Here is a 115091-nt window from a genome sequence, read left to right as displayed (position 1 = left end):
GGTTGACACAAGGGAGGCAGGAGGAGAAACAGTGAACACTCGCAGGCTCTTTCTTAATAAGGACATGTCTGGAATTCAGGCCCCTGCTCTCCTCTCCAGCTGAAGAGCTTCTCTCTCTCTCTCCAGCAGCCCCTCACTCCAGCTCTTCTGAGCACTCGGGCTCCATCAAGGTCGTCAGACCCCCGAGCCGCACGCTGACAAACCTCTTCACAGCTCGCTGTGCCGACCAAGGTCTGCGCTGTTTTCTCTGCTATAATTGGAGATAAACAATAGAGTGGCTCGGGCTGACCCTCCTCTCTCTCCCTCCTCGCTCGCCCTCCTCCTCCTCCTCACTGTACCACCGCTCTTTAATTGTTGCCCCACAGCTTCACTGGAGCTGTTGCCCCACAGCACCTGTGCATTCATTAATGAAACACTTCCTGAAACACATTTTCATAACACACACACGCACACACACACACACACACACACACACACACACACACACACACACACACACACACACACACAAGCGTCATCTGCAGAGAGGCCGAGACAAAGACGGGTATTTAAAGTTTACTACTTCTACTCATTGTTCCTACAGATGAGTCAGACAATGAGATAAACTTAATTAGAGTTAATGACAGACTGTCACAAAAGATGAGGTAGACAGTTGCTAATATACATTTAGATTTTATTAGATTTTTATTTATTTTATTTGGGGCCAGATCAGCTCCATCATTGATTAATTATTTGCGTGATTATTCGTCATGCCAGTAAAATGGAAAACATTCCCTCATACACATATTGGGGTCATTTTTTAGCTTCATTGAATAGTTGATTAAGTCAAACATTATTGAGGTGATCAAGTAACTTTTTAAGAATTAAATGACACATTTCTGAAGTTTCAGTTCCAGTTTCTCAAATAAGGAAATTTATTGTTTTTCATTGTCATGTATGGCAGTAAACTGAAGATCTTTGGGCTTCTGATTTGGTGATTTTCATTTTAATTGCACAAATATCAGAACAGAGTATTATCAAGCTAACCCAAACTCTGGTTGAATATGTAGTTGCCGTTGGTTGGGATCCAGCCGTGTGATCTGCACAGACGTAGACGGGTCACTTGAGCTGCTGATGAGTGTTGGGTGTCAGTGTTGAGTTTTAACAGCGTGACCCTCTTGCCAAAGGGTCCACCATAACCAGTACCCTCTCCGCTAAAATTAGCTGCAGTTTGACTCGGGAGGACATCAGTCAAACTCTCGTTCTGAGTTCTGTGACAACCGAGCATTTCGTGCTGTCTGTTACATTTCACTGCAGGAAACGGTGTCGCTGGTTTGGTCGACACCTGGAGAGAAAGGCAAACGTCCTCAATCCTGCAGCTTTGCTTTTTCACCACTTTCTTCGCGGAGGATTTGGTGAAACTGCTGCTAACGTCTATCTTCCTAAATACTGACACTTAAACAGAGGAGCAGAGACAAAGGGAGACTTTTTTCTGGGCTGTAACAAACTGCCACGTTTCATTGAACTTATATTTTGTGATTTACATCGTAGACCCTCTTTTCCATCATGAAGATATCCCGATACAATAAAATCACTCTGTTTCACCACAGTTTCGGTGTAATTGCACTGGGACATGCGAGCACCACCACACATGCAAGGACCGAAACTTCATTTCTTGGCTGATTTTACGAGAACCACATTGTTATTATTTTCTTAATGGTGTGCAAAAGAGGTCAAATGTGGCTTTTAATGAAACAAAAAACATCTGAAAACAGATAATGTCTCCTATTTTGTGTTTTACATTTTATGATATTTATGTCTAAATGTCTGCATGATTGGATCATTGTAGTCTTTCCCCACAGGGACTCTCGTTTTTTGTACTTGTGTGTATTTAGCCATTAAAGTTTAAATGCTGCAGCAGAGACACCAGCATCCTTTGAGGATCATGGTTCCCTCATTGACTTCCATCTTAGAAACAATACAACGCTGAAAAGGCAGCTTGAAAAATACTTAAGATCTTTTGCCTGCAGTCAGCCATAAGCCAACCACACTGGAACACAGTTCCCAGACCGCAAGAATTCTTTGAGGCCAGTGCTGATTAGTGAGGTCTTTAAACTTAGTTTTATGGAATATCTTGAATTCATTTGGCCGTTTCAGAGAAATTAAATTGAGGAAATTATAGTAATAATTACGGTTAACATTGTTTACTCATACAAAGTTAACGACGGCAATAAAGAAAAGGTCAGAGGGAGACAAAACTGTGACTTATGGATGAACAACATTATTCAAGCTGCATTTTCATTATGTTTGTTACGAGCGAGCACAGTTCTGCTTCTTCTTCTCTGCAGCAAATAATTCACTCTGTGTAGATTTCTAAAAGAAAAAGCTCCAAACACACTTGGCAGCGCTGAAGTGTGGAAGCTGCTAATTAGGTTGTCGACATAATTGAATTGACTTTTTATTAAATCTCTGCTCCATGTGTTTTTAGTGACTGCTGGCAGCCTGCACTGTATCACGTTCACTGTGCTGACCTCTGTGCCTGCAGGTCAGCACAGTTCAGTGTGTTAACCTGTCTGCACTGCAGCCACAGATGTATTCCGACCACACTGGTCCACCATTTATTCAACTTGCTCCACCAACACAAACGGCAAAAGCATTTTCACGCTTCCTCATCTCGCCTAACTTGAACATTTCCACCTCACAAGAAGTTTACAAATTAATATGACAAACTGTGGCTTGTAATTGTTTTTCTTAGACAATCGATGAGTTTGATTTGACAGTGTGTGATACTTTTTCTTTGTTATATTTAACGTCAGCTGAACTTCTTCGAGATTGAATCGCCTGACCTGCAGTTCCAGCTGTGGCCACATGGGCAACATTGATAATAGCAGTCTATGCTGCTATTTTGCGCAATACTGTGAATAGAACTTTCTTGTAATTCAATACAGAGTTTCTGGTTCCTGCTTGCTGTGCACATTGTGGCTTGTGTGGTGAAGTGTTTTTTTTCTTAAGAAATGTAGAATTAGGAATGATTGTTATTATTTTCCTATTGGATTGGAATATATGTTCTCATGTATAACAATGGTCGTGTTCTGTTTTGTGTTTGTCAACAAATTCCATACGAAAACCAAACTAGGTCGTCCATCTCTTAGGTCTCTATGGACTTTCTTACCCTTTGTCTGTGGCTCTCAGGCCCAGTTGTTCCTGGGCCTTAGACTAAATGGGTCACAAACATATGAAGTTATTTCCTAAAACCGCTGGACTCTCAAACTGGAGAAAATTGTTGACTGTTTTCAGGTGTTTGGTGTTTACAGCATCAGGACGTTTATTGCGACAATGTTTAAGTTACTGTAGTTACCACAATCAAATATGTCGCCGTTGTAGTGTCTTTAAAGAGTCTTCGCATCATTGAATAAAATGTTAATTGATGTGACATTGTTCTCCACAGATCTCCCACAGATCTTTTGATATTGGGGCTCGGGGTCGGGCCCAGGGGGAGCCGCCACCATTGCGTCCAACGAGTGGAGCGCCAACGGTAGCCCAGAAGATGGGCTGGACGGGGACATTGATGACAAGACCATGGAGGGGGACGCCGAGGGGGTGTGGAGCCCTGACATCGAGCAGAGCTTCCAGGAGGCCCTCGCCATCTACCCTCCCTGTGGCAGGAGGAAAATCATCCTGTCAGACGAGGGAAAGATGTATGGTGAGTCGACTGGAAAACAGCCAGAGAAACAACAAGAGAACAACAATTACATGTAAATCAGTTCCATAATGAAAGCACAATCATGAGAAAACCACGCGTTCCCCAGAGACGTGTGGCTGGAAGAAAAACAAAATTGCCCTAAAGAGAAACTTTTCTTCCTCTCGTGCTCATGTCACATCTTCAACACGGAGGTGAATGTTTTCTTTCCACACACAACTCTCCTTAACGAGTCTGAGCCTGTTGTGCTGTGACCCAGGGGCAGGTTCTTCCAGTTGCACCGGTGCTCTCCGAGCTGGTTTGTGCCGTCCTCAAAGCGTCTGAGCTGCTCTCCCCATGATTTACACCTGTCTTTCTCCTCCATGGCGTTTTTCTTTACAGTCTGTTTTTAATGCCTACTGTTTTATGGCCTCTTTTCTTCCGCGCTATGCTCTCACTCGCAAAACCGGCTTTGTTTTTCTGGTTTCTTTCCCTTTATCACTGAACATCCTGCGCTCGTTTAACCCCCCACACCGGTATCGCTGGGAGAGTTTTGCCTGTAGGAGACTAGTTAGAGCTGGTTTCTAGAGAAGAGTTGCGTTTGATGCCGGACGCTTCATTTAAATTAGTGTTAATTAGCACAGCGTGCAGCGAGACTTTGGAACAAAAACATCACTTTGGCACGCTGGTCCGTTGGAGATTTCAAACCTCCACATGGTTTCAGGATAGTTTTGCTGTTTCCTGCAGCGCGTTCATTAAATTGCACGTGTTGAGCGCTTAATGTCCTGAAAAAGTCCAGATGGACGTTTTTGGCAAGTTCGTCGGTGGAATCACTGACATCCAGGTGTAGGAAGTTGAACGCATTTGTCATTCATTATTTCGATCACACTTTCCCGTTCCTGTTTTTTGAGACAGCGCACACGTTACTAATTAGATTTAGCATTTGAAGCTTCTTTTCTTTTTGCTGAACAGCAGTTAAGATGTTGATTGACAGGATTTGTGCTGCTTCCTTTGCTGTTTTTCTTGGCTTCGACCTCAACAAACCCTCTTTTGGTTTTTGGGGGGAATTAAGTTCTTTTCACCATCGTAATGCAGCTCCCTGAGGCCACGCTTTGTAGGACTTTCCTGCCCTTTAATTATTGTCCATCAAGTCTCAAAAACTTGAAATTGATTCCGGCTTCAGTACGACCATAAAAACCATCAATCGTTGGCACCAGAGTCTCAGACAGGATTAAAGAAGCATTAGTGTTTGTTTTTAAAAGGCTGTTTTTTGGGGGGTTGGCTTCTCTGCAATGGGATTCTTTTGGTGTGATTTCACGAAGATGGAATCTCAACCTCTAATTCGTCACATTTTCATTTTCAAGGAGAAGCACATACCTGAGATTACTCAGCTACAGTTGCAGCTTCTGAATGTGGCTTAAGTGGATTAGTGAAGAGGAAACAAGTGTGTGAATTGATAAATTATATCAATAACTTAACAAAATAAAAAACATAGAATTTTTCACGTAGGAATAGGCATTTTATCACATTTTTTAGTATTTAATGCATTAAGCATTTGATTGATCTTAAAAACATTGGACAAAATAATCAGCTGTAAAATTAATTAGTTGCAATCCAGAGAAACAGATTTCACAGATGGAATTAAATAAATATACGAAGAAAAAAAAACGATCCAAACTACCAACAAGGATGTCTCTCAGTAAAGCACATACGTCTACAAACAGTCCCCTTATCAAACCATATTCAAGTTCACGGAATCCCGATTTTTATTTCGATCCGCACCAAATTGCGCTCACTCATTAATATCAATCTACTGAACATGTCTATTTTCTTCAAGATCCATGAATTATTCTCTGAGAAATCGACAAAAATGATCAAAACACCCTTTCTCTCAATGTTAACGAAAGTGAGGAAAGATTCCTGGAACTTCCCTCTGATCCGGAATAACAACAAAGTTTAACAAGTTTTTTCCTGACCTAAACCACATCCTTCCACCATTTGTCGTGGAAATACGTTCTGTAGTTTTTTGCGTAATCCTGCTAAATAACAAACACAGATGAAAACATATCCTCCTTTGTGGAGATTGTCATAGTAATGATAAATAACCTAGGTTAAAAACAGAAAATGAATAAAAGCATATAAATAGAAATGTAAAATATCGATAAACTTTTGACTAATAACATGTGCAATCTGTTTATAGTTAGAATTTTCTTATTCAGTCATGGATGGGATTCATTATATTTAGATTCCAATTTTCATTTTTGGCACAGTTATGGTTATAACTTAACTAAATAGTTTACAACCTACTTTAACTTGAGGGTTTGTGTTCAGACCTGCAGCATGAACCACGGCAGCCATCTTTTAATTAAAGCCCAAATCACTCTTCCCCCCCGTGCAGCGGAGCAGCGCCGCGGACATTTGTCACGAGAACGTCAACAAAGAGAGCGGGGGGGCGCACAGAGCTGCCGCCTTAGCGACAAACTTCCAGGACCCTTTTAGAGGCCTGCTTTTTTCGAGGGGCAGTAAACACCCTCTCCATTTACACTAAGTCATCTGAGGCTCCGCTGCCAGAGCCAAGGCATGCCCCAGAAGAAGCCCTCTCACAAGGTGATTACCTCAGATATCTAAAAGCTTCCCTGACGTGAGGTTAGGGGAATGTTAACGATTGCACTGTATGTAATACTGCCTACCTTGCAGTCTCAGACTTCCAGTGGCCTCCAAACGCAGGCAAGTCATCCCTCCCATTGGGAATCTCACTCTTTCTCTGCCAGGAGTTTTTATTCTCTCAGTTGGTGGGAAAACCTTTTATTTGCAATTTTCCATTAGCGCGAGGACTGTTGTATGTATATGTGTATTTCTCTGCTCCACTAACCTGTCTAGACTTCCCAGCAGCGTTGCCAGTCATCTACGCAGCTCAGGGGTGACAAAGAGTTCAAAAGAGAGAAACACTCATATTTTTTAATAAACGCCACATGTTAATAGTCGCTGCAGTTTGTTTCTGAACATGAGCAACACATAAAGAAGCTAAACTCCAGTTGGTGACGTAATCACAGTTGTAACAGTTTAAACAGGCGACATCTGCTCCTGCACGTCAGCTCCTCGTTCCTAATGCACTCTGCTTTATATCGTACGTCCAATGTATGTTATCAGTATATTGTGCTTGTGCACTACAGCCTGAATGAATTGTATTTTTCTGGGACGATGCTGATGATGACATGAGGCACTAAAAATGTCCAATCCTGATGTATTGGCTTATGGTTATATAAAAATTAAAAATAAATCTAGTTCAACAAAAATGTTACTTGTAAGGTTACTATGAATAACAATAAAACACACACACAAAAAAAGAAAATAACGTAAAATATTAAAATAAATGCACAAATGTTATGCAGATCAAACAAATAACATATGGGTGAACAGAATAATCATTAAGCTGGTAGAGGCCGATTTCACTACCTATAAGCCAGGCTAGTTTCTTCCTTGTGTTCATGCTAAGCTAAGCTTACCAGCTGCTGTTTGAAATAATGATCATCACCAAATTTAAATTTTCATAGTATTTCCATACATCATAAAGACAAAAAGTATATAATATGTAAAATAATATTTTTGTATTAACATCAATGTTGGAAGAAGTATATTTACTTTCAGATTCACATTTGATAGTTGCACATAAAAAAGATTCCATACATAAGCTGTATTGCTTTATTTCTTGTGCCTCTTCTGAGCACATTGAGATCATATATCACATCATTTATTAAATTTGTTGCTGTTAATCAAGTGTCGTTCTCCGTTTAGTTCCTCCCAGCGACTCTTACATTGTGACATTTAATATCCTGATAATTACATAGCAGCACTTATTGTAGTAGTGAACATTTCAAATGTTTTTGATTTAATTTACGGCCCCATCACTTGTTGCAGCATATTTAATTAGATTGATAGAAAATAAACCCTTGATTCCTTTTTGGTATTGCTCATGCGGAGGGATGAACACTTAATTAAACATTTAAAATAATAACTGGTACTGGACATGATGATCTGCGGCGTCGTCGTTTGAAGTTTAACAAAAAGCATTTGCATAGCTGTAGCTCCGAGACGTTTGTTCCCGGTAGAGTGAAATAGTTGGCACGTAAAAGGCCACCACGTTCAGAGGAAGTGTCTTCAAAAGATGTGTGTGTGTGTGTGTGTGTGTGTGTGTGTGTGTGTGTGTGTGTGTGTGTGTGTGTGTGTGTGTGTGTGTGTATGTGTGTTTGTGTGTGCGTGTGTCTAAAAAAATGTGGCCTGTCTTGTTCTGCTGTGGGGCTGTGCTGACATGTTGTTCACCTGCGTTTTCTGGCCTCAACAGGTGTGTCAAACGCCGAGCGCACACACCCCTCTCTCTCTCTCTCTCTCTCTCTCTCTCTCTCTCTCTCTCTCTCTCTCTCTCTCTCTCTCTCTCTCTCTCTCTCTCTCTCTCTCTCTCTCTTTATTCTCTCTCTCTCTCTCTTATTCCCTCTCTCTCAGCCCTGCAGCTGTCACTACTCTGCAAAGCATTGTGGGTAGAAAACCAGCGAGGAGAGATTTAGGTGCTGGAGAGAGAGAGAGAGAGAGAGAGAGAGAGAGAGAGAGAGAGAGAGGCCTGTGTCAGTTGTGACCTTTTCAGAGCCACAGCAAGAATTAACAGCGGGTTCGGTGCTTGTGAGAAAACATGAGTGGAAAAGGTGCAAGAGAGAAAAAAAGGGGGTTGTGGTGGGTTGGGGGGGTCCGTAATGATGACTGAGCACGCCTGGTGCTTCCCTGTCAGCCCCCCCCCCCCCCCCCCCCCCCCCGCTGAGATGCTAGGAATGTTTTCAGTCATGGCTGAGCAGTATGTTAGCAATTTAGGATTACCTCAATGTTATGAAAAGGGAGGTGGGGAGAGAGAATAAGGGTGGAGAACGGGTTCAGAGGAGGAGGAGGTAGGGGGGGGGGGCTCGCAGAGGGTGAGGAGAGATTACCTTTTCGCTCACTATCTTCGCGTGGAAGTGGAAAATTCCAGCGGTCATGTAGTGAAAAAGAAAAGAGAGAGAGGGTGTGTCCTGTCAGGGGGAGAGGTGAAGAAGGGCAGCCTGCAGCGATGTGAGTGGGTGTTGAGCAATCAGCCAGGGAATCATGAGCCGCTCAGAGAGAGGGAGATGGAAGTGTGTGTGTGTGTGTGTGTCTGTGTGTGTGTGTGTCTGAGGGGGGGGGATTAGAGTCAGAGGAAAAGCAGGGCTGTGCATGCGATTGTCTTGTCTGTCTGTTTGTGTGCACCTGTCATGATCCCCTGCCGTGTGGGTCGGCCTTTTCACCATCTCCAAGACCAACACCCCCCCCCCCCACCCCATGTGTCGAGCCTGAGCTGGATCTCGGCGGCCGCAGAATGACGACACACACACACACACACAGACAATCGTCCTTGATATATATTTTTTCCTGTTGTCATTGAAAAAGGACGATCAGCTAAAAGAACCAGTTGCAGTTGGCAAAAGAAGTGAATTTCCATAAAAGCTGCATGTGTTCACCGTGCAGCTGCTGCTTTGAAGTCCTGAGACCGTCTCCCTTTTTTAAATATCCTCAGGGTTATGATTTTATTTTAAAAGTGAATAATGTCCAGCAGCAGCTTTTGATTTCTTGCCCCCTCAGATTTTATTAACCTAGAACATTTTTTATTATTTGTTTCTATTGTTTCTATTTCTCTCTATTGTTAGGACTGGAACCTTTTATGTAAATCATCACTCTGTTGGATCATGAACCAGTTTGTCTGTTTCCTCCAAGCCAGAAAAAAAAGTGCAGTGCCTGAGTTTGTGACCTTTTCCATTTCAGTTCACAAGTCTTTATAAAAGTTTATTTGAAACTTCTGAACTCAAGCACTGCTTATTTGCAGCACTAATGTGCGTTGCATCAAACAAAAGCAGAGATTTAACATATCACAAAAGCAACCAGATGTTGTGAGAAACTGGAGAGGTTGTCTCAGCTCACGACCGCAGAACTTCACCATCCATCAGACTAACAAAACACATTTTTTATTTACCAGGCAGTACAGAGTCATTACTGAGGCCCATGTTGTTATAATACAGGGAAAAAAATATTTGAGTCTGCTGTCTAGAAATCTGGTTAATTGATTAGAGATGCTGGTTTTGAATAATCACTGAGTTGGGGCCCGTCGTCATTCTGCATTTAACTGGTACTGTAACCACAGCTTATCTATGAGTATTGCAATTATTCTAATCTCTTTAGTTTGTTGCAATTAATAATAATTTGAATCCACAAGTGGCAGTTCTCACTCCTCAGGGAAAATAATGTCTGAAATTCTTAACCAAAAAACTGATTAAACTTGGTTTTACTTAGTGGCAGAAAGAAACTGAAACTCACAGTTTGACCAGCTCTCTACAAAACTCTTTATCAGTCAAACCTTCACAAACGAGTTCACACTGTATCTCCAGTACGTTGCAATGAGATACGTGTGAAATTCGGAGCAGAGCTCTGCGGTGGGGACGGGACAATATAATGTTTTTCCCTCTGCCCCTCAGCTGAGGAGATTGAGACTGACAGTTGGGTGGGGGTCGGACTGGCATTGTTCTCCCTCTGCCATCCTGTGCTGGGACGGTCGACAGCAGGTGCTGCTGTCCGTTGAGCGCAGGGTCACACAGTGGTGTTGTTTTGGGAGAAGGGGCTGCTCTGCTGCCAGGTGGCAGTTGTTGGCAGAGTCAGTTATGGCTTTGTGTTTCTTCTGAGAGTTACTGCAGCAGCTGCCCCGGCTGACTGTCGACCCCCTACCCCAACCTAATGGCCCTGAGCCCGGCGGTAACCCCTGCTACTCCCAGGGCTGGAAGGAGAGCATAAGAGCATGTGTGCGTTGGCCCGAGCTCTGGCTGTGTTCGCAGGCCCGGGCCAATCAGACTGGCTAGCACAGATGTGACAGGCTCAGAGGAATGCGAGGAATGCGGAGGTGCCGGAGCGGGCGTGTCCATCCTTGGCCCAGGGCAGAGGGGGAGGGGCCACCTCGGTATCGGCAGACAGCTCAGCTCTGCTGGCCGACCGCCGGGCCGACTGGTTGGAGAGCCTGGCGAGGGCCGCAAGCCTGCTGGAGATGGCCTTCAGTGCTTTTATGGTAATTGCACTAAGGGCCTTCTGGAGGCCAAATGCTAAAGAGTGTGTGAACAAACAGGACTTGTTCCTCCTGTCATTATGTGTCTGGGTAACAGAGCTGTTAAACCCTGGACGTCCCAGACACTCAGTCTATTGTGAGTGTCTTGTGTGTGTGTGTGTGTGTGTGTTCGAGGAAGCACATCTTGACCAGTTCTCGTTTGGTGAAAAATTTCCTGTCAGCAACTTTAGGAGAGTTGAGGTCATTATTCATAATGATACAGTGGTTCAACCTCTCCCTTTGGCCCAATCTTCATCCGCAGAAACCCAGTAAGCGTGACTTGGCAGCAAGCAGACGTGAAAAAAACTGATTGACCGACTTTCCCCCTCGAGGCAACATTATAATGCATTTTGCACTTCTCACACACTAAAGATGATTTCTGCTCGATCCCCGGGCCGCACTCTGCCGAAATGGCAGCGCCGGCTGGAGCACATGTTCGGCTCCTGAACGCACAGAGGACCACGAAGGCCCCGGAGAACAGCAGCCTGCTCTCTGCACAACCTGTTTGTGCAGAATGTCGAGAGTAGATGTTATGTCACGAAAAACATGGTTCTGTTTTCTAAGCACTCTCTGTAATTAGGCGACGGGGCCATGTGAGCAGACAATAGGGATGTGTGAAACGAGATGGTGGAAACGTTGGGGGTGAAACAGAAGCAAAACAGAAACCAGCCTGATATGAAACTTTGATTTTAAAAACGTCGGCTGTAGGGGACAGAGGTGTCGTTGTGGCTCAGGGCTGATGGTCAGAGGCTGTTTGCCCTGAGTCTGAGGAGATCTGGGAAAAGGTCACACTGCTGCTCCTCTTGACATGACACACGTTTCCAAGGTTTAACTAGAGCGCCACCTCCTGTCCACTTCAGGGTATTTTTATCACTGATCTGTCTCTCCTTACCTTCACCTATGAGGTTATGTGTCTGTGTCGTTTGAGGAGGCAGAACCAGTCTTATTTTTTTCCATTTTCTTTAACATTGCAAGATAAGAAGGTTTTGTATGCCTTTTTAAACTTCCCAAGAAATTATGAATCAGATCTTGAAGAATAAATCAGATACACTGGGGACTGATTTCTATGAGCGTGTGCAAACTGGTTTGTCTTGATTGAATTCAAGATTTGACCCTTGGTAACCATGAAACCTGGTGGGAGGATGTGATATGGGTCAGGGAAGAACACTTACAATTTCCGAGCAGATCCAGATCAGGAGGTGGTTCCATGATACATTTTTTCTTTAAAATTGTAACTGTTTGTTAATTTCCCAGAGAACTGTATATTAATCCTGAAAAACTTCAGACTTATTTAAGGGGTTAGTATCAATGAGTTTGTGGAATTTTTCTATGGATCCAAATAAAAAATCTGGTTCTAGAGAATTTAAAGTTGGTTTTATAATATTTGTTTATAGCTGCTGCATGGAAACAAATGGGGCCACAAACCTGTAACTACCACCACCCCGTACCTGAGAAATGTCATGTGGCTTATTGTAATTTAAGATGTTTACAGACTCACATTCTAGTTTGTTTTCTTGTTCAGTCTGAGACCTTCTTTTCTTTTTGGTTGCAGGTCGCAATGAATTGATAGCAAGGTACATCAAGCTGAGGACAGGCAAAACCCGCACAAGAAAACAGGTAAACAAGCTTAACTCACCCTGATGATTGAATTACAACAGTCATGCATGCGTTTAGTTTAAGTTACTGAGATCACCAGTCGAACAGATGTAATAAAAATGGCACTAGATAATTAAAATGTGTAATTTGAGCAGCTAATTCATTGAGCCTCAACAAAAAATGTCGGTTTACAAGCTGGTTTAGTTATATGTATTTCTTATTGTCACAAGTCCCTTTAAAGGCCCAAACCAACCCAGTAATAAACTGAGAAAAAGCCTATCATAGATCTTTTTAACAATATTTGGGCAGCAGTGAAGATCCATGGAAAAAGCAATAAGATAAATCACTATATAAAATTTTGTTGTATCAAGTTAATGTTGGTTTGGGTTTTTCGTGGGATCTGATACTAAGAAAAATATAGAATATCCCCAGCACATCCTTTAAATCAACTCTTTTAGTGTGAACGTATTAGCGTTGGGTGATAAAACAATATCAATAATTTTCATCACTAGCAGTATAACAAGCCCAGTAAGTATCGATTTAATGTTTATACATATAACACATAAATGATCGACCTCAGATTTGTTAAATGATTTGCTGTTTATCAAATGTTTGTCAGTCTCTGCTCATAAAGAAGAATTTTAAACCAAATCCTTCACTCAGGGGAAAAAAGTTTAAAATAAATAATAACCTGACATTTATCATGATCAAAGTTGACTGATATGAAAATATTTATCTTGTTATCATGTTTAGCAGCATGTACCGATAAGAACTCCTAATGTGTGTGATATTACTGTAAGTGTGTGTGTGATTTTGTGTTTGTGTGAATGCAAGTCTGCGCCTGCATGCATATGTGTGTGTGTGTGTGTGTGCGCGCGCGTGTATGTGAGTGAATGTTGTCTTATCGCTCAAACAACTGTTTCACACCCCTTTAGGTGTCTAGTCACATACAGGTGTTAGCGCGGAAGAAAGTTCGTGAATACCAGGCTGGTATAAAGGTAGGAGCCGCCAACCTGCCTCACGGCAACCACTGACTGAGCGTCCCTTTCCTCTTTGGTTACGGCTTCTGTCTTTCTTTTCTTCCCTTGTCTTTTCTTCTCCCTGTCTCCTTTTCCTCTTCCCTCCTCTCGGCTATTCTTCTGTGCAGGTTTCTAGCCACTTGCAGGTTCTCGCCCGGAGAAAATCTCGCGAGATCCAGTCAAAGCTAAAGGTATGCGCTTCACCGCGGGCTCGGCGGGGCTTGTGTAGGCTTGGCTTTGCACTAACCAGTTAATCTGTGCGTATTATCAGTCCTCGTGCTGGTGCCAGGCCAGTTCCTGCTGGATAAGGGGCTGCAAGCCCGGCAAGCTAGAATCCCAGTGTAACAACTAGGTGCTAAAATCTCTGAGAATAGAAATATTAACCCCAGTCCTGCTCTGGCATCATGCATGAGGTGCACACTGCAACAGTCAAAGCTTTTTAACTTCTACCGTAGGTCTGAGCTGCATTAATTATGGGCCCCTAATCTTTAAAGTAGAACTGTAATAGTTGATTTTGAAGCTTCTGCCCCCACAGTTTGTTATGATGAGCCCAGTGAAAGGTTGATCAGCTGCATGATGCTACAGCTCTTTCTCTGCCTCCGCAGCAAACTCTGCTCCTCTTAGACTTCTTCTGTCTCTAAAACTCCCTCTAAAACCTTTCCTTAAAACTGTAGTTGCTACTTCCAAGTTCCTCTAATGTGTCTGTTTGTAATGTCTTTAGTAAAACCTGACATTAATTAAGATTAATCTTGGATTACCATATTTCTCCTTTTTGACTTCCAGTTCTTCTGGTCTGTTCATGCTTTTTTAATGGTTTTTGCATATTTCCATACTCTGTACACAGTCCATAAATCAGACACAAGTAAATACTGAGACTTTGTGGCATTTGTAGCGCTGACTTCAACTTAGATTAACCGCTTCATGCAGAATAACGCACCTGGTGGATATCAGCTTTTGTCCCACCGAGATAAATTAACCAACCTTTTAGTGGTGTCAGTCCACCAAGTTGTGGTTAGTGTGATGATCTATAAGGAAAGGAAATTGATTTCTAACATCCTTTACAAATCATCGAGTACATTTTAGTTACACCTCTTTCCTCTCTGTCCTGTTAGAGAAACTGTGACCGAATCATTCCTGCTCTCATTTACTTTCAGATCATGGAATCTGAAATGTTTGTAGAACTCAAAAACTGTGTGTTCAGCCTTCTTCATCTAATATGTTATAACCAACAGGAGGCGCTGTTGTGTTCTTATAACAGTTTTATGTTCTTAAAAGGGCCTAAAAATGCTGCGTGGTGACTTTGATCTGCTTTGCTTGAAGGGGTTAATCATGATTTGTTCCCCTCTTTCTGTGATTACTCTTTTTGTTGCACACACATCCTCATCCCTTTACAAAACATGACATATTTGATTGGACATCAATTTGATAGTAAGAAAATCACTTCATCCTCATGTGTTCATCTTAAAAATTAGTATGCTTCATGATTTCCACTTTGCCTGATAGTTTGGTCCCTGCTGCAACTCTGTTCTTGGAGCTCTTAAGCATTAAACATCATGTTGGTGCATCTGGTAATGCCGTTGTAGCCATTCCTCTGCTCAGGGATTTATTCTGCATTTCAGTTGATGTCTTTTAAGATGAAATGGCTCGTGGTCATAAAGTAAATTTGTAGCATCAGCTGAACAAACATGAAGGAAAAATGTCTCAGTGCACCAGCCATCTATATACAACACTTAATGCTACGGCAAAAATCAACCTCTGAGGATTTGAATTATTTTACAATTTGCATAATTTTCTTTCTGTTGAATTATTACTCAGGTGGTCCTCAGTTATATACAGAATTTATCAGAAAGTCATAAAAAATATGTCTTTATCCTTTGCCTTCTTCTGTGCACACATATGTTGAAATATGTGCAATTATTTCCACATTTTACTCTTGTCCAATTCAATATTTTATATATATATATGTATACATATATACTGCACTATTTCAATAATTTATGTCGTAGACAATTTGAGAAACTTGCTGTATTCAAAAGTTAAAAAATGTGTGATTAATAGTTTGGAAATGTATATTTAATGAATCATCGTAACGTCTAAACCAGAGCAAACTGTTATTCAGGCTGTGAATCATAAGTTTTTTGAAAACCAATTTCACAGTTTGAGAAAGATAAGAGAAACTTCAGTTGTTTTTTCTCTTATCTCAAACAAAACTCTTAAACTAGTCTAAACTCATCATTAGAACTGCACAGCACTAATGGTTTCTCTCCTTTTTTGATTCAGGCGATGAATTTGGTAAGTGAATCCAACTTGTGCAATATGCTTCCCTGCTCCCCTTTGTTTGGCAGCACCAGTGCACTGTCCCCTTGCTACGGCCCTCTGCTGGCATGGCCTCTCCCCCCCCCCATCGCTATCCCATAATGAAGCATTGCTCAGGAAACAGTCACGCTTTGAACCCAGTGCTGCTGCGCATCCTGCCTGACGTAGTGTAACCCCCCCCCTCAGACGCGGCCAAAAGCCAAAGTCTTGCTTGCTTTGCACACGGTGTCCCTTTTTGATTCGGGGTCTTGCTTCTGAGGCATCTGTCTTTCAATCTCAAAGTTAATCACTGAATTAGCTCAAATGCATTATTTAAAAACATTAAAAAAGAGTAATAAGATGCATTTTTAACCCGAGGGGCTCTGAGTAGAGAACAAACCTCCGACCAAGGCCCAACAGTCCCCATATGGATTTAAAATGAACTTGATCTGGATTTTTATCCAGATCTGCAACAAATTGCACACACTCATAAATATCAGTCCCCTAAACATGCCTGATTTTTTTATTCATCAAGCTCCATGAATTATTCTCTGAGAGATCAGCTAAAATGCTGCAAAATCCCCATTTCCCCAAGTTAAATAAAGAGGAAAGAAGTTTCTTCTTTAGGTCAAGGAAATCGGATGAGTAGTTTTTCATAATCCTGCTAACAAACAAACACATGAAAATGAAAACACAACCTCCTCGGCGGATGTGAGGAAGTTTGAAAATATTGAAATGAAAGTTAACTGCTCAGATGTGTTAGTAGATGCTAAACTGTGTCGTGAACCCTGGACGTGAATCTGTTTGCTTTGTTGTGCTGCTTATCTCATGACTTCCATCCGCATGGTTAAACTTGGATTTGTGGATATTTACTCTCAGATGTAACGTGAAAACAAAACTGCATTCCATTCCGAGCCAATGCATTTATATTATTTGTTCTGTTTTTCCTGTGGTGATTCTGATAACACATCTTCACACCCTCAGTTTGAATCGTTGGGTCAACGTTGGTTAATTTTCTCAGTTCTTCTCTTCGCTTCCATCTGTCCAGCTGCTCTGTGAACATCAGTGTTATCTTCCATTTAGAGTTTTTATTGAATTTTTTAGCTAAAGCTGAACTTATCATAACTGTAAGACATTGATTTTAGAATCAGATGTTTTTCGATAGCTGTAAATAGACTCAACCATTCAGGATCATACAAAGCAGTAGATACAAGTTTAGTCTCTGGCGCCACCTTGTGGTTGACTCCCCTCATCTCTGTTTGTAGGATCAGGCATCTAAAGACAAAGCCCTGCAGAACATGGCAGCACTGTCGTCTGCACAGATCGTCTCACCGAGTATGATAAAGAACCACCTCCCGCCGCTGCCTCCTACCTCCTACCAACAGCACAGAGTGAGACCTCCCTCAAAGAACTGTTATGAAATATTAACTTTAATTTGAAGCAGCTACTGACAGTTGTTTATTATTCACTCTCCAGTTCTGGCCTGGTCCCATCCCAGGACAGCCTGGACCCTCTCAGGAGTAAGTAAACCCCCCACATGTTATCTGGTGGGACCCACCGTGGTAAAGACTGTTGCTATTGATGAGTAAAAGCTTAACCCAGTGAAGTTTGGTGTAATGTCAGGCGGGTATTGGAAGGCTTCATTAACAGACCACATTTCTGCACTCCAGGCTGGTTCTAGATCTCAACCCGGGACGGCCTCCTGGGCTTGGCCGCAACAGCCATTCGTAAGTTCCCCCGAGCCGTGGTCTAACTCCTTCTCTACACTGTATGTTACTGTATGTTTCCTGCACTGATGTAAACCACCACTGCCCAAATTAACTGCTTCAAATTTGATGTAAGCTTAATCTTCTTTTGATAATTTGAGATCAGGGAAAAAGTAAGAAACTCTGCAAATGCGTAATTCGATTTTACTGTATTTTTTTGTCATTAAAACCATATTCGATGCTGTTTTGCATCATTAAGAAACAATGAAGCAGGCGGACTCATGCCTAGCTGGTGCAGCAACACATGCTTTCACCGAGACACTAACTGGAAGTTCCATAAAAAATACAAATATATTAAAAACCCATGTGCCACAAAAACATCAGATTATTATTCAATGTCACTGTATGGTTTATATATCGTTGTCTCATCATGTTATTCATTCTCTTTCAGTATCAAATCTTATCCACAGCCACCGTACCCAAGCCTATCAGGTCCTATACCACAGTCCATACCAAGTGAGTATGCAACCAAACACGTGGATGACCTGGAAATGACAGCGCACGATCACAGTGACTTATACAATGTGTGTGTTTGTGGGTGTGGGTGTGTGTGTGGGTGGTTCAGGTTATGAGTCCTTGGCGCCTCCTCCTGCACCATCTGCCACAGCAGTGCCGGTGTGGCAGGACCGGACCATCGCCTCCTCTAAGCTGCGGATGCTGGAGTACTCGGCCTTCATGGAGGTTCAGAGAGACCCAGACAACGTGAGTTAAAGCTTACCTCAGAGAAAGAAGTCACAATGAGGTTTTTCTAAAAGACAATTCTGGTGTCGGACAAGCCTCTTTGACCACATCTGGATCATCCTGGTGTGAAGAAACTATCTGGTATCTAGTATAAAGCAAAGTTTAAGAAGGGCAGAATCTTTAAAGGGTGTATGGTGCAGATCTGATGTCGGAAACCATCAAAAGTCAAAGCAGTGTCTATTAACAGAAAGTTTTGCAGCTCAAGCTTAAAACCTCTTTTTCCTTTTGTCTCTGTCCACCACAGTACAGCAAACATCTGTTTGTCCACATTGGACAGACCAACCCGTCGTACAGCGACCCGCTGCTGGAGGCAGTGGACATCCGGCAGATCTACGACAAGTTCCCCGAGAAGAAGGGCGGGCTCAAAGAGCTTTATGAGAAAGGCCCTCAGAACGCTTTCTTCCTAGTTAAATTCTGGGTGAGTCTTCATCATCTGCCGGTTTTTAGCTGCTCTCGAACTTTTGTCTTCCATTATGTCCTTTGGCTTTTTCCCCACATTGAAATCTTCTCTATGTGCAACGAACACCCGTCTCTAACATTTGTCTCATGTTCCCATTTAAAGCACTTCAAATGCAAAAGGTGATAGATTAGATTTCATGAATTCATTGTATCCAATTGAATTTCCTCCTTCTTTGTGAAGTGGTAGCTCCACGTCAACACTTCCAAAGCTATTTTCTCACATTGACTCATGGTTTCAGTGACCTGTGGTAATAAAACACAGCTTCTGAAAACCACTCCCTCTTCCTGCAACACAATGGTGTTTGTATTAGTGAGGGGGCTTTATCTTAAGGTTGTTGACGAGGCTCTGCACAGTACATTGCTTCATCATGTAGGCTTCACTTCCTGTTTGTCTTTTGTCTGTTGTTTTTTTACAGTTGTGTTTTCGTCTTGTTTGATCTATCTGTCTTTGATCTTATTGTAAAGCACTTTGAGCTGCACGTTATGTATGAAGGTTGCTGTATAAATACATTTATTTTAGGTATTTTCATTATTATTTTGTAGTGTATAGAATGGGAGAAAACATATTTAATGCCCCCTAATGATCTGATAATCTAACCGATTTCTCATCTAATCTGTGCTCCTGCAGGCGGACCTGAACAGCAGCGGCATGCAGGACGGCCCCGGCTCTTTCTACGGTGTCAGCAGCCAGTACAGCAGCATCGAGAACATGACGATCACCGTTTCAACCAAAGTCTGCTCGTTCGGCAAGCAGGTTGTCGAGAAAGTAGAGGTGAAACATACGCTGAGGAATATTTTTAATATATATATATATATTATATATATTTTTTTATTTTTTAATGGACCAAACAGGACGGAAACTTGATTTAAACTCTCTGCTGTCCTGTGTGTGTGTGTGTGTGTGTGTGTGTGTGTGTGTGTGTGTGTGTGTGTGTGTGTGTGTGTGTGTGTGTGTGTGTGTGTGTGTGTGTGTTGCAGACAGAGTACGCCCGCCTGGAAGGAGGAAAGTGTGTTTACAGGATCCACCGCTCTCCGATGTGCGAGTACATGATCAACTTCATCCACAAACTCAAACACTTGCCGGAGAAATACATGATGAACAGTGTTCTTGAAAACTTCACCATCCTGCAGGTAAAGCACAGTTGAATATATGATTTGATTGTGGAAAGAATGGTTTGGCATTTTTGGGGGAAGAACAAATATTCACTGTCTTTACCCAAAGTTCAAATGAAGCCTAGACCGTAATTAAAGATGGAGGCCGGGTCTCCACTTCCTCCCATTGTCTAAAAATTAAACCTAAAAAATCCTGCATATGTTAGCCGACATTTTGCACTTTTAACGTTATATACAGCATCAGTGTCCCATTCACTAACATGGAGGAGGTAGAGTTAGCATAGAGTGGCTAGGTAGGCGGATTCAGACAAACGTGATTACCAGAGTCAAAATGTCAAACTATTCATTTAACAAATACTAAACAGACTGTGCCACTTCCTGTTTACCCTTTGACCTTTCTCACGTTCTCGCCCTGCAGGTGGTGACGAACCGTGACACCCAGGAGACGCTGCTCTGTATAGCGTTTGTGTTTGAGGTTTCGACGAGTGAACACGGAGCTCAGTACCACGTCTACAGACTTGTCAAAGACTAACAGCTCTTTCAGGGAGGTTTGGGGAAAAGCCAGAAACAAAGCGTTACACAATCTCTCTTCGACCAGCTCAACCATCCAGGAAAAAAACCCCAGAAGAAAACATTCAAAACGATGCAAGACCGAACTAACAAGGACAGATTCATACACGAGGAAACAAAACAGTGATACTCAACGTGCCGACGCGCAAATACATTTTTGAAGATTTACGGATTTTTCGAACATAGCTATTTTTTCCATGTGTTCAAACATGCTTTAGATGAAGTGGGTCACTTTTGCCAAGGTAACTGATGGAGCTCGAAATGTTTGTATTGAGGGAGCGAGAATGTGTTTGGTGGGTGGAGAAGAACCCTGATGTTTTCCGAGGGAATTCACTCTGAGCAATAATAGAGTGCGTGCGTGTGCCAGAATGAAAGATTGAGACAACAGAACCACAGAAGGGGGGAAAACCAGAGCCAAGTGATGTTGGTGCCGTAGGAAAGCAAGCAAGTGCCTTTTCTCCAAAGATATCATTGCCTGCCACTTTGAATTGCCTTTTATTACTACCTCTTGTTTTTAAATGAACAGAAAATAGTCATACAGGTGTATTTTGTCAAAAAAAAAAGAAAAAAATTGGAATAGGATGTCCGTAGAATTTGATCCGTACTTTTGCAGCAGGAGATTCTCCGCTGAGTCACCTTCACACCAACACAGAAATCTCTGGAGCGTTCAGGTGAGGGCTGGTACTGCAGGCCAGAAGCAGGTAGTAACGTATTAATTCCGCTGTGGAGATCTCTTTAGTTTTTGTTTACAGCCCATCGACACCGGCGTCGGCCCCTCGTCACCAAAAGCTCTTTTGACATTTTAGTCGGTGTCTTCAACGTCTACGGCTTTGCTTCTTCATCCTGACATATTTGTTTTCTCTTTAGTTTGTTGTTAGAAACGTCATCAACCCACCCGCTCGCTCGCGGTGAATCCCTATGGAGGATCTCCTGCTGTGTCCTCACATCAGGTCCTCCTGACTTTCTGCAGAAAGGCTGGTCGGAGAAAGTCCGTGGAAAGTCTGCAGGCTCTCACTCGGACATTCGCGCTCACACATACAAGCCCCTTCTGAAAATGTCTGGAGGATCTCTGGAGTTCAGTGCATGTCTGAAAGCAGCTAATGAAACATCAGATTCACACCTATTTCGAGGCAGTTTTTGTATTTGGGCACAAAGAGGAACGGGGGTAGAATGACTAATTTTCATGTAGCCTGTTGTTTTACAAAAAAAAATAGTCCCATGTTTTACAGTCCAAGTGTACAGGGAGAAGGTTTATTGTGTTACCGTATTATCAAAGTTCTGCTTTTTTTTATGTTTTCTTACACAGTAAAAAAAAAAAATCAGGTCTTACAAGCATCTATCTATAACTGACTTTTGACACTAAGGATGCCTTGTACCATTAGCGGCCTGACGTGAAGCCGAGGCTTTACCAATCCTTACGAGATCCCCTGTTATTTCTCTGTGTTTGAAGACGTGTGCTTGGTTGCACTTAAGACGATCCAGAAGTGGGGTGAATCAACAGCAGTGCTTATTTTCTGCCTTGAGTTATGTAGCCTAATTGAAAAAGAGAAAAAAAAAAGAAAAATAATTGTTTCTGTACTGTGAGTCAGTGGATGCTAAAGGAATACGTGTTACATAGGAGTGTTTGTTTTTCTGGAGGAGGGGTGGGGGCAGGGAGGGTGACCTTTATGTTCATATTTGTGATCAATTAACTCAGCACTCAAACTCAGACCACGGCTCAAGTGAAGAGAAAGTGAATCACTGTTTCTTTTGTTTAAAAAAGAGATCGTATGCTGTGAAGACGGCTCATTTGCTTCACCCGTCTCTCTGCGCCTCGTGCGGGGGGGCCGCATCCAGCCAGAAAAGTTCAGTTTTGATATTTAAGACATTTTTACACATGAAATAATTTTGAAATCAAACTTAATAATTATTGAGAGCTATTGTCTCTGTGCTGTGGAGTATGACCTTTGATTGTTATTTATGGGGTTGGTGAACAAATAGTGGGGGGGGAGGGGCAGGTTGGGGGGGTCCTGGAGATGTATCGATCATTTTTCCACTGGGATGGAGATGTGTAAGTATTGCAGGACTCTGAACTAGAGACGGGATTCGCTGTCGTCCCATGAGTCACTGCTGGACACGTGTCTACTCTATGTGGTTCACTGGACAATTTTGCTATAAAGGTTCAAATTTAAGATATTTTGTGGGGTGGAATAATTGCACCTGGCTTTGAATGTCATATTTCACGAGCTAGATACAATAACACTCCTCCTCTAGCAGGTTTTCTCAATCCATCTTTTATACAGACTGTTTTTTCCCCCCATTATCAAGATTAATGTTTTGTTGTCTTTCTGACTTTCGGTGTCTGCCATATGCTTCACTGAAAATAATGTGTGACTGTGCTGACATTGAAAATTAATAATAAGATATCTAATGTATCATATTCTGAATGGTGTGGGCGTTTTTTTTTGTTTTGTGTTTTGGTTTAAGGTGGTTTAATATTGTCTTTGTTACCATTGTGCATTGCAATTTTATACTTCAAAGTAGAGGTTGGACTATATAATCAAACAAATGTATCTAACAATAAAAGACGCATGGTGCCTTTGGGGCCATTTTTTCCCCCGAAAACGTATTAAACGTGTTTGTAAATTTGTTTTTTGTCCACAATTTTTCTTCTTGCACCAACATACCAGAGGCATATAGTAATATCTATAAATATTAGCAGTGTCTTCAATCCTGTTTTAAACTTGAAACACAACTTTGCATTTATGTCAGGGTTATCTAAGGGTGTTGCACCAAACTCTGGTGTGGGAATTTGAGCAGCAAATTTGTTTTCAAGCTTTATCAGCTCTCAAAGTATTTTGAAATGATCGCATGGGCTTTAATAAGTGTAAAAAATAAATTGACCAACAGAGGGATAGCTGTGATTTAGCAGAAACTCTTGTAAATGTTACTGTAAATGTGAAAATTCTCGTCTTTTTAATGCAGTTTATCCTCCAGCATCAAATAATCTACAGGGTCACATTTTCGATCACGTGATAAAACATGCTGAAGTGTCCGGTCACAGAATCCAACAGGAGCTTGGTGTAACACCTGAAACCGCATCTTTAGTCACTGGTAGAAAAAATGGAACCAAAGAGTACACAAGAGAGCATGTGAGTAAGAAAGTACACGAGAAAGTACATGAGAAAATATAAGTACATAGAAAGAAAAGATTGGAGAACATTCTATATAATATAGTCACTGTTTATAATCTTTCACAGGTGGAAGAAGGGTTCTTTTAATAAAGTAAATATTAAACGATGTGTGTTGCTTCCTCAGAAATCAATCCAAAGTCTGCAGTGAGTCCAGACTGCTGCCGCTCAACTTTTGTCAAAGACAATGAAACCAAATCAGCCTGTTTTAGAATCCTTGTATCTTTTGTCGTGGCAATTTCTACAATCCCACTCTACCAATGAGGAATGAGACACAAATCTCTCACAGTATTGTCTTAATGCTCAGAGCTTGGTGCATACGACAAAGGTTAGTTTGTAATATGCACACTGATGGGGGGTTGTTACAAAGTTGTTACAAAGTCAAAGGTTGGGATCTTCTGATGAAATCTAAACAACAATGCCTTAGTTAAAGCAATCAGGCCAAGATTCATTCAGCAGTACAGGATACAGCATAATCAAGGTTCCATTGTGTGAGGTTCAATCAGGATCAATCAAAGGGGAAATAAACATGATCATATTGTGGTCAAATGTTACATTTCCCTTACACTTTATTATTATTATTTCTTTACTGATTTTGAATTCTATATTCTTTGTTGAAAAGCACTTGGTTGTATTAAAAAGGTGCTACACAAATAAAGTTATTGTAATTTCTACAGTAGGCTGTTTATGGCTGAATAATGGGAGTATCATGAAATGGAAAAATACTCTAAGTACTAAGGAGAGTACACATATCTCAAAGATGCAGGACAGAGGAGTACATGAGTAAATGTAAATAAGGGGAAGTTAATAATCTACTGATTTGACTGAATCTGAAATAACTCAAACCGGAAGCGAGGTCTTCAAAATAAACCTTTCTATTAAAATAAGTGGATTTTAAGGATATTTTAAATCCACTCTTTCTACTTGAGTAATCACAAAACTTATAACCCGACCCAAAACGACCCACACGTGAACTCGTGGGCTCAAAATGACAGCTCGAGCCTCTGCTTTATTCTGAGGGTAAAAACCCAACCGGAAGTCATAAACGTGTATATACCCGCAGCTGACAGGACACCGGCTCGTATAAAGCATCCATGACAGCGACAGCATCAACACGGGGCGATGAGAGCGGATCCACGGCGCTGAGCTAGTGCTAGCCCCGCATGCTAACCAGCTACATCCACTATATTTATAAATAACCCAACGGGGGTGGAGAACACATTAGCTAGCAGTTAGCATACAAGCTACACGGAAGTGCTGCGTCTCCACGGGGCAGACACCTACAGGTTGCGGGTTTGAATCCACTTGGTCCCGGTTCACGTCAGCGGATTCCACTGGTTAGTGAGGTGAGTTAAACCAGCGGGAGATGAAAGGACAGGAGCGCTGGAGGTTAGCATCCAGCTCCGGGTAAACACACAGGGAGCTAAGGGGCTAGCTGGAGGTGACGCTATCTCCAATGAGGTTAAATGTGCCAGCTGTGGGTTTAATGGAGAAGCTCCCAGTTATCTACTGGTGTCACTGGTGAGCAGGTCCAGCGGAGGGAGTGTGTATGACGCTGATGGAACAGCTGGGACTTCACTGTGAGCTCGAACTTTCTTCTTCCATCTACGAGCTAATGCTGCTCAGCCTCTGCAGCTCGGAGTGTTTAGACTGATTGTTATGTTCTGATGATTAAATGATCTATTTATCGACTGATCGATTCAGATCCCTGCAGCTGATTATTGTTTTACATTATTAAATCGTCCCTGGGTTAATTTATTGTCACATATTTGACTTAAGGTGTCAGAAAATTATTAAAACTGAAGCTGACATCTTCTAAATCTCTTATTCGGTGTCTCCAAGTCAGAGGATATTCAGTTTAATGTCACGTCTGATAGAGAAAATCATCAAATCAGCTTTTTTCATAAGTGAGTACATTTGATATATAAAACATCAAAGTTACAAGGTGCTGTACAAAACAAACATAAAGATAAAATCAGGATCTAACACAAACAATCGAGGAATAAAAACTACACACAGAGGTCAAGCAAAAATCGATGGAAGTCTTCTACAAACTCAATAATGTGACAAAAGGTGAGGTGAACACAATCAAACCCTGAGTATCTCTATGTGATTTAATCATCTTAGATCTAAGGTTCTCCACAAGCAATATTGTGCAAAAATATGACACACTAAAAATATAAAGTAAATGCTATGAAAAGTATGTATTCACTGGGTTTCCAATGGTTGTGTTGGGGCGCCTTAAAGAGTCTTACATATGTTAAATATTATGCACTAAAACTTAAATACTTTAAAAAAAGGTCTTAAATAGGTCTATTGTTCATTTAATGTTGCCTCCATCATCCTTTTTGAAATATGTTTTTACAGGTCATAAATTAATTCAGTGATGGTTTTAAAAAGTCTTAAATCTAGTTAGGTGAAACCTGCAGAAACCCTTTTTTTATCCGTTAACTTCTTACCAACCACATTAAACAGAAAACAAATCAATATTAGCTGTGAACAACAAATTCCACTACACCGCTGCTCGTACTTCTCTCTATGGAGACAGTTCTACTGGAGGCCACTGTTACCCCGGCCATGACATATATTGTCTGTCCAATCCTGTGTGATTGTTGCAGTATCCCCTCAGTACTTTGGATGTACATACACACACACACAGATGCACTGTACAAGTTAAAATGTATTTAATTCTTTTAAACTGTGAGGGGGAATTGTGTGTTTCTATGCTGTTTTTTTTCTCCCTGTACTGACACAACAAATAGTTTGTGTTGCCCGTTACAAAACAGCCGTTACCTCTGGCACCATTCTCCCCTGGATTCTATTCACCACACGGTTGCTTCCCCCTTTTTTCTCAAGACAGAGCCGAGCCAGGTCAGCACTCTGTGTGGGGCCGGTGTATTGTTGCACTCCCAGGAGAAAGGAGGGAATGCCTTTTGACTTTGTCTCCTTTTTTGATTAACTCTTCATTTCCTTACTGCGCTGCACAGCGAGGCCCGACTGGGTCAGCTGGTTCAGACACCTCATTTACACAGTGTGTAGTTCTATCGTTCTTTTGCTCATTGCGTAGTTCAGTTGACTACAACTTAACCTCACCCATTTTCACAGATATTTGCAGTGTACTTTTTAATCTAATGAAACAGTCAAGTTGAAAGGTTGAGATGTTTTTACAGTTATTGGTTAAAAACCGAAAATTTGCTGAATTGTTTAAAGTAAAAGAGCTGGAGGTTTAGTTCTCCTGTCTGCTGAGTTTGCACTTTTGAAGCTTACTGTGCAGTCTTCAATGTGCATTTTCTCTCTCGGACTCGTGACTTATTTGCCCTTTTTAATATTGTATATTTTTCTTATTTTATTCATTCATACATGTGCATTTAGCCTTTTACTCACAGGTTCCAGCTGACTATCTCCTTCAAAGTCCCTTTTTTATCAGTGTTAAAGAATTTGCATGAGTTCACCTCATCGTGTGTCCATTGTGTGTTAAGTGTTTGTTTGAGATTAGATAACAAAAAACAACATCTAACATCATTTGTATGTGTCTCATCAGGTGCTGAGTCATCTCTCCTGATCTAAAACTACTGATCCGCTGATCTGTCATCATGACGAACACAGACTCTGTCAAGATCCGGGTCTTCTCTCTCAACTGCTGGTCAGTGGCTTGTTATAATTAACTTTTTATAACAATGTTACAAAGTGCTTCACAAAGAAGAAATAAAACCAGACAAGCTGATAAAATGAGAATTCAACAAAGAAACAGGAGCAGAGAAACAGAATGATGATGATCAAATAAATCTATTATTCAATATAGATTAGGGCTGATATCAAGCGGTATAAATGTTTGAATAAGAAGCTGGAGACTGAGTCTGTCCAATGGGTGCTGAGCTCCATGTGACCAGCGGATGTGACTCATCGCACCGTTTTCTGTCTACACAGATGTTTGCACAAAAAAACATTTTCCATGATTCCTTGCTTCTCTTTTCAGGGGGATCCGTTACAGCAGCAAACAATGTTCCCAGCGCTACGTCATGATTGGAGACATGTTGTGCAGAGAAGAGCACGATATTGTGTTACTGCAAGAGGTCAGTGGCCTGGAGCCTCTGAACGGATTTCCCAGCTCATGCACGTAGTTATATGCTGTGTATTCTAGATGCATATGAACATTATCTGTGTTTTCTTTCAGGTGTGGAGTGAGAAAGACTACATGTCCCTGAAAAAGAAACTTGCCTGTAGCCACCCTCACTCTCATTACTTCAAAAGGTAAAGCTTTCACTCTTGTCACGGGGTCGCTGTGCACTCGTTTCTCGTCTGGTTTCCTTTGAGCGTCTTTCAGTCTGTGATCAGAATTCATGAAAAACCGTTCTCCGTCTTCAAAAGGGTCCCGAAGCCGTGTCAGACAAATTTGCATACATTGCATTGATCCATCTGTAAAATTTTAACTGGGGCTGGGGCCGCTACCTAAAGGATTAACTTTTGCAGCTTAATTCTGTCTTGACCCTCATACCAGGGCACAAGACTGAGATTAATCAAAGGCCCGTCATCCTTAATCCCCTCGGCTGCTCTCAGAAATGTCGACTTCACTAAATAAGTTCTCACATCTCTTACAGATAACACCTAGCTTACGATAGCATAATGCAGATCTACATGGAGACCAGACATGGCTTGCCTTTGTTTTTTTTTAACAGCCACATGCTGCTGAAGCTAATGTGTGTTTGACTGTGGAACATGTAACTTGATTCTGTTTGTTTCTTTCATTCTGCAGCGGCGTCATAGGAAGTGGCCTGGCCCTTTTCTCCAAACACCGAATCCACGACACATTTCTTTATCGCTACTCACTGAACGGTTATCCATACATGGTAATTCTGGACGGGCTGGGGGAAGGGTTCTCAACACAGTTTTGAGACGTAGTCCAACTCTTTACTTCAGTGAATAATAATAGTATAGTAAGCTGTATCTAAACAGGACTTTTCAATATGTAGATTCGAAAGTGCTTCACAAGGCAGCAATTAAAATATACAAGTCATAAAATCATTAGGTTTAAAAGGCAGTTTTAGACATTTTCCAAAAGAAATGTAGAATTATATTAAAGGGTCAAGAGTACAAGTTCGTTAGTAAGGAGCCTGAAAGAATTTCCTTTTAGTTTTCAACTGGGGTTTTGGAAGAGATAACAAACCACTGCCCAAGGATCTCAAGATACAAGTCACTGCATAAAAAGGTCACATGTAAAACATAGTGGGAGCCAGTGTAAAAGAGTCTAAATCGTCACAATGCATCACTCAAACAGCAAAAGACAGATGAACACACAAACCTGTGACCAATGATCCAAATCCAACCAATGTTGTGTTCTTATTTCTTACTATACCTGATAATTGTATATTTCTTTTTCCCTTTCCTAAATTCTCTCTCTGCATTTCCCTCATACTCAGGCTCACCATGGAGACTGGTTCGGAGGTAAAGCCGTCGGGATGGCCGTCATCGGTATTGGCAACCTGACTGCAAATGTCTACGTGACTCATGTAAGGGTTCACACCCCACCGCTCTCAGCCCTCTGTTTATTATATGCTGTTACTGATCGATGATCATGTTTATCTCTCGCCTCGACTACTGCAGTGCCCTTCGGCTGGGCCTCCCTTCTTTTACAGTGAACTCCCTAGAGATTGTGCAGAGTGCAGAGACGAGTCATTATGCTAAAAGAGCATGTGTCACTCCACTGCTCCCGTGGAGCCCAGAGGACTCTCATCTGTCGTTGTCATCCCTGAACACCAGGCTGTGACAGTACAGACAGCTCTCCTTTGTGTTTCCTAGATAGTGGAATGATATCAGAGCAGGAGCATCTCTCTCCGTTTTCAACAACCTAGGCTTTTCTGAGAGCACCTTCCATTTTAACACCTCCACACCCTCACATGACCAACTAGCTCTTACCTTTTTGTTCACTGATCTCCTTCTGTTTGTCTTATTGAACAGATTAAGCACTTAATTACTTCAAGGTTGTTCTGGAAATATTTATGGTTTTAGTCTATTAATTAATTTAGTCTGTACTAGTGCAGTGCCCGTTCTAAACCTGCCTGTTTTGAAATGCCGCAGGAATCAGTCCAGAGAAGCCTGAAGCTGCTCCAGCGCTGCTGCACAAAGAGCAAATATGTTTATTCAAAGTACATAGAAGCTGGACTCAGTACACAGAACCCCGAACTGAAGAATCAATTGTAATAACTTGAGCTGAATGTGAAGGTGATAAGTTGAATACTTCTGGAGATATGCGAGCCACAGACAGACAGCACAGTTCCCCAGTGTCTAATACATATTCAGCATATTTATGTTATATTACTGAGTCCCCTTATCGCTGCTGCAGCTATAAGAGCCAAGGTTGAGTTTGGAGGCCAGATAACACTCTGACATTCTTTGAGACAGATAGAGAAGAATACACCACAATGAGATTAGCCAAGGCTTAGATCAATGTGTCAAATAGAGTAGCTCAAATACACGTTTAAACTTGTTAACTTTTTGTACAGCTCGTCAGCCTGGTTTCTTTAGAATTAGTAATTCCACTGAAGACATCATCTGTCTCTAGAAAAACTTCATGCCTTCAACCTGCAGGATTTGTCTCCCTGAGGTCTCGTGTTGTATTGAAGAGACTTCCGTGTTGTGAAGTGACTTTGGATAAAAGCATCAGCCAAATGAGTGAAAGTAACAGAAACATTGATTCTGTGCCTGTGTGTTGACTTCAGCTGCACGCGGAGTACTGCAGACAGAAGGACTCGTATCTACCTCACAGAGTGGTCCAGGCCTGGGAACTGCAGCAGTTTGTTCGGTATCGTCTTTTTGCTTCTTCATTCTGCACAATTTCCAGCCACCGTTTGTTTCCTCCGCTGTGTAGTTTGATATTTTTCATTAATTTCTGTGCATGTGTTTTTTCTGCATCCATCAGGCACACCTCTGCTGGAGCAGATATGGTTATTTTAGGTGGTGACCTCAACCTGCACCCTCAAGACCTCGGGAACAGACTACTGATGTCCTATACTGGACTCAGAGACTCCTATTTAGAGACGGCTAAATTTGATGTAGGTAGAAATAATGTTCATATTTAACCAGTGTCTTTGTTGTTGTGACGGCCGCAAATTCATGTCGGTTGTGATGATATTTTACACCCTGCGTTTTTTAAGCCATTTTTATTTTTTAAAAGCGAGACCATGTCTTTAAAACTCTGATATCATCGTTAATATCATAAAAAATACAAGTGTATAATTTATCATTGACCAGAGTGTATGTGTACAAAGGTGTGTCCCAACGTGTCATTGTTGAACCTTATCTTTAAAAAAAATCGCATAACTGATAGAAGTAATGGTGAATTTTGCAAAAGTGCATTGTAAACACAGAAAATTGATTCCTGTCGTGTTTTTCCTGTTGCAGGGATGTGAGGATGGTATCACTCTAATAGCCGACAACCCTTTCACCAATAAAAAGGACCTCGTTCCCTTTGAGAAAGGAATCCGAATCGACTACATCTTGTTCAAAGTGAGTGGAAGCTTTACGTTCACACACATGCTTTGTTTTTATCACTTCTTGCTCATAGCAATATGCGTTTGTTTTTTTGCTATGTATTTTATTCTCAGGGTTCTCCTAAAACAGACGTTTTCTGCGACTCCATGTCCACCACCAAAGGCTCCGTCGCCGACCACCCTTTCCCGTACTCCGATCACGAGACCCTGACCTCTGAACTGAGGCTGGAGTCCCACACTCCACCTGGGACGGGAAGAGACAAGAGTTTAAAAGACTATGCTACAGGTATTATTGTTAGTAACTAATATGCAGATCAGGTGGCATGGGAATGGTTCAGTTTCTTAGAATGTTGGCCCATCACTTTCTCAATGGTAATAACATTTAGTTCAGACTTTCGTGCTCCCTCAGGACGAATCGTAATGACTTTTGTGATCCATTTTTGTCCAGAAGTTTGGTTTATCCGTTCATTCATTTGGAATGATTTTTTTTTACTACCTGCATTTAAAAAAAGAAAAATGCATGTTTAGATTTAATTGTGAGCATGTTTAGCATACTATCGTTCTGAACAATAAGTTACAAGAAAGGCGCTGAGTATTTAATTTAACGTGGATGCTTCCGATCAGAGCTTCATCACAACCTCACAGTGCCGCTAACCTGCTGCTCTCCGTCTTGTCCTCAGGGAAGTTGGCCGAGCTGGTTGACATCGTGACAGAGGCCCGTACTGAAGTCAAAGTCGGGCTGCACTGCGCGGAGAGGATGCGCTACACAGCCAAGCGCACCGGGGTGATGGGCGTGGCTCTGCTGCTCCTGGAGCTGGCCATCGCTGCCGTGCCCTGGTTGGCTCTGGGAGCTCAGCAGCCGTTCCCTTCTACGTCCTTCTACCTGCTGGCCGGGCTCTGCTTCGCCATCCTGCTGACCACCACCATGCTGTACATCTTCTACACCATGGAGGTGAAGTCTCTCCAGGGGGCGGAGGACCAGATGAGACTGTCTGTAGGAAGCCTGCAGGAGGGTCTTCGGGGCTTTTCTTTGGCTCAGGCCCTCAATGCCCAGCGGAAGCCTCCAGGGGGTCTCAGTGCATGTAACCCAGAGGAGTAACGTCAGAGCTAACTGGGTCAAAACGGGCTCCGTGTAATGAAGCCTTTGAGATTAGCTTTAAGATGGAAGTTTGAGGAAGTCGTCGCTCCTCTGAATGTGTTTTTAAGCCCTAGAAATTTAGATTTGTACCACAGAATGAAGGAGTTGAGCTATAATCGAGGAACGTTTCCGATAGTCGTGCTGTACACAATCATGCTTTGGCATTTTTATACTTTTTCTACATATGTACACATACATATTCGTCTTTAGCCCTTTATTACCTCTAGATTTCCCTCTATGCAGCTCCACAAGTGTTCTTCCTATTAGACAGTGAGACATGTCTGTGCTTAAACGTCATAACGATGACCTACTGTGTTTGTCAAGCCTCAGGCCCGATTTGCATTCCACCTTCCAGTAGTATCATTGGGACCAGTTGTTTCTGCTTTTGATATCATGCTTCCCCTTTTGTGATCTTTAGAGAGTCCACAGCACAATCGTAGAGGGTCCAGACTGTGGGCAGGTTTACTTACAGAGGGGATGCACACGAGACACAGACACTCCGGAGGATTTTAGGTTTACATTCAGATCTGTTACATGTTTTTTACTCCGCAGACCAGATCACTGGGAAGTAGAACTTAGAAAAACGAGAATGCTCAGGCCAGTTTTGACTTCTCAGTGTAGAATATATATAGTAAAGGGGACATATTGTATCTGCGTATCCCAGTTCTCATGGTCAGTCACTAACATACTAAAGTAAAGCTGTAGGAATGTGCTGACGATTTTCTGCTTTATATGCTCTTAACTCTCACCTTAATTAAATCGCATGAATTTACTTTACAACGCATCTTGTGCTGCAGGAACTTTTTAAATTAATCACTTAATATATCTTAAAGGTGCATTGCACTTGGTTGACTAACATGATTAACGACTTCTGTTGTTGTTTTATGGGAGACGACCTTATGTACATATCGCTGTAAAACAGTGCTAAGACTCAGCTGGAGCCAAAGCCAGACTGATCAATTTAATATAAATTCTTAATTATAACCTAGCTATTAGAAAGATGCTTAAATTTTACTATGAATCTTAGAATTTCAGATGATTCCTGATGTTCATTCCAATTGAAAACTGTCATGGGCATGACAATGAAGCAATAATAAAGATATTTACTTACTCGTGCGTCTCGATTGGTTTTGAATGAATGAGTCCACAGAGGGGCAACAGTTCCACTCTTTCACCACAAGAGGACACCCTAAGAATGACAGGGGGAACTTTTCAAATGAAAACACTTTCTGCTGACAATTAATAACCAAACTGGGTTCTTGGAAGCAATTTGGAGATAAAAGAAATAAACTCTGAGGGAGGAGATGCCAAAGTTACCAGATCAAACTGTCCTGTCAGCACATGAACTCCCTCAGGGGAAGTTCATCCATGGGTGTAGTGCATTTAAAATGTTTGTTTTTTTTCTCCCAGAATAATTATAACGAAATTAATTAAAAAGAATAAATTGTCTGCACAGAGGAATCTTCCATTCCATTGCATTCAGTCATTTAAGAACATTTGTGAAGAACAGTTAGAGAAACTCAGTTTCGTAAAGTTTTGTACAACTGCTTTTAGTTTGAGTTTTCTACATTGAACTGTTAATGCACCATAAGAGGAGAGGCTTTTGTGTCCAACATACAATAAGGAATAGAAGGTAGATACTCTAATAAACTCTTATTGACATAAGAGAACCTGTTGGTTTGGAGCACAGGTCATGTTTCACATTCTGATCTGTCCTGTACCCAGGAGCCACATGGAAAGTGAATCACCTTGTCATAGAATCACGTCAATGAACATCACAAAGTACAGTGCACGTCTTAAAATAACATAGAATAGAATTCACGTGGTGAGCAAACAACAGACAGAGACAACAGGAGGCAGAATCAGACATTTGTTTCAACTCCGGGGAGATGAAGGCACAGAAAGAGAGAAGATAAGACCAGGGACAGACGTTTAACCATTTTATTTAAGCATTGGAATGAGAATACAGAGAATGTGTACATTACACAAAACCTCTCACCACAGACACCACGACACAAACGTGGGTAAACTGCAGTGGCAGAGAATGATTACATGAGGATTTCTGTGACAGAGCGGAAATCTCAGTTTCACATCAATCCAAACAGGACCTGGAAGATAAACCACCTGAGACACGTCAGAAGATGTTCTTCTTTGGGTGAAAAGACCATAATAAGTGTTATGCCAGCAGGATGTGTTTTCGCTGAACTCCAGTGGTTGAAGTTCCTGCTTTGCAGCTGCAGTGTTGTCATGTTTTATTTATTCATTTCATTTTCATTGTCACAAAATTCCCCCATAATCCATTAGGGTGCGCAGGGTTTCTTTGGAGTTGATGCGATGATCTTAAATGACAAAATTTTAAAAATATTTGATCACATGAGGCTCAAAAACTTTGCTTGACGATGAACAAAGAAATGAAAAGTGAGATTTATTTGAACTTGTGCATAAATGTTTCCTTCTTGAATATCAGTGGCCTCCAGACACCTGCAGAATCTGTTGGCCTGTGGGAATGTCACCTCACCTGCTCGTCCTCCATTAAACCTCAGAGACATTAGTCACTGAGAGGAAGTGAACTGAGAGAGAGAGATAGAGAGATGGGGAGAAAGATAGAGAGAAAGTGCACAAAGAGAGTGATAGACAGAGAGACAGAAAAAGACTGAGAGTGAAAGTGCAAAAAGAGAGAGGCATACAGACAGACAGACAGACATGCAGACACACAGACAGCGAGACATAGAGAGAGACAGACAGACACACAGACAGAGAGACAGAGATTGGGACACAGACAGATAGAGAGACAAAGACAGAGAGAGATAGAGAGACTGACAGAGAGACAGAGATAGATAGAGATAGAGATAGAGATAGAGATAGAGATAGAGATAAAGATAAAGATAAAGATAAAGATAAAGATAGAGATAGAGATAGAGAGACAGACAGACAGACAGACAGATAGACACACAGACAGAGCGACACACACACACAGAGAGAGAGAGACAGAAAGGCAGAGAGACACAGACATAGAGAGATAAACACAGACAGACACACAGACACACACACAGACACACACACACAGAGACAGACAGACAGACACACAGACACACAGAGAGAGAGAGAGAGAGAGAGAGAGAGAGAGAGAGAGAGAGAGAGAGAGAGAGAGAGAGAGAGAGAGAGAGAGACAGAAAGGCAGAGAGACACAGACAGAGAGAGATAGAGGGAAACACAGACAGACACACAGACAGACACACAGACACACACACAGAGAGACAGACAGACAGACACACACACAGAGAGAGACAGACACACACACAGAGAGACAGACAGACAGACAGACAGACTTGAGAGTTCCTGACAGCTCAGTTCACGTCTTGTTGGTGAGCTGTGCACGCGGGGCGCGGCCTCGTGGCTCACAGGACAAGGTGCACTCCTCTCTCACCTCACACCTCACTGCTCACCTCTCGGCTCCAGGCTGACAACCTCCGGGTGGAAAAACACGGACAAAGAAACAAAATGACGAGTCTGGATCCCCTGAAATCCGTGATCTCCATCGGGAACGTGGACGACACGTCTCTCGCGGTCCCCTCCTTGCACCAGTGCAGCACTGGGAACCTGCGCGTCCTGGAACAAGTGCAGACTCTCCGGAGAACCAAGTCCCGCAAGTCCACCAGCAGCACCAGCCGGAGCGGATCCAGCTCCTTCTCCCCGACCAGTGAGTTCTCTCTCCGGCCTCATCCAGGGCCGCACACACCTCTGGGGCTTTGGGCTTTTTACATTTAAATACATGTTGATCCAAGATGCAGAACTTTTGTTGCTACAGCATTATTTTAAAATGAGGAAATGAATCTGTAACTAGGATATAGATAAAGGGACAATAGAGATTAGACAAGTTGTTGTTATAGTTTAGAGTTGTTTGAGTTATGAGCAGCAATAGTTACAGCTAAATGTCCTTGATACTTTTATAATATATCGTATTAGAATTATACATATTTTCATGTATATTTATGTTAATCACATTATTTTCTTTAGTTTACAAGCAGATGGAGTTATTTTTTAGTGTCATTTCAGGACAGTTTAGCCGTTAAAATGATAATGAAAAGTTTTAAAGCTTCAGGATGTTTCTTGTCAAAATGTCACTCAGATTTTATGGTGTGAAGTTTACCATAGTGTTGAGGAATTCATAGACTCTGACTCACGTTCCCATTCTGTCTCATGTTGATGTTGGCTGGTTTTCAGATTCTTTAGATTAAGATCTGATTGTCTGTGCTCTATAATCTGTATGATAACAGCTGATTTCTCTGCAGGCCCTACCTACGAGCCTGTGTTTGCTGATCCTGTGAAGAATCAGTTGACCTCGTCCAATGGAAGCGTTTTCTTTGGAAACGGCGTGTCGAAAAGGGTAAGTTAGAACGCTTATCAATGCACCATTGGGTTTAAATGCACCATGTGATGACAGTATATGAGAATTGTGTGACCAAGCCGAAGCTAATGTGAGATTGTTGCTGGGATTTAGCACATTTAAAACTTCATTTAGATTACAGCTAAAGGTCAAGGTTCAAATGAACTCAAGAAAAGTAGCATCGTGCATTTGAAAAGCTTGACCCTAATGTTTTGGTCAAGACTGACATTGTTCTCCGATCAGTTGATCCCTCATTTCACTTTTGCCAATGTCAGATGACTCAATGAAATTTAAAAAAAGAAGAGTTATTCTTTTCTCTTTTGGTTTGCAGTCAAACATTCCTTAGAGGGTTGGGTCAGTGTTTGTAAAATTCTGCCTCCAGCTCTGTTCTGAAACTAACCTGTGACTCCCAGTAGATTAAAAGTTAATTTTCGTTTTTCACCTCTATTTTAATGTGAGATCTTTTCACAGTAATGACACAAGAAACAACCACGAGTTCCTGGGTTTGCTTTTGCAGGTTAGAATCCGAATCGGGTTCTCTTGCCAAGCAGCTTTACACATACAAGGAATTTGCTGTGATGTATTTGTGCAAGTATAAATATAACAAATGTAAAAAAAATAGGAAACTAAATTAAATGTAAAAACTACTGTAAGCACCAGGGCAGGGATTGTTTAGTGCAGTACTGTAAACTACACCGTGTATTGAGAGTCTGAAATAAGAAAGAGAATATCTGAAGCATGTGTTGTCCCTGGATGACCTTTCTATCATTTCAGTCCCAAAAACCTGTTACTTCAAACCTGTTTCCACATACTTGCAGAGTCTGTGTTTCCTCACCCAAACACCAGTTTGTCCCTCATAGACGCAGCAACAACAACATCTCTCATAAATTAATTTGACATTGCCCGGCTCCAATGTACATCTCTTCATTTCTGGCAAACCAACCTTCAGGAGATAGGACTCATTAGAAACTCAAGTTTTCTTTGGCTTTGCAGCTTAGCTTTGAGAAAAGTATGAAACAACAAGGTGTCAACAATTCCAAGGCATCAACCTTCAAGAGGAATTCAGCAGCCGCTGCCTTTCAGTATGAGAAGAGGAATTACGCCACCCTCGGCACCATGGCTGTCAGTCACAACGGTACCAGCCGCAGTGAGAGTGATCTGGCCCGGCAGCGCTCGCTGGCATATCAGTCCTCTCTGCCTCTGCAGCGTTTCCTCTCCAGCAAAGGTCCCATGAGGACAGAGAGGCCCACCAGTCAGTTGATCACCCAAGGCTCACGCCAATCTGTGTACACCAGCAACAGTACATCTGCGATGAAATCCATGAAGCTGGTGAACAGCAGCCAGCCAGATGAGCCCGTCACAGTTCAAAGGCCGGTGGTCCCTGAGGTCATAACCACGACTAGAGAAGCTTTTGGGTGAGTGGGAACAAGCTAGCTTCATTAATTTCAAATTACATTATTTACATGTTTCAAACTAGGCGGATGCTTGGTAGCAGTGACAGCTGGTGAAAATATATTCTTGGGCGGAAAAATCTTCATTTTAATAGCAGATTTAACATGTTACACTCATTCACAAACATATATTATTACTGTTAGTGCCCCCTATTGACTAGCCGCCCCTGTTTGGTAGAGCACATACCTCCGCCAAGGTTCAACAGTTCCCTGATGAGACCGCATTCTCTGGCCATATATCACACCGATGTCTCTAATGTGAAGACTTGAACCACTTCTCTCTGGTGAGCTGTCTGATGTCAGTTGGTAGTGGTGATGGTGATTTCACCCCCAGCTGATTTTAGCAAAAACAACATGCTCAAACCGATCAAATCTATTTTTCTTCCAGGTCGAACGGGAGCACTGGCGTTGCGGACATCACCATGAAGGAGGCTGTGTCTTGTCTCTCCAGCAGCGATGAGACGCATCAGCACTGCGGAGCTTCCTACATCCAGCACAACAGTTTCATCGACGACAAGGCGAAAGACGAGGTGATTTGTGAGGTTTATATTTGTTTGCCAGTATCAATGTGTGTCCTAGGGTCAACTGTGGCTCAGGAGTGGGTCGACCACGAACGATGGTTAAACTCCGGCTCCTCCGAAGTGTCCTTGGGCAAGATATTGAACCCTGATAACCCCTGACGGCTGTGCGGAATGATGTGTGATAGAACAAGTTGTTTTGTAACATGCTTTGAGTGCTGGATAAGACTAACAAGGCTCAGCAGTCTGTTCTTCTTAGAGGATCAGAGCTGTCCACTTGTGATCCATCACCATAGAGAGACCAGTGTTAATGTCAGGCATGAGTTGTTTGTGTTCTGATCAATTATTGTTCCTCCGCTGCCCTAACTCCTGCAGCTTCTTCTTCTTCTCCTTGTCTCACAGCTGTTGAAACTCAATGGGATCCCTCCTCTGGTGGCTCTGCTGCGCAGCCCCAACGCTGAGATCAGCGAGACGGCCGCGGCCGCGCTCCGGAACCTCTCCTTCAAGAGCAACAGCAGCAAGGAGGCCATCAATCGCAGAGGCCTCTCAGAGGCTGTGGCTCTGCTCAAAGAAACGGATTCTGTGGATCTGGAGAAACAGCTGACAGGTGTGAGTTCGCTCTGAGCTTCACAGGCTGACACATGCACATTTGTACTGTGCGCACACAAACACACACATGCACACACACACACACGCACACCTAACTCTGCAAACAAGTACGACGGAGAGAAACTTGTGTGGAGTAAAACTTATTCCTGCTCAGATCCTGCTGTCAATCACAGCAGTGTTTTCATGCTTCAAGCCTGCTGCCAGAATCCATTCAGTGTTTTTCTAGTGATGAACCTCGAATGAAAAGAGCTGTTCATTCACTGTTCAAATTAAAATTTTTGAGTTTCCTTTAAATAATTAACAGAGCAATCACTCGTATAAAAACCTGTAAATGTCGAAATGAATTCACGTATCTTTGGCACAGACACTAATGTGTTTTCTCCTCAGGTCTCCTGTGGAACCTGTCGTCTGCAGACGAGCTGAAGCCCGACCTGCTGAAGAGTGCGTTGCCGGTGTTGATGGAGCGCGTCCTCCTGCCTCACACGACAGGTCCGGACCGAACCAACAACAAGGACCCGGAGGTCTTCTATCACGCCACCGGGTGTCTGAGGTAAGAAAACATACAAGCGAGCACTGGGTCGAATTTCATTACCTTTGTCGACATGTTTCCAAACTGCAGAACCAAATGGAAAAGTAATTTTATTCAAGTTTATTTTTATTTTATTTGCTGACACTCGTATATTCTTTCTTTCTTTCTCCATTTCCTTCTTTCTTTCAAGACTCATACAACACATCTACACGTCAGATTGGTCAATATAAAAATTGTTAGGAAAGAGTTCCTCCGGATATTCATCTTGTTTGACATGATATTGTCACAGTTACAGTTACGTAACAAGTTACCTGTTAAAAGGGTTTTTAGTAGTTTTTCCTTACTCTTGTTGAGGGTTAAGGACAGAGGATGTCACACCATGTTAAAGCCCTATGAGACGAATTGTTATTTGTGACTGTGGGCTATACAAATAAAATTTGATTGATTGATTGATTGAGTTATATACATCAACAGCATCATTCAAACCACATATACAGGTCGTAACTTTTATCTGATCGACTGAATCAGCAAACACTCGGCTGCGGTGTTAGACATCTGACAGACAAAGTTTTTAATTGTTTTTACGTCTCTGGCAGATCAAGATTACATTTGATTGCTTTTAAGAAACGGTTAAATTAATATCACACCAGATCAAACATGTTCCTGTAAATCATTTTCTGAAGACTGTTACTCATCAAACTACTGATAAATCCAAGGCAGCACCGGAACCAATCCTTTATTATCTTCTACCAGAGAGCAATGATAAAGACAACTATTAACAGAAAGTTGCATTTTACACTTGTATCATTGTTTGAAACATGAATAAAATGCATTTTCTGTGCTGACTAATATAAAAATGACCTGTGTTTTTCTTTTTGAACAGAAACCTCAGCAGTGCCAAGCAAAACCACCGACAGGTGATGAGAAAGTGTCGAGGTCTGGTCGACTCTCTGGTCAGTTACGTGGAAGAGTGTGTGGAAGCCGGGAAACCAGATGATAAGGTCTGTTGATCCTGTTCATCCTCTTTCATTCAGCGTCTCTGTCTCTGTTTCTGTGTCACACCTTCATGTGGGAAAAAAACATGCGTCGTCGAAGAGAGGAGCTACAGTTTGAAGATAAACAAACTGCAGCTCTATAGCAACAGAGCGGCTCGTCTTAGTCGTAACGTGATTACGTTTTGTCACAGATATCTTATTTTATACGGTCATGTATACGCTAATGCACATAAACAGTTTACTAACGCTTGATGTTATACATTGTGGTGAACAGTAATTCTTTAAATTCTACGATCTTGAGCAGAAAAACCTTCTTTATACGATAGGAAACCTTGACTTGGTTCTAAATATTCAACCAAACAACTTGTTTTTGTTTTGATTTTGATTTTCATATCTAATTTTCTTTTGTTGCCATTTTTTTCAAATGACAAACTGTGATTTATTTTCAACATATTTTTGATTTATTCATTTTTAATCTCTCTGTTACATCCTACTAATTTGTATGCATCTAAGTATGTAAAATATTTATATATATGTATATATTTATATACATATATATATTTAATTGGCAGCGATTGGACTGCACCTGCACATTATGCTGTTAAACAATCCAGTCGAACACAATGGAGTTCAAGACAAGAGACAATCAAATATATGTCACACAGTATTTGGAAGTATTGCAATTTTTTCATTATATTGCATTGTATTGTACAAATGTTGCTCTTTCTGTTTCCCCTTCGTCATTGTTGTTGTGTTGTAATTATCTGTCAGGGTGCATTCATTTACATGTGCCCCTATGTTGTCGTTCCCGCTGAAACAGTCAGTAGAAAACTGCGTGTGCATCCTGCACAACCTGACGTTCCAGCTGGAGGCCGAGGCTCCGACTCTGTTCGCCAAAATCACGGCTCTGTCCAGGACCGTGAGCCGCGGCAGCAGCAGCAGCAGCCAGGAGGACGCCGGCCCCATCGGCTGCTTCAGTCCACAGAGCAAAGCTCCAGAACAAGAGGTGAGACAGGGGAACTGAGGCGGGACATATTATAAGATATAAAAAGGCCTGTCAGTTGGTCTAGCCGGCAGCTCTCGGTGAGCGTCTCTTCATTCATCCTTCTCCTCAGTTGAACTTGTAAGTTTGTGTTATAAACTTTACGGCAGTTGTAATAACGTTGGAGCGTGACACTCCTAGTCTTTGGGCTATATCGTAAAAAGAATGTAAGCACAAGGGCTTAAGTGCATTCAGGGTGTGTCAAAATCCACAGCTGTTATCTTAAGGATAATACTTAGGAAATATGTGATTAAAAACTGAAAGATAAAACACTTTAGTATATGTAATATATCTCCATTTTTATGTGTAGACAAATATGAAATGCTCCCACAGTATCTCACAGTTTTAAGCGAACATTGCCTCATGTTAACTTTCTGCACGGGTGAGTGCAAATATACAAATGTGTGGGACGGAGTGAAAGGTTTGCACTGTGCTGCATAAGGCCAGAGTCAAATCCAGAATTCTGAGTATTAGCAGCTTCGTCCACGTTGATGAACTGCTCCCGTCCTCGTCCAGCTACAGTTTGACGTCCCCGTGGCTGAGGATCCGCACCCGAGTGGGGCGGGCCTGCTGTTCCACTCCAAAACTCTACTGAGTTACCTGAACCTGCTGGACACCAGCCAGCGAGCCGACACACAGGAAGCCTGCTGCGGAGCGCTGCACAACCTCACCGCACACGAAGGCATTGTAAGGACCAAACTGTCGAAATAAATCTAACGCTAAATCAGTCTGGGTCGTAAATATCTTTGTGCCTGTAAAATGATGACATATATTTTTAAAACCTTTTTTAGTTTTGTGCGTATTCATGGACTCAGCTTGTTGTCTCCTGAGTTTAGGAGCTGACCTTTTTTTCAAACGTATACATTCACAGGTCTCCAGAGTTATGGGACACACCATTGTGAAGAAGCTGAACGGCCTGCAGGTCATCTCTCCCCTTTTAAAGTCAAACAAAGCCAATTTACAGAAGAGCACTGTGGCCCTCGTGGGAAACCTGAGCAATAACTCAAGCCTGCAGAGAGCCATCGGTAAGAAGCCTGTGAAAGACAAAACCGTGTGTTGCTTTATCACAAAGACCTAAAATACTAAGAGACCACCTATAAAGAAAGTATATTAATGGTTTGGGTCATCACCCTAAAATCAATAATCAGCAGGTTTCCGTGTGCATGCTGGTGTGTAACCGCAGTTGCTTTTGCTTTCCTTGTTACCGCAGCAATTAAATGTCTCCCGGAGCTGGGGAGCATCATCAACGGCGGCGCAGCGGAAGCGAACGAGTCTGATGACACCCTGTCCATGGTCTGTCAGGCCACCAACCTCCTGGTCATGAAGGCACCTGACGTCGGCAAACAGCTGCTGAACAGTACCACAATAAAAGCACTGGGAGATCTCAGCAAAAACAAGTATGGAATGTGCCTGCGTATGTGTAAATAAGATAACTTGAGATGTGGGAAATACCTATGACTCATCTGGGATTATTATTTGCATGTCCCAGTTAGAACTGATCAATGGTGCTGGTTTTACCTTCCTTCTTAGCCATTACCCCAAATCCAGCAAAGCTGCGTCGCTGTTTCTCTGCAACCTGTGGTCAGACAAAGATCTGCAGAGCTTCCTGAAAAAGGTGAGTTGCAGCTCAACCCCTGGTTGTCAAGATCCGCCTGGGCTCGGGCGTGTCCTCTTTTGTTTCTTGCCTTCAACTCAAAGTCCACACCTCTGTGAAGTATTTGTGAGAAACGGAGGGAGAGGAGGGTTGACGGATTAGGTGGTGTTCTCATAAAATGCCACGTGAATGAGAGTCCGGTGCCAAAATCAAAAGAGCTGAGGAATCTCGTCGCTCAGGTTTAGAGGAAAAACTTTCAGGACTTAGCTTGCACATGCACCGAAGCTAATTTGCATGATGCATTTTCTATACTCCTGTACGTACATGCAGATTTGAACTCAGTTGAGGTTGTCAACATCTCGCCGACTTTCAAGCTTGGATTAATTGTAGAGACAAAACACTGATTAATATTGAATTATTTTTGTCCCGCAGCAAAGGATGGGAAAGCCTTTATTCTTCAATGATGTCACCATGTCGGCACTGCAGTTGGTTAAAGATGGTAATTAGCCGGTCGTCTTTTACCGAAGCAACTCTCCTGCACAAGTCGTACACGCACAGGCTGGGCAGCATCCTCTCTCATTTCATTTTTGTAATCCATGTTTCCATTTAATCCATGCATCAGTCATGATTACACAGGCCTGTATTTGCTGTAATGTGACTCTTTATAAGAAAATAGGTGAAGGTTGAAATCTAAATATGGCAGGTAGCAGCCAAACTGTCTTTGCTTGAAGTTTTGATTCGCTTTTTCAGTTTTAAAAGTGGAGGAAATTGTGTGTGATATGGTAACATTTGCTTGTTTTATTACAAATATGAGGGTGACGTCTTTATTTTTGCACAGAAATAGTTTTAATCTGATGACAGAAGATTGTAAACCTTGTTTGATAGACAATGAACATATGGATAATGGAGCATTTTGTATTTGTAGAGCTTATGTGGTTTCTATAAGAGCTATGAGTTTGCATTGATTTGTTTGTGTTTACATTTGATAGAAACAACTCTTGTTGGTGGGAAATGCATTTTCATACGTGTGATTGTAAAATGATTTGCTTGTATTGTCCCAAAAGTTTGCAATAAAGAAAAAAACGTTCTCTTTGAGCTGCAAATGTGACAAAAAGCCTACGTGTGTTTCTTTCACTTTTAAAATAGAAAAATTAAACAATAGCTTGGATTTAGATTGTTAATTTCAAAGTACCTATGGCTGCTTTACTAGAAAAATAAAAAAAAATAAAAGTAGAGTCTGCACTAAAATTACAAGCTCTCAACAGCTGAACATGATTTTCTGAGAAATTGACGAAAATGTTTAAAGAATGTCCATAGTCATGTGACAAAAAACGAGTCTGGATCAGCTCCCTTCATCGGATTTGCATCAAACTTAAATGATCTCTTTCCTAGCATGTGCCCAATCTGCCGTGTGAGGTTCAAATCAGGTTAGTGCTCCTCCATAGGAATAAACAATAATGATGGGAAGTAGTACAGCACATACTGTGTCTTGGCATTGGAGTAGATCATTTGTCAATTGTGACAGTCGCTGGTGTTGCATCGAGAGTTCAGCCAACCGGTTGACACCCCTCTTGACAGTCAAGTTTAAAAAACGCCTCTGGGCAGATGAGCAGCTCGTCTCTCTTTCTGTTTACTCCACCCTCATGGGTTGTTTTCTTCTTGCTGCCTATAAACAAGCTGTCAGAGCCAGTCGCTGCAGCTGCTGGTGCACCCGGTGAATTATTGGCGATCAGATGGAACCTTGGTTTTCCACAGTTCAAACCGCATGATCCACCCAACAGACATGAGGGACTTGTGGGGTTAAGGGTGAGATCAAATTTAATGAAGCGACTGGCAGAGCTGCTCCTTTCATTTTACACTGATAGATTTATGTGCCTGGTCATTTATAGTAAACTGGTAATACACTGGGTTAGTCCCAAGCCCTGTCTCAGTGGCTGTTTCATAACAAAACTGCCAAAATGAAGTTCACCGAAACTGCCAGTCATTAACCACTCGATTGCCAAAATACACGTGAGGTTTATTTTTATTGGCAAGCACAAGGTGAAATTATTAAAAGAAGGTGGGGCTTTTTATGAGCACAGAGTTGGTGCTCATCATCGTAACAATCCTGACAGTCAGGCGTGAGGAACCTTCTTCTCTTATCAAGTGCCTTTTACGATTTTATAACATTATTCTCGGGCCGTAATGGCTAAAGCAGCTTCTCTTTGGCAAAGCATCTGATGTCAGATGGTAGTGATGGTGATGATTCTCCTGGTTTTAAACTTTTCTTGGCTTTTTAGACCTTATTGTCCCCTCGGGGAGAACTTTGTTTCCACAGCCAGTTGGAGCAGATCAACACATATTTACACATTTCAACACAGGCCACCCACAGGTCGGACAGAACAGCCTAGGAAACATAAACCATACCAGGCAGTGTATTTGGTGCAGAGGAGAAAAAGCTCCCTTGCATCAATCCCGCTATTGGTTAAGATTTAGGTCTGTGTTATCGATTTAGTTTTAATAGCGTAGCACCAGTTCTAAACCTGCATGGGTGGTATGTGCTATTTGTTTTGCTGCTGGTGATGCTGGCTGTAGCTCTTTCTCTTTCTGAATCTGTGAAAGTCACCTGCAGTGATTGAGTGGCTGCAGGTAAAAGAACCTTGAAGCTTTGCCACCGCTGCTGCACAAAGAGCCGTTTCACCTGTTTATTCAAAGGTCAGGGAGGCTCGACTCACTTTGCAGAACCTGAACTGGAGAATCAGTTGTCGTCTTCGTTGCGAACGCGCTGTTGTTGTGATTGACGTCCTCACAGTAGACCGATCCCTTCTTCATTAATATAGAATTTATCACATGTCCAAATGGCACCAAATTTGACACCACACTTCCTTTGGCCCTTAACAAAACACAAGTCAAGTGTGGTGCCAATGTGATGACTGGTTCCTAAAATATTTGTTCCGCATGCAGACCGACTTATTTGGCCGAGAGTCCTGAAAAAAGAGAAAGAGACAAACCAAAAACAGGAGCCGGTTTCTGGTTTGTTAAACAAAGCTTAGTTTATTCATTGCATCACAAAATCTGTTAATTAGTCTCCATTTCACTTTGAGTTTTCCGAGCGACACATTCAGTGTTTGGAATTTAGCATTAAGGCAAAATCCATTCGCTTAAGCCATTATAATAGAGCACACACTTTTCTTTTTTTTGAATAAACATAAGTTGCACCACTTCGTCTGATCAGCCTGAGATCAGAGACTCAGTGATACCTCTGGATTTCTCAGCATAACCTGTTTAAGAGCATTTTATAATATTTTCAGAACCGTCACTCTGTTCTTGCGTGTTCAAGTGTTGAGAAAACATTCAAATTCAGTTCCTGTCACTCATTGATGCCGCTTTTCCTCACGGTGACGTCCGATGTTACTTCCTCAGCCCTCGCTTGCTCCTGGCGCCCTTTGAACTGAGGACGAAGAGAGAAGAAGTTCAGCCATAGGAGCCGGAGCGTGATGCAAACTGAACCTCGGATCTTCCCTTCCACCGAAACCGTTGAAGCCTAATTTAATTTTGCATTAAAATCATTTTAGGAAAATTTCAGAAGCATAAAGGATATTGTGGACACATCAATTTGCAAATGTACGAGAGAACAAATCATTATCGTTTGGATTTAACCTTTTTTTCCTCATTCTTCAAAATTTAACCAGACTGTGTTTTTGGCACTTGCATATCTGACTGATCAGGAATCCTGAAATCAGGTTTTTTTTTTGATGATTGAATTCTATAAGAATAGTTTAAGAGGAGCAAAGAAGTAAATTTGAACAGAAAAAAGTCAACACTTCTGTATTATAAGATTGGTGTATTTATTTATTATTATTCTACAATACAAATACTTGTGAGTCCTTGCAGGGGGCTCAACCCTCATGTTGGGAACCACCGCTGCACAGAAAGCTTTTCATAGATGTTGCTGCTGGGAAGGGATTAGCTACCAAATCGTTGACAGCTATGTTTATCTAGTGTTGCTACCGAGGTACCTGCAGCTTATCTCCGAATCTGTGAATCTATAAAACTATAAACACAGCCAGTCTGTTACTATGGTTTCCTGAATGTCTAAATATTAACTCACCTTTTCTAAAAGTAATTGTTGTTTGACCTGGAAACCAAGAGTCAATATTGAGGCTCTAACCCGAGGAGATTCTCGTCTGAAAGGATCAATCCCTCTCTCCAATATTCCTGCTTTATAAAATCACTGTCACATTCTGCAGCAGCATCAGCGTCTGAGCTGGTTGAAGATTCATTCAGAGCCCTCACTGTAACACGGCCTAAGGATCAGGAGCAAAGGATTGAAATGATTTGGATGTCAGCGGGGGCCGGTCACTGTTTTATTGTGAGCCAGATTATCACTGATGATATCACGTGGCTGCTATGAGATCTGTCAGCTGTCGGCCCTGCGGTACAGCCTGAGACTGAGTGCACGAATGTAGTTCAGACCAGTCTGTCCTTCTTTAAACCGCCTCTCATGTTTCCCCTGCTTTGTGTTTTCCCCATCCTGTCTTGGCTCAGCGCACGTTGGACCTGGAGCAGGTGGAAACTTGCTGAATGTTCACATCAGAATTACAGACTCTGACTGAGCATCGAACTTTCATCAATGTTTAATTGAAAATTGCTTTGTGCGGTTTTGCTATCTACTTTGTAAAATAGTAATATGTTAATTTGCAAAGTCAAAGTAACACGTAAAAAAAACAGATAAAAACGTACAAATTGTAGAATAAGGTGAAATCAGGGAAGAGGTATGATAAAAGTATTTTTTAAGTTTTGATTTTGAATTTCCACAGCCTCTGAGCTCTTATTTCAAAAATATCTGCAGGATACTGAGGAGTCAGACTACAAGTTGTGCGAGATTAAGAGAACCTTAAAAACCTATTTTAAAATGTACTGGAAACCATTGTAAATGGGCTTTAAAAAACAAGGTGATGTGTTCCAACCTGTTTACTCTGATAAATGTCCTGGCAATGGTGTCAGAAGACAGTCTACAGGTTTTCTACTTGAAAAGGCATGTGGGAAATACTGTTTACAGTAAACCAGGCGTGATGAGAGAAAAGCACGTATCATGCTTGTGTTTTTGAATCTGTTCATCTGAAGATCCTGCCTGTGTAAGAAAGCACTGAATATATCAAAATCATATGAATATTTTATCAAACTTACATTTTCTGATGGTCACTGACTCGGTTTCTCAGCACGGTGATCTGTGTGAACATGGGTTTAAAACAAGATGAATTAGTGTTGACATTTAATGAAGCACTGTGTATATTTGGACTTTTTTTTGTTTGTTATTAAACTTTATTAATGAAACGTTTCAAATCTGCAAACAGCCGCTTGTACAGACCCGACAGAGACCCTGTGTTTTACAGGTGATGAGCTGATAAGACAGTTTACATAGAAGTGATGGGACAGTCACATGTGATTTATTACCTCATACTTCTGCTTCGTCTGCTGATACTGAAGATCAAATCTCTCCGACTCCAGCTCACGCATCCGGTCCCACATCTCCTTCGCTTTTTCCCTGGAAAAGAATATTAAAGCCTTTTATTAGAGATGGGGAATAACACCAAGATAAAATTGATGCTGCCCAGTGCTCTGCATGGTTAAAGAGACAATAATTAACCGAGTTATGATTGTGTGTTTTTCTTTTACTTGAGTTTGTCCTCTTTCAGGTGATCGATGTTTAACTCCTTGCGTCGGTCGCTCAGGATCTTCTTCTTCTTCTCCCTCTCCGTTTGTCTTTTTGCCCCAGTCTGTGTCTGCAGGACAGGAGGAGGACACATGTGGTGACATGTTGCACAGAGTGTTTTATATTTGTATATTTTAATGAGAGAACAAAATCATCACTTTGTATCCGGTGAAACTCAGGTTGGACAGAATCATCTTCTTCCTGTGGTCATCGTCTGCCCTCTTCTTAAACTCTACATCTTCTTTCCTCGCTTTCTCCTCCTATTGGGGAAAAACATTAAAGTGACGTTAACATTGTCTGAACTTGAGTAAACTGATTGTAAATATGATTCATAGGTGTATGAGCCAAAGGCAAGAGAGCAAACATGTTTAGAATCAGTATGTAAAGGTCCACGGTGTATGATTTAGGTGACAGGGATCTTTCGGGAGCGGGTCCTCCCTACGGAGGCCGCCATGTTTTTTTCCAGTAGCCCAGACTGGACAAACTAAACTCCTTTTGAGTTTTTATGACACCTGAAGAATCCACAGGTTTTCTTTCATGTTGGGAAGGGGGAGGGTGAAGTGAGGGGTGTTTAGCTGTGACATGCAACTCCACCACTAGGTGTCACTAAATTTAACACACTGGACCTTTAAATATTTAAAAGCCAGTTTGAAAAATGTGTAGTTTTAGTTAATTTGTTTATTTCAGTAATTTTAGGTGTATTCATAATACATTTGACAGAACAATACAATTCTCCTACACACATTCTAGGAAAAAATTAACCTTCCCTTTCAAAAAAAAGCACAACATTAACACATGATCACTACCCATTGGTGTGATTTGATGAGGACCTTAACTCACAGATATTTTGTTCTGTCGCTCTTTTTCTCTCTCCGCTCTGATCTTCGTCTGCTCTGATCTCTCTGACCTGCGTTTGTCCTGCAGCAGGAAACAAAGGGAAAGTTTACACACCTCATACCTGGGACCTACAGACATCACTTTACTTGTAGAAGTAATATTGGAGGATAAATGTGTGATTTCTGCTGCAGGACAGTCAGACGTGAACGTACAATGCGGTCTGTGAGGCTGAGGAGCTCCTCTTCCTCCTTCTTACGCTTGTCAAAGTGAGCCTCGATCAGAGTCTGGAGCTCGGTCAGGTCCTTCTCCATTCGCTTTCGGTGAATGTCCTGAGATTAAAACAAGAAGTCATCCACTCTGACCAGAGAGAAGCCTGCAGGTTTGACTTGAATCTGTCCTGAGATGAACTCACATCAAAGTCCACCTTGTCTCCTTCTGGGATCTTTGGAGCTATCAGGCCAGGAACAAAGCCAGGCCTGAGGCGGATGAGGGAAATTACAACCTGTTCATCTCAATAAACCTCACAAAGTTGGTTGTTAATGCATTTAAAAAAAAAAAAGATCTTACTTTGACTTGGGCTTTGATTCGTCTGCAAATCCACAAGGAGAAAAAGCAAAGTAACATTTTAAGTGTATGATAAAATAAAAAAATTTAAAACAAACTCACATGCATGAAAAAACTCACAAAGCAACATTCTTCTGTCACACACACACACACAAACACATACACACACGTGTCCATACCTCCTTCATTTTCCTCTCCAGCATCTACTGACAGATGAGAGTCAGTGAAAGGTCATGAGAAGATACAAACACACACACACACACACACACACACACACACACACACACACACACACACACAGAGACCTTTATGTGAAAGTGAAATGGGGGAACACCCTCAAACAATCAGCGCTTGACAGCAGCAGCATACTCGAGTTCTCCTGTCAGAGTTGACGGACTAATCCTGAAAGGTATGAGGGCGTGTGTCTGAGAGGAAGCTGATTTAAATCATCGCTGCAGATAACTCGTGTGTTATCTCGCCCGGTGACAGAAAAACAAATGACCTCATCCATTAGTCTGACAAAGAACCTGCTTTGTTCCTTATGATTAGAGTTTTTTACCTAGTTCTCTCATCTCGTAACATGTCAAAGTCATATTATTCTCAACGGAAAGACACAGAGAGAGAGAGAAAGATAACAATTGCTTTTTCTTTTACTCATGGATTTGACACTAGATGGTAAATGTACCTTTTTAAATCACACTGTGAGACATGAAATTCTAAATCTAACAATAATGTGCATTTTCAGAATACATCTACGTACCTGGTTGGTTTTAGAGATAGTGTCCTGTATACAGGTTTTTATATTTTCTCAAAGTACCAGTTAAAACCATGCATCCGTTAATATTTTCATACAGATTTAACAATAATTGTGTTGGATACTTCTTAAAATATAATAAAAGAATAAGGACGACAAGTGTTTTGGCAATTAAATGGTTGCTAATATAATCCTTCATACTCTCATAGTGTTTGTCATGAGACTGCAGAGTGTTAGGAATATCTATCTACAGCTGGCATGCAAAGATATTAGTGTAAGCAGTACTACCTTCTTCCTCCTCCTCCTCCTCATCTTCTACTACCTCCTCCTCCTCCTCCTCCTCCTCCTCCTCCTCCTCCTCCTCCTCCTCCTCCTCTACTACCTCTTCCTCCTCCACCTCCTCCTTCTCTGTTACCTCCTCCACATCCTTCTCTTCTTCTGTGCAAAGCAAGTATGAAGTTAGCAAGCAAACAATGTGACAATCTTTGAATCAAATAATTTTGGCCGTATTTATGGAATTTTCTGAACTGTACTGTTCAAATGTTCTTATGTGCTGCTACTGTGTTTTTAACATTATGTATTAAATTTGTAAATTCTTTACAAAGCATTTAAATATTATTTTGATGTTTTTTCTGCCATTGTGCCACCTGCTTTCTCATTTAGACTTTGGTTTATTTGTACACTTTTCTGTTATGTTTTCCATCTACAACCTGTGTTTGTTAGCCGTTTAAAATCTGGATCTGGAGAATTTGAACGTGGTTTCAGGAGGGGCCTGTCGGGCCGATGTATGAACTCCGGCGGCGGATGTTTGAACTCCACTGAGCTGGGCCTTTTTGTTCCCAGCACTTCTTTCCTCACTGGGCCTCAGTAGGAAAAAGTGACACCAAGCGTTTAGTCCCTTTGGCCACAGAGGGAAACTCAATCTCTTTCCACTGCAAAGGAGGTAAACCAACCTGCATTTAGGGGACCACGAGCAGGCATAAAAGTGAAAGTAGCCATTGTGCTTGCACCGTCATCTGCCCCAAGGTGCTGTATTGAGAGCCTAACCTGACCTACATCGGTCTCGAACAGAGTAGTCCACGCACAGGGAGACAGGTGCTGCTCAGTAGCAGGGACAGCGTGGCTGCACAGAGGCCCACTTGGACAGCCTCACAAAGGAGACAGAAATAGCGGTACGGCCCTTTATCTCCTTCGTGGCAGCCCGGGGCACCGTTCGAATTGAAAGGACAGATCCACTGGGATGTTTATTCAAGGTGAACTATCTTCAGCCTCAGACAGAGGGGGACTCATCGAGAGAGCAAAGGTCAATCTGGCAGAAAGGTGCGGCGCACCAGCTGCTTCTACAGTGGCACCAACACGCCAAAAATACAGTACCGGGCGCTGAAGCCAGGGGCTTAGCACGCAGCGTGTTAAGTAACCGACAGCATTTAAACACGAGGCTCAAGCGTGTAAAGCAGGTAACAAAGTGGCAGAAAAGACCCAACATTAAAGTTGATGCATTCAGAGGTGGAGATGTACATTGTTTTCATGGATATTGTTGGTATTAAAGTACAAACCAACAATATCCTCCTCTCCTTCACATCGCATACACACACAGAGACATAAAGAGCAGAGGTCAGCTGTAGCGGTGTGGTTCACAACTGGATTAAACATGAGCTGAAATATGTTTTTCTGATACACGTTCATGCAGAATAGTCACAATGTCCATGCATGTCTTTCTGTGGACTACAGATGAAGCAGCTGTGGAGCATCCAGCCAGTCACAGCTTGAGCAGTTTGTTTGAATCTGCAGCTTCAATACAATACTGCAGGTATACTCATCTTGCTTGTGTAAGTGTGTCTGTGTGTGTGTGTGTGTGTGTTCAGTGCACAGACTTACGTTCTCCCCTGAAAGAAGAAAAACACACCAACAATATTTCTGTTATGATTGATTCCATCAGTGCTGCCATCACTCTGTTATTCTCGCTCCCTGCTCTGCAGAACTTAAATGTTTACTCACTCATATGTTGCTTCTTCTGTGTCGGACATGTTGAGGAGGCAGCACCTGCACAAATGAGAACAATTCAATGCATGGTGATGATAACATTTTTTTAAGAAATTTGTTTATTTATCATTTATCCACACACACAAGAGAAAAGCAGACACTTACCAGGATAGTGCGATGTGCGCTTCAGATGTGACTCAATGGGGGAATCGTATACTGGGCCCTCCTCTGTTGGCCATAAGCTTTTAAACCCAGTAGCGGGTCACATGGCGGCAAGTCGCCCGTGTCTACAATGGGTGGGCACATACCTGCAAACAGATGGCAGAAGGCATTAAATCGAAGGGGAAAACATGCATTCTCCCTGGACTTGCATTGTCTATTTTTACGCAGCAAAACCTGCAGTGAGCACCGAGGGATTACTGAACTCAAAGGGTTCCAGTGTCTCAGGTCTGGGCTGACGTGGGCGGGTGGAATTTGAAAGTAATCCTTGTAAACCTACTCCATTATGCACACAAACACACAAACACACAGACGCACAACTGCACGGAGCTCCAAGTAAATAAAAAAAACTTTATTCACTGTAACCTCATATGGTGCTGCTGATCTGCAACACGTTGATCGCTCAAGCGTTACACTTTGCAGCATCATGTTCCTGCCACAATTTGATCCATGTACTGGAAGCGTTATACAAGTCTGAATTGAGCCTAATTCCAGTAGCAGGTTGTTCAAAGACAACTTCCTCCATCTCCTGTAGCTTCTTCAATTCCTGCTTCCCTGCCCTGTGTCCTCACATGTACTAACGTGCTGTAAGCAACACCCTGCGTGAGCTGCCAAGTCTTTTGATGCTACCGGTGTTGGTTGTTGATGTTGTATCTGAAGCAACAATGAGGATCATGACTCATCGGAAGAAGGCCACCGTTTGTCTTTCTCTTCTAAGGCAAGTTGGAGCAAATTCTCAAGTCATTGGAGACGAGTTCGGCTGATGTCTCCGATCCTGTCGTAACAAGTCAGAAGCGAAAAGTCAAAATCAATGACTCAAATGGCTCAATTATATGTTTTTATTAAATTATTTCAGGTTAGAAGTGTTGCCATATCAGTTAATAATTACCATAGTGACGGTTGTGGTTTTAAACTGTTCTTAAGGAGCAAATATTAAACCTTTGTTACAGGGTTATTGCTGAAAATTATATTGTGGTTTTTTTCTGTTTTGTTTCACAGTCCTTAAAACTATGCTATTGGTGTTTCCAATAATCAAAACAATTATCTATAACCTAAATTTAACATTTTAAGTGTTTTCTATTATTGTCTACCTATTGAATCTTTTATTCTGTATGATTCAATGACAATTGAATGACGAGCAAAACTAATAAAATCACATATTGAGACTTTAGGGATTTATGTTTTCAGGTCAAGTCCTTTGGAAGCAGGATAACACTGTGTATGTACAGGTTGTATATGTTGTATAATACGTCTACAATCACAGATGTTAAGTGTATTTTCCCACCAAACATTGTTGAACAGTGATATGCAGGAGGTACATGTATGTTTTGCAAAGTGAAACTTAACAACGTGCCAATGTGTGTGTGTGTGTGTGTGTGTGTGTGTGTGTGTGTGTGTGTGTGTGTGTGTGTGTGTGTGTGTGTGTGTGTGTGTGTGTGTGTGTGTGTGTGTGTGGTAATCCCTGGGTTGTGTCGAATATTTTTGCAGTGAGTGTTTACATACAAGTGAGCTGTGTGTTTTGCTCCATGAAAACTGTGTTAGAACACACACAGTCACCAGAAGGATCGTGTGTGTTTATTTTGGTGCTTTTCAACTTGTGCCCTTGTGCGTAGGAACGGAAGGGGGGAGGAGGAGGAGGAGGAAGAAGGTAGTACTGCTTACGCTAATATCTTTGCATGCCAGCTGTAGATAGATATTCCCAACATGCTGCAGTCTGATGACAAGAACTATAAAAGTATGAAGGATTATTTTAGCAACCATTTAGTTGACAAAACACTTGTCATCCTCATACAATAAAATAAAATCACATTACTTATCACATTAGGTACCTAACATTTCTCTGTAAAGCAGACACTTTTACTACTTGCAGGTTTTCGAGCTGGTTCGAGCTTGTGTTGCTTTACTTGGAATCGGACAAAGCTTTGTGCGACATTAGGCTGTCAAAGAATCACAGGAGTCAGTTTCATGTCCTTTACTTAAGTCAGAGTGCTGCGTCCTGATTGTATTGTTGCAAACCCCACCCGTCTGGCACCGGAGTCGACTAAAACAAACAAGAGAAAGTACTTAGGCCTTCAGCAGTGTGTGAACCTGACAGGCCCTCGGCCCCTGACCTGGATTCACAACACGTCTCAGGACTTTGAAGGTGTTTTATCATGTTAATACGCATCACAGCTTTTATAAATAAACGATGATCAATGATGTTGATCCATGTTTTCTTCTTCTGATCTCGACTTTCCAGTCGGTTGGAATATTTCTGTCATGATCTCATCAAACTGACTGTGAGCTGATCCTGCTACCTTGTGGCAAAAAGGAGAACTGCATGAGATGCGTCACAACATCTGTATTTCATAATTTTTTTTTTTTTTATTCATCCAAAGATTAGAGTCACAGACTCAGAAGGAAAAAAATATGAATCAACTGTGTTAACTGCAGTCAAAGAGAGGACTAACAAAATATAGTAAACACAAAATTCTAATTTAAAAAGAGTTGGCTCCTGATTGTTTTTATTTAGTTTTATGGAAGCAGTAATATCTAATGTGATTTAGAGTCAATGGATCATGTGACATTGAAGCTATTGAAAAATACATGAATTTTTATATTCATATTCATATAAAATATAGGACACGCTAACACAATATATAAAGAGTTGTCTCCTTAATGTTAAGTGTAAGAATAATAGCTGATTTAAACCATCAAACCTTTAAACCAACGAGTCAGTGGGTCACATGACAAGGCTGCGGCAGGTTCACCCTGTTCGAACCGGAATTTATTGACGGTCCCTGAGTTCTCTGATCTGGATGTGGAATATGATGTGGAACAGCCAACATCAAACTAACTTCAGTGCGGTGCTACACTGGCACATGTCAAACTCCTACATGAAGCGGCCACACTCGTGTTTTTTCAGACATGTGTGTGTGTGTTGTGTGTTGTGTGTTGTGTGTTGTCTGTTGTCTGTTGTCTGTTGTCTGTTGTGTGTTGTGCGCGTGTGGTGTCAGTCCAACACTGAGCTTCAGGCCTGTGTTCCCAGCTTCAGTCTGGTCCTGAAGGATTTTCTCTCCTCTGACATGTCAGGTATGATCTGCTCCTCCCAACATGGCTTCACTTCACTTCTTTACTGTGTCATTACTACTGCTAAGTTCTTAGCTTGTGGCAATTTTCACATTCATATGTGGCCGGGCAATAATTCTGAATCAAGTTTTACAGGGAGGTCTTAGTTTTTATGGGATTATTCCTCGTCTGGTACCTGCATACATGTTGCCCTCAAACATACTCCTCTTTGAGCAATAATGTCTAAACATATGATATATGACATTATTTTTAAAGACACTGATACAAAGGAGTGCATTTAAGTAAATATTCCATAACTTGTGGACAGAAAAATACTGATGTAATATTTCCTGAGAGAAGTTGATGTTTTGTTGTCTATGGAGTCTGAGATTTTTGGTGCTAGCCCCTAGCGGCCCTCCGTGGTATTGCACTTGATATATGATGATATATGGTAGTTTGCAGAAATACACCTACAAGAAACTTTTTATTTTATCGAATTGCATTATATTTTTATTATTAAAATTCCACATATTTGGTTGTATTTGTGTTTCCTCTTTATTTGTAGTTGTTAATTATAAAGTTCATGGTTTAAATGCAATTTAAAAAGAAATTCAGAAATTTTTACTCCATATAATTAGTATTATTATCAGCTCCGAAAAATCCATATGGGTTGGGCTCCAATGATTTAACGTAAGCATGTGAGCAACATCTTAAATACACAGAAATTACATTAAAACAGCTGATTGATGATACAAAGCTTTTCTAGTTTCAACATAAAAAAAAGAAGAGAGTTTTCATTTGCTGAGTTTATTTCGGTGACAATGAAGCAAAACACATAAAAGATACTGAATATGATAAAGCAAGTTATCGTCTGTGTGACGCTGTGGAGCTTTAGTCTCCGATCTGATCACAAGTGACTGTACTAGACGTGAGATGAACGGCAGCTCGTGGATTTCACTGGCTGGAGCCGGCTGCATCAAACATCTTCATGCGGCCCTCCATGCCCGACATGGCCTCCACATTCTTCCTCCAGTCGCTCACCTCCGCTGTCTTCTCCTGCAGCAGCACACACACAATATGAGATGTAGATTTTATTTTAAGTCTTTAACAGTGCCATGGTTCACTGACTTGGAGTAAGGAGAATGTTTCTTCTGTCATTCTCACTCCTCATTGTCACTCCTCACCCAATTCTTCGGATTTTACACAGTAAATATATATATAGTTTTCTTTTCTCTACACCCACCTTCTCTGTGTCCTCCTTCTTGACCGATTTGAGGTTGGCTCTCAGATCCAGAGAGACCTTGTGCTTTGAGCCCAGCAGGGAGCGCAGGATGGCGTCGGCAGAAACCCTCACTCTCCTGAGGCTGGGTCTCTTAAACTTCCCTCGCAGGTCCAGCACCTTGATGTTCAGGTCTTTGATCTGCGGAGGAAAGGAGGAGCGACCGCCTGGTCACACACTCATTTTGACATTTTGCAAAACAACCTTTTTACCTCTTGTCCACATGCAAACAGCGTTTTTAGTCACTAAAGTATCAGTATGTAGAGGTAAAACGGAACATTTTGGAAACCATTATGTCATAGTTTACTTTGCTGTGTCAACTGTTTCTTTCTGTGATGAGCTTGAATCAGAGACAACACCAAACCCTATGTACCGATTTCTCTACATTTGGTTAGCTCTGCTTGGCCTAATTACGTGTTTGCACCTAAATTTGGCATTCACAAGAATCTGCCCAATATTACTTGAACCACAGCATTCTTCTCTGGTGTTGGATGGTGTAGACTTTGCAGACTTTATCACCACCTATTGGCCTGGCATGCTTGTTTGAACGTTCGTAGTCATTTTTGTGTTCTCCTCTACACAAAGATATTTTGTAAAACAAAGGTTGTGTAGACGGACTGCTGCAGTTAGTTAGAGTCACTCAATAACTGACTTTTTTGCTTATGATACTTGTTGGACAACATCCATATAACTCTGCAGCTTCTAAACATTGTTTATCGGAGCTTTCTCTTGTTTCAGTCTTTCTTAACTCTGACTCTTTTACCTCTCTGCTGTTGTGCATGACTTTGGCTTCAATGTCGTATCGCTCCTCGTCCACCACGTCGATTTGGGAGTGCAGCTCTTCACATAATGTCTGAATATAACACAGGAGGGATCAGATTTTAGTTCTCCTATATGAGTGACTTTATTAGTATAGTTTATAATTTCTTTAGTTGTTAAATAGGAAGTTCTACCTCCAGCTCTGCCAAGGACATGCAACTGATCTGCATCGGAGGGGCTTTCTCCTCCAGGTACTTTAGCTTCTCTTCCTCTTTCTCCTCCATCTCCTGCTCCAGCTCCTCCTTCGCCCTGGCCACCATCATGCTCTGAAACATCGCCCACATTCAAGATCTAAATCCAACACTCTGGTTGTGTTTCTGTGCAAACGTGACCGAGGACTCACCTTCAGCATGAGCTTGCGTGAGGCTGAGATTTTAGATTTCCTCTGCAAAAAGGAGGATTTTATTTTTAGTCTGACATTTCGTTGTCCTAGAGATAATCTTGAAATTAATGCTGGTATCAAAGTATTAGATGTCTGAGTCAGCAGGGTCTTTGAAGACTTACCTCTGGTCTGTGGGTCCGGAATAAAGACGGAACGTGACAGACACAGAAACAACGCGTTAGCAAAAAAAGAAACTTGTATCTCATCATTGTTGTCTTTAATTATGTGTTTCCATAGATAAATCTGGTGAATGAAACTGATACTCTCATTGTAAATGGAAAGAATAACAGACACTTGACACTTACGCTTTCTCAGGCATCTTGACTATTTGAATTCCCCCTGAAGACAAAAATAAAACCTTTTTGTATTTGAAGTGCTCGACAGTTGGCACCATTGGGGTCCAGAGCCCCAATGGTCCTTTTCCATGGTTTCCACTTTCACTCCACTACACATACATGCCATTACACAGTCAGTCCTATACTGTTACCAGGAAGAAAACCTGCAGTATATTTATAGACGTGAATTGATATTTTAAGGATTTTCTCTGATTGATTGTTGATGGATGGATGAAATGATGGACGTGACCTTTCCCATGTGTTGTTTTGTTTATCTGTCATTGTTACATCCTCCTCATGGAGCCTGCTGGACACAATCAGCCAGTCACCTCCCAGAGTGTTGATGGTGCAAACCCCTGCCAGAGGACTGAGTGGTGGCAGACGGGGAGACGCATGCAAGGCACCCAACATGGCAGCTACTCTCGATAGATAACGTTTCCCACCTTAACCCCCACTTCTCTACTGGATAAAAACAAATATAGGCCGACTCCCTCAATTCTCGGAACAGATCTGACCTGCCTAATGTTTTTAAAGTACTTCGGACTTTTCCAAGAAACTGACCCCTTGATCAAAAAGTAGAGAGAGGAAAAAGGAAAATATCTACTTATATTTTGACGATATTGACAATATAAGCTACAATATAAGTTTGCTGTAACTTATTCCACTTATCTAACACTTATTCTAACGTTTACTTGATTTTATCATATTGAAGTAATCTATTATTAAACCTTTTGCCATTTATTCTTCAGTTAATTTTTTTATTGATTAATTCAGTCCTAAATTGTACTATAAGTGATGATTTTTCTTTCTGGTTATTTTATACAATTTACTATGCCGATATAACTTTTTACCCATTTTCACCCCCCATTATTCTGCAGTTAAATCACTTTATCATGTGATATTCAATCAAGACAGCAGGGATTTAAAGCCAGTCATAGTTGTAGAAATTTGATAAACATTTAAAATATTTAAATGAATTGGCAAAAAACTATAACGATAATTGATAAATAGTGAAAGTACTTTTTTAAGCAAAAATGTGAAACATGATTTTGTAGATTAAAGCAAAAGTAAAAAAGTTGTAGCTAGTTTCTCCTTTTTGATTTGTTGTCTTATCAAATTGATCAAAGAAAAAGTAAAAGCCCACACACTTGATTACACAAGTACACACTCATCATACTACAACTTCACATCTTAGAGGTAATAACTAGAGTTTGATAGACGTAGTGCCGCAGAGATACTTGGTCTTACCTTCTTGTGATGATGCTGCAGACTAACACAAAGTGATGGAGAAAAGAGCACGGCTGAATATTAATCCCACTTGTCCCTCCTCTCAATCAGAAGGAGATCAAAATAGACACTACACAGACACACACACAGACACACACGCACACCATGGTAGAGGGTGGTCTCAGGATTACAGTGATTGTGATGCTCGTGTTGTGTTGACAAATCACTGCTTTCTGCGTCATTATGATAACGTGTGTGAACTTTTATTGGTGCCAGGTTCGGGATAAACTTCTATCTCATCAGCTATCACCTAATTTTCAGGCAGTTGTTAATCTGATTTTCATCTTTTACATGGCGGAACTATTTAAAGCTCTTGGTAGGATCATCTCAACCGTTTGTTCTTGCCAACACGCTCCCGCTGTGTTTACAGAAAGTTCAAGTGAAAGCCCTCTTTGTTTTTCCTCTCCGTCGAAGCAAACTTCAAGCAGCCGAAGGCGAGCGGCCTGTTCTGTCACTGGAATGATTTTCTGGGATTTCCTTTGGCTACTGAGAGAAATATTGGAGACGGACTCCGTTCCCCCCCCCTGAGACTGCAGGGGCCCCTTGGTCTGATTAGGATAATAGCTGCAGACAATGCTAAGCCATGGTTTTAAGGCAGGAATGCAGTTTCCAGTGCACATTTGGCTACGGCGGCGCAACTAAACATAGACAAAGTGCATCAACATGTGATGCTGCCACTCTGAGTACGTACAAACCGAAATATCGTCCTTCATTAGCGCCTCTCGTGAACATATGTCCATCATGCAAGGTCAATACGTCCCTGAAATAATCCACAAAATCACCTGATGTTTGTGTTAAAGACTAACTTGTGCGCAGCGCTTTCAAAGTCGCTCACATGCTGTACACGCGGTAACCTTCGTAATGACACAGCAAGTTTGATCAACGCAATCAAAGCAGTCGTCCGACCGATTTGTGTAGACTGTTTATCAAGATGGACGACATGTCTCCACCTCCTCTCACTTAATATCCCAGATGCTAACAGCACCATCTTGCACATGTGGACCTTGGTGTGTGCAGTGCTGTCTCCATTATTATGTTTTGCCTATCGATGTATGCTGCAGCGCCTCCTGCTGACAGAGGACGCATTGCAGCTCCATGAGACTAAGCGGCGCACTGCTGAACTGCTAAACCTGCTTTTCAGCACAGTTTCATATTTACAGTGTGTCACTGTGCTGTTCCATGGGAAATACAGACCAACAATCTCTGCGGTGAAATAAATCAGTGGATAAGATTGTTTTTTACACTGACTGTCTCATTTTTCTTTTATAGGTATAAGTTAGGTGGTTGAAATTTGCAGTAAAAGTTCTCTCGCTGAGTCAGGACTTTAATCTCCCTCATATACGGATTTGATTTATGACGCTGAGATCCAGGCTGTTGGCTCACGGCAGCTGATTGAAATTCCACTGTATATATGGCAGCAGGATTAACACCAGGGTTTGCTGGACTGTCTCTATAGAAACTAACTCGTACATGCAGATGCCTGAGGTTTATAAAGCAGTTTGCAGGGCGGTGTACCTTATATGTGAGAGTTTGCTGGAAAGTGTTTTATTTAAGTCCAGCATGATTCAACTGACGATGCGTACGTCAGTTGAATCATGTTGGGGTGTAATGATTATGACCGATGAACCCTATGAAGTAGATGGTCTGACTAGTTTCAGGTTTGATTACAGGTTTGCAAAATATTACTATTTAAATCAAATGCCCTTTATAATCTAATTAATAAGCTATATGGCTTTTAAAACAGATTTACCATGTGTACACACTGTAATTAAAGAACAATACAACAATACAATACAATATTCTTACGGCAAAGTCATCCCAACTTGAACAGATTCTCTCGGATGGATTTTGTTGTCTCTTGCTGCATTAAGTTTTTTTTTTCAAAGAACTGCTGGAGCTATAATGCTGCAGCTAATATAACAGCTGACCTATTATATCAAAGTTGCTGTAGTACAACACAGTGGATATTCTAATATAGTGTAGTATGAAGTACCTACTTGAAGTAACTGTGTGTTACTATGGGGAGCTGAGGCAGGGCAACATTTGAAGCTTATATTAGATCAGACACACAGTTCTCTTTATTGCCCTCTGGTGGGTAAAAGGCTCAAAGGCTTTATCACTTATCTGCCCTTGGTGGGTTGATATTGATACCAGGACGTTTAATGAAAACATTATGCCATTATTTGAGGATGTGTACAAGGTCAGAGACGAAAAACTATTTTTGTTCCACTTATTTACAGTCTAAGAACATGGAAGCTCTGGAACAACAGATCTGAGGTATTGAGTGTGATACCCAGCAGGTTCAGTCACATGTAATCTAATCTGAAAACCTTTGGATTAATTGAAAGTAAAACAATGAAAATATTGAACCTTATAGTCTAGAATACCAGATAGCTTTAGCTTCTGCCTAGGGTCACCTTTTGAAAACCCACTGACAAATGTAATAACACAGCTTCATATGTTCATAAATGCAATATGATTTACATATGTTTTTCAAAACTTTAATCATTCCTTTAGATTTCTGTTTTCTATTATAAGTATTTAGAGGAACTGCTGCTGCCTGAACCTAAACTCTTGATTGAAAGCCACAAGGTGGAGCACTTGTCTTATCATGACAAAGAATTAAAACATGATCCAGCCATAATCACAATCTAATCATTAACACTGTAACTATTACTGCATTACAAATGTAATCTGGGCTGATTGGTGCTGTACCCTATATGTAATCCTCTTAACATGTAATCCATTACTACCCCTGGTTGGACTAATACTGTTCAACTCTGCATAGAGCTCAGACTTTGTTTTGATGTTGATGAGACTCATGTTGCACTCTGTGCCAAATCAAACAGCCGACCCTCCTCCTCCTCCTCCTCCTCCTCCTCCTCCTCCTCCTCCTCCTCCTCCTCCTCCTCCTCCTCCTCCTCCTCCTCCTCCTCCTCCTCCTCCTCCTTCTCCAACACCACCACCACCGCAGCTGCCTGGTACTCCGGTCAGCATGCCAACTCCTCGGCTCAGGCGGAGACGGGGCCGAGTACTGCAACTCCCTTGTTCGCCACAACAGCTGGCATTTTGCTCTGAGTGATGATGATGATGGTGATTAGATAAAAATAACAAACGGGCCCGACACCACATGAATGAACACAAACTGATTTCATCCCCTCAGATCAGCAACAAGAGCAATTGTGTGAAGGAGGCCATCACAGGGAATTAGAGCCTTGTTGTTGTTTTTTCCAGATATTTATTTTGTGCCTCAGAAACAATGCATATTAGAAGAGAGTATCTACATTATTTGGCATGTAAGGCAGTAAGGGGGAAATATTTGTATCTGTGATTGAAGCAAGACGTGAGGCTGCTGGTCCGTTGGTCGGTCCTGAGACGTGTCTGTTCCCACTCACAGACACAAACTCTTTCAGGTATTAGTCAATCTCAGTAATTGTTCAGTTCTGTTACAGGGTTTCCAAGGCATCTAGAAAAGTCTAGCATTTAATTATCTGAGTTTTAATAGTGTCAAATATATAAAAATATTCCACGCTATGATGAAAGTGATGCGTGAATCTTGAGCTGCGACTCATTTCAGAGGCCACATCCTTCATTGGCTGCATTTAAAGACCAATTGCGTCACAACAATACTGTTTCATTTTGAAGGCTCTTTCAAACGTGCCCTTTCATCCCAGAGAAACAAAGGTTCGTGGTTGATCCTCCTTGTATGACACTATTTTTTATAGATGTAATGGTGCCGACTCCTTTGTGGGTCATGTGGACCACATCCACTGAAGTGTGTGGCCTCTGAACTGGGACAAAGATACTTGGGGACTCTGACTGTAGTTTGAGAGATAACGTAGCATTTTGAGGGTTATTCTCTACGAGGCTTCTTCACCTCAACTTCAATCAAAGGAAAGCTAAAACATTTCTGGGACACAGATATTCTCTCACATCTTTTGAACTTGACATGGGCCTTAAATTTAATTAATTAAGGTCTTAACAGGGTCTTGAAACGATCCTAAAGTTTTAAACTCGTTGAAAACTGCAGAAACCCTGTGTTAATACCATGTGAGTGTCTCTTTATGACCATTTTCTATTCTAAGATGGAGCAGGGTTATTTGCTGTTAAAGACAGTAAATATACAGAATAAGCACATCCCAACAGAGTTACATTTCAGTCTGTTTCTATTTTAACCTACTAAATTAGACTATGTTCTATAGCAACACACAGTAAAGAGCTGGTGAACAACAACAGCTTCGTATTGGCTTTTGTGCCTCTGTTGTTCCTTCTGTAGCTGGAGTGAAAGTGCAGTGTGAAATAAAGACAGACAGGGGCGAAGAATCCTGGAAGCGATGGTATAGAAACACGCCACAAGTTGATGGTGGGAGACGAGGCTTCAGGCTTCACTGGGAGTGAGCCAGAGCTCCTGCACCCTGACCGAAGCCGAAGCCCTTGGGACCAAAGTTCTTTGCGTAGCAGCCTGTGAATGAAAAGAGGATGAATGAGAAAAACTGTGGATAATAACACAGACTGACATCTCAATTAAACACTACTGAGAACATAGATGAAGCTTTACTCAGTAGTAAACCTCAGTTTGGAGAGAATCTCAAGGTTGGTGTTGATGCCTGTTGGCTGATTGTACCCCCTGATTGGTGCAACATGCAACTTTACCACTAGATGTCACTAAATCCTACACACTGAACCTTTAAATAATTGAAAGCAAGTGTCTCTGCAAAAACTGAGGCGGATATTAAAGTCATATCTTGATTTTTCTTAAAGGATCATACGAGAAAAAAGTTCTGCATAAGTGTAAAAAACTGCAGATTGTAAAATTGTGTTTATGGGAAAATAATTTTTAGATTTCCATATAATGTTATACATATATAAATATCATGGCCTAGTGGTAACATTGAATTTTCTTAACAAATGTAACTGTCCAACACCCAAAGATTTTTATTTGACTATCCCATAAGACAAAGAAAATCAATCACACATCCATCCAGATTTTAGATGAGACATGAATAACTTCTCATCAAGATAATTGCCACTTTATTTTCTGCCCATCATCCAGGCTAATTGAATGATTCACCAATCTCTTCAGCTCTAGTTGCTCCACACAGACCTTTACAGTAGACCTCGCCGTCTCGGTCAGCGACGGTCGTGGACTCCAGCCCTTTGCCACACTTGGCACAGCGAAAGCATCCTTTATGCCAGGACTGAGTAGAAAGCAAAGAATGAGATTTAAATAGAAAATAAATAGAGAACGATCGAATCCTCCTCGTCTTCAGAAGGAAAGCTTATCAGATCTTTCTTACGTTGCCTCCTCCGATAACCTTCTCCGCTGCGTACACTGTTTTGCCGCATCGGGGACACACGTCTGAGCCGCCTGTTTTCTGGGCGAACTTGGAGGTGTTGGGGTTGTTTGTCGGGCGGAAAGACGTTTGTCTGGCCACAGAAATCAGAGCTTTTAATGAACGGAAACAGAACAGCTGCAAAACATCAGCTTCATTACATTCCAGAACCAAAATCAGTGTTTCATTCCTCCTTTGAAACTAGAGCCAATATAATTGAAGCCCCATTCTATCAGCCTTTGTTATTGGTGTCTGTGTTTTTGTTTGCAGATGTGAAAACTTTTCAGAATGAAATAAAAATGCAGAAAAGATGTGCATTTGTTTATATTTTATGTAAAAAGAATGATGTTAATTTTCTTAATTCAAGTTCTATGGACCTTATTAAGTAATATTTGTATTTTGTTTTAATTTATAGCTATTTATGATAAAGTTTATGGTTACACTGTAACATTTTAAAACCTTAATTACAATTCCTTATCAGGAGATCAAGAGTTTGATAAAATCTTATTAAACATTGCTATTCAAAAAAATATGTATAATCTGCCATGGCATCATACATTTACTCCTTAATGTCAGCATCGGGTCCATTTCAATAATTAGGACAAATCCACATCTATCAGGCTCTAAATTAAACTTTTGATCCAGCACCTGTAGATGCTGTTTTCTTTTCGATAAATATATTAAAAAGTTACTGTTCTCTGTTATTAACACTAATTGGGGAGAAGTGATGTTTTGCTCACACTTCAGGTTTGATTCCAAATCCCTCTCCTGTGTCCATGCTCAGCACGCCGGCTCCACCACCGAAGCCGTAGCCTTTTGGCCCATATTTCTTGCCGTAGCAGGACTTGCAGTAGATCTCGTCCACATGGACAGCCACTGTGGTGCTATCCAAGTTCTTCTTACAGACCACTTCACACAAAGAGAAAGGGGGGGCGAAAAGCATAGTTTATATGTGTAAATCTATGATTATCCCTTCCCACACTTGAGCCCATGAGTTTCCACCGTGCAGCAAAGAAAAGCAATCCATGACTTAACTCCACAGATGTTTCTTCACCACAAACTATGCATGACATATTTAAAGAGGAATAAGGCATAACCACTATGTGCTGTGCCTCAGATTAATGCTTGTGCAGTGCTGGAGAGGGAGGGAGCACTTCTACCTTCCTCTGCCATATAAGGACGACCAAGCCTCTGTCACATGCTGCGGTGGATCCAAATAAGGACAAAGATGTGTGAGGGAAAACCTGTGGATGCTCACTTTCCTTCCAGCGTGCCAAATACCCGACATTCCTGCCTGCCACCTCTTGTGATTCCACAGTGGTGAAGAGGAAGCAGTGGACTAACAAAGCGGATTATACCTGCGAACTGAAGATACTTACTGCACAGAAAACAGGATTTGTGCCAGCTCTTGCCCTCGCACTGCACTTCCTCAGCAAAGTAGACGGTTTTCTGGCAGCAGCCGCATTTGCTTCCTCCTCCGAAAGGCATGTCTGTGAGCAGGGAGGAGAGTTGTGTACACGTTCTCAGTCACTGTGTATAGTGTTGCTCGGCAGACTGAGGCCATCTGCGGCACTCGAGGCTACACACAACAATTCCTATAAAAGGAGAAGCATCCGTTTGCTATGATACAGAACACGTTTCCTCCCTGCAGCCTCCTGACATCACCTGAACTCAACTATTCAAACCTGATTGTAAAATGCAAAGTAACAGTATAGCTTAGATATATCTGAACAACTTCGAACAGGGAATATGACGACATCCATTGATTCAAATTTGCAGTTTAAGTTAATGTTTGTATATGGAGATGAAGTCATGTAGCTCAGCCGGCAGTTGTCATCCACATATATATTCATTGATATACTACATTGCTTTGGATAAACAGGAAATTTCCCTTAATTTTATTTAGTAATCGAACAATTCTGAACTCAGACAAACCAACAGGCTCCAGACAGATCTGATGAGTTTTATTATGCTTCTTCAAACAAACCTTTAAAAACAGTGGTAAGTAAAATGTGCTTTAAGGATTGATATGGTGATTAAAAAGTTCAAGGTTGTACTTTTCTATTCAAAATCCTCCTTAGCAGAGCAGAGGCATCTTTTCAATGGTTGTTTCCTGTCTGATCACTTTCCTGTTGATGCTTGGAACAAAGTTTGCAGCCTGTGCTCCAAGACAATAACAGGATATATTTTCCAACTTCAAGGTCATTCATTTTTCAAGTGAGCTCATTAAGTGAGATTTTAAACACACACACCTCAGATTAGATCCTGTGACTATAAGTATGGAGATATTTGTGGTTCTATGATAAGTTGTTCTGGATCCTTACAAATGTAAACTGGACTCTTACCTGAAGTGAGGCGAAAGTCTGCGGGTTCCTCTCTGTGACCGTTGAGTGATAACGAGAGACCAGACACTTGTGTGATGACGAGAAGTGAGACAGAGGCAGAATGGACACGCACAGGCTGCACTGAGGGAGGAGTCCGACGGAGGGAGTGAGATGTGGGAAGGAAAAGGAGGAGAAGGTTGGTGAGAGGAGTCACAAATGGGTGGGGAGGGAAGGAGAGAGGTTCAGGAACGTCACTGTGCAGAATTAACTTTTAACAACATCCTCCTCTGTCAAAGTAACTGCTGTTTATATTTAAATCTGAAAGTTTTTGTAGCAGGAGTATTTCTGATTCGGCCAAGGACGACTGCTCTGGAAAATATCGAGGAAACTGTTCAGCTCAGATTGCCGCAGCCACAGTCTGTTCTAGAAACCACAAGGCAACGTTCTCTTTTATAGCAGCTTAAGGAATTATTAGAAAATCAGGACTTATTGCCAGATGCAGTTTAATATGCAAGGAGAAATTTGGGGCTAGCTCACAGGTGGCCCCGAGACCCTGTTGCATATTAAACAGCATCTGTCCATCCAGTGTATGGAGGCTGGAGTCCTCCTGCATCCTGTCCTCTCAATAAAGGGCCCAGAAATATCTTAAAAAATATATTAATAAAATACAAGGAGACAGTAACAGCTGTTGATTTGAAATATGAATGATATTCAATATTTTAACCCCCATATGCACCCGGGCGATCACTTAGATCTGTGTGTGAAACTCTGCTGGTTCCTCTTGTTTTAAGTAGCGCTTGATATTTTTTCTCTTATTTCATCTTTAATTGAATGTGTCTACATCGACATTACATTACCAGTTTATATACTTTTCAAAGTTGTTATTTTTAAGTCAAAAGGCGTCTTAATTTAGAGGACGAACTAACGCTGCAAATGAATATAAATTTTTAAACTCTTTAATCAATGTCTTTCATTGAAAATGGAGCAAATGGCTTCGTGCAGAGTTATGAGTCTGGTTGGAGTAATGAACCCAGAGGATTCCACTCTGACTGTTTCTAGCTGTTATTTCCCTCAGGAGTTGGTGGAGATCAAATCAAAGCAGAGTTAATATTAGACTTAAATCCATCAAGTGGCCAGAAACACAACTCCAAATATGTGTTAATGTTGCATGTCGTCTCCGTCCAACTCCCGATATCAAGTTCAAAGGTGAACAAATGTCAACATTATCTTTAACTAATGTTTGTGCTGCACCCGTGTGGCCACAGGCATCACTCAAGGTTTTAATCTGCGGTCTTTGACCCCCCCCCCCCGGTGATGTTTTTTCCTACTTGAAGCTTCTTGCTTCAGGGATTTTTCTTTTCCTTTTTTCTTCTATCCGTCTGGTTTTTAGCAAGTTAAACACATGATCAGTTGGAATTGAGGTCAGATGACTGATTTGGCAAGTCAAGAGTATTTCACCGTTTGGCACCAGAAACCCCTCTTGTCCTGCTGTGTTGTGTTAACATTTGTGTGACTTTGTTGAAAAGAGAACCACACTTCCTACAGTTCTCACCAAATATGGTTGTAAACGACCTGGAACAACCTTAAATAAGAAAAGCTACACCTCCTAGTCATCGAGGGGTTGGAATAAAAAGCATGTTCTGTTCAGCGTGGAGCCAGCTTGATACGAGTATATTTGTAAGTGATGGCTGCCTTTAACCACATGTGACATTTTCTAATGGTATTTCCTGCAGTTGTGTATTTTCTGTTTGTCTGAGGGTTAATACAAAGGCTTTGTCCTCGTGAAACCACCCTGGGACGTTGTGTTAAGACGCATCTATTCTCTACTGATGCTCCTCCGTGTCCAACGACCATAAATAAAGGAGAAAGTACGAGCAGCAGTGATGTCTAGAATTTACCGGCTGTAAATCTGTCCAAAAGGAAAATTGAATAAACTCACTGGCTGCTGCCTTACAAGGAAATTAGATGTCTATTTGGACTCAGTGAGAAACTGTGTCCAGACAGTCCACTCCATATTGGTGTTGGGTTTCAGAGAGGTCAGGTCAAACAGACACTGTTTACTTGACACATATTTTGCATGTTTTTGTCTGACGTAGCTGTAGTCATCTGTCCGACTGCACTGGAGTCAACGTTTGCATTGAACGGAAGTTTCCATAAACTGCCCCACAATAAACCATTACTTTTTACTGTGAAAGTGTCTTCATATGTTCAATTGGGATATTTCATAAAATATTTTCTAATTTATAATGTTTCTATTCAGATTTCATTGAAATGTTAGTCAATCAATAACATTTTACTTTTATCCATATTCACAAATCCCAATTTGCCTCATAGGGCTTATCAAGGTGCGAGATCTTCTGCTATTAACCCTCGACAAGCATCTGCAACCTACAGCACATTCAAAAAAGGAAAGATTGTCAGTGGATGTTTTGTAAAAACCTTAAATTACAACTGTAGTCTCATAAAAACAAGATGATATTCTTCAACCTTATGTGAGACGAATTTAACAAGAAGGTAAAAACCATCCATGCACACAGATCTTTGCCTTTGGTTTGATTCCTCTTATATGAAAACAGGTAACTTTGATCATCATCTCGGTTTAGAGGCTTTATTGCTTTCAATATTATTTATAGTGTGTGTACTTATGAAAGTTAAAGTTGTCCCCAATATCTTATGTCATCCTCTGGCTGGATGATTATAAAAAAAGTATGTGAAAGTATGTGCTTGAGTGGTATTTTATACCTGTCCCTCTTCCTGATGTATAACTGCAAACTGTTCAGAGCCAGTGGCTGCAGGAATGATGTTTCTTGGGCTGTCTATCCCTCCCTCCCTTTTTTCGAAAACAATATCTCAAGAACAACCTGAGGGAATTTCTTAAAATTTGGTGCAAATGTTCAGTTTCATCGAGGATGAAGTGATTTTGCTGGTCAAGGTGGCTGTGACCTCACAAATCGCATCGTTTGAATTGGGACACCTCAGGAACATGTCTAGGGAATCCCTTCAAATTTGAATAATTCTATTTGGGTGGTCAGAGGTCATGGTGGCAAAACATGTTTGTGTTTGTTTTGTCCAGTTTTAACTTGGACTTTCACATCAATCATTTAGATTTCGGTAGTCAAAGGTCACAGTGACCTCATTCGAGTCTGGGAAAAACGATTGAAGGAGGCCTACAACCACTTGTAGCATTTTGTTGTTAATCTTTGGCAATGTAATGTTAAAAAACTGTTTCCTTTCTTACTTAATGTTCATTTGTAATTCCTGGTGTCTGGTGCATATACTGTGGATGTGGAATACTACTACTACTCTCACTGAGGGCATCTTTGGCATTTTTCTGCTGATCTTTTACCCGTTGACATTCAACGATTGCACGGGTTCAGGCTCCCTGTCTTTCACACTTTCATCACGCATGTGACCTTTCTGGGATTCTGGACGGATGGGTGCTCACTGCTGCTCTCCAATACAAACCAGAGTCTCATGTGATTCGGAGAAGTTGACATAATAATAGTGGTATAATAGTATAATAGTGGACGTTTGCACCTCCAGCTCGGCTCAGATATCTCCCCACATGAGATTGGAATCAGGAAATGTGAAACTGATAGCGTGTAGTCGATAGCAGGCGGGAAGGAAACGCCATGAGAGAGTGATGCTGCTCGGTCCGCCTGCCTCGCTCTCTCCAAACCCTGCAGGCTCTTCACCATCATAGGAAGAGACAATGATGAACTCAAGAAGACTATTTATAGCCCATCGTTTGGCCAACAGTAGCCCTCTGTCTCTGCTCGGTGGACATCCGCCTTGGCTAGTAGTGTAGTATATGTGCACATGTGATTATGCTCATGAGAGAGAGAGGGGGGAGAGAGAGAGAGAGGGAGAGAGAGAGAGGAGTGACGGAGACTCAGTGGATTTAATCCAGAGGAGAGAGGAGAGGATAAGAGGCAAAGCCTGATAAGAGGCAGGGGCTGGGCTGGGCTCTGGTCCATCCATCAGTGTGTATGCACGAGTGCTGGCGGCTGGTGGGAGTCTCATGAAGGAATTCGGCATCGTCTCTTTTTATATTTTTGACCTGCCTTGAAGCCAGGACTCCTCCCGAGGGCGATGCTCTCCACTTGGCAGTGTTCTCCACAGAAGCTTTGCCAAGTTGTCAGGTGAGGAGGAAGAGCTGGGAGAGGTGAGAGGACTTCACACCGAGGATGTGTTTTCAACTCTGCTGTCAGAATGTGAGCCGGTGTTTAGTCTTAAATCCACGGTGGCTGACGGCCATGCCTTTTGCTGCCGTTCAGGCGATTTCAGCCAAAATAACCTCATGTGGCCTCATTAAGCAGTTTGAGGATGCATGTTGTTTTTTTTAACTTTAATGTGGAGCTGGAAAAAAATCTGTTCATTAACTATTAATTACTTAGCTGCTATTTTAGTGACTGCTGAATCATTTAACCCATTTGAGTTATAAATTCTACCTTCTCTTAGGTAAACATTGGTTAATTTTCTCAGTTAGGTAACTTAGTTATTAAATGACATAAATTGCATTAAAACAACAACATTAAAACAGTTGAGTGTTTTTTTAACGATGTGCATATTTGGGTTTTGGAGTAGAACAAAACATTTTTATATGTCGGCTTGAATTCTGAGAAACATGGATGGGCAAATGCTCAGTTTAATTAAGAAAATAGTCTATAAATTCTGTGACAATTAAAATAATACCTATAAGTTGCAGCCCTCTATTTCACTATGTATGTACAGTATTTGGTCTGCAAACCAAAGTAAAATAAATGGAACAAAATTAGATTGAATTGGGTTTTTCTCCACGGTGTTAAGGAATTTATTAAGTGACACCTATGTTTTAAAATCGGCATTTTAGCAATGAAGGTCTTGTTACCGCCAACAAGGAGATGGTGTTTTGGGGTTTGTTAGCACGATTACACAAAACGTGGTGGAAGCATGCCGATGGGGAAGAATCCATTGATTTGAGTGCGGATCCAGGAATCTTTTTACACTTTCTTTGACATTATGAGATGAGGCATTTATCATCATTTGTGTGAATATCTAAATGAATGATACAGATATTTTGATGAAAGAAAACCCAGCATTTAGGGGATGTGTATATATCTATGAGTGTGTGCAGCTTGGTGCAGCTTGATTTAATTTTAGACGACTGTAGAGGAAAGCACTCTTCTAGAGTCCTATCCAAGCCAAAAGCAAGCTTCTCTTACACAAGTAGCCAAAAGTGTTTTAATATTTCAATGAACTGGGTTGATGATATAAAAATAACCTTTCGATAAACCCAATTTCTGAGGGTAAATGGTTTAATCGTGTTATGCGGCTGAGGGAGTTTCTCTGCATGTCTGAGCTGAATGACCCTGATTCATCAAGCAGCAGTTAGACGGAGGTTCATGTGCTTCCTGATGACTCCTGCCCTGCAGCACGCTCTGCACTGTGGCCACAACGAGAGGTGGAGACTTGCAGTTTCATGAATTAGTCAGTAGAGGTCACAGCCATGCAAACATTTCACCGGAGCGAGGATGAGACACACCCTGGTTTCTCTGCCTTGCTGTGCTCTGGTGTGTATTACTCTCTGTAAGCCGCTCTGATGCAAAGAGGGTGAATAGGTTTATTAGCTGGAGCAGGACGTGCAGGCGTCAGAGTGGGAAGTGCACGTTTAATCAGCTGTGGGAAGTGCACGTTTAATCAGCTGTGGGAATAGAGCTGACGGAGGAAGGTCTTTGCTATCCACTCATTTCACCCGGGCTGTTTGTACCTGTGTAGCTGATGCTTTATCTCAGCACCTTTTAATTAAGATGTGATTATGTTCAGCCTGTGCAAAGGGATCTCATCTGGAGATAGAAGTTTGTATCTGTCAAGGTCAGCCGCTGTGTGTGTGTGTGTGTGTGTGTGTGTGTGTGTGTGTTTGTGTGTTTGTGTGCATGTGTGTGTGTGTCTCTGTGTGTATGCAGATGAATTACACATTTCTGAGTATTTCCATGTCCGGCCCGTCCAACGTCTCTCACTGTAATCCTCACTTATCTCCTGTCTGCGCCTCAACACACAGGATGGAGGGCTCCAATTTCCAAACGGCCTCAGTCTTTAATCTCTCCTCCTCAACTGTAGTCCTCCTGCAGAGAGCTTTAACTTCCAGCCAGAAGCAATTTGCCCAAATGTGCAAGAGGGGATACCAAGTAACCCTTCATCACGTCCACCGGCCTCCTATCTTCACACCAGCATGCTAACAGTTGCTGCAGTGTTCATGGCACGCGCGTAATTTGGTCTGGATCTGCCACATGTCCTCGGCCTGCACTGATCCTGCCTTACATGTTGATTGTCTGGGTCAGTTTCGGTGATATTTGGCCCCACGTCGCCACGGGGGGGGGGGGTTCTTAGTCACAGTTTGTAATCCCCAAACTCAAAGATTACACTAGGAAAAAGCATGTGTGTGTATGTGATCCCATGCTGTCACCACATCCCAGCTCCTGTCACTCTTTTTTCCGTGTGCTGACACCCTGTGGAGTTCTCTCGCTTTGGCCCAGATCTACAACGAGGGCCGAGCCGAGCCGAGCGAGCACTGTGCCCTGCAGGCAGCCGAACGATAAACAGGCAGTGACAATTCAAATCAGTCCACTTCACTGGCTCTGGCTGTGACTCAGGACATTTTGAGCGCCGGGCGGAAAAAAAAGATGCAAAGCTGGAACTGTGACGAGCAAAGAGAGGGATGAGGACGAAGCAAGAGAGAGAGAGAGCGGGAGAGAGAGAGAGAGAGAGAGCAGCGTGTGATGCGGTTTATGAGCTTCTCACCAGGTTTATGGCCCAGTTTGAGCTCAGCACTTTTGTTCAGAGACACTCGGCCTCGATGGAATGGTCCATTTGCAAGTCAGAGAGAGAGAGAGAGCAAAGTAGTCTGATCCACAGGCAGCAACTGCAGCAGAGGATCTGTGTTGGAGCATTGTTATGCAAGCAGGAAGGGAGCAGCCCCACTTGGAACCAGGCGTCGGACAGAGGCAGGGATGCTCAGGTACTCTGTGCTGCCTGAGCTGGAGGCTGCTGCTCACTGTCCCATCTCTGTGTTTGCACATGGCCCAGTAGAGACACACGTGTCCTGCAGCCGCTGCAGAGTCGGGACGGACTGATGGACACTTGAAGATACTGCTCATCCTTCAGCTCGGCCTTTTAGCACTCAATGGTCTCCCAGCTTCCATTGCACTCACTTAAGTTTCCTCAAGCTTCCTCTGGGTAAGTTTGAGTTTCTTCCTCAGTGCTGTGGATGAATAATATTCTGGTAAGGCGCCATCATTCAACAATTTGTCTGCTGCAGTTTGTTTTACAACTGTAAAAAATTGGATTTTAATGTTTTTTTATTGATCTTAACTTTCTGCTCCCCCCTTCCACACTGTAGTATTTGTTGAGCATGTGAGCTGCCGGGCGACACAGTCCAAACACCGTGTCTTGTGGTCGACGGAGTATTTCTATCATGTGAATTGGCTGCAGGCGGAGGGAGAAGGCCTGAAGGGAGCGGGGGGGACACACTCGAGCTGCTGAACTAATTCCTGCAGAGACTTTTATTGTCCTGCCTGGGACGAGGAGTCATGTGCCCACTAATTGTCTGGGATATGCTGCTGACTCATACCAGAGGCTGCCGCTGCAGCAGGCTCACACTCACACACTCACACACTCACTCACACTCACACTCACACTCACACTCACACATCAGACTGAGATACAGTCGACTGTGATTATTCCTGTGTTTGATGTTCTTATCAAAGTCCTGAATCAACACGAGTTGTTCACTCACTGCTGGAAGCAATTAATTCCTCTTGAAATATGCGGTTTCCAGTGATGTTTGTTTTGTGAAAAGATGATTCAGATGATCACAATCTTCCATCCCAAATCCGTTTTGTCGGTGGAATCATTTGACATGTCTCAGAAGAAAAATGTTTTAATCTGTTTCGTCTGCCACATACACGTTAATGGGAAAGATCACTATCTCGATCCTGAGGAAGTTCCCTTTTAGATTTGACACAAACGTTCAGTTGGACTCCAGGAAGAACTTGTTGACTTAAGAGGTTAAAGGTCAAAAGATGAAGGTCACCGTTAGCTCACAAATCACATTTTTTGGCCATAACTCGATACCACACAATTTAACACAAATGTTTTTATGCCCAAATTGTCAAAGGTCAATTATTTAAAACTGTTACCTGAATCGATATCAGTATCAGCGTTATTTACCGACATGAAAACTTAATTTTACATTATAAACAATACAGAAATGAATGATGTACAATTATGTTTAGATTTTACAAACAACGTATTTATTTTATTTTCCAGTTGTATATATTGGGCTGAATTTGTGTTTTATTTTTATTAATGATAAAGTTTATGGGGAAACTTTAAAACATTGAACCTCAGTTTCAGTTCTTTGTCAAAAGTGTTAGGGTCTATGTTTTTATGAATTTGTTTTCCATCAGTAGGCAACATTTTACTTATTTAAAAAAACAAAGCTGCATACTGAGCTTCACTGGCTGACTGGTGGTGTGGCGCTTGTGCTCTCCCATCATGTGTGGGTTTTCTGGTTTTCTGTGTGTACTCCAACTTCCTCCCACAGTCCAAAGACATGCAGACAGGGGTTAGGCTGGAGTCTGTAAGTTGACAGTAGGATTGAACGTGAGAGGGAAAGGTTGTTTTTCTCTTTATGATTGATTAGCTCCAGCCCCCCCCCCCAAAAAAACCTTTAAAATACATGAGGTATAGATAATGGATGGATGGATGGATGGATGGAAAGCTTAATTTATTGATTCCTTGGCCTCTTATAAACCAGAGGGCTGCTTGAATGCAAGTTTTGAACTAGTGGTGGCAGTCGATAAAAATTAGGGGATCACTAAAGTCGGTGTTGTGTCATATAGATATTAATGATATTCATGATATTTCACTGGATTAATGAGGAAAGAAGGGTTTTCAAACTGGCATTCACTGTCATTTACTCTGAGCTCGGCTCCTGATGCATTCATTTCAGTTTATGCTACAGCTCAACCCACACATGCACTAATGCACACAACACAGACCATCCAGTAATTCAATTCTACACAGGGAGTCCATGCCTGGCTCTGGGAATACCACTAATGGTGGGTGATGTCACTGCCAATAAAAATGTGTGTACAGTGCAACTGCGACTAGCTGACCTTTTGAACTTAACTCACTTCAGTGTTGCTGTGGATTCAATGCAACAACACGGATTCAGTGTCCTGTGGTGAGAAAAAACTGCTGAGGGCATCATGTTGTCTTTTCCCACGACACTTTCACGACTGCTTCAATTCTTTGTTTGCTTGTTTTTGAAACCGAGCTCCTGCACTTTGAACACATGGCCAATTTCAAATGGGAACTATAATCAGAGTGATTACGATGATTGTGATATAACAGCGTGTGCATGCACTGCCATGTTATAATAGGATGTTTCACATAACTGGAGGGCATCATGTTCAAAGAGAGTTTTATTTTTCTCTCCACGCAAATGCCACGTCTCAGTGTGTCCTGAATTCCACTGTGTGTGTCTTTGTGTGTGTGTGTGTGTGTGTGTCTGTAGGAGTGTGTGTGCGGTTTGGAAGAATGGTCCAAGTAGCAGACACGTTCCACCTTGGCTAACCCAAAATGACATGAGTGCCGTCCTTGGAAAACCCGATCCATATTTTATTTCTTCCATTTAAAGCTGTTCTACATTATTGAACTTTCAGATGAAAACTTTGTCAGAAATCAGATATAAGATGAGACATGAAGGGAGAATGTCAGGGGCCACTTAAGAAACATCTAAGATTTAAGAATAAAGTTGTGATATTAAGAGGTTAAAGTGAAAGTGTACTATTGCGTGAATAAATTTGAAATAAAGTCATAATTTTATGGGAATAAAGCTGCAACTTTACATGAACAAATCTGCAATAAATGAGAAGAAAAGTCATAGGAGGCCTTAAAATGAGGAAAGTGGAGCAATCGTCTTTATTGTGATTAGATTCAATTTTTTCTCATATTGAAACCTTCCTATCAATCACAGCTTAATTTTACAAATATTACGACATTATTCTTTAAATGGTACAAAATACTCCGTCGTGAAATACAAATAAACTGTGGCAAACGATTTTGTGAGTGGCTCCTTTTTGATAAATATATAACTCCCTTTTATTTGTTTTTGCTAGGAGTGCAGTTGGATAAAAATATATAAATCATTTGACTTGAACTCAGTCTTCAGGTTACAATTTGTGTCACAGCGAACATCTTGTCAGTTGTTGAGTGACATGTTGAAGTCGCTGCGTTTCCCCCGGAGAACTGACATTCCGGCTTAGCTTCTCCCCCAGTGAGCAGAAGCTGAGCTCAACCACATACCGAAAAAAAATGTATTTCAACATCTGACAGCCGCAGTGGAGGCCCTCCGCTGCTGGAATGTTCCCGAAACAGTCAACTGTGTGTTGAGTTAAACGGTGTCACCGGCTTCACGGGAGGAGGAAGACAATCTCTGAAACCCGGGTGGGGACGTTGGTGCTGAGATGAGAGACGACTCGAAAGCTACGCAACAAAATAGAGAGATAATTGTAGATGTGACAAGAGCACAGATTTCCTTTTAGTTGTTTTCTGTGGAATATTTGGATGCAGATGAGAATGTAGAGTTCTCCTAGTCTTGTTTTTGTATGTTCGTGCATGATGGAAACATCTTATGTTTTGCTCTGTATAGCTATTTAACTTGTTCCAAGTTCCTAAAGCACTTTGTAGATCTGATTTGAGCTCCACTGAATTTGATCCCACATTCCTGTGAAAACCAAATACGCTCACTCACTCACTTGGAGTCCTCGAGTCAGGGAAAATGCTGAATAAGGGATTTCATAAGGTGATTCTTATCCCCAATAACAGAACAGCTGTTACCCACAGTGTAACCAAATTTGGCCAAATTTTGATTTCCCAAAGCTACAGTTCTTCCTACAGTTTTTAACTCATTTTTCTTTTCCTAACGTTGGTTAAGGCAAAGAAACAGTCGTGATGTTGTAGTTATCAGCCTTTGATGGGGGAGACATGACAAGTAGGAGCCCAGTGAATTATTGAAGAGATCCTAGATACACAAGTGGAATAATGATTTTTCTTTTTCACTTTCCTGAAGATGGCAGGATACAAAGTTTTCTTTAGTCGAGTTTTACACTCTCCAAGTGCCCTTACATTTACATCTTTATACATCCCACCCAAACTTTGTGAAGGGAAAACACATTTATCAAACACAGAGTGACAGTGTCAGTGTAATTACAGGCAGACGCAGTGTAGCTGTAAACATGGTGAGATTTGGACAGTGCTGAAGATGACAGATCGTGCAAGAGGTTTGTTCCAAGTGACTGAACCTGGAATAAATGCTGATTCAACATGACTCCACTGGAGATAATATGCTTCTGAAGAAGGTGTGTGTGTCTGTGTGTGTCTCTGTGTGTGTGTGTGTGTGTGTGAGAGACAGATGGAAAAGGTCAACATTTCAGTCGGTCACTTCTGATTCCGTGGTGTTAAATGAGCTCAGTGGTTTCACTGTGTGAACCATATGGAGCCATATGCTTCCAGGTTTTCACTCCAACCATTAGAACTGCTTCCACTAATTAGTTTCTGGCTAAAAATGTGTGTAAACATCACTGTAGTAAGATGCATTAGACTTTGAAATGAAAGTTACCTACATGTCATAGCACACAGATTCAGAGTCAAATTCTGCATCAGTGTGGCATACAATTGTGTTTTCCATATTTCTATGAGGAAAAAGCCTGTGTTTATTCTGTCAGTCGCCTCAGTGGAGATCTGGAGATGAGCTGTCAGTGACGTCAGCAGCAGGGACAAGAAGAACAGAAGATGAGACAGAAGTTCTCCATCTTTATTTAAAGCCCATGATATCCTTTATATTCACAACATAAACCCCTGTGAACCCCAGAAGAGCAGAACTGATGAAGAGGTTTTGTTCACACAATCTGTGGGACATCTTAATGATTAGCTCATTATTTCCGTTATTTGCTTTTCTCCCACATGTCATTGTTGCTATTTTTTAGCAAGTGTGTGTGTGTTCTTCTCACACACACTTGCTAAAGCCAGAGAGTGAAAAATCTTGTTTTATTTGCTTATGCATTAACTTCGTCACTTGTACTATTTTTGTAGTTGTTGCTGCTGTTTGCAGGATTTTCAATTCTATTTCCATTTTCAAATGCACTTCTCTTTTCCTACCTGTTCTAATGACCCAGTTCAGACTGATGTTTTATCAGACAGCAGCCCACACTGACAGACTCATCACAGCGCTGCAGCCTGCTGTATTACATGTCTTTCCTTTTCCCACACCAGCCTTGGTTCACGTCACAGAACTGTGTCAGTTGCATAAGAGGAGCAGAGCGGCAGCGGCAGGTTGTTTCAGTTTGCATGTGGGATTTCACAATGCAACATCCGCTGCACAGCTTCTCATCCTCTGTCTGATCCTTCAGGGGGAATGTCTAATTTAGTTTCAGGTTGAAAGAAATTATTTATGTCAAAGCAGAAATGTAACCTGGGATATATGTATTTTTAATATGTGAAACAGCCTCGTTGACCCTGTGAAAAAGACTCTGCAAGTTAAGAAAGGTTCAGTTTGGGACAGTGAACAAAAATTCAGAAGTAAATTGGTGATGGGAGCTTTTCAGAGGCTTATGTTTCTTTTAAAGAAAATCGAGTCACTGCAGATTGAAATGTTTTAAGTGTCACAGCTTGGAGTGGTAAATAGCCATGTGCAGTTTATGTTTATGACCAAATGTTGCCGCTGAAAAGTTGAGTGTAGTTCCCTGTTTGTGTGTTTTTATGGGTTATCTGCTCTCCAGGCTGCACCTGGTTTATTGCACGTTATGTTTTGTCTTTGGTGATCAGATGTAAGGATTTATATTAATTATTAAAAGTAGGAGGGGTCCAGGTCCAGAGGGTTGGGAATCATATCTAAAATTGTGAATCCACAAAGAATGATGAGAGGAAAATGCTGCAGTAATCTGCTCTTGTGAGGGAGGATCAGTGGTTAGCACAGCAAGAAGGTTTTTGGTATTTATTGATCGTTGTTGTGATCCATTATAAAATCAATAAAATCTTTTGCTTCTCAGGTCTTCGATCATTAGTGATTTCTAACCTGAATCCAATTATCTTGGGTCACTGGGGGAAAAGGGGAGAATGGACAACTGGCCACATGTTTAGCACAGAGTTGATCTTTTTAAGTGTAATGTTTTCAAACTGTATCACTCGGTCACTGGTGCCTGAATCTGTCTCTCCTCTAACGGCCTTACTGACCACAGTTAATCACATAAAGTGACTTATGAGGTTTAAGTCCCTGTAATGAGCCGACAGATTAACTCACTACACTAAACGCCCACTCTAATCTTGGGTGCTTCACTCAGTACAATAGGCTTTAATTAAAACTACAATGTGTTAGTGTTTAATGGTTTTATATTAATCTCTCAAATAGTGTTGATCAGCAGAAATTTGAAAATGAATGATGGGACATGACGGAAGGAGATGACAGGACAGATAAATATGATTTACTTTAAGTCTGTAAACATACACGCACACACACACACACACACACACACACACACACACACACACACACACAAAGCAGTGGTGTGGCTGAGTGCTGTAATTACATTAGAATGTCTGATGTATTGAACAGGTTCTGTCCGACTATTATCGATGTTAGAGAGACGTTTAACGTGATTATGAGAAATATTTCATTCTATAACTGGAATCCTCCAACATGTACAAACACCCCCAACATGTTACAGCTCCGGAATGTCAATCATTTAGAAAAACAGCTTTCAGTGTTTGTGTGTCAGGGAAAAACAAGAGTGCAGCTCGTTGATTCACTTTAGATTTGCTGTAATGTAATCTGTAGCCAGGTGGTGGGGGAGAATTAATCATTACTGTAATCAGATTACAACAAAAATGGACGTGTATATACATTTTGGGTTCTATTAAGAACAGAAAAAGGAGGTTTCTTGTATAAAGGTTTGTTAAAAAGTGTGTTAAAGTGTTTTAATGGTTGTAAATGTCTTAATGTAGTCTCAGTTGAGTTCCGTAATGAAACAACACATTTTAATTCACTACATCTGTAGTTTTGTTTGCCTTTTATTAATTACCATTAATATTCTCTTCCACATCATGAGGTGGTAAAGAAATTGGAAAGAAAAACCTGGATCTGCCTCCCGATACTAAATTTCATTGGGTTGTTCAAGTCGCATTGAAGACCCGACTGTAGCTTTTGAATTATCTTGCTTAAATAACAAATAAACAAACCAATAAGCCAATAAACACGGGGAAAACATCTGTAGCTTTGAGTTTCCAGCTGTTGTGTGGTCCAAGTTAAACACACAGCCGAAAACTAGTGTTGCTGGAGAAGCGGCTGAATCACAAAAGTGCAGGTTTAATGCGTCAAAACACAAAAGCAACACAAAGCCTGAACTGGTGTCACCTCAAAGGAAGTGTGCCTTCAGCCACTCAAATGTAAGAGGAGCCAAGCTTTACTTGTGTCCACTTAGGTACTCATCTGTTGACAGTGTGTGTGTGTGTGTGTGTATGTGTGTACATGTGTGTATATTTCACACAGTGTGCAACGCCCTTAGTTAATATTTGTCCTCAACAAAAAAATCCTCTGCAGTGAAGCTGGGCCACGGGAGGAAGGATTGAAAATGAGGAATCTGGGACTCGGTGCTATATATACAAATTAGATCAGGTCTCTTGTAAAACTAGAAAGTCCGACACTCTTGAGAAAATTGAGTTATGTAGACGACAATGCACTTGTTCACCTCCTTTTATCTTCGGCTAGGATGGAGAGAAAGTGGAGCACAAGGAAGAGTCAGAATCAAGTTTTGTGTCTGCAAGTGAAATTAAGTTTTAACCATCTTTTCTTGAGGTGACAAAACAATTACATCAGCAAAATGAAGCCTGAAAGTCATCGACTTTATGATGATGCTTTCCAGATTTAGACTGTCTTGTTTTTCATTTCAAAGTGGTGTTATAGTGTTTATGAAACTGTCTCTCCTGCTGTCGTTCCAGTGCATTATCGGAGCATTTGTCTCGGCAGAGTGGAGACTTCTCCAGAGTGGAATTGATCCTGCGTTTACAGGCTGTTGGTCTGAATGAGCATCCTCAGTCAGGCCCTCATTATGAGATCTGGGGTCAGCTGTAGCTCCTAGTAACACAAGACTTCTGATGATGGCTTGTGACAAAAGAGGCTCAAAGTCACACTGTGACGGAGAAATTAGCCTCGGGGGGGGGGGGGGGGGGGCAAACGAAGCATGATGTCACCAGAGAAACAAGGACACACCGGTCACTGATATGTCTCTGAATCACTGTAAACTGCACCATGCTGGTATAGCTCATTTCAGTGGAGAGGAAGTTAGTGTATAGTGGTTCTCCTCATGTCCTTGCTGTGCTGAAGATGACTAATGAAGCTAGTTTATTCATTCAGGTAAGACAAAATACCATCTGCACTCATCTCAGCTTTAGATCCACAGACACATTTCAGTCATATTTTACTATTTTGTGAGTATCAGGTTGCTCAGAAGCGATATATTGCCACAGAATATTAATTTCATTACTTAATCTGCAATTGCATTATTTTTGTGTAAATATAATGTATATCTATACATATATATATGTATGTTTGTATACATACATAATTATTTTTTTATAGGCCTACACTATTAAATTCAGGACTATATACAACAAGTATGTTTAGAGTGTAGACCAATTTGAACAAATACTTTCAGGGTAAAATTGGATTTGTTGAAGAGCTATACATTTTGAATTTATACAGTATGAATAATTTTTTATCCTGGATTCCTTTTAATCTAAAATCATCACCCCCAAATTGAATAAGAATAGATACTTTCGGTCATGGTCAGCTTGTAGTTCTCTGTGGGATGTGGGATTACTGAGGAATGGAGGCGTGGCTGGGCTTGTGGAGCTCTGTCCCACCATCAGTCTGGACGTGTGCTTGTCGGTGCACGGGGGGGGGGGGGGGGGGAACGACAGCCGGTGTTGGCAGGGCCTGAAAGGAGCCATTCTCCCGCTGCCTGTGCCAAGTGGTGTCAGTCTGTCACTAGCTTTCACAGCACGTTTCACACTGGAGGTTGTGGCTAGAGGACCAGGGACAGATTAGGCAAAGCTGTTGAGACATATGCTGCTTTTTAAGATGCTGCTGATGCTTTCATTGATTTTCTGCTACGCCGTTTGATTCCTAATCTCACTTTCAACCTAAGATTTAAATGAATTTCTCTTGTTGTCCTTATTTAACCTGTGAATTAGTTTTTTCTCACTGGCTTAAGTCCCTCAAGGGGACTTTTACAATGTTTGACAGTAAAGTTTCACTCACTTTTCTGACCCCAGTGTTTGTGCCATTTAGAGAAACTTGAACTGGTTCTCAGACTTTGACGCTACTTTGATGTTGATGATGCACAGTAGTACAATGCTCCTTCCCCTCAAACCATCTTCTCCTCTTTCCTCTTTCCCACTCATTCATACTCACATCCAGTCAGTCGGGGGTGTGGTTAGAAACCCTCTCTGCGTGAGGCACACACCCGGGGGTCCACAGCTGTTTTACAGTATTTTACACAATGGAAATCTGCAAATGACAGCTTGTTATCCATAATGCAAAATACAACATGAATAGATGTCTGCAGCCTCCCATAAGAAGGTGATTTATATACAGACAGGGTTACTACAATTAACATTTAATCACCACAGATATTTGCATTGTTTTTCAGATTTTTGGATTTAGCAGAAAATACACCATTAGATTTTTATTTTACAAATTAGCCTATTTTTTCTTTCTTGCTAAAAGTGAGGAAATTGATGCCACTCTCGTACTTGAACTGCTTAATATGAAGCTACAACTAGCAAGCTAAGTGGCGTAGCTTCCAACTAGCGGAGATGTTATTGGTTTTTGTAACTTCCTGATTATCGATTTCAAAGCAAGAAACAAACTTAGCGTAAAGTTTTGTATGTTACAGTAAGTTCACAATCGTAAAGCACCCCTGGTATACAGTGTATCTGCTGCTCCTCCTAACACCTCTGAACAATTCTTATCCTCAATACTGTCCTTCTGGTTTAAAAAGGGTCAAATTAATCTTATGCAATTTAGTTTTATTAACAGATGAACATGATTCTGCAGTGGCTCTTTTGGAAACCATTTCTTTTTCTGTTTTGTTTGAAGGGTTTTTCTTAACCGTTTAGCTCAGGGCATCGACCTCGCAGGGAGAAGACATTTCGACCACTCCTAACTTTTTTAAAGGGCTGTTTAAAGTTCACGACTTTAGTGTTAGGATTAGATTTAGATTATGATTATGATAAGGGTTACGCTTTTAGTTGTGATGGTTAAAGTTGGGGTAAAGGGCTATAGGGAATGCATTATGCCAGTGAGTGTCCTCACTTTTATACAAGTATGTGTGTGTGTGTGTGTGTGTACATATGAATGAGAACTGTGTATTTGAAACTGTTGCAGCATCCTCTTTGATTTCCCTGCTCTCTTTTCCAGACCTCAGTCCAGTGAAGCTCACCAACCATGAGCGGTGGAGTGAACATCAAAGTCACATCCCAGAGCCAGAGTGACGCAGATGTCAGCTCCAGTCTCCGTTTACCCAGAAGCATGATGCCACTCTCCAAGATGGATCCCAAACGGCACAGCGGCGGCGGCCTCCCCAATCCAACCCTGCACTATCAGCACGTCGACAAGAGACGACCTTCCTACTCGTCGTCCTCGGTATCTCCCGGTCCTGCAGAACTGCTGAGAGGTGCAGCTTTAAAGAACCATCTGCTGCTGCAGCAGAACAGCAGCATGTTTTCTCACAGAAGCCCAGCGTCTACAGAGCGGACGGACGGGACGTGCTCGGCATACAGCAGCCCTCAGACCCCGAGGAGAGAGGTCCCGCGCTCCAAAGACACGCTGGACCTCCGCGCCACCACGCTCTCCCAGAAGGCAATGCGCGACCTCCAGTTAAGACGACACGCCAACAAGAATTGGACCTTTGGACATTGTCGTTTGAGGAATGTGGACAACACAGACGTGAATGATTCCTCCTCATGCCGACGAGGACGTCACCTTTGCACTCAAGGTGCGAATGGGAATGAGATATCAGGAGTCTCTCCTGGTGGGAGGGGATACTTCCAGAAGGACATGAGAAACATTTCCAATAAGGCGGTTGAAGCTTGTGAGGGACACCTGTCAAGTGACAAATCAAAGTCTTATCATCAGACATTCAACATGCCACGCCGAGGGAGTGAGCCGGGGAAGGTCAACATGGCGGCTGTGGCTCCCTTTAGGTTCAGGTGAGGGCAGTGTTTCGCCTTTTTTCACAACGGGAGGATAAGCTCTGCTGCACAGAGGGCAGTTTATTTTAGGACACACTGAATACAATGCAGCCTCGGGTCATCCCATGCCTTTTTCTTTTATGTCGCCATCTGTTTTATTTTTCCACTTTTACTGCCACTTGATCACAATCCAGTCTGTCTTTTGTTCCTCTATTATCCATGAAAGGTTTGTGTGTGTGTCTGTTCTGCAGGTTTCAGGTCCACGAAGACACAGACGCCTCCCTGGACAACCTGAGTGACTGCTCCTCTGACTCCATGGAGGTCTGCTGCGACGATCTTGGTAAGTTGGTTTGAATTTGATACTGTTGATCTTTTCATATTGGGACAACAGACACACGTGTGGCTGTAAACTAGTGGTTTTCCAACCTGCTCCATTGGTTAGCAAGATGTCTGAGAAAAACAACAACATGTTCATAGTTTCTTTGTAGTTTAGAGTCAGGTTATTGTCTTGTAGTCTTTGCCTTGTGAAATACTGAAAAGTATTATTTTTCGGCCTGTAGAAATTGTTCACATTAAATATTCTGAGAACGAAAACTTTGGTTGAAGTTCCTTACTTAAGCTGTTGTGAGATATGAAGTCCAGAACAAGTCCGGACAACTGGGTCTGGACATTCTTCGGACTTTCACCTATGAAGAACGCAGCATGAGATTGTCCGGGTCAGACACTTTCACAAAAGGAAATCTCTGGAGTGTTCAGGTGAGAGATGGCGTCTGGGTAGAGTAGCAGGAGCCAAGACATGTCGTGTGAATAACACTTCTAGAATCACATGTTTATGTTTTCTAGCACATCGACACCGGTGTCGGCTCTTATTGTAAAAAGCTCTCAAATCTTACGCTTTCTTTCCAACTTGACATCCTCGTTAGCATCTTCTACATTTATGGCATCTCTATTTGATCCTGAGAGATTTGTATTCTTTTAGTTTTTTTCGCTTGTGGTGAATTCTTCAGACATTAACCAGCTGTGTTCTCACATGGACTCACAGGGACATTTATATTCATTTTTATTTAGGGGTTGTCAGGAAAAATAGAGTAACTGACTTGGATATTTGCGTTCTCACGTACAAAGCCTCTCTGGATAATTTCAGAACATTGCCCTGAGGTCTGAAAGCAGCTTAGGCGTTAAAGGCCTGGAAACATAGTTTTTGGAGACGACCTCTTCCTGTGTAACAGGAAAACTATGTGAGAAAGCCAAATATTTCATCTGGAGCCCAGTTAGTTAGAGAATAATCAATTCTTAAAGACGCCAAGCATAAACCGCGACTGGTGATCCGTGTCCAGTCTGGGATGTTCAATGTACGGCACTCCCTTACTTCCTAGTTTCTGTCAGATATCCAGTAAAGACATAAAGTGTTGACAGCTCAGAAGGAGAGATGAAAGGTCACTCACATGCATGGCTTCATTCCTTCATTAAGGGTTCACAAGCCTGACAGGTTGAGAACCGCTGCCGTAAACCGGGTAGTGAAATGTAGAGGTGATCATCTAGGATCTTAAATTTAAATAGCGGGCAGTTCATAATGTTTAATCACTTTGTCGACTTACAATGTTATTTTTTTTGCTCTAAAGTCCTTTCAAAAGTTCTTGTCCTGCTGCAGTGTAGTTATATCAGAGCAAACTTCTTCACACGGTTCACAGGGTTCAACCAGTTGTGCAAAACACGTTTTTTTCTTTCCAACTGTATTGAATTGCATCCTGTAACGGCCGAGCTGTGATCCGGCTGAACGTTGACACTGGGCTCTGTTCAGCGTGACAGTTGTTCTCACCACAGCGGCTGCCAGCTCCCAACCAGAGCTCTGCACTGTACCTACCACCTGTTATGTGCATCAGGACTTCCTGACGTACTTCACTTCTTTCTTTATGTGCATGTGGGAAAACACAAGATTCTTGGCACAGGGCACGTCTCTCAAATCACACATCCGCGCCGTTAACCCTGCGCTGCCTCCTCATTGTTTCTGTGTCTCGGCTGCAGCTTCAGAATCAGATTTATGTTATTAATTGTCAGAGCTTTATAAAACATTAAAAGTCTAAAGTTTGGTTTGTTTCGATGGCTGCAACAATCCTGTCCCTCATACACCGTGGGTCTTAGAAACTCATACAAACATGACATATAGAAACCACTGTATATAATAACATCTATCCAAAGGTGTCTCTATCACCCCCCGGTGGCTGAGTGCTGTATCTCCATGTTAGTGGATGGTACATGGAACAAATTATTAGAATTTTTCTCAAAGATGGTTTCTGTCATTTTATTTAGTTGCTATCGCTCTTCTGTCAGTTCAAATGCTCATCATTGGTTGTATCATGCCATAAAAACGGGTTGAAGCATAATGATTGACAGCTGGGACTGACTCGTGATTGGTCAAGCTCAGGTATTGGCAGGACCACGGCTCCAACCCCTGATCGCTGTTGCACAGATTCTGGCTCCAAATTATGTCATGGCTGAGATGGAGACGCAACGTCCACACACACACACACACTCACACACACTCAATATATTTTCCTTGTCAGTATGTCATTAGCTAAACTCAACTTGTCAGTAAAGCTACTTCTCCGTCAGCAGAAGATACAACCACAGGGTCCCAATCAATTAAGTCCAATTAGGGGGCGATTACATAATTAACGATGTATTGTAGATAAGTAGTATTGATTTAGGTAAGCAAGTACACACTGTTGCCTCAGTGGTAACAGCTGTGACCGCGAAACCAGGTTAATACTTAAACATGTTTGTTGCTTGAGTTCACTTCAAGAGATTAGCAGATATTTATCCGAAGGCTTTGTTGATTTAATGTTTAAACTTGCTGTTTGAGAAAAAAACAACTTAATGTCAGACCTCATAGTCAAACCCCAAATGCACTAGTGTTCGTCTTTACATTCTTAATGAGATCTTTCAGATGGACATCCCCAGAGCTGCTATCATACAAGGAAAACATGAAAAATCTAATTAAATTGTGGTTTGACGTAAATTCAGCAACACTAAAACACTGCATCTCAGAAATTAGTGCTTATTTATCGTCCCTAATTTAAAAAATGAGCTCATATAAATGCACCAGGCTGTTATATAGCCCTCTAACTGGCTTCTTAATTATCTTAATGACTGTGAGGGGCGAGCGCCTCCCGGCCAGCCTCCTCAGGGAGAGAGAGAGAGAGACCAGAGACTGAGTGGTCCTTGGCGGAGGGTGGACAGACGCTGAGAGACTGAGTGGTTTGATGGGAGGATCAGCTTTCACCTCCTGTCTGGGAGTTCCCCTCGCTCCCGCCGGGCGGACCTCAGGGGCGCTTAAATTCAGGTTTTGACAACAGGGCGGAGAGATGTGTCTTCGGGAGCTGTCATCCGGCTTCAACAACAAGTTAGCTGGAAAATTATAGGTTGTTGAAATGACAGTTCCACTCAGGAGAAACATCTGCACAAACAACAGTTCAGTCGGGGTCTGTGGGGAGAAATCTGGCTTTAAAACGACTACGGTTTCAGAAAAAAGGGAATTATTTGCCAGGATTAATGCAAGAGAGCAAACGAATCATTCAAGCAGTTACAGTCAGAGAAGTTGGGTTTACCTTCTAGTTTTGTGCAGCTTGATTTAAAAAACAAAAACCCAAAACAGACAGAGGGATTTGATTGAAATTAAAACACTTTCTTCATCCCTCGAGCTGCTCACATTCCAGCCAGCACATTGATCCCATTAGATCACGATTCAGAGGCTTTTGATTACCACATGAAATCAAACAGCATGCGAAAACTTCAAATGTGCTTTCAATACTTTGCTCAGCTCTCAGTTCATGTGGCACGTTTACAGGGTTGTTCTCCTTGTGCGTCGGCTCTGAGCACACGTGGAGGTCGTCTCGATGTTTTCAAAACCATTGCATCATTTGCAGCTGAGCAGATCCAAAGTGATTACATGCGCTGTCCAGGGAAAATTCATAACACACAGCTGTGCAACACAGACACACACACACACACACACACACACAGTCTCCATGACTTCAGAGAACATAACGTTTATTGCATTGATTTTTTTGGAGACTTGCTCTAACCTGAACCATAAATACTACTTGCCTAGCCACTTAACCGTCACCCTTATCTAAACCTAACCTGAACATGATCTCAATCTTTTAGGCATCCCCTTAAAATGTGATGACTTATGTTATAAAATATAAAGTACACACACACACACACTCTCCAAAACCTTACCCCTAACCAAAGCCAAGTCTTGATCCTCAGGCCTTTGAGTTTGTGAGAACTGTCTAAAATCTCTTCACAACAAAGCTTTTGAACCAGACATATAAGACATGTCCCAAACACACACACACACACAGACACAAACACACACACACACACACAAACACACACACACACACACACAAACACACACACACACACAAACACACACACACACACACACAAACACACACACACACACACACACACGTATAGGATTACTCAGATGACCAGTTGGAGAGTCAGGATCAGCCCCAGATGTGAAAGCAACCAAATGAAAGATGCAGCTCCACCCTCGTCTCTCCTGAGACCTGATGGTGGTTGAATGTTTCTGCAGAATGGAAACAACAATTGATTCAGAAAAAAACCCTCTTTGGATTAAATTATGGACAAACACTGAGGAAGCTGTAGAGGCAGGACTGTGCAGATCTTTAGCAGGCATGTTTAGCATGTTCACTATCTTAGTTTGAGGGGTTCGCAAGCTAACACAGCAATGGGTGATTGGAATTACATGAAACACTTCATTCTCTAGTTTATGTCTGAATAAATGTTTCCTCCATTTGGTCAAGTTTGAGATGTTAGCATGCTAACACTTGTTTATAGACAAAGTGTGGTTATGTCTGCTTGGAATTACTTTGGCCGGTATTTGGTCAAAAGAGAACGGATGATGGTTCTAGTTGAAAAGTCAAGTGAGGCCAATGTATCAATCTTTATAGAAGTGAATGGCAATCCATCAAATAGTAGTTGACACAATTAACAACAACAAAAAAAGGAAAAGAATCAGGTCTGGAACCACTTACATGATTAGAGAGATACAGAGGGATACAGATTATTGAGCCTTCAGAATTTCATCGCTGTAATATGAAACTCCTGAGATGCTTGTTTCAATTATGTATGATATTAACTTTATGTATAGATGCCATTCTTAAAACATGCAGGGAATTGGGCATGTCCGGATTTGTTACCATGTGACTCTTTTAGAAATGTTCACTTCCCAAAACAAATGAGCTATTCAGTGCCTCATGGGGCTAAGGTCAGCGATCTGGAGTCAGCAGGGGAGCCTAGGACCTCGTGATGAGGAGAAACAAGACATGACATTGTTACCAGAAAACAAATTGCCGTATCGAGCATTCTCACTGGTCCATGAGCCACCCCAGGTGCCTTTAAAGCCAAATAAAAAAAGGCAGCGGAGTGTGATGCAGAGCCCACTGCAGGAGTGTGGGAGGGCTCCCCTCCTGGCATTGTAGGTAACAGGTCAATCATATCTAGTGGATTTGCACCATCCAGCTTGCCCCCATTCACTCAGACAACTTTTGCTTCATAAAGATACTAGAGAAACGCATCCAGAAACACTGGCGTTGGGATATTTAACAAAATAAATTCCTTTTCATACATCCATGATAACATGTGAGCTGTATCGCATTAGTTTATGGAAAAGGTTAATGTGTCTGTGGCAGCTGTGTTAGTGCAGAGCAGTGAGGTCTGGTGCAGGAGTGCAGGCGATGAGAGAGGAGTGGTTTCCATGGAGCAGCTCTGCATGCGGGCGCTGCCGAGACTCGTCCATCCTCCTGAGAGGCGGCTGCGTGGAACTGGCTTAAAAAGATGATGACACTCATATGTCCGCAGAAGACCCTGCACAAATCAGTCTGACTGGATTCTCAATTTAACACAGTCACATGTGTGTCTCTCTCTGTGTCTGTGTCTCTCCCTGACTTGAAGACATTTCCAACGTGTGGTTTTGGGTGTGTTACGCTAGCACATCTTGTCACTCGCTCAGTCTGCTGGAGTGAAGTCACTCGTTTGGCCTCTACTCTTGCCAAGTTTTCATTACTCTCTTTTTCAAGCTACAGTCAAAACTCATGCTTCAGTTTTCATTAACGTCACATTATGTACGTGAATATTGATGTCATCATTGGTGGTATTATACGAGGAGAACACAGTTATCCGTTTAAAGCAGGGTAGCACCCTGCTAATGTTTTAATGTATGATTTATCCAGCCGTAAATCTGGAATTGATATGGTAAGAAAGCTCAGAGAGGATGAAGAGATAATCTGGATGCTCCAGTGGCTGCAGTGATACTACCAATACTGCATGCTTTGCTCTGTCATTCCATGTCTTAATGTGTATCCATTCAAGCATTAATAACTCCTCCACATCACAAATCATGCATCATGTTGAGCGTATTGAACAGCGAGCACTGGAGGTGATGGAGGGGGAGGGGAAGAACAAAGGACTCGGAGGAGATGGTGGGAAAACATGGTGTGTTAGAGGAAGAACAGTGGCTGGTTTTAAAAGCCACAGATTGATCCATTTTCTGATCGCCCCCCCTGCACTTCATATATTCTGCTGAGATGCAGCAAAGCATCCCTAAGAGAAGGAGGAAAAAAGAATGTGGGAAGGAGGAGGGAGGATGGGAGGGGAAGTAGGAGGCGAGGGAGAGGCAGCAGAGAGCACAGGGAGGAGGGAGCGTGGTTGCGTCTGCCGGTGCTGTCATTCTGCTGCTGCGCGGTTCGACGGCAGGAGGGTGTGCTGAAGGGAGGAGGAGTGTGGAAAAACTGAGGAAAGGAGAACAGGGGAGAAGGAGAGAAAGGGAGCGCCTGGGCAGCACTGCAACAGCTGCAGCCGCAGCAGCCTGTCGGAGGGAAAGGAGGCAGAGGGAAGAAAGAGAGACTGCAGGATTGCCTTGAAGGAAACATATTTTTTTTTGCATAGGAAGAAGGGTTTGTGTGAGGAAGCCTTATTTCTCCCCACTCATGCTTTTCTATATGGTCTCATGCAGGGGGCATGCTTGGAAATAGTGTGAGAGGCAGAGAAGGAGATTTGAAAATGGAAAGGACGGATAGCACAAAGGCATACGGCCAAGCAGATGGCAAAGGAGTTGGTATGGCAGCGAAGAGGGCAAAGTCTGGAGTGCCCCAGAGCACGCAGCGGGGTGAACTGAAGGTTTACCGGGTGGGCAGCTCCGAGGGCAGGATACCGGTGCCATCCAACCTCCGCAAGCAGAGGTCCATGACAAACCTGGCTGTGCTGACCGATGCCGAGAAGAAGTTGCATCTCTATGAGCCAAAGTGGTGCGATGACATGGCCAAACCTGGAGCAGGGCAGACCAAGATGGGCAAGCCAAAGACAGCAGGAGGCGGCCCCGGTGCCGGAGGGGTTTCCCCTCTCTCTCGAAACCTATCCAAGTCGGAACATTCTCTGTTCCAGGGCAAACCCAAGCCCTTCAGCCCTCTGGCTGCTCCCTCTGCCCTGGGCAAGCAGAGCCGCATACCTCGTGGTCCTTATGCCGAGGTGAAGCCCCTGAGCAAAGCACCTGAGGATGGAAAGTCAGATGATGAGATCCTCTCCAGCAAAGCAAAGGCCAACGCTAAGAAACAGGGAGCTGGAGCCGGAGGGGAGTCCGGCTCCAAAGGCCAGGGGGAGGAAGGGGGAGACAAAGCCTTCCTGAAGGTGGACCCAGAGCTGGTGGTGACAGTGCTGGGCGACCTGGAACAGCTGCTCTTCAGTCAAATGTTAGGTGAGTACAGCACAGCAGTCTTGATACTACCACCGTCATAGTATGTGCTACAAAGCCAATGCCACTGCTTCCCAGTGCTTCTCAGAGTCGGCATCACGCCCCCTTTAACCCAGCCACCACACAGCACCTGCTTGCTGCTGCAGACCCACAATTCCCAAGGAACGGATTTTATGCAGCTGAACGACCGTGGGGGGAAAAAAACAGGAAGATGTCCTCATTGTGCTTGCAGAGCATGCTTTCCTCTTTTTATTTGATCTAATTCTTCCTCAGCTTGGCCTTTTCAATGAATGCTCAATGGGTAGTTGAATACCAACGCTACAATAATGCTCCATTGTTCTTATTCCAGCAGGATGTCACTCAGGTGTCTGAGGCTGTGGTGGAATGGAATAGGTTCAATGTGCTTGCTCTCAAAACATTACTGTCTGATTGCATGAAAGAAATCCTGAAGGGTCGTGAATAATCACCAGCGACTGATCTTTTCAAAGCGCTCGTTTGTTGCAACATGTGCCGATGCACTCAAGGGTCCATCCGCTGCTCCACGCATGCTTCTAGAAGGAGAATTGAAACACGGCATGCCATATTGAATTCATTTCAGGCACACATACACATGTTCAGCCTCCTCCCAGCTCCATTCATCTGTAGAGCTCGCTCCTAGGGTTTACACCCTATATACTGCAAGGGTGCAAAAGAAAATGGCTTTCTCTCTGATGAACCTGACCTAGACCCCAATAAGACTTTATGAATACGACTTGATTTCATCACATTTTATGTTTCGTTATTTCCTTTGCATATCAAAGCATTATATATGCTACTTTGTCTTTCGAAACCTAAGGTTTTAACCAAATGACAATCAAATGTCAATATGTTGATATCCGGGCCAATAGTCCATCTTCTGTTCGCTGTAAACTGTTAACAGACTATTTTCTTTTATCATATGAGTCGAATGTTTCTCCACACAAAACGCAAACAGTGTTTTAGGCTCAGACAATATTATGGATTATGTATATCAACAGCTACCTTCTAATGAATGAAGATAAGCTGATAGCGAATGCTGATAGCGAATGCATTTTTCCAATATCTTCAACCCCTCTTGCTATTTACATGACATTTTGGACTACATGGACTGTTGACCTGCAGTCAACCAAAGTCTGCTCAAACTCGATTGGTCAAACTAAAAACAGAAACCAGAAGCTTCTGGCACCAACATCTTGTCCCTACAGATTCCTTATATTCACATGCAGTTTGTAGAGATTATCAGAATGATGTTTCAAGCTTCAAGCCAGTTTTCTTCTCAGCTTTCCTTATTATTGGTTATTGGTTATTTTACACCTCAGATTCTATTTATATTTTCCCGACTATTTAAATACGGATGGCTGATTCATAAACTTCATGGCTCTGGTGTCTAAAGACACAGATGCTTTTAAAACATAAAGAACTGAAACACTTTGCACTAATTCATGTTCATATCACTCATCACAATTATGCCTCAAACATGTCATATAACAACAAGCAGCATTTCATGTACCAATTAAAAAATGTGTCATTCCATAGCTTCAGCATCATCAGGAGTGCATGTTCCCTGTTGCATTTTAATGGACACATCTGTGATCTAATCTGTTATCCATGCTTCGTTAGCCTATATGAACATCTATCACTCACTTTAGTCACAGTCAAAGCCAAGCGAGATGTTTAAACGCTACAAGACACCATTGGCATCAGCATGGAATCATTGGTCGTGTTTCTTTGTGATTTCATTCAAAACCACAAACCCAAATTTCCAGGAGCCATGCATATTTCTGTGCCACGCCCACATCTGCTTTATTCACCTATAATTGTACAAAATTTGCAGCCGAATGCCTCAGGCCGTCACATCTATTCCGCTCTATGTATTGCATTGAGCTCCATGTTGTCTCCCCCAAATCAATTGAAAGCCATTATTTCCCAAAAACGCGCGTTCATCATCCTACTGAATAATTTATCATCATTTACGATGATAATCCCGCTTGGGCCTTTGACACAAGTCAAGTGCTTTGTGCCCCTGAAAGAAGGAAGACTATGGAAAGAGAACATTTTGAGGGAAAGAGAATGGCAGCACTGATTATTGACAAGGGATGGAGACACATATATCTTTTATTTTAATAATAGCTATGTTATGTATTCAGTGAAGCATGCAGTACAGAGATGAAAGCTGTTATTATATTAGAGTCGACGTCTCCATGCATGTGCTGACTGTACTCGTACAGTGGGCATGCCTGTCACTGCAAATAGATCTTTTTATTCATACGCTGCTGTATATTTAGGCCAAGTTAATGCTGAATGTCGACCTCTGCTCCTGCAGTACATCTCATTTTGAGCTTACTGAAAGGATGCCTTTATATCTATAAATAGAGGCTCTGTTGGTTTACCGACATGACATCAAGAATGGTCAACGTTCCTAACAGGCTCCTTTATTAAACTTTGCTAAGTTTGTGCACCATTGATGTCATACAACACCGGAACGCTGCCTCATCACAAGACTCGCCTCCAGATGTTTAAAGGGACTCTTACCTTTGTTGCATTTGAGAATTACAGCACATTCAAATCATCCCGCCTTCCTCCAATGCCCCACCCCCTCGTTCCCATCCGCGGTGTTTTTTTGAAGAAACTTTATTTACAAGCAGACTTACAACCTACTGCCTCCGCGCACGCACGTGAGTTTTTGTTTACCAAAGCAATGGATTGGGATTCAGAAGCACCAGTAAGTTATATACATTTACATTCACATATGATGACGGGCCCGAATGCGCCACAAGAAGCAGACGGAAAACCTGCATGTCCATGCAGCAAACAGACAGGCTGTCGGCCAATAAGGTCCTTCGGTCCGAAGAATTTTATTGGTTGAAGTTTTCACTAAATATTATGAGAGTGAAATAATTGTTTGTTTTTACTCCTGGTGGGTCTGTCTTGCATTTTAGAGTGTCATTACCTTATTAATACCAATTTAACCTTATCCAAAAAAAGTGTACAAATGCAACAAAGGTAAGAGTCCCTTTAATAAAAACAAATCCACCTCTTTTTTGAGATATAAGTCGAAGTGTTCACGCTTTATTGTGCAGAAACTTCTGTTTAACTCCTCCCATTCATGTGGAGCAGTGGAGTTTGCACCGGGAATAAATCAAATCACTTTCCATGTTTTTTTTCAATGATGAACTTACTATGACAAATATACGTCAGGTTATTAGGATGTTATCAGAAAGAGTCATATCCACTGAGACAGCAGTAGATTTAAGTGGTGCAGGCAGCAGTACTCATGGAAACGCTCTTTTTTCCTCTTCTTTTCTCTAGACAATGAGGAAACGAGCAAACCTCATTTCAATGTAATTGTATGTGATCTGTCATGCAAGATGTCCACAAGCAAAGCGCTGGACCTCAGAGACTGTATATAGACTCACAGAGGAAAACACACTCCTCCTGCAGGACAAGAAATAATCATAGAGCTCTGCAGGCGTGCAAGGTCACAATGTTGACTCTCAAAAGTCCGAGCGAGAGGTCATTGTTAAGAATTTTTGGATTATGTATAAATTGGATCACATGGAGGAAACGACATGCAGCCTCAGATCTAAATTGTTAATTCCTGTGTCTCTCTCTTTGCTTCTTATTACTTGTAAGAAATGTTATGCAAGAGAGAGAAGTTTGGGTGAGATGGAACAGGAGCACGTAGACTGTAGTCTTGTCTTTATGATCAGCAACACAGATAAAAACACAAACTGATATGAAAACATTTAGATAAAGAGGATAAATGCCTTCTCAAACCAAACCAAACCTGCAGTCACTGATCATGCAGCTGCAAACATGCTTTATAATGTGTGTGTGTGTGTGTTGGGTTATGTTATATTGTCTTTGTAACAATGTACTTGTTTGAGATTAAAATAGCCTAATTAGGGACAGGGATTCAAAATAAGCCTTGGCTACATATCCTTTCCTATCCTACAAACGTGTACAATTTCATCTCAATATTCCCTATCAAAATAACAAATGAATACAAAATCTGAAATGATTTGATGCTACTACTTTCAAATAAAACTTTAGCCAATGCTGCAACACAACAGCACAACACAACATGGACCAGTGAGCCACTTTGTCTGCAGTCATTAAGCTGAAACAATTTATTTTAAATTCTATTTTGAATATGAACTGTATGAGAGGGGAATTTAAAAAAAGAAACCGCCCACTTTTTGCTCCTTTGTGAACCTCTGAATGTTTCCTCTTATCCCAACCCACACACTAGTTTCCACTGTTTCACCTGCTGTTGTGAAAAACTCTCAGCTACAAAAACTTCATCCTCCTCTGAAGCAGTCTCTCGTTTGTTTTCTGTTCTGTTCCTCAGCGAAATAAGCCTTACAACAGACTGTGATAAAGTAAATCTGTGTTTCCCTGATCATCTTGTTTAATCATGAAAATTATGCTATTGTAAAGATTGAATTGGCCCAACATCAAGAACATATAATGCTTTTCTGAGGTTAATTATCGAGGGCCTCTGACAAATTTGAGAATTAATACTGCCCGACTTTCTTCTGCCTCTGCTCTGTGTAAATATGGAGCACTTCCTGTGGTGTTGCATCATTCATGGGTCTTTCCCGCTTTAGATCTGCTTCAGTATTCTGTCCAGGCTTTTCCTGACTCTGTATTTGAGGCATCACTGCAATGCAGTCTGCCAGAGGACTGTCATTCACTGCACAGGAAGCACATTGAATACAGGATATACTGCTAAATATATCCAATACAGATGTAGCTATTCTTCCCTGAATAGAATAAGCAGCATTACAGAATAAGAATGTGAATACGTGGCTGTGATGTGATCGAGTCAAAGATTTTTTTCCCAATATTTGATTGCAGCCATTATAACATGATTATATTGTCCCTATAATAGTTCAGTAAATGAAATACCATAGTTTTGGTGAGTTAAAGCACACGTCACAATGCTTGTAGAAAGAACTTGTGGGTAAACATATATAAGTCAGCAAATAAGAAATATAAACATCATAAACCTAATTTCTAGTTGAACGTTGTCGGGGGAGGAGACACTAAATTAACTCTCAATAACAGTTAAGAATCTCACAATTAAACCAGATCAACCACCCTCGACGACCATTGAGCAGATCTCACATATTTACTGTTTATCATTTATTCAATCGCATTGTGAAAAATACGTGGAAAAAATGTTTTATGGATTTGATTGAAGGATGTTGCTGAGAAATACTGTGGATGACACTGATCATGGAATGACATCAAAACCCTGTTAGTGTCCAAAATCACTTATTATTTCTGCTAATAATCCCATAATGCAACATTTGTTAGTTATTTTGCGAAATTATGATTTATTCATTCATTTTTAACTTCATGCTTGTTACACCATCAACTGATCTTTCTGTTATCAGGAGTAGTGAATAGAGTAAAGTGGTTCTTGACACAGCCACTGATATAATTCGATTGGTGGATCTTTCTCATGATAATTTCAAGATCTTTGAACCTGACCTGACCTGTTGTTCTTGTGCACTAGTGAATCAATTAGCAAAGATTTCTGTTCCGTAAAACAATTTCAACATGGGGGAAGAGCACGGGTTCAATAATCTCAGAGTTACAGTTTAATAGTGTTTGCTTCTGTCCAGCTCAGACTCATAAATCATAAATGACTGTGCTTGTCAATATTGTATATGTACAATACACAACCATATTGTATTATATTAAGATGCACATGCTTCCAATAGACCTAATTGATAGTTTCTTCTCTGTCTGAAACCATAAATTTGAGTCTTTGGAGTTTATACTATTAAAATCTGTTTATATACAGTGCTGGAATGAACAAGCCCAAGTTTCTTTACACACTGGGCCCCACATGTCTACTTCTAGTTTGCATAAGGGGTCATGCATGTGGTTTGAATCTGTTTATTGTGTGTGTGACGCTCACAGTTCACACCCTCTAATTATTCCAGCAGCCTCTTATGATAACACCACATTATTTGACATACACTCCCCTGACATCCTCGCCTCTTCTGCAGCTTTTTCAGTTTAATGCACCACATGTAATGTCTCTGCCTGAAGGGGTTTAGTCTCCACACGCTTCAGGGGGAAAACCCCACCTCCTCTCCGATTGTCTCACTATCTGCAGCTGACACAACAACACTCCTAATTGTCCTGTGTTATTGAGGTGATTTGGTCACGACCCCATGACTGGACACTTTACATTGCACACAGCTGAGGTGTGGGGAAATGGCTCTTATTGCTCTGACATCACACTCTTCACATCAGAAAAATAAAGCACTGTACCTGACAGTGGACAAATACCTCAAAAGAGATCCTGGTGTGGCATGAATACATCCCCCTGGCGGTCGAGTAAGTCGCAGTCCACCTTTCAATATTTCATTTTCAGGATGTACCATGTCAGAGCAGAGGGGGGTAGAGCCGGAGTGAAGCGGCCCATGGAGTGGGATTAATCTGCCTAATGATGTGGATGTACTTTGGCTGCGCTTTTACAAGGAAGACACCTGTCACATCAGTCCAGACACGAATAATACGAGCATGTGCAGCCAATAAACCTGTGTTTTCCGCATGACCTCTCCTAAAACACACACACACACACACACACACACACACACACACACACACACACACACACACACACACACACACACAGAGTAAAACCAAGCAAGGCTGAATCTTTAATAAACGTTTGCTGTGCATGACTGACCCCCAGACCCGGAGTCTCAGAGGAAACGGACGGTGCAGAATGTCCTCGACCTTCGCCAGAATTTGGAGGACACCATGTCGAGCCTGCGGGGGTCCCAGCTCAGCCACAGGTAACCATCTGCATTTGAATATGTTGTATTGCTCCTTAATGTTGCGTCCCACCTCCCTGGTTAATATCAGGTTTAAACCACAGCAGTGCATTTTCTGTTGATAAGATCTTAGGTTAAAACAATAGAACAGAATGCTGTGTATGATTTAACCTGAAAGGAAACAAACTCAATCGTGAGCTGGCTCGTTGGATCGATACATAACGCACTCATGTGTAAACAGACGCTTGGAGACTTGCCACCTGTTGCCATCTGGCTTCCATCCTTCTCAAACAGCCTCTTTTTCTTGGTCGTGACCTCATTCCAAAGCATTTATCTGTTTGGCTCTCGCAGGCGAAAGAGCCCCCCCCCTCCCGGGCATCCATGTGTTGCAATGACCACAACATAATCAGACACTGGCAGAGAACAAGTCTTTATTTCATTTGGACGTTTAACCTTGGAATGAAAAATGCTTTGTTTAAAAAATAAGAATGGGGTAAATTGATGTGCATATATGGATGTTATCTCACATTCCAGAGTATTTCTACACTAACCCCCAATCAGTTATATCTGTGATTTGAAACAGACTTTGTTCACACAGCGTGGTCCAAATCTGTCAAAGATAAGTTTTGAGTGTCACCGTAATGTATCTGTCTCCCAGAGATTCTTATTAATCACTTCTTTAATGACATTCAGTAAAATAAATACAGTAAAACAGATCTTTTTAAATGTATGTATAATATTGGCAACCATGGAATCGTCTCTTTCAATTGCTTTGAAATACTTCATACATACATAATGTTAATAAATGCTTGAGAAGACCCTCATAAAGAGCAGTAGTAATCATTGAGATAGACAATATTTGATCATTCAATCAACGATTAAACAACAAATGTAAAATTCTCCCCTGTCAGCCTCAGTACTGGCACCACTTGGCCTCCATATGGATGAATTATCCATCAACAATGGACAAAAATACCCACATGGTCGTAGCTCTTGCAATATTTATTTGGGTGAGTTGGTACATTATGTAATCGGCAGACCCAGAAGACGCTTCCAGCCATTTGGAGGACATCTCTAACCCTGACCCTGACCCACTTACTGGAGAGAATTGGGAAAACTGGGATGCACGATAATGGCCAATGGTTATAGTGGTGTTGGTATTTGCAGCATCTATAAGGACTGCGGACACGTAAAGTGAAAGTCCTCGGTGTCTGCTTGTGATTGTGACACAGATGCCATGTAAAGACAGATATCAGGTCGTCTTTGTCTTTGGGTTCTGAGATGTCACATTTCTAGCTTCAGGCCCTGGACACAATATGGCAACTGCTGTGTCAGACTGAACAGCCTCTAAAGTGTTTCTGACGGAGAAAGAGACATGTTTTTTTCTCTGGTCTCATCCTGTTACATTTATAATATCGCCAAGAAGTTTTGGTCTGTGGTTTTTTGTTTGTCTGTTGGACGGATGAAACATGGTGGAAGGATGTGATGTAAGAACCCAAAAATGTTGGTTCAGGCCCGAATCAGGGGGCGGATCATGAGATGGATGATTCGAGGACATTTTCCTTAATTTCTTAGAGAATAATTCCTGGATCTCGATAATAAAAATCAGACATGTTTAAGGGCTTGATGTTTATATCGTCTAAATGCCTCAAACATGCAAAGGTAACCCTGGTCCTCCCGCCATGTCTCTCTCCAGCTGCCTGGAAAGCAGTAACGTGGGATATGACAGTGACGAGACCAACGCCCGCAGCATGTCCAGCATGTCCAACCGCTCGTCCCCTCTCTCCTGGCGCCACGGCCAGTCCAGCCCCCGTCTCCAGGCGGGCGACGCCCCGTCCGCAACAGGTGGAGGATACCAGGGGAGTAAGGCCGCCTCCCAGTACACGGCCCACACGATGCCCGCTCGCACCCCCGGCCGCCTCAGCAGCGCCTCACGCATCGAGCTCATCGAAAGCCTGGATGACACCGACCTTAAGTCTGGTTATCTGAGCGACAGTGACCTTCTGGGGAAGAGCCTGCCGGATGACGATGACGACAACCTGGCTAACGGGTAAGACTGTGTGAGGATAAACGTGGGTTTGAGCCTTGTGTAACCATGACGACATGAGCCAGGTAGGGACTGCAGGGCGGCTGGATGCCAGTTTGTCCTCCCAGCCTCTACCTTGTGACTTTGAAAAGGTCAGCGGGCAGTTGTTGTCAAATTTCATTTGGCTCTCGGGAGTCAAGCTGATTGACCTCCTGCTGTTTCTGCTGGATATTGTGTCATGCCACATTTCTCAATCTCTTTTTTATCATTCAACTGGTGCCAACAACTGTCAGTGTAGAGAATTATATTATTCTATCATGGTGGGTTCCTGCTTTGTCTTTGACATCTGACTTGTTGCACTTGGCAGAATCATCAAAGAGCTTTCATCTTCAGTGTGGTTCTTTAAGGATTTCTCAAAGTGCTCATGACAGAGGCAGCTTTTTTTTTGCTGACTCTGCCTGGATGCCACCCGAAGTTTTTTTTTTTTTACTGAGGAGAGAATTATACAGGTTTATACAAAGGAGTATTAAGGCCATATTAAGAAAAAGAAAATCATAGATTTCAAGAATATTGTCATAACATTGCGACAAGAAAGTTGCAAAAATTACTAAATTACAAAAATGAAATGTAATATTCGGTTCGCTCCTTCTTCCTTCTGGATCCAAAGTCTCATTGATTGATTCTTTTGAGAAACTTTGAAACCCCATTTGAATAAAACTGATGCAATCAAGCATTTACTCCGACACACAAAAGAGGCAAATTCCTCGAGGTGCGTTTAGCATCAGGCCATCAGAGGAAGACTGGAACCGAAAGAACAACCTTCTGGTTAGAGGATGACCGGCTCTATCCCATGATCCACAGTTACCACGCCACCTATGCCTCATACAGGCTGATCCTCTGATATCCCCACTCTAATATGACTTCTCATAAATGTCTGACTTTTTCTTGTAAGTTTACAACTTTATTATTTTTCCTTTAAGTGGGCCTGATACTCCGTTGTAGGTTTTGCAATAACCGCCCTCTTGCCTCTTGACTGCGTCTGAATCTTGTGACGACTTTGTCAACAGGTACGGAAGCAACAAAAAGTTTAGATCAGACGTCTGACAATATTGTGTATTTTTCGTGCCACATCTTGCAGTTGCTCTCTTCTTTTGCGCCTCTCCTCCCTGCTCTCTGCCTTCACCCTTTCCAGCCTCCTCTTACAATCTTTTGTGCGTCTTTATCTAATTCCCTCTCTGAAGTTGACAACTGACAGCGAGCGTCAGAGAGAGAGAGAGAAAGAGAGAGAGAGAGAGAGAGGGATGGAGAAAAAGACTGTCCAGGACAGTTCTCTGGTGTGGTTTAGCAGCGTTATCTCTGTTGCACATGCAGTGGGATTTAGGCTCAGCCCCCAGAGTGCTCACTAGGGCCTGCAAGCCAGGTCACGTTCTTACTACAGAGCGCAGTAATAAGAAGAAAAAAATTAAGATGACACATTTTACACTAGAAAAAATTAGAGCAATGAAGAAAAAGTGTTGAAATGAGGTGGGTCAGTTTAAGCAAAGGGCTGAAACAACTGGGAGGATAAAGGAAGGAAGGAATGAATGAGAAATAAGAAGAGTCCTATATATCGAATGATTTTTTTAAATCTCTTCATTTTATCAGCGTCACACTTGGTCATGTGTTTTGTTCACAGCCCAGGGAAGTTGGATTTGGTGCAATTTGGACATATATGTTCCATATTGATCAATTCTGGATTAGCAGGTGACCAGCGCTCTGCAGTAGGGGCGGCTTGGACTCCTCAACACAAGTGACGTTGTTGCTAAGGACAACTGATTCTCTACTCAGTCAAGCTCCACTGAACTTTGAATAAACAGAAAACAGCAGTGGCGGATCAGGGATCTGTGAACTGAGTCCTGCTGCAGGTATTTTCTTGCCACAGCTCTATTGCTGCTTTAATAGTTTGATAGAAAGCTGCAACCAACATTACCACAGGCCAAACAAACAGGCAGGTTTACACCAGGCACTGCACTAGCTTGAAAGAATAGAGAGACATATCGAATAGAAATGGACGATTACCTCCATGTGTACAGGTTTATCTTTTTGGGAGCAGAGAAGTGAAAAGGATCAACTCTGATATGTTCGGGATTAAATGAGGATTTTGTTATTATGGGTCTGTTCCTGCTCGAGTTACATCCACGAACCCGAAATCCACTTAAATCTGACCTGTATTTTGTCCTGTTCCCCGCCGCCGCCGCCGCTCTGCTTTGATTCAAATTCATGTGTGTGAGGTGAACGTTCAACCCCCCCACCCCCCTGCTTTACAACACCACGGGCACCAGAGATGCTAATCATTTTTACGTAACCAGTTTATTTATTTATTTTTAGAAATGCCTTGTCATGCTCAGAGTTTGCCGCCAGTGTCGGCCGTCCCAAGACTCCCTGATTGTTACGGCTGATCCCAACATGAGATTACCACCATTTGCAACAAGAGGATTATGGGTGTGTTAGGATGCATATGCCATAAAAAATAACCAGGCCAAAATTGACAGAGATACAGAAATACCGCTATTTTCTCTGTGACTTGTGCAGGTTGCTTGCTTTTTCTTTCAGGATAAAACAGATCTTTTGTGCTTTACTATTAGAATGAGTTGCAGTGGAAGGTATTCCTTTTCATTTTTGCAAGAATGCTGGAATCCTATATATCAAGAGTTAATCCCACCTCATAAATCCTTTTGGTGTAGATGATGAGCTAATCTTTTTATTTTTTTATTTTATAAAGCAAACCCAACAGCTCCTGCAAAGTGTGGTGAGACATTTGCATTCCTACTGTACATCCCCTGTCACACATTCACAGCTCGGCTCATTGAGAACCATTAGTTACGAGCTCTCGGAAAATAGATCAGGCTCCTCCTGCGTAACCATGGAAACCAGTTGGAAATAGGCTGTTAGAGAGAGGTGAGAAATCGGCTCCCTGTTTTACTACAGCCCCACTTTTAAATTCTCATACATTTCATTGGATTTAATTATCTCTAATTAGCCCCTAGCATAATTAATATAAGTAGAGTGGGATTGTTTTCAGTCTATTAAGCTCGGATTGTCAAACAGCTCAAACAGTCTTAAAAAAGCCACGGTGAAATAATAATAATAATAATAATAATAATAATGTTGTTGATTGCCTCTTTTCACATGAGACGGTTGAATGTTACAGCAGCACATCACCCGTCGTCTAATGGATATTGATTAACCCCCAGCAGACGGCACTGGCTATAGCTAAGGCTAAATGTATTCACGCTGACAGTAATCACTGCTGCTGTGTGTCTGCCTCGTCAATAACCTGAGGCCACATACATCCCAGTTTTCATCGGGGAACAATAGTCTCAGCTCCACAGCGACACACAGACTATTGGTTCATCCCAGTTAAAGGAGACATTATTAACGAGGCCATATATTTATAGCCCTTCTGTTAGAATTGATCTGTTACCAGTTATTATCATTGTAAAGTGTTGTGACATTATAAACCATAAATACCTGAGATAAATAAAACCTTATTTAAACCCCCCTTTACACATATTGAACTTGAACACTATTACTTGATTTTTCACCAATAGGGGCCTGATACACTCAGTGGCAAACGTATCAGACACAACTTTAAAATCAAATTTAATCCAAAACGGCTCAAATAGCCACAAATTGCTGCCTCTGTAGAGATTTCTGTTGATCAGTTCAGCTCATTCTGGCTTCGACCAATGAGCTGAAAGAGGCTTAGATCTAGTAGAGCTGCAGAGTGTATTTGTCAGTGATTCCAGGGATTGTAACAAACCTTCAATAGATATTGATTCACTTTTTGCATTGACGAAGCCCTAAAAATGAGTTTTCTTTGTGGCTGTGCATTGTAATGCAAATAGTGCAAGAAAAAGGGTTTTGTTAGGTTTTGTCCACCTCACTGATGAATCCTACAATATAACGACATCCATTATACTACCATTGAGTTGTATCACTGCCTCTGTAACACTATTAAAATTTTAATAAATCACATTCAACATGTTTGTTGTTGTAGGCCAGTTGTATTAAATTGCACTACGCACAGCGGTTGCTATACGGTCGATTAGCAGTTTCCTGTCGTGGAGAACTGACATTTCCAGTATATTATTACAATTCTTCATCATTCTGCATCTCCCTCATTAGCCTGTCTGCTTGAATCACTGGCTGGCATTTAATGAACTGGAGTTTTCTTTATCTAGTGTCACAAATTTTGATGAGACCTCCTCCTTCTCAGCGAGTGAGATCCACGTGTCGGAGGAATGTCGAGATGGCTTCTCATTTAGCTCCCAACACGTCTGACCACGCCAAGAATCATAACCGTTTCCTGTGGCTACATTCCACACACCGTACTGGCAAAGGTCAACCATCAGTCATATGATATCATCCAACTGCCAGCCATACTTCAAGTGCTGGTTTAAGAGTGGACCGGTAATAACATTTTATTATTGGTGTATGGTTGACTTTTTCCATCTCTGGCGTACGAATTATGACTCCTATTTAGTGTGCAGTGTCATTTCTGTGGTGGTCGGTCAATCATGGTTGATTCTTTACAGGCACTCCGCTGTAGATTGAGTAAGAAGTTTGGTTCCGGTTGATTTCCTATGTCTAATACAGATGTTCCCTGGCAAAGCTACTTGTTTTTTCCATAGTGTCATTCAGTTGGTGGGATGAACTCTAGCCTTAATGTTTGTAACAGAACACAATAATTTCACGGGAGGACCAATATGCATCTGACATATTTATGGTTTATCTTGGCAGGTGAGTAAGTGTGAGATATTGGAAGATATGAATGAAAAACAGGCAGATACCTGTCAGCGTTTGGTTTAGATCCAAACTCTTGACTGAGGATGGAAGCAGCGATTGGGGCTTTCCTGAATTAGAGAGCTACTGATGACCGAGAGCCTCTTACACAGCTCAAGAGCTGCTTTACTTCAGCTTTTATTCCACAAAAACGTTTTTATTTCATCAATCACTCTCAGTACCTGAAACACTAGAACACTAACACTCAGTATCGTTATGACAGAATAATCCATAACGGGTCAGCGCTCTTAAATCAAAACAACTCACAGAAAGGAGCTAAAATGGGGGGAACTTCAGGCCATTATCACTGTTTAAAAAGATGGACGACATGACTGCCCAAATGTGAAGCCAAACTGTCTATATCGCCCCCTAAAGGTCATAAACCCTGCCACCTCTATGTTAGTGGATGGTGGTATTTAATGGGACCTCGATACCACGGCTCCGTCCTCTGATCGCTTCATATCTGAGATATTTGAGCTTCATTAATGGACAGTGGGAGGAAGTGAAGAGACATCCTCCATCTTTACATTCAGTCTCTACATTTAAACATCTAATTTGCCAGAGCCAGGCCATTGTGTCTTCTCTCTAATGTATATGTTGCTATTGTAAGGAGATATTTTGTCATAATATAAAATATAAATATAGAATTACTGGCTCCAGCTCCCCCTGCAACCCTCAACGGATAAGCAGTATGGATAACGGATGAATGAAATGGATGGATATTGCCTATGCTATCGATATGATGGAGAATATTATTTTTCCCTCGATCCCCTAACTGCAACCATATGCTGCTCGTCGCCTGACGGAGAACAAAGCACAGTTCCATCACAGCTGCTGCATACAGATGAGACACTGTGGGAAAAAGAAATGGTGAAGGTGAAACAAAATGGCTCGTTTGCTGTCCTGTTGTCCTCTGGGTAACCGGGGGGGTTTGAGGTAGAGGACTAACACGTATCTGGGGATGTGGACTGTACCGTTTCTCTATTGCAGCACACAGGCAGCAATGCAGTGCAGAGAGAGAGAGGAGCCCCGCTCGGCAGCATCACACCTCTGATCATGCGGCAACATGGCTCGGGATGTGCTGCCATGGCAACCGGCTTCCACTGACCCAGTGATGGGCTGCCTTGTGTGTCAGTGTGATAGCTTTTGAACGAGTGCATGTGTGGAGGATGTGTGGAGGATGTGTGGAGGATGTGTGTGTGTATGTGTACATCGCTCGCTCAGAAGAAATATAAATAAAACAAATAGAAAATGAGAGGGAGACAGAAGGACACTGATGGATTGATGCAGAGAGAGACTGGTGTGAAGCCGGCATGCAAACCACCTAATTACATTGTTGTGTAATTGTCATTGTGGGGGTGAACCGTCTGCCTGACAAGCTATTGTTTTCATGTCCATTTGTGTCTTGTTATTTCCTGGATTAACAGTAGCTCTGCTTGTGGAAAATGATTTACATCAACCAATTCTTTTCCGGAAATCTATTACGAAATTTACTGTCCTCACAAGCACTGCAGTGCTCTCTTTCTCTACATTACTGTATATTGTGGATAAGCCCTTGACTTAGATTTCTCTTCGGGCAATGTCGTTTCCATGGTAACAACAACAAAGCTTTGTAGTGAGTGGATGTGTTAAAGTGCTCAGCGTGTAGAGTGTGACCGTGTGCATGATTTAAAAATACAAATATTGGATTACTTTACAGCCTCTATCATGGAAACTGTACTTATCGACAAACGGGTTCAGTAAAGCACAGAAATGCATTGGTGCAGTCATCTGATCTTGGATCTGTGCCTCTGGCTGTCTGCATTTAATTTCCTCTTCCTGCTTGTGTTAGACCTGTGTTCAGTCACCGGGGGCGACCATGACTGATGAAACCCCACACGTGTTCTGACCCATTTATACTCATCTGTACACGAACTGGGCTGTGGCCTCCCTGGTCCACTTCACTGAGACTTGGGCGCCGTCCTTCATGGGCTGTGGCTCAGTTAGAAGGGGATGTGGTTTTTCTGGCCTCTGAATTCGATGCACACTCATAGGAGGGGACACACATTATTACCTCAGATGAGGAGATGATGTTTTTGTCTTTGTTTGGCTGTTTGTGAGATTTTTCGCTGATTTCCCCTTAAGATGAATTGAATATATTCTGATGCGGACTCGGTTCTGAGGAAGGATCCAGGAATTATTTTAGTTTACTTTGTTTAATATTGCGAGATTGTTCAACATTTCTGTTTATCTCCCTGGGACTAATTCATCGATCTTGATGAAAATGATATATTTCGGAAACTGATATCTATGACTTTGTGAAATTTGCTGTGGCTTCTTTGAATTTTAGGGAACTTGAAAGAGTTATGCATTCTATGGAGGGACATTGTAGTTTGTTTGATTGTTGGCAGGGTAACGCAACAGTTGCTATACAGCTAATCACATTGATGGATGGTATCGGTCAGGGAAAGAACCCCAATATTTGTTGGTGTGGATCTGGATCAGGGGGCAGATCAAGGATCTATTTAAACTTTTTGTTAATTTCTCAGAGAATGACTTATGAAAACAGCATATTTAGAGAACAAATCTTTATTATTGTGTGAGATTTGGTGCAGAACCGACTAAAATGTGGGTTCATAACAGGATTCGTCTTTGCAGAGGTATGTGCTCAAATTATTGCCAATGTTTCCTTGGAGCTGACGTTTCAACGCCGTAGACCACTAGGCAAAAGTAAAAAGCATCTCCACTAGATCCAGCTGTGAGTTACTGTTACACACAGATCCCCCAAGGTCATCATCTGGAGCACATCTGGGGTTAACGTGGAGCTCTCCCTCCCCAAGAAAGGTTGGGAGAAAATACTAGATCCACACATAACCTCACCGTCATCCACCCCCAACACACCAAACCTAACCCCACCCTCTACTTGCATCCTCCGCCACGTGCATAATGGACCATTACAGCTGCACCCCCGGGGTTTGTGAATCATGCCTGTATCATGTCTGCGTGTGGTCACCAGGTTGTGCAGTCTGGATTCCACCAGTGTATAATACTCAGCCCCGGGTGGAAAATATGACACAGCTGCAGTTTTTTTTTCCTACAATGTTATGTTTTAAAACATAAATCATACGGAACCTGCTTAATCCAACGTTGCCCTTTCATATCTGTGTTTGTTGGAGTTGGTACAGGAATATCAGATTATCTGCTTAAAGTGTGACTGCATGTGCGGGTCTGAGCTTTTCCGATTAGTTGTTGCTTTGTGTTGAACTTGGCTCTGCTTCAACTCTGCGTTATCTGACACTGCACGACTCAGACAGCGAACGGTTCAAAATCCAATATTTAAGTCCAATATCAATCAAGTTTTGAATCTGTCTGAGGGGAGCTGAGGTGAAAAAAAAACGAAATAATACACCATTATGCAAGAACAGCACAATATTCCAGACTATCGGGCTGTAAATGTGTCTGACTGCTGGTCTCAGGAGGATTTTTTGCATCAGCTGTTTTTTGGGCAACATCTGTGATGGGGGGGGAGGTTCTGTCTGAGGTCGAGGGAGACTGCATGTGCATTTATTTTTTCCAGTTCGATAATCAGAAGACGGGTCCATTTCCCAGGCTCTTGTGGAGATGGATGGGTCGGTCGGTCCCGGACGCGGCCTCTTAGAGCTTTTTACTGGAATGATTTAACTCTGCTGCCCAGTCCTATTCACCCGGGTGTGGTCGTGCACGGAAGTGGACATCTGAAACTCTTCCTGTTCCACTGAACTAAAGTAGAGGAATGTCTCCTTCTGAGTATCAATGGGTTGAAAAGTGCCATTTTCTTCCAGAGCATAGAGGCCCAACTTTAACTCACAGAGCCTCCTGCTGGATATCTGATGTCATGACACCACATAGGAACTACAGCACAGATCAAATCCAGATTCACCACCTTATTTTAACCTCCTGTAAGATTTACACTTTTGTATTTGGATACTGAATTCCTATTTCATGACTCATATTGGAAACTTTAGCATTAAGAGCTATTGGTTCCACCCAACTTTTTCTTCTTCTTCTTCGTCTTCTTCTGACCTCAGGCTGTTTTCACAGTGCAAACTAAGCCTCTCTGATCCAAGCAAGATAAATCCTAATGCTGCAGTGAATCTCAGAACATGCCCAAAACTTTGTTTGAACAGTTTGACGAAAGCTTTTCTTTTCTTTTTTTTTCCACATGACATTTCTCCCCGTACACGCACAATCCAGTTTATATTCATGTTTCATGTTAAGAGATTGTCAACAGTCCTAGGCCTCATTGTTCACATGGCAACATACTTTAGGCCTCCTATTTATAAAACAAATCTTTTCATCCTGCTCACTGTTGAAAATGGACTCTTGTCTTGGGCTTTTGCACAAAAGAAAATCGAAAACATATATTTTTAAAGGACCTTAAGAGAACTTGAGATTTCATGTATGCTTATTTCCTACAATATATATTTAAAATCAATTTTAGACTCTTGTATTGCATCATAGTTTACTGGTGCCTTCAGTAAACACAGTGAAGGTCCTCACGGTGTTTTAACTCCGCCCTGATGGGCTCAAATCACTGTTTTTACACAGAGTAAATACTGAGACCTGGTGATGCACGGACACACAAGTCAACGACCTGAGCAAACATATGGGATGTTACTGACACAAGTCGTGTGGTTATCAGTTTAGAACAGCTGTTGCTATACAGCACAAACATGACTTCAAGCCTTTTTTAGATAAAAGTGTGTTTAGCATCTTCGCGGCTCGGCTGAGATAAACAGGACACGTGAAAAAACAGGGTTCCTTTCCTTTTGTACTGTAAACTGTTTATTTCAGTCATCTCTATTGGAAAAATGAATGAGCGTCCAAGTTTATGTTTCACTATTAGAAAATACAGTTTGGAAGTAGCCAGGTGGTGTTTAAGCAGAAATGTCTGAGTAAAAAAAAAGAAAGAAGCAAAGCTCGGTCTCTGATTTTGATCAGAAGAGAAAAGTAGAGGCAGACACAACAAGACTGCATCAAACCATCATCTCAGTCTCTTCAAGAGACGTGGGAGGAATTTGTTTGTGTGCGAATCTCGTACAAACACCAACTGCAAAACAGCTGTTTGATTTTCACAAAAAGTAAAAACCACACTCATCTGAAACTCCGTTTATGCTGACTCTGCATTTGTATCACAAAATGTGGCTTGATGTGGAAAAGCCGAGAGAAAACTGTGAGGCTGAAAATAAGTTTGTTCTGTTCAAAAGTGCTTTTGTTGTTGCCTCTGCCAAGGAGGTGGTTTTAACCCATGTCCCTTTTGTTTGTGTGTTTGTAGTTTGAAAGGAAGAATACACACAAAAAACAAACCTCAACAAATTACCACTGAACTTAGTGGAAAGGATGCGTGGGTCCAAATGAGCATTTTTCCACATTTTTTGTTGATTTTCCAGTGAATAATTCATGGGTCCGGATGGAAAAAACATGTGTAGGAAACAGATTTCTCTGATTGTGTGAAATTTGGTTCAGCTTGAATGAATGTCAGGGTTCCGTTGGGCCTCGGCCGAGCTTTCCACTCCACTAAGTGCCGTGCTATAGTCGGTTTGTTTGTAAACAAGAGTACGAAAGAACTACTGGACAGATTTCCACAAAACTTGGTGGAGTGATCTGGTCGGTAAAGAACCCGTTACGTTTTGGTGCAGAACCAGAATTTGAAGGTGGATCCAGGATTTTTTTTCACTTTAACATTGTGAGGTGGGGCTTTTTCTCTTTGTTTGTTTTTTGACATTTTGACTGTTGCATTGATCTTGATGGAAAAAATTGAGACCCATAAGGTAACTGATATCTATGAGTGTGTGACATTTGGTGTAGGCTGGTAAGGGTGGTTGTGAGCTGAGATATAGAATCTCCTTTATGGTTTGTTTGTTTGTTTGAAAGTAGAATTATGCAAAAACTACTTGACAGACAGTCACGAAACTTGTTGGAGGGAACAGGCTTTTTCTTTAACCTTGCGATTTTTCAACATTTTTGTTGATTTCATTCAATAATTTATTGATCTTGACTTAAAAACAAGTCCAATGATTTGAATTTAAATGTGGTTTCATAAGAAGTGGACTTTTTGGCCTTGGCAGAGGTAAGAGAACCCTTCTAGATTTCAGTATCTTCGACTTTTTGGGGAATGGCTCTGTAAAATGAAACAAGTTTTAGGTTATGTACGATCTTTCTTCCTACGTTTCAAACCCAAATAATTCCAGCTGGACTCACCCTGAGCTGACTGTGATTGAAGACGTGTGCTGGGTGTGTGGGATCTCTTTTGGCCCACGGAGGCTTTTACCTCCTGGAGTTTACAGAGCGGAGACTCTGGTGAGGTCATCACCGTGGGTCTGTTCCACTGCTAATGAGAAGGGGGGGGGGGCGGTTTCCAAGGCTACTCATGCCTCACTGGAGGTCCTCGTGTCATGTGTGGTTTCGTGGTTGCCTTTGCAGTGATTCAGACTTTACCTTCAACCGAGTTTTTCCAGCTCGGCCACAGAAGGCAATGTGTGAAGAAAGAGCACGTTTTTTTTTATTTTTAGGGACATCAATTATGGTCATCGTCTCTTAAACATAAAAGGAAGTCTGATGCTTGTAAGGTCTTTTTATGAGCTTTTAAATGTGTCTTCTTGAAGTTTAAATCCTTGAAAATGACCCAACAAATCCTTACTTGACAAACAGCCAAAGCTATTTTAATCTCTGAGATTTATTTTTTGTTCAGCTTGAGACGGACCCGACACTGTTTATATTGGATTTCGGTGAGTTTTAGTGACTCATACTTAAAAACAACAAGAAGAGAAAGAGAAAATGCCAAACAACCTTGGAGAAAGTAGCTCTTAATATCCGTTAATATCGGCCCAGAGCTTTTGGCTGAAGTGGAAAAGTTTACTACTTAAGGACCCGATTTGTTGAGTTTACAAAATAATCTTGATGCCACCGATTGACTCAAAAGCAAATTAGAGCTATAGCTGACCAGGAAGTGCATTCACAGTAGTGCGTATAGATGTGTCTGAGTCGAGGGAGAGTTTCTGGGGCTGTGTGTCTTCGATGTAGGGCCCCCCCCCTCAGGTCCCCTTTGCCTGGGGCCCCAAATTCCCTTGAAAAACTCCTGCTGATCGAAATGTGCAAACAGTTTGATAAAGACAATAAACGTATCGATTTATTTGTTTGTAGGGGAATCATTTATGCAAAGTCATCATAAACTTGATAGATTAACCG

General features: G+C 41.9%; 5 protein-coding genes and 1 pseudogene across 5 annotated transcripts; 3 read left to right on the top strand and 3 right to left on the bottom strand.

Moving 5' to 3' along the window:
- The first annotated feature begins 3463 nt into the window (after positions 1-3463).
- On the top strand, positions 3464-21996 carry LOC132999454 (transcriptional enhancer factor TEF-5-like; annotated as a pseudogene).
- A 2639-nt stretch (positions 21997-24635) lies between these two features.
- smpd2b (sphingomyelin phosphodiesterase 2b) lies at positions 24636-33266 on the top strand. The gene is made up of 11 exons (XM_061069881.1): positions 24636-24877; positions 27073-27174; positions 27508-27604; positions 27706-27782; positions 28285-28378; positions 28949-29038; positions 30248-30330; positions 30448-30580; positions 30930-31034; positions 31133-31304; positions 31699-33266. Exons 2-11 carry the CDS (start codon positions 27125-27127, stop codon positions 32115-32117), a joined length of 1320 nt encoding a protein of 439 aa, XP_060925864.1. The 5' UTR covers positions 24636-24877; positions 27073-27124; the 3' UTR covers positions 32118-33266.
- A 2391-nt stretch (positions 33267-35657) lies between these two features.
- Positions 35658-43788, top strand: pkp1b (plakophilin 1b). The gene is made up of 13 exons (XM_061069135.1): positions 35658-35856; positions 36449-36543; positions 37537-37899; positions 38339-38524; positions 38915-39119; positions 39509-39671; positions 40534-40651; positions 41466-41651; positions 42204-42374; positions 42559-42712; positions 42898-43084; positions 43218-43302; positions 43714-43788. Exons 1-13 carry the CDS (start codon positions 35658-35660, stop codon positions 43786-43788), a joined length of 2187 nt encoding a protein of 728 aa, XP_060925118.1.
- A 2883-nt stretch (positions 43789-46671) lies between these two features.
- Positions 46672-56587, bottom strand: LOC132999451 (troponin T, cardiac muscle-like). Its single transcript, XM_061069134.1, has 15 exons — positions 56578-56587; positions 53332-53422; positions 53130-53174; positions 53010-53017; positions 51420-51569; positions 50545-50580; positions 50387-50402; positions 50226-50289; positions 50026-50142; positions 49817-49894; positions 49135-49236; positions 48940-49046; positions 48718-48808; positions 48451-48491; positions 46672-46711 (listed from the first exon to the last, which is right to left on the bottom strand). The coding sequence occupies exons 1-15, from the start codon at positions 56585-56587 to the stop codon at positions 46672-46674; spliced, it is 996 nt and encodes a 331-aa protein (XP_060925117.1).
- A 748-nt stretch (positions 56588-57335) lies between these two features.
- LOC132999731 (troponin I, slow skeletal muscle-like) lies at positions 57336-58867 on the bottom strand. The gene is made up of 5 exons (XM_061069479.1): positions 58823-58867; positions 58614-58745; positions 58424-58513; positions 57625-57801; positions 57336-57437 (listed from the first exon to the last, which is right to left on the bottom strand). The coding sequence occupies exons 1-5, from the start codon at positions 58829-58831 to the stop codon at positions 57336-57338; spliced, it is 510 nt and encodes a 169-aa protein (XP_060925462.1). The 5' UTR covers positions 58832-58867.
- Positions 58868-63718: 4851 nt separating this feature from the next.
- Positions 63719-68246, bottom strand: csrp1b (cysteine and glycine-rich protein 1b). The gene is made up of 6 exons (XM_061069478.1): positions 68162-68246; positions 67196-67306; positions 66557-66725; positions 65781-65910; positions 65588-65681; positions 63719-64945 (listed from the first exon to the last, which is right to left on the bottom strand). The coding sequence occupies exons 2-6, from the start codon at positions 67302-67304 to the stop codon at positions 64869-64871; spliced, it is 579 nt and encodes a 192-aa protein (XP_060925461.1). The 5' UTR covers positions 67305-67306; positions 68162-68246; the 3' UTR covers positions 63719-64868.
- Between the last annotated feature and the right edge of the window lie 46845 nt (positions 68247-115091).

The sequence above is a fragment of the Limanda limanda genome, chromosome 4 (genome assembly GCF_963576545.1).
Source record: "Limanda limanda chromosome 4, fLimLim1.1, whole genome shotgun sequence".
Classification (NCBI taxonomy): domain Eukaryota; kingdom Metazoa; phylum Chordata; class Actinopteri; order Pleuronectiformes; family Pleuronectidae; genus Limanda; species Limanda limanda.
The sequence above is the reverse complement of the archived record's forward strand: the minus strand, read 5'-3'. Positions and strand labels throughout refer to the sequence as shown.

Bases quoted from the DNA above. Each gene is read 5' to 3' on its own strand.
- LOC132999451 (XM_061069134.1), bottom strand. The intron at 50,581-51,419 runs GTAGTACTGCTT...ATCTGTCAGTAG, and splicing joins GGAGGAGGAGGAGGAAGAAG to ATGCTGGAGAGGAAAATGAA. The intron at 49,895-50,025 runs GTACGTTCACGT...TTCCTGCTGCAG, and splicing joins TCAGCCTCACAGACCGCATT to GACAAACGCAGGTCAGAGAG.
- pkp1b (XM_061069135.1), top strand. From the start codon at position 35,658: ATGACGAGTCTGGATCCCCTGAAATCCGTGATCTCCATCGGGAACGTG. The intron at 39,120-39,508 runs GTGTGAGTTCGC...TTTTCTCCTCAG, and splicing joins TCTGGAGAAACAGCTGACAG to GTCTCCTGTGGAACCTGTCG. The intron at 42,713-42,897 runs GTAAGAAGCCTG...TTGTTACCGCAG, and splicing joins AAGCCTGCAGAGAGCCATCG to CAATTAAATGTCTCCCGGAG.
- csrp1b (XM_061069478.1), bottom strand. From the start codon at position 67,304: ATGCCTTTCGGAGGAGGAAGCAAATGCGGCTGCTGCCAGAAAACCGTC. The intron at 65,911-66,556 runs GTGAGCAAAACA...TTCTGTGGCCAG, and splicing joins TTTGGAATCAAACCTGAAGT to ACAAACGTCTTTCCGCCCGA. The intron at 65,682-65,780 runs GTAAGAAAGATC...CTTTCTACTCAG, and splicing joins AGGTTATCGGAGGAGGCAAC to TCCTGGCATAAAGGATGCTT.
- smpd2b (XM_061069881.1), top strand. From the start codon at position 27,125: ATGACGAACACAGACTCTGTCAAGATCCGGGTCTTCTCTCTCAACTGC. The intron at 29,039-30,247 runs GTAAGGGTTCAC...TGTTGACTTCAG, and splicing joins CAAATGTCTACGTGACTCAT to CTGCACGCGGAGTACTGCAG. The intron at 31,035-31,132 runs GTGAGTGGAAGC...TTTTATTCTCAG, and splicing joins TCGACTACATCTTGTTCAAA to GGTTCTCCTAAAACAGACGT.
- LOC132999731 (XM_061069479.1), bottom strand. The intron at 57,802-58,423 runs GTAAAAGAGTCA...TTTCCTCCGCAG, and splicing joins TCATGCACAACAGCAGAGAG to ATCAAAGACCTGAACATCAA. The intron at 57,438-57,624 runs GTGGGTGTAGAG...GTGCTGCTGCAG, and splicing joins AGAAGGAGGACACAGAGAAG to GAGAAGACAGCGGAGGTGAG.